The sequence below is a fragment of the Athene noctua genome, chromosome 21 (genome assembly GCF_965140245.1).
Source record: "Athene noctua chromosome 21, bAthNoc1.hap1.1, whole genome shotgun sequence".
Taxonomy (NCBI): domain Eukaryota; kingdom Metazoa; phylum Chordata; class Aves; order Strigiformes; family Strigidae; genus Athene; species Athene noctua.
In genome coordinates, this window is record NC_134057.1 from 3,115,135 (window position 1) to 3,259,313 (window position 144,179).

At 39.5% G+C, this 144,179-nt stretch overlaps 1 long non-coding RNA gene across 2 annotated transcripts; it reads right to left on the minus strand.

Moving 5' to 3' along the window:
* Positions 1-49,034: 49,034 nt before the first annotated feature.
* LOC141968984 (uncharacterized) lies at positions 49,035-100,947 on the minus strand. 2 transcript variants are annotated; one of them, XR_012634964.1, is made up of 4 exons: positions 100,725-100,947; positions 63,430-63,517; positions 60,964-61,012; positions 49,035-51,595 (listed from the first exon to the last, which is right to left on the minus strand). It is a non-coding gene; the product is annotated as an uncharacterized LOC141968984 (long non-coding RNA). The 2 variants fall into 2 exon arrangements; XR_012634963.1 differs by lacking the exon at positions 60,964-61,012.
* Between the last annotated feature and the right edge of the window lie 43,232 nt (positions 100,948-144,179).

Here is a 144,179-nt window from a genome sequence, read left to right on the forward strand (position 1 = left end):
CGCGGGAAAGAAAGCACAAACGCCAATATGGTGGATGCTATCTGTTCGGTTTATTAACTGTGCAATTGCTTTATATACCCCTTTCTGTACATCACGAGATCTTTAGTTCCCTGTTCTTTCCGTGCATCGCGAGATCTTTTCATGTGCCTCTATTTTTCCTGTACATCATGAGATCTTCCGAGCGCCTCCCCCTACACCTCACATGTATAAAACATCAGAGAAAGGCCACAATAAAGGACACTCCTTACGTTGGAAAACTGGATGAGTGAGGCAGAAAAGCCTGCTGGCTTTCCTGAGCAAACATGAATACAAGAATGGCTGGAAGTTAATTAGTTTAGGAGTGAAACATGCTGACTGTGTAAGATGGTGTAACATTTAAAAAAAAAGTGTTACCTGGTGTCTAAAGAAAAGCCACATTTCGATCCTTCCAGAAAGTGGATGCAGAAAGTTCTGATGGGGGAGGACTGAAGTCAATAGGGTCACAAGGGTGTTAATCAGGACACCATCCAAATCGATGAACGTGGGACTGCAGAGAAGAAAGACAGTGCTAGTTTTCAAGGGGAAAAATATTAGAGCCTCAAACAATAGCCTGAGAGGTGAAAATTTAAGATGACCTTGTGCTACCACCACTCTGTATTAAGCACTTTCTCTCCTTCCTCTTTTTTATGTTGATCTGAACTATATCTATCTGATAATGAGTCAGAAATGTTAAAGAGGCTCGTGTAATTGATGCTCATTTGCGGGAGAGCTGAGCACGCACACGACCAATGTGATCAAGCAATGCCCGTTTATTACAACTAAGAAAGCCCTTTTATAATGTTCTCCCGCACACATGGGTAACATGCAGTACAAGTCCTCAAGACTGGACAGTTGACTTAGCCCATGCTTTAAACCTTCTTATGATTGGATAAAACGTGCCACATCAGCCTTGCCAGGCACCTGCCTTGTGGAACTTCCCAAGTTCCTTTGGAACTGTCCCAACCCCTGCCGGGGGTTGTTTGTTTCATCGAGTTTCTCCCCCCTCATTCAGGTTCACGTCCTTATCACATTCTTGCTTGGCTGAGGCTCTTATCAGTCTTGTTCTCACTCAGGATTGCTCATATGGCCATTCTCTCGCAGAAAGCCCTCTAGAATCCCAACAATCATTGAAAGTTGACTTTCCTATCATTTTCTAAAAGGAATGAAGCTTCTTGCGTGTTTTTGGGGACACCACTAGCACAGAGATGTCTAATTACTAGGAAGTTCAGTTCAACAGATGGCAACGTACCATCTCTAATAGCTATTTCATAAGGACAAAGATGTAATACGGGCTGAAGGAGTTCTAAATTTGCAAAATTTCACTCTGCCACTTTCCCCATGAAGTGCTCAGGCTTGGACAACAGGCCCAAGCCAGAGTTGACCTATAGATGAATCCTGTGTCTTTCATAACTGGCAACCATTATGCCAACAGGTATTACGCTAAGTTATAACAAACCACCTATCCTGATGTAAAAAGTGGAAGTGTTGAAGCCTGAGCAACAGGCCCTGAGACGAAGCTCCTAACTCAGTGTGTAATCGTTAGTGAAATATGCATGGAGGATGAGCTACCTTGAATGTATCTTCCCCTTCCTTTGCAAATAGAATAACAGAGTCATGGAGGCAGGTGTCTGTCCCCCAGACCTGATGTGAGACCCTGCACATAATCCCATCAGATAAGCAGAGAAACTCCTTTAGCTTCTTCCTTGAGCCCTGGCCAGGCTCTGGGGGAACCTCATGTGAGACTGAAACCAGGTATTTCCGCTTAAAACAAAGGTGCCAGCTATTCTGGCTTGTGATTTTTGGGTATATAGGGCTGAATATACTGAATTCCACAGTGACTTTGGCAGCCTCACCTATGGGTGGACACACCACGTAGGATTTCCCACTCGCCGGGACAGGCTCTGCAAACCCTCGCTGTGACCGGGGCTGCCCGGCGCCTGCGGGGCTGGGTGATGGTAACATATGTGAGTGGTGATGGATCTTTCTTAATCACTATTCTCTCTCTCTCAGGTAGTCATGATTTGATGCATTACCCTGTATTTTCCTGTTTAAGTGCACTATTCTGTCTTTTCTTACTGTATGTTTTCTGTATTATTCTATAATATTATTTATTTTTAGTAAAATATGCCTGCTCTTCTCACTCTGGTGTCTAAGTTTAATTGGTATCCCTAATCAGCAAAACTCCCCAACATTCAGTGAGAGTTTTTAAAGAAACCTGTGAAAGACCTAATTCCAGCTGTAGCTTCAGCAGCAGTCATCATGGGCGAAATGATGTTTTAGCAAAAGCATTGCTGGTGTCAAGCTGTAAGGGCAGGAGAGCATGTTGTATGGCTAATTGTTTGTTTCAGGTGAAATGTCTTGGCAAAAAGATGTAAAGGGAGGAAGAGGAGGAAAAGAAAAACTGTGTTATCATTGTTATCATCATAATTCCTACAAGGAAAAGCAACTCTGTTGACAATAAAGATTCAGGAATTTGTCACACGGAAGAAGCCCATCTCCAATGTGGTTAAGACAACTGAGGAAAAAGAATGAGAGGTACCGTGGTGATGACCAGCCACCCGTCCTCTTACAGGCAATATGTCTTTGGTGAAAAATTAGTCTTTGCACCATTTTCCTTTCTGCCAGCTTTTAGAAAATTGATGATGCCTATTTCACCAACCTCTGACCTTACAACAACAGAGGGACACCAACACTAGGTGGAACCCTGTACAACTTCACACTTCTTGTGTTTTAACTCACTAGAGTCATTAACAATTAAAGAACAGATCCAGGGGCACATACACCAAACCTGAGACTCCTTGTGGAACCCACTCAAAAAAAACCCCTATCATGGGCTACCTCTATTACACAGCGCAAGTGAGAGCATGACTGTCCACAGAAATTTCTACACAAAAACCTACCAGCACCATTTCTCTAGTTACTACCCCATTTTTTCCCCACACTCTTGAAGAAGGTAGTATGAGTCGGCAGGAAACTGTGTATATGCAGGAAATTGTGTGAGATTGTATTTACAGCGGGCAACAAGATCTGTGCCTGTGCTATTTAGACTTAATTGTGAGGGCAAAGTACTCAAAGTAGAAAAAAACAAAGCTTGAGCTGCAAAGCAAAGCACACATCTTGTTAGTAATTGTCTCTGTGCCATGGCACACAAGCTGAGCTCTTTTTTGGGCACCACATTAAAGCTCAATTAAAGCACAGGGCTTATTGAGCTTCCTGAAGAGATGAGCAGACACCAGGCTTCTGAGATACTCTCCCTTCCCTCTGGGCCTTGTGGCGGTGCAACTCCCCAACTCCCAAACCCCCACCCAACACCATCACCCCCACTCACCCCTCTCCTTGCACCGCTTGGTGCTCGGTGTTACTCCCCCACCCTGAGCAACATACCAACCCAAGGTGGGCTGGGAAAGGCAGTGGACCAGAGCGTGCCCCTTAGTGCACATGGCTCCTGCCTCCCCTTCCACTTGGGAATGGGAATGACAATCAATCACCTCCAGACAGCCCAGTACATCTGTACCTGTGTCATGGCCCAAAGGGTCTGACACCAGAACTTCAAGATCTAGAAAGTTCTGGGCCTGCATAACTGGTGGAAAGCACCAGAGTATTTTGTCATTCGAGTTGGACTGAAGTGCAAAAGTACTTGATGAAAGTCATTTATCTCAGACCCTATGAGTAGTGACCCTAGGTGACAGCCTTTGAGCTCTCCTGGATTGTGACCAGCATGTCCCCTGAGCTGGGAGGCCTCTCAGGCTCAGACTTCTCAAAGTTTGAAGATAAAGCTGACAGAAGGTGGGTGTGAAGTCAGAGTTCTCGAGGCTTAATTACTGCCCGTTGAGGAATGCCGATGCATTGCGAGTGTTTGCTCCAAACTCGAGGGACATTTTAACTCTAGGCTAGCCTCTTCCATCCAGGTCTTTCCCTATCTGTGTGCTTAAATATGCACATTTGCTCTCACGAGCGTGGATGTTTATATATTTTACTGGATATCTGAATATTTCATCGTTGTTTCTGTGTGTGTATGTTTTGTGTTTATACATATGTACATATATATATATATACACACTTTGATTTAGGGTACCTTGTAGTAAGTTAGTATGAATCTTGTCATTCTTGAATCTGTAATTAAGTCACTGTTTTAATTATAACATTCTATCACATCTTTAAATTGTTAATCTTTAAATTGGTCACTCATTAAATGGTCTTAAAATTCAACCTTTTTATCCACCTTACACCATTAAAAAAATCTTGAATTAGTGCTAAATAGTAACCATGTCACATATTTCATCCGTGACAGGCCTACTCCAAGGAGAAAGAAATCATTAAATGATACTTACCCGTTTATACCTATCAACTCTGAGCGCTCTGCCATATGCAGAAGCCCTGTACCAATCTTGTATTAAGATAAACAAAGATATGTTTCTATTAATTCTCTCTTGTTACAAGATTCCTAATTTAGGAGAATAATATCTTTCTAGCACAGAACATGACCTTCATTAACATTTATCTACCTTATTTTCGAGCTAGGACAACACAACAAGGAGAATTTAAAATCACATATGGCACTATTTGGCAGCATTATCCAATGCTGGTCACTGGAATGAGGCAGAAGATTGTGTAAGGTAGTAGCTGCTCCTTCTTACTTTTTAAAAAAAATTATTTTTGTGGATTTATATTAGTTTTATCCTTTTTCTAATAGGGAGATAATAGGTTTATTTTAAAAGTATCCAGTGGCTTCTCATACATTATTGAAAAGCTGGGTGTTAAAGATTAAAGGCAACAAGACTTACACAGAGAAGTTGATTTTAATTTCTAATTTCTCTCTCCATTCTCCTCTTCTCTTACCCCCTGCCACATACACACACACACGCATGCACTTTTCTCTGCTGGCCACTCTGTGTTTTCACACAGATCACTTAAAATAATCTTATTGTTTCTGTTTATTTCCTTGGCAATTTTCTGTTCACTAAAAGTTTATGGTTTTTTAAACTGTTTATTACAGCCTTCCAGCTTTATTTCCTAATCCTCTTTTGTTCTTTCTATTTTCAATGTTTTTAAACTGGGAAACCTGCCTTCTTTTTTTCTGCTAGCTTTAAATGAATTCTTTAATCATAGGAGCAGCAACACATACTCCTTCATGCTGAACTAACCTTCTGAGGAGCCTTCTCTGACAAAGTCCTTCCTCCTGAGCTCTTTTCAAGTCTTGCTTACAGAATACTAAAAACTTAAGAAGTAGCTAATAGAAAGAACAGACAGTATTAAACCCCAGCTTTCATATAGCATTCACAGACACCAGAGCAGGGTACACATCCACTCATGCACAATCTTTGAGCAATTTCACAATAAAGGTAAAAAACCCAGCCCAAGTTGTTAGCCCAAGTGATACTGCCACGAGCAAGGTATGTGCTGCTCCAGTGTCTCCTGCTCTCTCTAGCCACTCACTTGCTCTTTAACCCTCAACCACGGCCACTATCCTCTCCCCACAGTCTTATTCCCCTGCTTAGCGTTAGCCTCACTCACTTGTCTTATTAAACTGCAGAAGTAATGTTCACCAAATAAAACCAAAAGTTCACATATAAGCCCTGATAGACTAATGTTTTATCCTCACTTGGCAGAGGTGAAAAATGGCTATGCAAGCCCATGGAAATTTAGCCTTACGTACCTAAGGAAGTGTAGTATATTAATGGCTTTTTATAACATAGATATATAACATTCTTTATTTTACTGGTCCATGAATCTGGTACTGAAGTGTCACAGATACTACTCAAATTACATCATATTAATTGTAATACTGCAAGTCTAAATTACTATAGACAGCAATTCATATTGTTAAGGTAATTTCAGAGACAAACCCAATTACAATATTACTTCTTCTCATGATCAGTCTGCGTTGATATAACATTTCTGTATGTTGAGCGTGCCAGATTTGCGAGATGTGACCATACTGTTCTTGCTCTCCTTCTCAAGTTAATAAATACAACTGTGAAGAAGTGGGGGTGGTTTCTTTCTGCAGTGAAATCCTGCCACACCAATGGCCAAAAATAATCAAGTGATATTATTCAGTCTCCTTTTCATCTCCAAAGAGATTAGCAATATGTCATGATTTAACCCCAGCTGACAACTAAGCACCATGCAGCCACTAGCTCCTTCCCGCCCTGTGGGATGGGGGGGAGGAGAATTGGAAGGATAAAAGTGAGAAAACTTGTGGCTTGAGATAAGAACAGTTTAATAATTGAAATACTATAATAATAAAAATAATAACAATAATAACAGTAATGAAGAGGAAAATAGAAAAAAAAAAACCAACACCAAAAAAAACACACACAAAAAACCAACCAAACAAACAAACAAGAAAGGCAAGTGATGCAGATGAAAAACACTTGCTCACCACCAAACAACCAATGCCCAGACAGTCCCTCAGCAGCAGCTCCCAGACAACTTTTCTCCTAGCTTATATACTGGGCATGATTCCATATGTTCTGGGGTGTCCCTGGGGTCAGTTGGGATCAGCTGTCCCAGCTGTGCCCCCTCCCAACTCCTTGTGAACCCCCAGGCCACTTACTGGTGTGGGGGGGTGAGGAGCTAAACACAGGTTTAATTAGTCTGCTCACAGAAAAGGAAAAATATGTGACGGCTCTTGCAGATAAATCAAGGGAAAGATATAAATCACATCTCAGAAAGCGAATAGCAATTTTCTCCTGGATGTCAGACTAGGTAAAACACGTTATACTACTTAAATCCTGTAGCAGAACAGTTACAAGTTTGCGACTTAACACTGTGAAGTATTTCTAAAATATATATACTGATTTCTCGGTTTGGTGAACACCAATACGTGTAAGCCAAATTACTGAGGCAAACTTTAGGCTGCTATTTACTGTGAAGGACAATCAATTTTAAAATTTACCTTAACGCAGTAAACATCACATGGTTCTTAAGTTATCAGAACATGCCCAAAGCAGTAGGTGTTTCTCTAACTCCACGTTAACTTGAGTGCTAGGTACTCTTACAGACCTTGTACCGCGCCGACATTTCACTCGCCTGCCTCTCTTTTACCCATGCACTTGTTCAGTGAAGCTGAACTTTACAAGTAGGTATTTCAGAATCTGCTTCTCTGGCAGAGACATCTCAACCTCTTCTTCTGGGCCTAGTGTTTGAAACAGAGACACCGCTGCTGCTTTCTAATGCAAATCCAAATTCCCCTATGTGGAATGTGATTAGCCTGGGCCAGTCTCACCAGGCAGAAACTCTTCAGCTTCAAATGTTACGGAGCAGATACAGATGGCTTTTGACAGGGAAGATCAGGATGAATTTGTTAAGATGGAAAGTAAAGCACAATTACTGATGGGATTCAAAATGTAAGACACATAGCCAGGGCAAGGATACAGAAAGGCCCTGAAAAAGACAAAAAAACGTACTTGAACTTATGGCAAAGCACACTGTCGCAGTACTGCTGCAACTGGGGAGGGAGAGAGCACAGTGCCTTGGCTTTCCACACAAGCAGCTTCGCAGAACAGCTCCATCTCCAGAGTGCACTTGGCGCAGTGCACAGCTACAGCTGCAGGATACATATCAACTTTCTCCTGGGGGTTCAGAGCGCTGGAAGTGCAGAGAGTTTTGCTCATCAGCCTGTTAGCAGGCCTGTTTTGAGCAAGAGCAAAAGTTACCCGAGGCAGTTAGCCAGCAGAAGAGCTCCTTGCTCCGCAGCTGCCCTGCGCTGGCAGGAGCCCCCCCACGCCCGCGGTGCAGCTGGTACCACGCTGCAAAGGGACGTCGCTCCAAGGGTTGCGTTCATCCCTTAATTATGTTGCGACGCTTAAGTCTGTGGAGATCTGAGCAATTAGATGTAAAACTATGACAGTTATAAAGCCCTGAAATATGCTCACATGATGTGACTGCAGGACTGACAGAACAGGCCCAATTATAACTTTGCCTGTGAACGGTGCTTTGTACCATGAAACTGCTCCTCAGCTGTACCACGGCATCTGCCTAGAATGGTTTGAGGATATGGAAAACATTTTTAATCCAAACCAAAGTAACTTTATTCATTACGTAAATACATTTATAATAAGCGTGGCTCCACCAGGGCTCACAAGAGAGACAACGGCGCTCTCATATGGTTCCATCAAAACTAAATTATGAAAACAGAAGAGCACAAAGGAAACCAAATGCACCAAGGCCTACAAACGAACAGTAATAAAATATCACTATTAAGGCAGTGAATCCAGGTCCTGGAAAAGTTAGGAAGTGCCAGAATTCAGCTGGTTGTGTGATGACAATTTGCCCCTGCCTCCTGTGTATACGCATTCCAGAAGAGTCTTCCCAACATGAATATTCACTTTGTCCTAAAGGATCTCTCTGACTCGCCAAATGGACAATGCTCTCTGAACAAGTAGCAATTCCATATTTTTGCCTTCTCCTAGAGATCCAGTATGCTGCTCTATGTCTTACTTACTGCGTGCTGCTCTGAAGACAGTTATTCATTTTTTCAAAGGGTTTTCTCTGGCACTCAGAATGTAGTATCTGAGAGCTTCTCCAATGTTAATGACATCTGTTTGCTCAACATGCCTGTGAGATGATACGATGGGAAAGAAGGTAGCTTGTTTTGGACTGGGCAGCAATCAGCCTTTTAACAACCTTACCAGCTCCAGCCAGGAAACCACGAGGTGTTCTCTACAGAGGGCTGAGAGTATGGCAGATAGATGAGACGAGAGCCTTCAGCTGGGAAAATGAGGGAAGAAGCATCTGCACTAAGGGTGTGGGGCTGTGATAAGGGGGCTGTTTGGCTTGAGACTTTCTTGAGTTTTGTGAAAAATTAACGGTCATTCAAAAGAAAGCGGAGTGTGGATCCTACCCTGAGCTGAAAAGCAATCCATCTTGCTTTATAAGAACGTAGACAGATTGTTACAGAGCACTGTCACCTCATGTTTTACATGTGGAAACTGAAACACACTGAAATAAGGACAGACAGTAGTCATCGGTGGAGTGTACTTAATTTGGCACCTGGGTCTTGATTTTGGGGAACACCTGCTGCTTCATAAACCATTATAAGATTCAAATTGTAACACCCTGTATTGGGTTTGTGTGTGGTGGGGTTTTGGAAGCAGTGGAGGGGGCTACAGAGGGGGCTCCTGCGATGAGCTGTTAGAGGCACCCCCAGCCTCAAGTTGGACCTTCCTCTGGCCAAGGGTGAGCCTATTAGCAATGGTGGCTGTGCCTCTGTGGTAACGTATTTAAGAAGAGGAACCTCTAGCAGAGGAGGAGTGAGGGAAGTCCCTCTGTAGACACCAAAGTCAGTGGAAGAAGAGGAGGAGGAGGAGGGGGAGGTGGTGGGGGTGGTGCACCGGAGCAGAAACTCCCTCTCAGCCCTTGGGGGAGGACAGGCTGTGCCCTGCACCCAGGGAGGTCACTGGGGGCGCAGATGCCACCTGCAGCCCCTGGAGGACCCCACGCTGGAGCAGGGGCTGTGCACAAAGAAGGCCAGGACTCTGAGAGAAGCCCATACTGGAGCACTCTGTTGTTGGGGGGAGTGCAGCCATGGACAGGACCCACACTGGAGCAGTTTGGGAAGAGCTGCAGCCTGTGGGAAGGACTCGGGTTGGAGAACGTTTGTGGAGGACTGTCTGCCATGGGAGAAAACCCACGCTGGAGCAGGGAAAGAGTGTGAGGAGTCCTCCTCCTGAGGAGGAAGTAGCGGCAGAAACAAGGGGTGATGAACTGACCACTAGTCCCATCCCCTGCCCCCTGTGCTGCTGGTGGGGAGGAGGGAGAGAAATCAGGAGCAAAGCTGAAGCAAGGAGGGGAGGAGGGAAGGTGTTCTTAAGATGTTGTATTTCTCACTCTTTTATTCTGTTTGATTGGTAAATTAAATGGTGGTGGTGTTCAGATTAAAGTGGTCTTTTTCTTCCCCAATCAAGTCTGTCCTTTGCTTGTAACCATAATGGGTCAATCGTTCCTCTGTGTCCTTATCTCAATTCCCAAGCCTTTTGTTTTAATTTCTCCTCCCCATCCCTGAGGGGGAAGGAGTGAGTGGCTCAGTGGTGCTCAGTTGTCCTCTGAGTTTAAAGCAGGACACACCTAAACAGCTCATTTTCAACTGTGAGAATGTGGTGATGTTGCCAATCAGACCCCAGGGGTTCAAGGCAGGTACCAGGTGACTGGGGACAAGTGATTACCAACCCTCTCTCAGATTTCTCATCTTACTTACTCACTTCTCTGACAAAGGCTGGAAACCCCCTCCACGGACAGCATTCCTTGAACACGAGACAGCCCTCTAGCAGGTGCCCAACACCTGCTGCATCACCTCCAGGTCCCGCACCAGAAAAGTGCAACCCTGGAAACTTCAGCTGCAAATGAGGCAGGGTCCTGCCAAACAGCAGCAGCCGTGCCTAAAGCATCAGGTACTAGAAACTGGAATATGACACTGGCCACTGTCACCAAGAATGTTTGTCCTAGATTGTGTGCTACAATGGAATAACTGTCACCTTAGATTACTGCCAGTAAAACTATCATTGAATTAGCTTTCTTTTAAATTAAGTTAAAACGTTGGATAGAGACTTCTCCCTCCTGTGTCCTGTCAATAAAAGCCTTTCCTAACAGTGAAATGTTTTTTTAATCTGAGCTCGCTGTCATTATTTTCCACAGCACAGTGATAAATACCTTAGTTCGCTTCCATTCTTCTTAAAAATATAAATTCAGCATTGCTTCAGTAATTATGCAGACATAATTATATCAATTAATTTGTACAGGTCAGTAGTACCACAGTCATCTTTGACATCTCCCTTGAGTGGAAGATCCCATTCCTTTGCCAAGACACAAACTACAAAAGTGTTACTGATTTGTTATTCATTTGAGCTGATTTTAATGATTTTTGATGATTTGGATTTAAATAAGGAATGATTTAGAGTAACTATACAACCAGTTATGCTGCTGCCACAGTCCTTTTTAAAGTCCCAGGCTGAGGCCCTGTAGACTAGTGATAATCATTAATTAGATTTCTATACAAAGAGTAAGACTCGTGATGAGGCACCATTGCTAGACTGTTCAGTAAGGACGATTTATTCCCCTATAGACCAGGTGTTGTAAAAGTTACATTCTGGAAGGGCCTTGAAGCCTGCTAAAATTGCAATGTGAGCCAAAAATCCTTGGGTCAAGGGCACTGGAGGGTCTTTCTTTTAGGTCAGTAGTCCGTGGTAGTCGCAAAAGCAGCCCCTGACTCATTTCAGGACTCAAGTGTGCATGACTGGAAAGAGGTGGGAATAAGAAACTGAGTTACGGGAGTTAACATGTGTATGTATGAGAACTTGATTAATATGTATGACTGTATCCTTTATAATCAGCATGCTACATGAATTAGGTGTGCCTTGTTGGTGAGACGACTCCCCTCCCTACACACCCGGCCCTTAATATAACGGAGTGTCTCCTTATCTAACATCACATTGGTGTTGATAATTTCTTTTATCCCGTTTTGGTGACAAAAGCACCTCACCATTCCCCATGAACATGCTGAAATAACTGCCCCCCACCCCCCTCCCCCCGTTGCAAAACCTCCCTGTTTTAAAGAAACAAAGGCAGATTTCAGTCACTGCTGCTGAACTGAAAACCTCCCATCCTGGGATAGAGAAGTTTAATGGTCAGTAGTCCACTGTATTTGGGATCTGACAGGTTTTAACAGGATGGATTTAGGCTCTGCTTCCTTACACAAGTCAACAGACTGAGTACATTAGGGAAGGTATTAAAGAGAGAGGCGAGCAGTCACAGCATCCCATGCTTTCCTCCATCTCTTTCAGGGACAAATCCAATTTCACTCCTCACAAGAGCAACACACTCCCGCCTGGATCATGCTCTTTTCCCAGCAAAACAGGGAAGGACTCCTCTCTGCTCTATGGGGAATTCAGCCAGTCTCCTCACACATTCACATCAGCTCTTCATTGAAATTTGGGAAACAGTTATTCAGTAACGAGCAGCATAATTCATTAGAAGGTCATATATAGTAAAGAGTAGATTTTTTTTTTTAAAGGAAGAGTACACTTATATCAATGCTTAAATACCTGACTTTCCGTAGTTGGACAATGCTTTTTTTTTAAAAAAAAAAAAAAAGAGTTAAAGCTCATTACAAAAACTTATGTATCTAATTTTTCTCATGGAGGAAACCAACTGTGATTAATGGGTGAGTGACCATTACTTAATTGACAAAATTATTTTTTTATGTACAGGGTAATTTGTCAACATGAATTGCATTTCAGGGAATGGAAACTGGATGAATGAAATAATTTAGAGTACTACAGGATTTACTTCCTTTTTAAAAAAAAAAAAAAATTAAATTTTCCTTCGGGCTCTGTTTAATTTGCTTTTATTTCCTGTAAATTCAGGGACCAGAGTACTTATATTATGCACTCTAGTCCTCATAGTCTGGCAGGCTGCTGACTAGCAGACGTGTATATATAGTATACACAACTACACACACACTAGTGTGTATGGAGAGTTATATATATGTATAGTGACAAATCTTGCATGGAATGAGAGATGAAGAATAGTCACTTGGGGAAAAATCTGAAACTCAGGGGAAAAAACCAAAAATACAACACAAAATAAACTTTGTTATTGTAAAGAGTTTGTAAAAGCAGCTGAAGAAATTATTTGCATAACAATCTTGAAGTGACTGCCTGTAAGGTTTACTCTGGATAAATAAGGACCAACAATAGAGCCACTGAGACAGGTTTAAGAAAGATATCACTGTTAAACTGTCTTGTTAAACAAAATACCTGCCCTGAAAGCCTTCAGCTTCATTGACAAAAATACTGAGAAAAATCAAAGCCCACCCAGCTGGAATAATAAACTGAGAGGACCCAGAGGAGGCCAAAGTCAGACAGGCTGGATGAACAGATGCCTTGAAAAATTACATGTAGGAAATAGGTAAGTGAGGGCACAAAGCAGTGGTGCAGTGCGAGTTACAGGAACTCATCTGAACACCTTCCTAAAAGCATTTTGCAGGCATGGTCAGTTCTATTAATGAAGCTTTTTAATGACAATCTCTCTGTTTTTCTTCTCTCTGTGTGAAGGTCATTTTGTAAACAGTGTAACTTGCAAACAGATTTTGCATGCAGATTCTGCTTTTGCTTTTCTTTCCCATCTTCTCATTTTGTGTACAGAAGGGTAACAGTTGGGTGACTCACTAAGTGGAAATGGATGAGAAGAGTGATCTTTTCCCCTCCAAAATGCGAAGCTGGAGGAGTCACTTAAGTGCACTGAAAGAGTATTGCTGTTGAAGAGTAACCATCAGGTATCAGCTGTTAGTTCCTTCAAAAATGCTGAATTCAAATGTTAAACCGTCAGGTCAGAAGAGAGGAAACCACACTCCACCCTCCCACCCCCAAATCCTCCAAAGGTTGGATGTACCAGTAAAAAAGCTAATATTCTCATTGAAAGCCTTTTTTTTGCTTTTTGTGGTAATTTGGGAGTATTAGAAGTAAAAGTAGGTTGGTTTTGGTTTGTTTGTTGGTTTTTTTTTTTTTTAAATTAGAGATTGTTATCTATGCAGGTAACATATTTAAAGAACTTTTTGTTCAAAAGAAAGCTATTAATCAAGAATTTTTTTCCTCCTCTGGGAAGACAAGAGAAATAAAAGGATTATTATTTCATAGCTCCCAGACATCTGGAGAGGAATATATACAGCGTTAAAAGTACCTGATGCAGTTGGCTGTGTGCAGCATTTTTTTATACAGTATTAGGCCCAGCAGGATGAGAAACAGCTAATTGTCCTGGGCATATGACCTGCGTTTTGATATATTTTCAAAAGGAGACACAGCAGGAAGCACTTACCTTTTTGTACTTAAAACAGTGGCACTTGAACTTGAACCCGAAGCACCGGGGTTTCCTGGGTTTTTAGGGTATGTGATGCAGTAAAGAGATGGTTATTATGTGACGGGAATTATTGCTTAAGAGTTAAGTAAAAAGCAAGATTCTGTGCAGAATTTTTTAAAAATACAAATGGACGAAGAACAGTTTCCAGTTTTCTCTAGTGTTATCAAAATATACTTTTTCTCTTCTAGAAGAGTCTCTTTAGGTGTGGTATTATGAACAGTCCCCCAGGAAGAAGAATTCAATTGACGAGCCGAAATAGCCTTTCCATGCACGTTAATTCCCTCTTGGAGAGGGAACGCAGAACAGGGAGCACTTTTGAAGAAACTTCTATTTACAAGCTCTAATAGCTTCGTACATGATGATTTCTTTCATGAGACATCTCAACCACTTATAATGTGTTCTTACATTTTCAAATATCAAGCAAACGTAGTGACAGATGCTGGAAAGCAGCCGAGGAGATAGCTCTCTCCCTGTGATTGAATTATTATGTATTCCATTAGATAGTGCTGCTCAGCTGAGCTTTTGAAGGTGGAAGGTGTGATTAACGGAGGAGGAAGGCCTTCTTATTAATTAAAGTGATGCACTGCTAATTGTAAGGGCGATCAAATATTGGTTCAATCTTACCAATGTTGCTTACTTTTAATAGCTATGAGTATATTTGATAAAGATGCGGAACTGCCCAGCAGAGCAGAGGCTGTATGCAAAGTCACAGCCTCACTGCTCACCTCATTTCAGATCAGATTTGTGCAGACTGACAAGACAAAGACATATGAGAAAAACAGTTCAACAAGTGCGAAGAGATCACGGTACTGACGCTGAAAAATGACTCTCTTCGTTACTTGAACAGTGTAACAAGGCAGTTTATAACCAGTATGCTTATTTATTGTAAATGCTGCAGCTAAGCTAATGATATCTGTTTTAGCTGGAGTTCAAATTCTCACTTTCATCAGCATTATCTTGCCAAATATGTTCCCAAGCTTATTTTAATTTAGGATTTGACACTAGTGATTGCTTTTTTTTTTTCCCCTCAAAGGATGAATTAGTTCACAATAAAAGATGCATATTAGGCAATTTATTATGCTAATGACTTGCAGAAAAAAGCCAAATTACCTTGATGGTGGATTATACTGAACAATAAAAAACCCCCACACTGGTGGCAATTCTCAGTGAAGGCATAGTTTAGCTGTAGTTAGCTACAGGAAGTTTCCTGGTAATAGTATCCCCATTAGAGACAAACAGACATGCATTAGCAGTAACCACATTCAGAGTGAAACAATGCAGACAGATCTCACTCAGATTTGTAATTATGTCTTATTATCCTTCAGCAGTCATTTTTAGCTCCGTTTGGAAGCAAAGCTTGTGTGATCATGGCATATGGTGCATGCACCGGCATTTCCTACCTGATTATTTTAAAATCTGTCATCTGATTTCAACCAAACTGAAAGAGAAGTTTAGACTCAAAAGACATTAAGTTTTGTACAAATTCTATGAAAGTAGGGAGTCGGGTAGAAGGAAAAGCTGTCATTAATGCTTCTCATTGATACAGAACTTGGCCTGAAAATACAAATCCATAGGAAACAGTGTCCTGCATTGCTCCCAGAGCTGTTACTCCCTTTGAACACAGGATTTACTATCCTATGCTGTGTGCCCAGGCACTTTTGCTGACCTCCCTGAGACCTGGGGACATATGCATTCCAGGGCACAGTCAACTGGAAAAGTAGGAGAGTTGCTGCAGTGCAATATCTACACATCATTAAGCTTACATAGGGATAAGGAAATAGGTGGAGAAAAACATTTTCAATGCAATCTTGAAATGACAGATGGATTAGCATTAACAGTAAAAGAAAGATTATACAAAAAATTTAGATGAGACTATCAAAATTATTCTTTCAAATTGGATCAATAACAAGATTCAGACACAGAAAAAGCTGTTCTGTGATAATGGCAGGAGATAAAATAAATCAGTCTTAAGTGAGCAAGAAAATAAATCAGTGTAACTGGAGGAGAAATAGAAAGTGGCCTGAACCCTAATCCCGCACCAACTCGATCAAATGTCTGCACAGTCTAAATCAGAGGGAAACAGCTCAAACGCAGAGACTCTTCCAGATACTCCAGCTCTTAGGAAAAGCCAGCAGCAGTGTCAAAAGGTAATGAGTTTTGCCCACACACAAAATGAAAACAAGTCCTTTTTAGCAGATGTTTATCACCAATAACAATAAAAGCAAATGCCAGTTCAGCACCTGGTCAGCTGAGATTTCTCAATGCACATAATCATGGATTTTTTTCTCTAATTATTGCAACTGCCACCTAGTACCTCTGAGTTAATGGCCCTGGCATAAACATTGTGCTTATTTTCAAGTGACTAATTACAACTCACTTTGTCTTTGCTTTTAAGTAATCTGCACTGCTGAAATTTTTTATATGTTTAATGGGTATTCATTTCCCTGTTTGGGGGGAAAAAATTGGTGTAAGCCTGCATCTTCCACTGTGCACTGTGCACACACAGACCTTACTGCCATGACATGCATAGGCAATGCCATTGCATGAAAAGCAAGGCCAAGGCTCTGGAGCTGGGTTAGTGACAAAGGTTTGTGTTAGCAGTGAAAGTTCAGCATCACTGTAATAACATCAAAAGATGGAGCTGCAACTTACTGGTTCTGAACTAGCATAATACGAAAATGAGCATTTTCAATGTGTTCTGTAGCAGGAAATATTTTATCTGCTATAAACCCAACAGCTTTTGTAAATGATTAAACTCTCAAGCTTCTTTTCAGCATTTAACAAGCTGTGAAAGTTGTTTACAGTGTTGGACATACAGCATAATTGCTTTTATCCTCCAATGTAATGACAAATCTACAACATAAATGAAATACCATCTTCTTTTCCTCTTGTATCATTATTCTGCACTTTGTTAAAGTATCCCACATGAAAAAAGAAATATGTTATATAAATAATTACCTAAGGCCAATTTAAAGTTCAACAGCAGTTTGTAGGAAGAACTACCTATTTTTTTCATGATTATCATTAGTAAAAAAGCTGAAAACAATTAGAAAAGCAACTGCAGCATCGGAGCAATTAGTATTTGGGGAAAGCTGTTCCAAAGTGCAGTCTCTGAGTAAAGCTAAGGCCTGGTCTGCACGGGGCAGGTACATTTTCCAACTCAGAATATGAGTTAAGAGGGATGATTTTTTTTCACTGCCTGAACACAAACTTTTTGAAACCAACACAGCAGCACTGACATGGAAACAACCTGTCCAGCTAGCACACGTACTCTGTGTCAGCAAAGTACTCTTTAACCAGGTGAGGTATTTATACCTGGAGGTTTTGCCTTTATGAACAAAACGCACTCAGTTCGGGTATACCCAAAGAAATATTTTCCAGTAGGAAAGGACCTCAGTTTTGACAAAACTTCATTTTCCGCTTTATGATAAAAATCAGTAACCGACAATTTCCTGATTTCCCTAAATTCTATTCCATCCCCCCATTTCAATACATGATCTAGTTACTTATGAAATAATGAGTAATTTTATTATTAATGGATGTATGCATATCATTCACATGAAAAATCACAACACAGGCTGAAGCATATACTGCAAGGAAAAAACCCACAAATGTTTAAAAAATTCAATCAAAATCCACAAAACTACTCAGAAGAAGCCATGACTAAGACAACAGGCATAGAATCAAGCCCTCAGCTTCCTGCTCTCAATACTGCATGGCACCAAGCATGTCATTTGAGCATGCTGTGCCTGGTTTCCCGTCTCTAAAACAAACACAACAGGCACTAAGATGCTTTAAGAGTATGTGGAGAGATTATTTTGAAACTAACTTCCTTTTTCCCTGGTTTCCATGGAAAATTAGCATCTCCCTCTGATAATGGTGCTCATTTTGGTAAGGCAGGCAAGCTCAGTGAAAAACACAAGGTTTAGGCTACTGTCATTTTTCTGTGTACAAAAAGCAAAGGGGGGTGGGGGGTATGGAAGAAAAAGGCAACAGTAAGTTTGACAGAGCAGGCCGGCGGGTAAAGGCATTTGGCTGCAGCCATCCCCTGCCCCGACACACGCCTGCAAGGAGTGGAAAACCTCTCTCAGGCTCCCTGGTTCATCTGCATTTCCACACTGTCTGTCACCCAGCTCTCCCTCACCTCAGATGAGCTCCTTGCAGCCCACAGCTCCTACCATTTCCCTACACCCCCTGTTCCCAGCAGCGGAGGAGGAGGAGATTCTCTTTCCATGCTGTAGTGATGCCAGACTGACTTTCCTTTTTTTAGCAGTTCCCCAGTCACTATCAAGGGTCAACACTTACCCAGAAAGAGATGTAAGAGGATTCAATCGCATATTCAGGATTCTATTGCATATTCATATGAATTTCACTCCTTTTCATAAGCAGATCCATTCTGCCTTACTTCAGGCATCTATAGATTAAACATTCAGTCAAAACTACTCACTCAGACTTGCTCACTGCTGAATGGAAAGGGCAACTCAACTCACCTGACTTAGACAGAACAATTTTAAGTGGGATAAATTGTCCTTTAGAAAAGTTATGCTTCTATTGCCTAGGGAGACTGCCCAGAGATTAATTTAAGACTTCATGTTTAATGCAGGTGATGTGGAATACAAAACCATTTCCTGGCCATGTATTTACTGCCGCTTTGTGTCAGAGGTACAGCATATTTATTCTTAGGCAACTAGGGAAAAGATTACTCAATTAAATGTACAAAACTGCGTCATTTAGAAAGTTAAATTATGATGGCACACCATGGCAGCCACACAGTGCTATTGGAAACAATGGTCCTGAGTTTCGGTAAGAAAGTACAGGAGCTGTGCTTAAATGCACATGTAAGGAAGATGGGGCAGAAATACAATTACTATTCTGAATACAGCATCTGCTAAGAAAGTAAGAGCAGCTCTATTTAGTGAGGGCATGGGCCATCTAACCCACCAGCACATTCATAGAGACCTTGGGTGGTCTCTGTATTTTAAAAAAAACATATGCCTGTCTTGTCTGTCCATCTGTATTTCCTCTCAGATCTTGCTTCATTCTCTTTCGAAGGACTGGTCATTCAATTTAGGAACACCCATTAATAGTTTAATAGAGGTAGATCCAAATTAAGAAGTTCTAACTACAGCTAAAAATAGTACTATGCCACACTGCTCATTTAGTGTCAAGTATATGCCACGATGAACAGTGATGAGCTTGTATTTTTAATATAAAACAAGCCCTTTATTTCACACATGTGGGCAGACCTTCTCAGGGCAACATGCAGAGAAAGCAAGCATTTTGGAGGCAAAAGGCCTCAAACCAGCCCAAATCCAAGCATTTAGCCAAAGGTTTATATCATGACAACAACTACTGAAGTTTTGGATTCTCTGAGCTTTTCCTCTGTCACTGCTAGGACCAGGGAAACAGAGTTATCAACAAGGACACGAGGAGACTTTGCAAGGTGTCCCCTTTGGTAGCATTGATCGGTGTGGCATGTATCGGCACATGTCAGGACACTGCCACATCCCCGTGGCTGCACAGCATTCTTTCCCTCCCTGGCATTTAATTCAGAGCAGTATCCACCTGAATCAGAGAGGTCCGTCTGCTTAAAATGAAGGATGACATTTTCATGGAACCAAATAAACCCAGGAATGGCAGATGGTGTGTGTGCAGGAAGGGAGGTGGGGGAAGGAGAGCGTGGTTTAAAAAAAGTACCTGCCCCAAATACAGTGAAAACTACAATCAAATGGCAAGTATTGGTAAAGTGAAGGGAAGAGAAGGGAAGGAAACAATCCTCTGACAAGGGTATAGGGAAAATGCTGAGTGTAATCAGTGTGACCAGCGTGTAACTGTGCATGCAGCAAGCAAAAAAGAATCATAGAGCCAGGTCAAATGGAGTACCCAGGGATTATGCACTTTGTGGTTCACACCCATCAGAGAAAACGTGCATGGGCTTTGCTCTCCAGAAAATTTCCACACAGACTTGCAGCAAAGCCTTCAGCAGGAGAAGTTACAGTTGATAAGCACAGAGGCAGCAGTCACCAGATGACAGGTATGCCTGGTGCAAGCTTACCTCAGACAGATCTCCTTCCTCTATTTAATTACCCACTCACACTCAAGCAGATGAAACCCATTGACTGTCATAATGTCCAGACCACACTCAGAAGTACTGACAGTGTTCAAAGATCCTAGTAGTTAAGCTGGGTTTTTTTTGGAACATGTTATATAACTGCAGCAAATCCATCAGTGTCTTGGAGATCACCATAGAAACAGGCTGACAACTCTCAGTGCGGGAGGAGAAAGTCCTGATCTCAGCTTGGAAAAGATGCTGATGTGACTGGTCAAGCACAGGGACTGCCCTCCCTCATTTCCAGCGTCATGGACTCCTGGTGCTCATTCGTTTTCAGCCTTTTGGCTGCAGGATTAGGTGGAGGGTTTCCTGCTCCACGCAATACACAAGACACTGAATATTATCTCCTACCAAAGAGAATAAGACATTGAGGCTCTATTCCAAATTAAAGATCACAAAACAAAAATAGCTAACTTAATATTTCTGTAAGAAAAAAGCCTGCTTTAGCTATCTGAATTGCAGAACAGTGGGGTTCCTGTGCACTTGGTGATTGCCACCATTACCCCTTTTTCGGTGCTGCCTGGTACGTCTTCCCAATGACCTGGGCCACAAGAACAGAGAAAAAAATCACAGAACCTGAGGCTAGAATTCCTCTGCTGAAGGGGGAAAAAATTAGTAAAAATAAAGGCTTAACTTAATTCAAGGGGACAGGTACTTACTAGGGAGTTCTTACAGCCCCTCCATTTCTTTGGTTTTGGTGTTGGACTCTAAAAGTTTCCATGGGCTTTGTTTTTTGCTGAAGTATCTTCCTGGACAGGTACCCATTTTTCAGTGGCTTTCACATCATGTGAAGTAGGAAATGTGTGTGCTTCCACATAATTCTTCAAATTAATACACAATAAACAAAGTGATTGAATTAATAATTCATAAATACTAATTATACTTGAATGGGGAAGTATCCAACCATTCCCCTGTTTGTTGACCTGAGAATAGATTCCTCAGCTTAAAGTATTTCTCTAAATTTTGATTTGATGACAGCAAATCTTTTAATCACTCTCTCATAATTTTACGACTTCAACTTAAAACCATTCCAATTCTTCAAAAAGAATTGACATTTAGTCAAGCAAAATGATGACTTTCTTTGCACTGCAGTAAGCGCTCATATGTTCAATTTATCTCAAGTTTAAAGATTTCTTAGCCAAAGCTTGTCCCAAAGTTAATTCAGTTTAAATATATATTTACACAGTAATTATGGCTTAATACAACTTAAACTCTAGTGAAATACACAAAAATATTAATGAGTGGCACTAAATGCTAAAACACAGTAAATTTTACTTTGTTTCATGTTATTAAAAATCATGTTTCAGTGTGAGGTCACAAGCTCAGTTTAATAATATTTCACACCGCTATACTTGAAATGTTTATGTTTTGTACATTTAGTTCTGTAGACCCAAATCTAAGAATGTTTTAGAATAGTCACTAATCCATGATGTTAACTATAGCAGCAGTCCACAGAATTCTTCGGCTTTTTTTCACATCATTCTATCCTATGACTATGCTTATTGAGCTTAATGATATCTTAATGTTATAATGCAAATACAGTGGCATTTTTTACTTAAATATTTTGTTATGTTTGATTTTTTTTCAGTGAATTAAAGTCATTCAGGGAGGCATGCAAAATCCTAGGGTTGAAAAACGCAGTTTCTGTGGAAATGTTTATTTGAGCTATGGGTTTAGCTGGAGAAACCTTTGGGGAAATCACAACATAAGCAGATGACTTTCAACATTTATATAATAATTCATTACTGCAAAATAAGAACACTGATTCTTTCTCAATTAAGCTGTACAGTGTCCAGTTTCCACCAACACAAACGCTCCTATTTCCCTTTGGAAGGAAGGTCACTGGTCACTGGCCAGCTGAGACACTAGACTTGCCCATTCAGTATGTCACCAGCTCTTCGGCATCCCTTTATTCAGTTGAATGTTTTATTCTGTTAGCACCTGTAATTTTGGGAAGAGGGACAGGGTGATTAGGTGGTGGAATCTGGTTAAGAGCTTGAATGCTGGTATGGAATGTGGAGCAGTGTTGATTACAATTGCAAAGATTTAGGGTTAGCACACACTGTTTTGATGGGTACAGGTTAATCCCTCCAAGCCTCATATAGCCTGGAATCAGAGCATCTTTCTGAGTTTACTGATTGTGTGGAAGAGTAATCAAGTTTGCCATTCACCTAGATCAGACAATCTGATTTCACTTCAGTTTACTATTGATACATAATACAGAGGCAATAGGAAGTTTGCTAATGAGTTCACTGCTCATTATTCCTAACTGCTCTGGAAATATGAAGCAAGCTGAAGTAGAGAGAAATCATCTCTCCACATGAACCATTCCTATATACAGCCATGTTGAATGACAGCTAACACTACTGCTTCTTCATTTCATACTACAAGGATTATTTAGAAGTTAACAGCATACTAAAACCAGGTCTAGCCCCTGGATCTCTCAGCCAACCTGTACAGCACTCCACACTGCATGGGAAGAGCAAAAAGGTACAAGATTAGGAGCTGCAGGTCTATAGACATGGTGGGGTAGGAAGGGGTTATGTATAAAAGCCACTTGATCTTCACCCATATTAAGCCCCCAGTAAGCCCAAAGTTCAGCAGTTCAGAATCATCGTTTAATAATTGAACATACATGTTTCACTGCTGAAAAAAGTATTCACTGAGAAAGCAGAATGTTAATCTATACCCCAGTAACTTATAGTACTTATGAGAACAGCAACGGTAAAATCCAACAGGCAGATAAATACTACTGGAGCAAAAGCCCAACCTCTATAAACACATTCAGGAAGATGATTTTGCTTTTTGCCTTTAGATATTTTTAATGTGAGACAAAATTAAAAAACCCCATATGAACACGAACATATCCTTGTCTTTGTTTCCTCATAGCCCAGAAAAATGTGTCAGTAGGGTAGTATATAGTACTGGTCTGAGTATTCATTATAGCAGTCACAGTGAAATCATGTGGGCTGGATCCAACACAGCAGACCAGGTCTGCTGGCCTGTAACTCGTTCTTTGCTGTCCTTTCCAGAATGGGTGGCTCTGGCACAAATGAAGAAGAGAAAATAGGTTTGACAGATCCTTTTGGATCCCTTCTCAAGTGCTCTGTACCTCTTGCCTTCTGCGTGACCAAGAAAGCACATGTGGTAATAAAATGCAAATGCTCCCTTGTCATATAACGAAGCGCACCCATGCACATCTAGTTCATCACTGGGGCACCTTCTCTGTTCAGTGACACAACCAGATGCAAAAGGAGATTTAGGCAGCTTTGCCTAATGAAGGGCAATCCTGTCACATGAACAAACTGTCCTTAATTGAATGACTGAATGCAACACTTCACACTGGCAAGGAACAACTGCATTTTTCATAGGACAAAACACTTGCAATCACGTGACACAGGAAAAACTTGCAGGTTCTTTGAGAAACAATCTCCTGTTTGGAGGGTACAGAGATGTGGAAAAAATGGTGAGAACAGGAAAAAAGGAAATAGTTCAGCGGTAATGACAACTTGTGTTATGCCTCTTACACAGAGAGATGGAAAAAAGTACTTGCTGGTACTCGTGGCAAGGAACTTATAGTCTACTACATTCAATTTAATTCTCTACATGTCTTAATAGACATGACTATGAATATTATTACTGGCCATAAAAATTACACTAGCCTTATCCTAAGAACAGCAGTAATATTCAGCTATAATATTCAGCTCTCACCCTATCTGGCTGCAAATTTCACAAGTTAGCTATACAGACTCTAATGAAATACTTCTTCAACATATCTTACTTTACCTGCCATTAATTACACTGAATTACGAGTGATTCTTCTAATACAAGGTTTTTACCTTTCATGCCATTTTAAGACAAGGATTGCAAGGAGTGCTTACAAGCAATCCAAAACATAACATCAGCTTTGCTGTACTCTGGATCTTTTCAGAATTATTGCTGCATTTTTTTTAATGTGGAATTCATGTTCCAAACAAAGGCTCATGACTGTCACTGACAATAAAATGTTAACTTTCTCTGCATTTCTTTCCATTTCCCTAATGAATTGAAGATCTAATTTTTGCTTTTTCCTGCTGTTGACGTATTCTGAAGAGATTTTCACTTTGCTGGCTTACCAGTGACAATGAGAATTTCTTTTTCTCAGAGGAACGGGAAACTTTAAAGCATGGTAGCATGAGAGACTGTTTTTTTGCCAGCGCACATTACCTTTAAATTTATGCAAGCTGAATCTCATATGCCAAGTTTTTAAAATTAATCTAGAATCTCTCACAATCCCCTATGGTTTTCACAAACTGAAAAGTTTATCGGACAAACTGTTGAGAAATGCCTCTGGATTTGTTTCCTGCTTTGGCACATGCAAAAAGCATCTGTAGATACCAGACATTTTGTTTCAAAAGCAGCGTGCCCACCTTCCTTTGTATGTGATAACCATGAGAAGCCATGGAGCTTTAACTGAGCCAAGGAGCTTAAACACTGGCAAGCTATAATCCACCCTCAAACATGTCATCACTCTCCAAAGCAGAAGTATCCCACATAGTTCAGGAAGGGATAACAACATTAAAGCAGCTTTTTCATGGATATTATCAGGCTGCCTCACTTCTTGTTGAATGAAAACTTTTATGGAAAGGTTTTGTTTTCTCAGCCTTAATGGATGCATCCGTATCGCTCGATGAGAGGGCAAAGGAGTGACTGCAACACCACAGCCCTCGACTATGCAACTGATCGATCTGTCCCTGTCCATACTCTAGGCTGTTACAACCACCTCTCCACAATGCCTGGGCAAATTTAGCTGTTAGTTTACTTGTGGATCACTCCAAAAAGATGGTATGGGCAGGAATGCATGAGGTTCAAGTCCCTCTGTCCTGCACAGTTCTCCGATATGATCTGCACACCCTAAAACTCCTGCAAGTCTTCAGCCACACCACAGCACAGGCAGCAAGTGCTCTGGGCATTGTGCCGTGAGAATGCCTGGCAGACTACAACATATATCTTGCAGTGTTACAGACACTGAACTGAAACACATAAAATAATTATTATTATTACCTTGGAACCACATGGAGAGAGCCACAGTGAAATTCTGTGCAGCGTGGATGTGGACAGTTTTCTCCAGAGGCTTCTTCCCTTACACAGCATAGATGCAAACCAGTTCATGGCTGACAGCCCCTGGTCCAGGAATTGGTCCCTCTTCTGTTCAAATTTGCTACAGGTAGCATCTGCACAAGAACTATTTTTTTTTTTTTTTTGCAAAGTTAAAAAATACCCTCCTATTTGATATAATGTTCTTGGAAAAAAAAAAAATAATTTTCCCATGATTCCTATTATCCAAATAATTCCTTCAGAAATTCTTTTAAGACTGAAACTAGAATTTAACAGTAACTCAAAGGAATGTATTTTGACATTTATGAAAATGTTGAGCTCTTATCTCTTGATACATTTTAGGGATATAAGCATTCTCCTAAACAAAGGTAAAAGTCTATTCTTTATATACATTTATGTTGTTTTATGTTTTTCACAACCCCTGGACCTTATGGGGGACTTCAACAGCCCCAATATCTGTTCGAGGGACAACACAGCTGGGTATAAGCAATACAGGGGGTTGCTCGAACGTGTGATGATAACTTCCTTCTCCAAGTGACGGAGGAGCCAACGAGGAGAGGTGCTGTGCTGGACCTTGTTCTCACCAACAAGGAGGGGCTGGTGGGGAATGTGAAGCTCAACAGCAGCCTTGGCTGCAGTGACCATGAAATGGTGGAGTTCAAGATCCTTAAGGCAACAAGGAGGGTGCACAGCAAGCTCGCTACCTTGGACTTCAGGAGAGCAGCATTTGGCTTCTTCAGGGATCTGCTTGGAAGAGTATCATGGGATAAAGCCCTGGAGGGAAGAGGGGACCAAGAAAGCTGGTTGATATTCAAGGATCACCTCCTCCAAGCTCAGGACAAAGAGAAAGTCAGGTAAAAATGCCAGGAGGCCTGCAGGGATGAACAAGTAGCTCCTGGAGAAGTTCAAACACAAAAAAGGAAGCTTACAGAGGGTAGAAGCAAGGACCGGTACCCTGGGAGGAATACAGAGAGACTGTCCAGCAGCCAGGGATCAGGTTAGGAAGGCCAAAGCCCTGATGATAGAACTAAATCTGGCCAGGGACATCCAGGGCAAGAAGAAAAGCTTCTATAGGTACGTCAGTGATAATGCAGGCCATCTTTGGGAGGAAATGGGAGACCTGGTTACCCGGGATATGGTGAAGGCTGAGGTACTCAACAACTTTTTTGCCTCAGTCTTCCCTGGTAAGTTCACCAGCCAGGAGGCAAAGGTGGGGACTGGGAGAATGAAGAAACACCCACTGTAGGAGAAAATCAGATTCGAGATCATCTAAGGAACCTGAAGGTGCACAAGTCCATGGGACTTCATGAGATGGATCTGTGGGTTCTGAGAGTACCGGTGGATGAAGTGACTCAGCCACTATCCATCATATTTGGGAAGTCGTGGCAGTCTGGTGACGTTCCCGCTGACTGGAAAAGGGGAAACATAACTCTCATTTTTAAAAAAGGTAAGAAGAAAGGCCAGGGGAACTACAGGCCAGTCAGTCTCACCTTTGTGCCTGGCAAGATCATGGAAGTGGATCCTTCAGAATCTATGCTAGGGCACATGGAAAATAAGGAGATGCTTAGTGACAGCCAACACGGGTCTGGGATGTCCCAACATCAGAAGGACACGGACCTGCTTAAGCTGACCCAGAGGAGGCCAAAAGATGATCGGGGGGGCTGGAGCCCCTCCACTGAGAGAGTTGGGGGTGTTCAGTCTGGAGAAGAAAAGGCTCTGGGAAGATCTACTAGTGGCCTTCCAGTACTTAAAGGGGCTACAGGAAAGGTGGGAGGGACTCTGGATCAGGGGGTGTAGGGATAGGATGAGGGGTAACGGTTTTAAACTGAAAGAGGGCAGATTTAGATTAGATAAGAGGAAGAAACTCTTTGCTGTGAGGGGGGTGAGGCCCTGGCACAGGTTGCCCAGAGAAGCTGTGGCTGCCTCCTCCCTGGCAGGGTTCAAGGCCAGGTTGGACGGGGCTTTGGGCAACCTGGGCTGGTGGAAGGTGTCTCTGCCCATGGCAGGGGGTTGGGACTGGATGATTTTTAAGGTCTCTTCCAACACAAACCATTCTATGATCTATGGGAAAGTTGCAGTTCTCCATTAAATTGGTGTGTTATAATTTCTAGATTAGAAGAATACAAAATATTTAAGTGAATCAAAATATCATTCATGTCAAGAAACACTGCCAGTTTTAGACGAAGAATCAAGGTGAATATTACATTCACCAAAGCATGTAATTTATACTGCTCACCCTCCATCATTAAACCCAGCAATTTCAAGAGCCTCCTTGCCATCTTCTTGAGAAAATGATCCTAGTATGGCCCAGCTTCTCAAACTATTGAGGACTACAAAATATAAGGAATGATGAAGGGTAGCAGTAAAAGGGTTATCTTTCCCTAAATTATTCATGCAAAGAAGGTAATTTTCTGTACAAAGAAGCCTTGAACTCAGTTGCTTATAATTGGACATAAAACCTGAATAAGACGGTCATGGTTATGGTTTTCTCTCATAAGTTATGGATTTCTAAGTCTTTTTCTTTCACAAGTTTCTTGTAATGCTGTTTACAGTTCCCGTCAGAAAACTGTGGTGTTCAATGTTGACTTGACTGGCATTTTATTCTAAGTGTGCCCATTTTTCTGTCCATTTTTGGATTTTGAAAATGAGTTCATAAAGAATGGTATTGGGTGAGTCAGGCTGTCTGTTGCTTGACATTGATTGCTTATGCGTTGCAGGTCCCTGAGACATCCCCCTGTTACAAGTCTCACCCCCTCATGACCCCTCTCTAGGAGACTTTGCTTCACCTGTGCACTTGCTGTCATCTCTGTTTCATTTGATGATGCAGATAATTTCTTAAATAAATCTAACAGTGAATTTGTAATTTGAATAATGTAAGAATAATATTCTGCAGGCCAAGATTTGCATAGGGTTTTTTTATACAAATATCTGTATGTGTTTAAGCCTAAACCCACATATTTTAGGTTACCATTTTTTCACTTAATGAATATTCTCTGCTGGACTATTTAGAGATCACCTGCAAGCATCTTTGTTAACAGAGTAAGTTAATTAATACAGTTAATACATCAGGGTATAGGGGTGAAATGTTTTTTATCTTCTTCAAGCACATACAAGAGTCTGCTGGTGTCAAATGGTGTGACAATGAAAACTAAGGCAAGTTTGTTGACAATGTAGCCAAGGTTCTTGAACCTTTCAGATAAACCTCCAGCAAATTTTTCAGTGAACATAGGCTGATAGAATATTTCCCTTCAAGCGATGTGAAAACAGCCACTTTGAATCCCTTCAAAATACCACTATGTGAATAATTTTTTTTTTAAAGTTCAGCTGTAGTTAAGAATATTCCAGGTTAACATAAAAAAACCCCCCACATTAGAAAGAACAAATAGGCTAAGCCTCTTCCTTCCCACCCCAAGCCCTGTTTTATTTCAATTCCATACATTTTAATAACAGCAATAAAAAATTGGAAAGAAAAGGTCTGATGATCATGATGGAAACTTCAACACTCTCTGTAAGACTAATGACATCTAGGTCATGAACAAACCCCTAGCTCAAATGCCATCTTAAGGCTGTGGAGTAAGGATTTAAACACCGGTCTTCTGCTTACCAGACAACTGCCTGGCTACAGCTGACACTGGAGGAGGACTCTCAGTTTGCCTTGCTGAAGTTGTTCCAGCTAGGATAAAGAGTTGTAGTAATGACTGCACTGTACGACAGTTAGCACACCCAGTTAGGACAGTGAGACCTTGATGACAGCTCTTGTTCCACCTAATCCTTTATAGTTAGATAGTTAGAGCAGTTGGATAGTTAGATAGTTAGAGCAATTGGAAAAAAACCCAAAGAAATAAAATAATGCTAGTAGAGGAATTCAAGTATTTATCACTCAATCTGATACACCTAACAAAATTAGAGAAAATAGGATTGATAACTGATTCATTTGGGACTTTATTCCATATACCAAACACACACCCAATGCCAGACACCGTAAACTCGTTAATGGTGATTTTCTTAAGGTTCTTTGCCACTTGCTGCAGCACAGCGTATTTGCAGTGTGAGGGTAACACATACTGGATATACCCTGAGTTAACTAGTACAAGCTGGAAATGCAGTTTTGCACTTCTTCCACTCCTGCCTCTCTGAACATTGGTACCTGTTAAGGCTGGCGAGTAACCTTTGGAGAACATGGTGATGAAGTGCAGAAAAATGCTCTGCCCCAACAAAAATGACAGTGCAAGCACCCTTCGCTGCCAGCAGTGCTACTTGACAGGCCAGTGACACCTCTTACAATTTCAGTCTGAACAATCTCATTAGCTTCTCTGACAGAAACTATCAGGGGGAACATTTCTCTTGGCTTCACCATAACAATTAAGGTGGGAGGAGACCTCCAGAATGGTCCAAGAAACATTCTCTTTAAAGAGGCACAGGCAAAGACCCCATGGGAGTAATGCTGGCTCTAAACACTCCCTTCATATTTCCATAATGCTGGAGGCCATACCAGTGTCTACGGTTAAGGGAAGTTTACTTTGAAGAATGTGGAGTGTAGGCAGTCATCCAAAGCCACATACAGAGACATCTGATATAAATCTGGGCGGCAAGACCCAATATTCTTTTAAACTAGGAAAGTTCAACATTTTTTTAGGTGAGAAGTTCAATTAGGTGCTGATATTGAAAACTCAATAAATATCCCGATTTGTTTATTTATAAAACAAAATGGCATCTAAAAGACAACTCCATTCTCATTTGCAGAGGATGTGGAAAACACTTCTTTTACTGTTTTGTCCAATGTGAATAAAGCTTTACCTGCTTCTGTCCTTATCTGTTATAAAGGGCTTTCATCTGCCGTGAGGGCAACACAAGGAACAGCTCCCTTGCAGTTTGTAGTATTTGCTATCATTGAAACCTCTCATGAGAGTCCTTTATAAAACTGGAAAGTGAGCCAAGGGAGCTCATAATATATATATAGAATAGCAAAGCCCTTTCATAAATGAATGAATGAATGAATAAGTGAATGACTTGTTATGTAAATACAAAATATTTGAACACTGAATGCTTACCCTGAAAGCAATTCCAACAGAAACATTTTATTTTATGGCTACAGTTCATACTTATCTCAAAAAATCAAAAGGCGACTAGCATTGTTGGAAACTGGAGCCACTTTTCACAGATTCTCACAGATGTCTAAATATATTGCCTTATGGTAGTAGCAAAATCAAGATTTCTTTTTTTCCTTTTTTTGACTGATTGATTTTCAAGTTGTGAGTGGGCATATCTTAATTATGATTTTTGACAAAGTGACTATCGTGGTTTAAACCCAGCCAGCAGCCAAGCACCACGCAGCTGCTCACTCATGGGGCATGATGGGGGAAAGAACTGGGGGGGTAAAGGTAAGGAAACTTGTAGGTTGAAATAAAAGCAATTTAATAATTGAAATTAAAAAAAAAAAAAAAAATGGGTGAAGCACAATGCAATTTCTCACCACCTGTCGACCAATGCCAAGTGTGATCCTGGCTAATGATCCCAGAGGAGAGAAGATCCCAAAACTGCAATCCCAGAAGCAAGAGCTCCAGCTTCCTAACCAAGCCTCATCTATATACTGAGCATGACGTTACATGATTTGGAGTATTTCATTGGCCAATTTGGGTCCAGTGCTCTGGCTCTGCTCCCTCACAGCTTCTGGTATGACCGCACACTATCAGGACATGGGAACTTCAAAAGTCCTTGATCTCTTAGCAACAACTGAAAACACCTCCATATTATCAACATTCTTATCATAGGAAATCCCATATTGAAACCAAAACACAGCACTACTCACGGATGAGGCGGAGTTGCTCAGTCAGTGAAGCAGGTGACCTTGGATGTGGCAGGAGGATGGTGTGTAGTCTCTGCTACGTTTGGAGCCCCCAGTTGATGTATCTGGCACAGTCCATGCTCACAGTCTGCTGGCCGAAGAGGTCAATGTCAAGGAAGTTACTGGGCACCAATTGTTGAAATTAGCCCTGGATTTATCAAAGTTCATTTTTCATTAACCCGTGTTATTCTTTAGATGATGCCATTAGTATAATATATTTCAACCATAGCGATGATGATCTGCAGTAACAGGGTCATTTAGCAATTAACATCATACAGTTCAATTCATCAGCTTTTTTCACCTAAAACCAAATCCCCTTGAGGCACACATTGGACTTCCCCATCCTTCTGCATTACCCATAAGGTGCACCCAGGTCCTCGGGCAAAAGTAATCTCACACATGGGTTCACCTTTATGCAGTACAGGAATAACCCAGACTGTCTTCCCCAGCACATTTTTAATGTGCAGTACAGGGACTTTATCCCTATCTACAGTATGGAGAAGTTTGATTGGGCTGGGCCAGCTTGATTGGCAGATGCTCTAGTATTGACTAACCAGTTGACTTTTGCCAAATGTGTATCCCAATGTTTGAAATTTCCACCACTGAAATGCTGGGGTTTCAACCCCCAGCCCCAAATCAAGGTTGACACGTGGGTGATTCCCACAGCCCTTCCCAAGGGGGGTGAGTTTCCCTTTAGGCTTCCCCCCAGGGTGGGCCGGCCTGGCAGACAGAGCCATTGGGTAAAGGAGCCCCAGGGGTCCCGCAGTCAGTAACCCAAGGTCAGGTGTCCCACCTGGGGATAAAAGCTGGGACCATTGCAGGAGGGGCAGTGTCTGTCTGTGAGGGGGATGCCCTGTGCAGAGTTCCCTGTTGGGGAAGGACCTCCCGCCCCCCTGGGACTGGGCTCCAGTCAGCTCTGGCCTTTGTAAACACGGGCTGTGGGGAGATTCAGTATGGGGCTTCCTTGGTCTTACGTGTTTGGCTTGTTGACTCGGTTGTCTCCTGTCCCTTCTATGGGAGACTGCATGTCACCATTTATCCCACCCGTTGTTGGTCGTGCGGTGTCATTGTTGGGGTCAGTGGGATTGATCTTGATTCTGTATAATCTGACTGACTTGTTTGTACCCCCAGCGCTCACCCATGTACTGACCCTTTTGTATCAAATACAATTTGGTTATTGGTTCATCTTTATGCTGGCTGTGTCCTTTATGCTAGGCCTCATAATTGGCAGAACAACCACCCATTGCTCTTAGTGTAGTTTTTAGCAACCTGTTGCACCACTCAATTTTCCCAGAGGCATGACAAGAGATGTGATATACCCACTCAATGCCATGTTCTTTGGACCAAGTGTCTATGAGGTTATTTAGGAAGTGAGTCCCATTATCTGACTCAATTCCTTATGGGGTGCCAAGCTGCCACAATATTTGCTTTTCAAAGCCTAGGACAGTGTTGTGTGCAGTGGCGTGAGGCACAGCCTATGCTTCCGGTCATCTGATGCCTGCTTCCATCATTGTGAGCACACAGCGTTCACCGTGTTGGGTTTGTGAGAGCGTGATATAATCAATTTGTCAGGCCTCCACATATCTCTGTTTTAACCATCGCCCTCCACACCAAAGGGGTTTTAACCATTTGGCTTGCTTGATCACAGCACATGTCTCACATTCATGGATTACCTGTGCAGTAGTGTCCATATTTAAGCCCACCACTCGGTCATGAGCCCATCTATATATTGCATCTCTTCCCTGATGGCCTGAGGAGTCATGGGCCCAGCGAGCCATAAATTGTTAACCCTTATGTTGCCAATCCAGATCTACTCGAAGCACTTGAATTTTAGCAGCTTGATCTGCCTGTTGGTTGTTCTGACGTTCTTCATTGGCCCGGCTCTTGGGTACATGAGCATCCACATGGCATACTTTCACAACCAGATTCTCTACCCTAGCAGCAATATCTTGCCATAATTCAGCAGCCCAGATGGGTTTACCTCTGCACTGCCAGTTGCTCCGTTTCCACTGCTGTAACCACCCCCACGGTGCATTTGCCCCCATCCATGAGTCAGTGCAGAGGTAGAGCACTGGCCACTTCTCTTGCTCAGCAATCGCCAAGGCCAGCTGGATGCTTTCACCTCTGCAAACTGACTCGAGTCACCTTCTCCTTCAACAGCTTTAGCAACCTGTCGTGTGGGGCTCCACACAGCTGCCTTCCACCTTCGATGTTTCCCCACAATGCGACAGGACCTGTCGGTAAACAGGGCACATCACTTCTCATTAACCAGTAGTTTAGTATATAGTAGGGCTCTTCAGCACGTGTTACCTCTTCCTCTGGTGACATTCCAAAATCTTTTCCTTCTGACCAATTTGCAATCACTTCCAATATTCCCGGACACCTGGGGCTCCCTCTTCGATCCATTGTGTGATTAATACAACCCATTTACTCCCTGTAGCATCAGCTGCATGGTGTGTAGAGGGGACACTCCCTTTGAACACCCAGCCAAGCACTGGCAGTTGGGTTGCCAGAAGGAGCTGTGCTTCAGTCCCAATCACTTCTGAAGCAGCTTGGACCCCCTCATATGTTGCCAATATCTCTTTTTCAGTTGGAGTATAGTGGTCTTCAGATTCTTTATATCCCTGACTTTAGGACAAGAAGGAATGGCCTCAAGCTGCCCAGGGCAGGGTCAGGCTGGCTCTGAGGAAGGATTTCTGTGCAGAAGGGGCTGTTGGGCGTTGGAATGGGCTGCCCAGGGCAGGGGGGGAGTCCCCATCCCTGGAGAGGTTTAAGTGTCATGTTGACATAGCACTAAGGGATCTGGTATAGTTGAGAATGGTCAGGGTGAGGTTCATGGTTGGACTGGATGATCTTCAAGGTCTTTTCTAACCTAGATGATTCTGTGATTCTAGGATTCTATTCCAAAACCCCAGGGGTTAACCCTGTGTCTCCCCTGGTGCTCCCTGCCAGAGACTCCGGGTAGGGCCATTCTCCCCAGATGTGCTGTACCACACATTTTTAACACCCTGTCCTGCCTCAACCGGCCCAAGGGCTACTGAATGAACTACTTCCTGTTCATTTTGTTCAAAGGCTTGTCATTGCTGAGGGGCCTGTGTAAAATCGTTCTTTTTCTGGGACATTTGACAGAGAGGGCTGACAATCTGACTGTAATTTGGAATATGCATTCTCCAGAATCCCACAACATCTAAGAAAGCTTCCATTTCCTTTTTGCTAGTCGGTGGGGACAAAGCTGTTATTTTATTAATCACATCCATTGGAATCTGATGACGTTCATCTTACCATTTTATTCCTAAATCCTGAATTTCCTGTGCAGGTCCCTTGACCTTATCCCACCTTATGGCTAAACTGGCTCTCAGAAGGATTTGGACTGTTTTCTCCTCTTTCTCAAAACTTCTGCTGTATTACCCCATACGATGTCATCGATGTACTGCAGGTGTTCCAGAGAGTCACTCTGTTCTGGTGCAGGATCAGCCCATGGCAAATGGTGGGGCTGTGTTTCCACCCCTGGGGCAGTCGATTCCAGGTGTATTGGACACCCCTCCAGGTGGAGGCAAACTGTAGCCGGCACTCTGCTGCCAGAGGGATGGAGAAGAACACATTAGCAATATCAGCCATGGCGTACCCCTTGGCTGCCTTTGTCTCCAGTTCATACTGAAGTTCTAGCATGTCACAGCAGCACTCAGCAGTGGTGTGACCTCATTCAAGCCACGACAGTCCACTGTTAATCTCCACTCTCCATTAGACTTTCACACTGGCCATATGGGGCTGTTAAAGGGGGAGCATGTCTTGTTGATGACTCCTTGGCTCCCTAGTTGATCAGTCAGTTTATGGACAGGGATTACAGCATCTCGACTGGTGCGATATTGTTGTTGGTGCACGGTTGTAGTAGCAATCGGCACCTGTTCTTCAACCCTGAGCAACAACATGAGGGTTCTCTGAGAGACCAGGCAAAGCAGACAGCTGTTTGATTTCCTCTGTCTCCAAGGCAGCTATAGCAAAAGCCCACCAGTATGCTTTCGGATCCCTGAAATACCATCTCCTGGGTATTTCCTGACTTCTGGGCCAGTCACAGTGGGGTGCTTTTGTCACCCATTCCCATTTAGGCCCACATCAGCCTCCAACACAATCAGACGCTGAGAACCCCCTGTCACTCTTGAAACACAAATGGGCTCTGATCCTTCAAAATTTAATGGTATTAGGGTGAACTGAACACCAGTGTCCACTAGAGCCTTACACTGCTGGGGGTCAGACATGCCAGGCCGTCAAATGCACACAGTCCAGTAAACTCAGCTGTCCCTGTCCTCCACCTGGCACTAGCTAAAATCCTGTTCATCTAATATGTCTGATTTCACTGCACTAGAATGCCAAATGTTTGGCCTAATGATTTTTAATCGTACAGGAAATCATGAGGTGTTCCTCCACTGTATCCGAATTATTTAATTGTATTTATCTAGAAAGAAACAGAATGGGAGCAGACTGCTTTCTTTCACTACCTAAAAAAAAAAAAATAAAAATAAAAAAATAAAGTAAGCAAAATAATTCTTTCAACTAAAAGCCATGTAACCAAATATTGTCCACGTTCCCCATCCTGCAGCCTTTACCTAGCAGCCTTTTCACTTGTGTGACGAAAGGCATGCGCAGACCCACAGAGCACATGATGGGAGAGCAGAGTCAACTATCACCCCCACCAAAACATACTTCTGTATCCCACAGGAGTGGGATCTTAAAACCTTACTTTTCTAAAAAAGAGAACATTTTGTATTCTTCGCCTAATCATCACTGTTAGAATGTTTTAAGTGAAGATGTTGGAATTGCTCTAAAACCCATTCAAGTGCTGCAGCAGGCAGGACACCTTATGAGCTATCGAGGGTCCCTGGGGCCCTGGGAGGGCAAGAAGCCCTGAAGGCTAGCAGGACTGAAGGCTAATTTTATTGTCATTAGACCCTGAAAGCAGTTAGCTTTCCCAGGGAAATAATATGACTTTTCTTGCATTTAATATTTAAAATGTGATTTAAATGTTAATAATTAATGTCAGACTATTTTTAATTTCTATCAGTGAAAGCATACGCTGCAGTCTATTCCATTTCCAGTGGAAGAAAACTGTGGGCACTGTAGTCTTTTGTTATTAAAGCATTACAGTAGCGGTCAAGTCTGTAGAAATGCTAATTTGTCATAATTTTCTCATAGGATAATATTTACAGTATTTCAGAGTGCATGTATGTGATGAGCATTTTGTACTTACTTGGCAGTTGTATCTGAGCATCTGCTTTCATGGTTTATGTTCACAAAGGCCTGGTCCCTTCAGTGCTGATAAGGGATGAAGACTAATACAGCTGCAGTGCACTGCTAGTGTTATGGATCTGTCACATTTACTGTTCACAGTCATACCAGCAACTTCTGCAACATTTGTTCTTTATGACAGATATACCACTGCAATTCAGAGTATAAGAAAGCCTTTGGGCAAGCCAAGAGTGCTAAGATCTTTAGTCAACGATGGTTACCACTGTTTTTTAATAAACTTCTTGAGACATATCAAAGCAGTATCCTAGAAAAGTGGTACATGGAGGGAAGGAAGGTGAAGGAAGAGAAATCATTAAAAGAAAGTCACAAAGAGCCAGGGCAAATGGCTACACTACATCATGCACTGGCTCTCCTTTGCTCCCTCCCTTTTCTGAAATCCAGTGGAGCTGAAAACAGTATGCACATCCACTAGAAGAACAGAAACGTTGACACAAGAAAAAAAAAGAAAAAAAAAAGTAAAAAAAAAATCCTGCACAGATAAAGCTACCAGAGAAAAATTATTTTAAAAACTCACAGCTTTTAGAAACACTTAGCAATTTTAATATAGCATAAAAGAAACTACAAAATAGATTTCAAAGAGCATAAAAGAGAAAAAAGAACAACTCATCTAACACTATCATAAAAAGTGAAACAAAAATGTTCACTTTAACAGCCAAATTTATACTTTCACAAAAGAGAGATGAAAGGATGCAATCACATGGATTTTAGAAATAGCTATTTCAGTGTATATATAACGTATTTGAAAGTGAGTGTCTCTTTGCAACTAAAGGGGATGGAACACAGGAGATGCCTGACACGCCACTTGGCCTACTCCCCCACTTTGAGGCTGGACTGACTGCAATCAAAATGACTCCTGGAGAAGGTTTGTCTACACTGTTCCTAAATAGACTTCCCAGTGAAGTAATGAGGATCTCACAGAATCACCAAATCACCTAAGTTGGGAAGGACCTTGAAAATCATCCAGTCCAACCATGACCCTCGCCCTGACCGTTCCCAACTCCCCCAGATCCCTCAGCGCTGGCTCAGCCCGACTCTTCAACCCCTCCAGGGATGGGGACTCCCCCCCTGCCCTGGGCAGCCCATTCCAACGCCCAACAGCCCCTTCTGCACAGAAATCCTTCCTCAGAGCCAGCCTGACCCTGCCCTGGGCAGCTTGAGGCCATTCCCGCGGGGCCTGGCGCTGGGGCCTTGGCTCCAGAGACTCATCCCCCCTCTCTGCCCCCTCCTGGCAGGGAGCTGCAGAGGGCCAGGAGGTCTCCCCTCAGCCTCCTCTTCTCCAGACTGAACCCCCCCAGTTCCCCCAGCCGCTCCCCAGCAGACCTGTGCTCCAGACCCTGCCCCAGCTCCGTTGCCCTTCTCTGGCCACGCTCGAGTCATTCAATGGCCTTTTTGGGGTGAGGGGCCCAAAACTGAACCCACTCAGTGAGGGGCGGCCTCACCAGTGCCGAGCCCAGGGCTCAGATCCCTTCCCTGTCCCTGCTGGCCACGCCAGTGCTGACACAAGCCAGGATGCCATTGGCCACCTTGGCCCCCTGGGCACACTGCTGGCTCCTGTTCAGCCAGCTGGCAATCTCACCAACTCCTTTGCAAGCCTACTCCAGTGTTACATCACTCTGTCTCTCAACATTTTTTCCTAATGTCAAACTTTTATCGTGTTTGCTGCGTTTTAAGCCCTTGATTAGTAATTTGACATACTGTGGGCACTGAGAACAGATTATATCATTTAGACTTAGCTTTTACATACTTGATGGCTTATAATGACTTGTCATTATAGACTAAACAAACCACCCTTCCAAACTCGTTGCCGTTCTATTCATTCTCCTCCAATTTTTCTAAACACCCCATTTTCCGTGCCGTAGTCTGCCCCAAACCGAGTGCCATACTCCAGCTGATGTTTTACAGAGGCTGTGAGTAGCATGAAAATTTCATGTCACTTCCTTCAGATTATGCTGTCCTGTCTCAGCATTCCATCATGATGTTTGCCTCTCCTGTAAAAGGCTGACATTGCCGAGTTTATGATTCATTATACCCTCCAAATTCTTTCCTGCATATTTGTAGCTTACTGTTTTTCCCCTCACCTGTATTTGAGCAGATGATTACTTCTGTCCAAGTGTAATAGCTTACACTTCTTACTGAATCCTATTTTCATTTAAGGCCAGACAGTTTTTCAAACTTGTCAACTTCCTTCTGAGTTTTAATCTTGTAGCCCCTTTAAACCAGTACTATCTGCAGCTGCATAAATGTGCTATCTATTCCAGCATACCCAACATTCATGAAATGATCCAAGACTAGACTTTGGAGAAATCATGCTTATAAGAGGCCTTGCATTTTATAAGAGAACCACAGAGAGCTGCTCCAAGTATGGACGCTGCATCCATCTTATATTAATTTACCTATGTTTTATTCTCCTTATGGGAATGTCATATGCAACACTGCCAAAAGCTTCACCTCTGCTGAAATCTAAGCATAAGCCTTTATTTCCTTTTCATCTAGGAAGGCCTTCTGCGTTATCATTGAAAGAAATCAGTCTGCTGTGATTTAATTTGCTGTTGACAAAACTACGCTGCCTCTTATTGATCACCTATCAGAGGTTAATTGTCTCAGATGCTCACAAATAGTTTATTTATGCCAGTATTTTTTCAGGAGTTGAAGTTAAGCAGAGTGGCCTGAATTTTCTCCTGCTCATCCATTCCCTCCTTTTATGATGATCACTATACCACCAACATATTTGTTTACTGGGTCGCACTCATCCTATTTAAGAATTCAAATAAACTTACTAATGGATCTGAGATTGGTTTAATCACTATAAGAAATCCTCTCTGATTAAAGCCATCAGGACCAATTAATTTAAGATCATTCAGTTCAGCTGCATGTTTTCCTCCTTGGTAGCTTAGCTCTGATAGCCGGCAACTGGCCCCTTTTGCAGTGGAGTCCATAGCAGAAGACCTACATGCAGAGGAGAAAAGACAATACTGCCTTTCTTTTTTCCCCACTCTGAACAGGCTTCAGAGCACCCTTCAGATTTTATAGCCCTCGAATAAACCAGCCTAGCAGAAGGCAAGAAAATCAGCATAATCTGAAAAACCAATCCTTTAATTTAATCAGAGGGTTACACATGCTTCAGTCAAGAGATTACTGAAGAATTTTCCAATTTCAAAACAAATCTAACTTCTGAATTTGCCTTCAAAACAGTTGAGTTTACACAACCACATTCAGCTGAGATAACAGAAATGTGTATGTAAGAAAACCTGTCCATCAGATGCTTTGAGAAAAGCAAATGATCAAATAATTGTGATTACTTATAGAAAACACATTGCTGTCTTTGACTCTTAAGAAAAAAAAACCCAAACCTGTACCAATGGCCAGAAAACACCAGAATATTTGTAAAAAAAAAAAAAAAAAAAAAAAAAGGAAGGAAGCAGTAGCAGATATTCTGCTCAGGGGTGCAGGTGACTGCAGGAACATGTATTCTTGACACTGCCTTATTCAAACAGGTGAAGTGATGCTTGACAACACGAGTTGGAGCAAAAATCTGATCAACTATGCAAAACTTTGACAAGATTATAGACTTGCTGTGAAACCAGCTGGCATGTACTGTGGCAGCCTGTGTGCTACTGAAAAGGATTTCATTAGCTGATAGGTGGGAGATGAAGGGCCCACCCCTAGATCCTGAGAACCTACACTGCAGACACAATAGCAACACAGCATCAGACATGAACCTGGTTCTGGCTAACTGATTATCTTTTTGCTGGAGCTGACATGCAGGCTGATAGGTGGTTTATCTCCTGTCATTTATATTTCATAACACAGCCTTTAAACAAATCACCTTCCTCACACATCCAGCAAGGCAGAGGGAGTGCCAAAATAAGGTGTGGGGAAGGAGTTTCACAGCATTATTACACAGAGCATGTAATCTTTTGAGGCTGCTTTGTATGCAACTACACCACACACCATAAAATAAATCAGTAATTCCCATCTCTAAGAAGAAATGTATCTCTAATCCAACATTTACCCCAATAAAGGATAATATTGCAACTACACAACTGTGAAGTCAACATGTTATAAATCACTACTAGAGCTTTCCCTTTTCAAATATTTTTTTTTTCTATGAATTAATTCAAGAGAAATAGAGAGTTAATGGGTGAATCATACTTATATATTAAAATACAATAATTTCAAGTATGCCAGGGATCCTCGAATATCTACAGTAAGGTAAAATTTGACATCATATGCTGTACAGAGTCATCTAATATTAACAGAAGGCTTGAAACATATTTGAGTAAAAGGTGAGAAGGTTGGTTGAATTATTTGAAGCTAGATGTAATGCTCAGCCTTGTTACGGGTTTTGAAGTTCTCTACATGCTGAGGAACACACTTTCCTCTGCAGTCTCTTGCTCGGTTGAAATAACTGGAAGAAACTTAAACTAATTACCACAGTTGAGCTTGGATCTGTGCTCCAGGAATAATGTTGTGCCACTTCTACCACTGCTTGCATGCTACACTTAGTTTCTTCTGACACCAGTGAGAGGTGTGCTGGACTCACTGTCTTTGGATCATAGACCGACAAAGCCACAGGGAACCTTGCACTTCTGTAACACTGTGGGTTGGCATAAAAAGCTTTCCCAAATAGCAGCAGTAGCCTTCTATTCAACCCAATTTAACAGCAAAATTCACAAAGCTTTTCCATGAAGTCTCCAACATGTGAAAATTCAGTATATAATTTACTATAAAATACCACCCGCTTCCTGCATGGCAGACTAATACAGACACATAATTTGAAAAAAGAAAAAAAATAAAAAATTAATAGCCAAGTTTGTCTCCAGTGTTCCGAAACCTGCCACAGCACTGGAGGAAACAGCCCGGATCCCATTTTTTAGTGCAGCACATCACTTATACCACCAAACCTGAGACATGCACACAAGAAAATACAAGATGGAAATACCAGGAAAATCTATCTAATCTCAGCTTTGGAAAGAAAGGCACTGTTGTGACAAACACAGGTACTAAGGGTAACTTTCCTTCTACAGGAACTTACACTGCCTAACACTGAGAAGAATAACCAAAAATATTTCAGCATTATACAGCTCTGATTCAATGCAATTTGTAGCATGATGATAGACTTTATTCTTGCAAAAATTATAAAGCATTAAACCTGTATATCAGTCGGGCCAGTTTCAGCACTATAACAATCCCTTGGCCATCTTTCTTACACGAGGAGAGGAAAAAGCTGATCTGCCACTGGCTTTAAAGCTAATGGAATGAAACAATATCTAGGGGCAGGAGAAAAAGAACAAATTTTCACATTGTTCAGGTATACAGTCCGTCAAAAGGTCTGTGCAGAATTGGTCTGTGCCCCCAGATGAGTCCTCTCTAAAGTCACAAGTAATAATTAGCCACACAATGGGGAGGGGAATATATTAAGAAATGTGGTCTTTAATGCATGAATAAATATGCCACCTTGGATATTTCAGATTTATACTGTAATTCCATTATGTGAAAGAATTAAAAAAAATGCATCAAAAGACCTTAAAAAAGTCAGGTCTGCAGGGGACCCAAAGTCTGAATGCAGACTCCCCAAGAAAGTGCTCACAATAGGAAATAAATGCTGAATACATCCAAAATACCGAGTTTTGGGGATGAACTCGGGTGAGATTCCAGGTTGGTGACTCAGCCTACTCCTCGTGGAGGAGAAGGTTTGTTTAGAAGGCACAAGACAGACACAAGCCAGAATAATTCTCTTGGCTCAGCAGGTTCAGCACCTTGGCACAGGGTCCTTGCGCTGTCTCGGAGCATCCCAGCTCCCAAAACCAAAGGTACGGAAGAGTTACTGCTTGAAGATTACTCTGTGTATAAATGCCTAGCAAATGTCTCCTTTCTCCCTCTGGCACAACCTTGTAACAATGATCTCTGCTTTAAATTTTTGTCATTTTAGTATCTTTTTTCACATTTCCTCCTCTGACACACAGTCATTTTTAGTGTAGTCATAGTAATACCTACAGAACAAGACGGCCTTGGTGGTATCCACAAAACCAGCATACAGACATTTAAAAGAATTTAACATGTACGGTGATAAACGGATCTATTTGGTGATTTATGATAACCACATGCCATGTGATGATCTCCTACCCAATTCTGTTATGTTCTTTCAGAACACAATAAACATACTTGTCCCTGTATTTTCTTACTAGGGTATCCATCACAAGTAACACTTTCACCAGGTATTTTTCAGGTTACCTGACCTGAACGATGGTATTTCTATATGCTGCCATGATCATAACATCTGAGAACCTCAGAAAAAATTAATCTCTGAAGTATAGTCTCTACCTTACAAATACAGATCTCAGTTACAGAGAGTTTAAGGGTGGATTTAATTTCACTGAACACTACCATGTAAGAGCTAGGCATCTACCCCAAGCCAACCATTAAAGCTGCCTCAAAAGCTAATGAAGGGAATGCACTTCCAAAAGTCACTGAATTACATTCCAGATGTCTAATAGAGATAGGATGAACTATGTACTGGAAGTCAATTGGTCTCTTCCTCTTACGATTACTCAGGAGGCCTAAATGCAAGTTTAGGCTTCATGCCTTATTTCTGCATACTTAGTCTACAATCCTCCACCTATTTCAGGACATCTGAGCAGACTTTTTTACATGTCTGAAGCACATGATCATTCTTTCTTCCTCCAAGAAAGCCATATGAAGGGTACCTCACAGGGAGGGGGCCTCTGCTGATCACAGTCCAGCCTGTGAAATTTTCCATTAAAGCACTTACAATGAAAAGTTATAGATAAGAAAGAAAATTATAAGGTGCAGCATAACTTGCAATTTTAAAGAATTCCACTCTTTCCATTGGATAAAGGGATGACTTGGCCAGCTAGCACATGTGCAGATGTCAGGCTGACTACTACCCAGAAATTTTGTGGCATGTCAGCAGCAGGCAGGATGCTGGGATGCTTAATGTTGACATTATCTACGTGTGACAGCTCCAACAACGAGATGTTAGCTGCGGAGGGAGACACCACATACATCTGTTCATCAATCCTGCTGAACAACAGGATGCCTCAGAAATCATGATGGAACTCATGAATAACCTGAAAGCACAACATAAACCTGTTCTGTGTTTCCAAACTCTAATCAGACCCACCAGATTTGGCACCAAGTCTAGCACAGAAGAAGGCAAAGCACAGAAAAGCTCACGCATATGTATTTAATCACATTGGAGCTTTTTCTGACCCCTTTCACTCCAGCAGTGTAGCATCATCCTCACCTGGAGTTTGTCAGTGAGTAAAGCGTACTATTAAAAAGTTTACTAGTTATTTTCTTCCTATTAAATCAGATTCCCCCCACCCCTCTTTTCTTCCTCAATCATTTTTGTTCGTGATACTTTTTTCAGTGTTACAACACTCCAAATTTGCATAATAAATTTTATCTCACTCCTACTCTTTTTCTAGAAACTTTCCTGCCCTTATTAATACCATGTAGCAATGAAACAATGACATGCCTCAACCTTTGGAAAGTGAACTTAAAGCATTCTGTACAACTCAAAATTTAGTTTGCTTGAGCACCTAAAAGCTTGAACTTAGGGGCAGTCTGTGTGAGAGGCAGATACATTTGTTAAATACGTTTTTCCAGTAACTATAGGCTTAGTTACTATCATACCATGTAGACAGAAAAAGGGCAGGCTGGAAGATATTTGCAGAGCAAGGTATTTGTCTATTTATTTGTCCATCTTATACATGAATCTAAAAGTAATGTGGGGAATTTGAATCATCTGCTAGCAGCAAGTATTCTGAATAAGAAAATGTTGTTCCCCTATCGTATCTCACTACCTGCTCACCTTTCTATTGCTTTTTCCTCCTAACTAGGCTGCAGCCTGAAGGATAAATTTGGCACTACTTTCTAGACAAATTTTCATAGGCTTTAATCCATTTTGGTAACACATGTGAAAACTTCATCTTTGTTCCCAAGGAAGCCCTATCTCCTGCTCTTCAGAGGACTTTTCCCAACAGTTTTGGCTTCATCACTCCAACAACTCAGGTGCTGAAGGGGAAGCGAGGAAGAGGGACCAGAGATATGCTCATACTTCACTAGCACTGTGGAGTTTAGTGATAACCTGAAATGGGAAAGGTTTAACTGCATGCATTAACTAACTGGAGAGAAGTGAAGCTGTCATGGACCGAGCGCTACCTGAAATTCATGCTGCTGTTCCTGATTGCTTTCTCTCTTATAGAAATGAAGAGCAGAGAAGAAAAGTCTCTTAAAAATAGATGAGGAGGGTTATGCAATCTCTGATGAGAAATCAAAAGGAAGATTGTGTTCATACTTTCAGTGGTATGGAGTCATGTAAAGCGTGACTCAAGTCATTTAATCTTGCTTTTGTAACAGTCAACAATACTTTGACTGGTAATTAGATAAGGCTGTGTTAAATATATGCACTGGAAAATTAAGTCTTTAATTTAAAGCCTTCCATAAAAGGACATTGTTAATGTTCCCTCCTCTCTGTATATTGAATTTTTAGCAGATAAAGCAAACAACATGTAGCTGAGTGAAATTAGTGTGCTGCTCATGAAGAAAATTTAACCTGGAACAGCTTTTCAGGGAGTCTAAGCAATGTCTTGACATCAACTGATTTAAATACACAACTCACAGACTCTTAGATTGACTTTTTAATATTTCTATCTACACTGCACAAGTTACAAACATCTCCAGCATTTTCTTAAACCCAAATGACAAAACGCATGCTCCACAAAGAAACAACTGCAATGCCAGTGTTCCTCTTTTATTACACATACTCTGAAACACCAAGTTAAGGGGAAAACAAAATCAGGATTCGGAACACTCTTAAGAAGTTCAGGTCTGTGCTTTCTCCTGAGCTGTGGTGAAAGCTGAATCCTAGAGACATGGATAATAAGAATATAATAAGAAACTTACACAGCAGCCACAACTTTCAAAGCATTTTCAAGCTTTTTCCACAAACTGTGTTTCCTACATGGCAAAGTGCATGAGGGAAGTAAATATTCTTTTGTGTCCAATCTGAAGAGCACATTTCCCCCACAGATAACGTCTATGAGAACTTTATCAGCTTTAGGTTTCTTTTTCCCCCCCCCCGCCCCCTCCAAACAGTCAAGATAAACTGTATTCTTTCACAGCTGGTAGCTGAGTCCCAGCAGATCTCTATCTGTAGTGTGACTATTTTTAAGCCAACAATGAATCACCAGCAGGAGCACAAGACAAAATGCTGAAGCACACATTCTAGGTAGCTGAACTACAGAACAATCTCTATTCAGTAATTTGGTTATTTCTGGAAGAAATGCACCACATGAGCAGCAGGTGTGTATGCTAATAGAATGCCTTTGTGTTTTAATTAAGAAGTATTTCCCTACAGAGTAATTACATATGTTGTTTACCCAACTTTTTTGAAGACTATTAAAAAAACCCTGCAATCTCTTTCTTTCCCAGACTACAAATAAAAGATCACAAGAAACTAAAACAAAACAAAACAAAAAGGTAGAGAACACACTTAGTAGATCTGATACATACCTGATAAACACTTACTAGGTACAGTTTCATAAAGGAGATTCTAGAACAGGTGGCGTTATCTGAACTCCCATCAAAACTGTTTTGTCTCTGATAATGCCACTGATTCTACTGAGTGTAACGTGATGAGAAATTTTACACTGCCTGCCATGGCTGTAAGAAAACTAACCTAACCCAGTAGTACCAAAAGTACCATTTGAAATAGAGACTACAGAGCTTACAGAAGAAAAGAAGATAGCTATAATGAGACATCAACTTCCTAAACTTAAGCAACAAATACAGAATTTTCCTCACAGGATTTTACAATCTCCAGACCCTCTGAGTACCACGCATTACTCCAAAGGTGGCCTAAGAACAGATGAGATCTGCTGCTGCACAACTGACCTCACTTCTGGCGTGAGTCCCCACAGCTACAACTGCTACTGGTATTATTCAGTGATTCCTCAATTATTCTGTACTATCCAGTCTTATTTTCTGCTGTGAAAAAGCATTACTATGTTGGCAACATTAAGTTAATTTTACAGAACTGAAAATAATAAAGCAGCCAAAATACACTTCCTATTTTTTTAAGTATATTCACAGATTTATCACTGGGCTTTGCCTATTCACCTCAGTTGAAGTAAGAGAATTGCAGGAAAAACAAATCAACTTTCAGGCAGTAAAACCCCTTAGACCTGAAGGTGATTTAGCCAAATGTAGCAGTGACACCTAGAAGTACAGACACAGAAACATATAGCCAAATTCAGAAACACTGTGTGTGAATACAACTCCATTAAGATCTCTTCTCCAGACTGTGCTCAGTGCTTCCAAACTTCCTCCAAAGAACACAATACACTCTCTGCATGAGAGACTGCTATAAATTCCACCTTTGAAAAAGAAACTTGTTTCATGCTTAAAGAGAATAATAATGCACACCAAGCAATGTTTAACAGAAGGAATTTCAGGCTGCTTTTTTCAATCTTTCTTCATGCAAACTTTTAAATGATTCTGTTGCATCTATCTTAAATGTAACTCTACTAGAAAGACAAATTTCCCAGAAAATAAAGATAGGAAATCATCCTATAACGGAGAGATGTGTCAAGTACATGTCACATAGCTATTAAATTGAAAAATTGAACTTGCAGGAAAATCTGAGGCTGTTTTTGAGAGCTAAAAGCCTCATTTTCACGTGCTTCTCTTGTGCAGGCATGACTTTCTTATAATATTTCAATAAGGACTTTATATTTTTCAGGATTCTCTGTCCATTGTCCATGTGAGATTTGTGATTTTCTGTCAGTGTAGCACTTCTGCATCCTGGGAAAGCTATTTCAGCAACTTTCTCAGAAATGAGGAGTATGTATAAATCAAGGTTTGTAAAGAACAGCTAGCAAATACAGATTACAGTCCAGATGGTGGTCTGTCTGTAATCTTAAAAATAAAATAATAAATAGTGTATACAAAGCACACAGTTTGTCTTGAAACAGCCAGAGTTCAAGAAAACAGACCAAGAAGCAGTTTGGTTTTCTTCCCTCCCTCAAAGCAAAGATTTTATTTTAGAAGCACACTTATAAAAGCCATCTAGTTTGAATCTAACTTACCAAATGACTTTCCCAGTTCCTCAAACCCGCAAAATAGCTGATAAGAAAACCTATCTTGAGAGAAAATAGTTATTATATTGGCAAGAATTGGCACAATGGGTAATTTTGCTAGAATTAATCATAGACATGACAGAGTCTTTCCATATCTACTACGCAAATGTCAATGCATTTGAAGTCTGCATTTTCTTTATAGCTTCATAACATGTGTTACTAGTGCTGGTGGTTTACTTGCTCTGTGTATTTGAATCTTAACCCCGAATACAAAATGCAGGGGGTTTTAATACCAAACCTACTGAAATCAAAATGAACTTTGCAGGAGGCTTTCAGTCCCAGGAGTCTGGGAAGTAAAGTGCGGGGAGGAAAAATGGCCACTTTTGAAAATAACACTTTTTAGAAAGACCCTAACAATCCGAATATACTACCCAGAACATTAGCTAAACAGAAGCTACACTACTCGGAGACAATAACCACAACCAAATATCCGTGGCCCAACTGTGTAAGAGATGTAATAGGAGTTTTTGTGAAGAGTATTACTTTAAGGTTTCCATATGCTTTATCAGTAAAGTCCAAGCAAAATTACTTCAATATTATCTCATGTTACTCTTATTTTCCACTTGACAGTCACATATTTTTACAGCTAATTCTCCTGTCAATGCTCCTCAAAATTTTAGATTTCAACTCAATAATTGTGTATTTAGAATTTTATAAATTAGGTGATCCTCATATTCCATGATTGACACTGACTGCCAAAAGATGCAGAATATTGATCAACAGGAAGCCAGGCACAGTTTACCTCCTCTGACCAGAGAATTTCTCAGAAAACATACCCAGCGAGTAATGAATTTTGCCTATCCATTAATTATCGTTCTGCATGAGTTCTACAGTCTAGTTGTATAGAAGATTTAACAGGACTATAACAAGAACTCCTTTTGCCTTTATGATCTCCAAATAGGATGGTTACATGGCTAAATTACTCTTCCTTGGCACAGCCTAATTTTGCTATGAGAGTTCATAAGTGAAAAACAAAACACACACATTCAATTCCAGCTGAAATGAGTTTATTCTCAACAGAAATGTCATTTCTGTTGAAACGTGAAATATGCAAATGAGTATTATGCCCTTTTGCTTGTTTCTTTTATATTTAACCTCCCCAAACAATAACATCACTTCTCAAGGGGAGTTAGTTAGATGACATCTGAGAAAATTATACGACACTAAATTTTTTCTTCCTAAACAGAGACAAAATTGTGTAAGAAAATTAAGACTGTAAAAGCAGGATTTTTAACAACTTTTCAGAACTTACAGAAATACTTTTTTTCCCCTTGAATAAACCAGTATCAGGTTCAAACAATCAATACACTGAAGAATGCATCAGTAGAAGGCAATTTTAGTTTTTATTATGGAAGAACTCTCAACTTACTGCAGTCTTAATATACGCATATATACATGATGAGACATATGAAATAAATATCAATAAGACTTTCAAAGAAAAATTTCCTGAAAAAGAAACAGAACAGTGAAGTATGCCACTGAACATGCACTCGAAGTGCTAGCTGCTCAAAAAATACTTCTATCTGCAAGTTACTTAATAACTTACCTTGGTAAGATTAACAGTTTTGCTTCCATATTAGAAAAGAAAGTTGTAAATCTGGTAGACCTCACTGCGCAGTTGCTCTGGAAAAACACCAAATTCAATCTTTTTTTTTTCACCTCTCTTGGTATTGACTTGGAATATATTTCTGACAAGTTTAGTAGCTAATCATCCTCCTCTTATTTCTCACCAAGTCACTTAAACATTACAAATTGATATATTATTACACATACTGGTGAAAATATTCACAATTTGAATGCTGTGCTGCTCAGTAGGAAATTCACTGTACACAGATTGGGGTTTTATGATCCCCAAGGTCCAAATTTACAAAGCCCAATGACGACACTAAGAAATATATGAGCTTGCTGATGGTAGATTTTTACTTCATGAAACACAATTCCTTCCTCTTGCCATTTGGATGACATACACTACACTGTATATTTGTTTTTGCTGAAAAAAATAATTTCTTGAAGTACACAGGGTTTGTCATACCAGTCTTACGGATTTTCTTGCAATCATATTTTAAGAGTATTATCTATGCTAAAATAACAGTCAGAATTTATTGGGGGAAGAAGGTTTGAAAAACCTTTCTAGCAGAAATAGATATATTCCAGCAGAAGACCTTTAATATTACTCAGATTTTTGGAATCAGACAGATACAATTTCATTTATTGAGTGTTTTCTCTGTGTTTTGCAGCAAGATAACATCAAGAACGAAATGAAACTGATTTATAATGTAATGCACATGGAAACAAAATGCATTTAGAAATCTGATTTTATTATTTCAGTCCAGGTAAATTCAGAAACGTCAAGACACACCAGTAAGAACTGATTGCTGTGGTACATTGCAAAATTTGATGATAAAAATCTGTCACAGGGACTGTGTAACTTCTTTTAGCTGACTTTTATGTGCATGCCCAGTTTTTAAATTCTGTAAGAAAACCCAGAGGAAAAAAATCAACTGAGAATATTCTGTCCCTCATATGAGTTGAAAACAAATTATCTGAACACACCTTTGAAACATCATCTAGCAGAAGCACAATTGATGTTTACCTTTGGCAGTACTGCTTTGGGTCACTACATTTACAGTAGGTCACTGAAAACAATTAATGATGCTCTACTGGGTAACCTACCGTGGGCAGAAAAATACCCTTCCAATGTAACTCTCATGAACAGCAAAACATGAAGGTTCTTTCACAGATCTTTCAGGAACTGCATCAATGAGAAGGAGAATAGCAAATCTGAGCAAGATACAGGGAACAAAAGTCCTTTTCATACCTCTTTCTTACTAGCTCCCTGTACCTTTCAGGCTGTAAGTTACTGAACATCAGTGGCTGCTCCAACTTTCAGCTGCTTCCTCACAGATACTTGTGGTGTCTCTGTGATTAGGACAGGAAGGGTAAAATCCCTCTGTCTGCACTTGGCATGTCCTTACCAGAGGGCTGACAAAGGGTCCCGTATGGTCCGTTCCATTGTGAAGGATCAGCCTGTAGGGCACAACACTCTCACCTCCACAGCCACGTAAGAGGCGTTCAGCCAAACCACAGGTTTGCTCTGTACATGGTAGGCTGATGTGCCCAGCAAGTCACACCGTGACTTAGACAAGTTGAATGTCCTCTGGTGATATCTCTTCTACCGATTATCAGGGGATGCAGAGCACTGGTTTAAAACAAGCTCCTAACTTTTAACTGGCTACAGTTAAGTGGCATAAATTCACCTCCAGTATTACAGAAGGGGGTCACTTTGATCCAAAAGCTGCACTAGTAGCTTGTAAACACAACCCATGAGAAGATAGTGACTTCAGAAGGAAGGAGAGAAAAGCAAATCAGATCACCAGAAGCAGCAGAGGAGTAGCTGAGTGAAGATGGGAAGTTACGCCATAACTTGTTGCCATGCAAAAGAAACAACTATTCCAGCATTTGGCACTAAAAGGGAAAGCACATGCAATTGTGGAGCTTTGTGGTGTTGCTTATGTTCTCCCTCTACCTCAGTATCTCAGGATTGGAGGTGGAATACCTCATCCTCCTTTTTCATCACCCCTGCACATCTGGGGAGCAGCTGCAATGACACAGCTTGCAGGGCTCAGGTGGATGCCCTCAGTGAGCTGGAAGGACTGAGCAGAAACCGTCAGCACCCAGAGCTGGGAGTGGAGGACTGCATCTGAAAGAGCCTTATACAAGAGGTCATTGTAACCTATTGGTGAGCTACAGGAAAGGTGATTTTCCGCAATGCTGAGAAATTAAGACACTGTAAGAAGCAGACCTCTTCTAACACTATCTGAGAACAGGATTCATCTCTTTAATCACCCAGTTTAAGCCAGTCATCCAGACTCTTCTCTACCTGACGGAAAGACATAAATACCACCAGAAGTGATTCAGACCACCAATTTTAGATAATTACCTTACTATAATATCAGCCATCCTCTGGAGGTGACTATTCTTTTCTATTGATTATTGAGTGAGGCCAGAGCACTTGCCAAGACCAATTGTTAGATAATAATTAGGTTAGGTGAGACTGAACAAGCAATTACAGAAAAACTGGAGACTTGTCTAGGTTAGGAATTGGTCCCATAGCCTTTTCAGAGATGTAGGAGGCATCAACAAAGGTATCTCACACGGAGATTTCTTCTTGCTGAAATAAGTTCCATATTTTCCTTTTCCCTGCAGAAAAGCAGAAACAAGGTTGTAAGAAAGTCATGCCTACATACTTCTTCAAATATACAGAAACCGAGACTGATGGGCGAGGAAACACAAACGTGTATACACCAACACATGACTCCAGGATGTCTCTGAAAAAATTTTGCAGGGCCTTCCACACCGCTGTGCCTTTTTTCAGAATCTGCACTTACAGTCTGCAATGTATTTATTCCGAGAGGATGTAAGGGGAAAGAAATAATACTGGTCTAATGATTGCTAAACAAGCAATTCATGACATGAATTCAGTCATGGACATATGCAATAGTCACCAAGCATTCATGCATTAGCATTTCTAAAGATTCAAGTGGTATTTAAGTTATGGTAAAAGCTTTTCATTCTTGAGTGGGGTCTTCTGGGGGAGAAGTGTAAACTCTTCTATTTACAATAACAAAACCCACAAAACAACAGAAACATAAAACTGCTGTGTCCATGAAATTAACATAATGAAACAAATGCAATTTCATTTCTAAACCTCAAGTCTCTTCCACCTATGTTTACATTCATACACAGGTGTGCATACTTGCATGTTCTCTGTGTAGGTCCTACAGCAGTTACAACCTAAAGAATTCAGTCACAGAATTGCCACTAAAGGTTAGAAGGGTGATCTTAAGATGTCACCTTGTTTAGGTCCCTGCCTGAAGGCGTACCCTCTACCTTCTCTAACCAACCCACCCCTGTGGGTCACTATCCCCATTATCATTACAGTTCCCCTAATGCCAAGCTCTTCTGTTGCAATTCCAACCCAACACTTCCTATCCTATCTGCAGCGAAAATGCAGAATATTTTGTTATCATTCCTCAGCAGCGCTGCTTCACTTATTTTCTCCCCTCTATCAGCATTCCTTTTGGGGGGAGAGGGGAAGTGCCTAGCCAGCGAATTTCCATTTCTTCATCAGTAAAAAAAGCAATATCCTTAAATATAGATCTTGGGTAGATAATGCCTAAATTCATATTTAAGAGCTGGTATGCAGTACAGATAAAATGACTCTGGTATTGCTTAAACCTGTTTTGTCTATGTAACTGATAGATGTTAACTATGCACGGTCTGTAATTGAAGGCCTGTGTAACTTTTTCAGATGGTTTCATTTTCAAATCCCAATTCTAACTAATGTGTTCTTTATCTCTGCCTCATTCCAACAATCATTCACAAGGAAGCTGATGCCACCTGAGAGATGGTCAGGTTTTGATTCAGAATGAAGTAATCGCTAGTTTACAAACAATGCCCAAACAAGTGAACTATGTGTCAGACTTACCAAGCCCACTCAACAGCCCTGGTGTTTTCCTATATTCACCAGTCAAGGTTTGTATTAGAATTATGGGTATGTCTATACATATGTTCATTGGGCTGGATTAATTAACCCGCGATTTTCAACTACGAAGGGTAGCTTGCGCAGTATATTTTCCTAAAGTATAATCTAGAAATATCACACAGAGCCATTAAAAGCAATCTGTTCTGCTCTTACCTTGTGCTCACTTTGTACCAAATGTAAACACTTTTTGTTTTTTGTCAGGCAGCTGTGCCCTCAAATTCTAACCCTTGCCTGCTGCTGTAAATTCATCTTCCACATGCCTGTATCTAATATATGAGCAATGTAAAATGTTTTTAGTTTTGTTAGACTCTGTTACAAACATAGGCACCAAGGTATTACTCTCAGGAAACCAAAAATCTAAAATGGGAAGACTTGTTGGATAAGAGACAAAAGAAAGAAAATCAAGGAAAAAAGCAAACCAAAGGAACTGATCATATATTAAAGATCTATTCACCCAAATATGGCAGCACTCCAGCAACACACAGCAGTTTAAGCGGAACTTTAAATATGTGACTTGTGAAACAGAAGTCAAGGGCTTAAGTGATTTGCTGGACAGGGAACTAAATAAACCAGATGTATTATTTCATTTAAAAACAGATTTGTTCTGTAAGGCCTTCCTGTGAAATATTCTAGATCATGAGTCCGTAGAAGTCTATCCTATCTAGTCTATCTAGATTTCCTATCAATGAAAACAAAGTGAAAAAATACGCAGTGAAATGAGAGGGATCTTCCAAATGATTCATGAGTTATGCAGTGATTTCAGTTATTTATAAATTACTTCACTGTTTTCTCTGGAATTACTTTGTTCCAAGACCTTACTGCAGGCCACTTGACTGGTATGAACATAACGAATAGTAATTTCAGTCTAAATCACTGCTAAACTGACAGAAGTCATGCCCAAGAACAGAAAGCACCATCATTTCATCAACAAACTTCCTCCCATACTTTAATGATATCCTTCTTTAATTTTCTACCCTGCTTCCATAAAGCATATACTTCTCATTCCTCTATGCTGAGCACAGCAGACAATGGGTTGACAGTGTTCACCCTCTGAAAACTCCATTAAAAAAGCATTAAGATTGTGACATAGAACAATAAAAGCAATGGAGAGCTCAGTTCCTGGAGAAAAGTACCATATGTCCTCTCACACTTACCAGCACAACGGATTATGCAGTTGGGATGCTTAATTACGCTGAGGTGTTGAAAAATGTACATATGCAAGGGTAGACTGGGAAGCCCAGAGGTTAAAATAGGGATTATTCATATATTTGTTACTATTATGTGTCAGATGCATGAATAAAGCAGGATAATCTGTGACCTATTTAAAATGCAAAATATAAAACTTGTTTTTTGTAATATTTAAATTACATGGATTGTGAGAGAAAGCTTAACCCTATTATTTGACTGAGGAATAGGCTTTTTTGTTCTTATTTTCCCTTCCCTCTCCACTTCCCTGCCTACTCTTTATTCATTTCCCCAAGAAGAGTATATATACAACAAAGTATGCAACTGCTGGCACAAGCTTTGGTGATGTTGAGAGGAACTCCAGTGGACACTGACACTTCAGATGCTGACTGACCTGTTTGAAAAACTGCATCACTCTTGAAATGCAAACACCACAGCCGGTAGTGACCCACATCTTTCATCAAAATTCTGCCTTCCTGTGGCCTGCTTGCTGAGACGAGCAGCTTGTGACTGTTTACAGCAAGCCTTTGAAAGCAACTAATCAGAAATTTAACGGTCTAGGAACCGTTAGAACGTTAGGGCTCTAACGGTCACAGTCTGAACTTCTTTTAGCATAATAATTAGCGAAGTTGGAAAAATATATATTGTAAATAAATCCTGCAATGAAGATAGTCCTCCCTTTGGTCTTTGAGATGGTTTTAATCTACTTTTTAATCTTAAGAAATAGCTAAAAACGTCAGAAAAGGATTGCCAGGACTACTTATTTGCTTCTGTTCCTGCTGTGTGCAAGGATTGTTCAATTCCAAATGAAGCCAATGGACCAAAGCCGATTTACTGAAGTAGTAATAGATGGGGCTCAAAAGCATCTCAAACTCATTGCCACCGACCTCAGTGGGCTTGCAGCAGGCCATTAGAAAACTTCAGATCTGTAAACAGTGAAAAAACAGTCCTTAAGTCTCAAGGCATTTTCTAACTGCCAATATTTTGTCCTAATAAATGCTTTTAAAATATGCCCAACTAAGTAAAAAAAAATAAACGTGGAACATTTTAAAAATATACCGTATGTGGATTGATTTGTACTTGTCACATTAAGTGATGTAAATTACAGACCCTTGCTTTTGTAAGAGAAAAATTACACCTCTCAAAGTACCTTTGGTCTAGAGATCTCAAAGTGCTCTAAGGAAGTCGATGAGTGGGCATTTCAGCTTTGCAAAGGTAAACACGGTGCAGAAGTTGAGGAGGCAGCAGAGGCTGTGCCACTGTCACAGCTTGGCACAGGACTGCCATGTGCATCACAGCTCGCCCTGCCATCCCAGCAGACTGGCTCTGCCTTGAGAGCTGAGCACCCAGCAGGTCCCACCCCTGCCCCAGCCCCAGGCCTCACTGGGGGCTCCCACAAGCCCCTGGCACTTCCCCATCCCATGCACAGCACCAAGCTGAGGACTGCTGTGGCTTCTCTAAGGCTTCACAGCAGGCCAGGTCATTCAGAGAGCACCAAAAGGGACAAGAAAAATCAGCGAGTTTGGAAACCTGAGCCAGAAGAAAAGACCAAAGAATCTGGGATGTTTTATTAAAATCACAGAATCATCTCGGTTGGAAAATCCCTTGAAGCTCCTCCAGTCCAACCATGAACCTCACCTTGACCGTTCCCAACTCCCCCAGATCCCTCAGTGCTGGGTCAGCCCGACTCTTCAACCCCTCCAGGGATCCCGGGGACTCCCCCCCTGCCCTGGGCAGCCCATTGCAACGCCAACAACCCCCTCTGGAAATAAATGCTTCCTAATAAAATGAATTATGTGAACCCTCCATGCTGTCAAGGGAAAGGGACAAAACTATTATTCACAGGATAGGACAAGAAGGGTTAAACTGCAGCTAGGGAAATTTAGTTTAGACATCACTGAAATCTTTCTAGCTGTCAAGATAGTTCAGCACTGAAATCAATTGCCAAGGGAGAGTGGAATCTCAATCACAAGAGGGTTTTAAGAACAGGCTAGCTAATTAACTGTCAGGCATGGTTTAGGTATAATTGCTCCTGCTGGAGCAGAGGGCTGAGCTACCTGACCTCCTGAGGCTCCAACCAGCTTTACCTGCATTGATCATAGGATCTCCAGAGTATCAGAATAATCTATGTCCCTCATAAATTATATATAGACAGAATATAAAAAAACCCCACCAACAAACAAGCTTAAAATTACAGATCCTTAAGACATCTAATGCTATGTTGCTGCTATCTTAATAATTACAGAATTAAATCTGTAATATTACCTCAGTAATAATAACAATAACATAATAATAATTATTATATTATAACAACAATAATAATAATAACAATAACATACTATCGTTTTAATTTTATACAGCTATGGATAGCTGAGTCTTACACGGTAATGTATGGCACAGACTTATTTCTATATTCCATACAATTACAGTATTCAAAACTTTCATTCACAATATATCATGACTGTATTTTACTAGAAAGTCTAGCAGGACCTTTGTGTTGCACATGCACATTGTCCATGTATGCATATATCACTGCATGAAAGCACAGAGGGAAAAAAGATGGTGGAAGACAGTTCTCTGTAACACTCCATTCTGCTAATCATACATTAAAAAGTCTAGCAATAACATGGTATCTCAGAGAGATAAGTCCTGACCCAAGCGCTTCTGAAGAGCTTCAGCTTTGTTTCCAAGTGGCAGAATGAAAGAAATATCCTTTCAGGATGCTTCTTCCACTCGTGCGTTATTCAGCATAAATGAAAAATTCAAATTCATGCAATTGAGACTAATTTGACATGATCCCTTTCTCTACTCCATCTGTAATTAGCATCGCTGTCATGCTGCTACATTCCACTGTTCTTTTTTTTCTGTTCAAATTTTTATTTCTTTCATTCCTCATAGCTAAAGAAGCAAAAAGAAATTAGCTCCTGTACTTTAGTAAACCCCATTCTCTTTGTTATTTGGGACTGCAAATGAAAAACAAGTTAATAAAACTAGTTTTAAAAAACTGATTAAATTGAAAGATGTAAAAAAAGTGTCCATCCTTCTGTGAGAACCTGGAAAATATTTCTAAGAATTCTGCACAGAATTCTGAGGTTTATTCTATGAGTGGAGGGGGCTATATGAGTTTGACAAAACACTGAAAGTGTTGGGAAAACTGCCTCAACTCACTTTATAATTATAAAACATTCAATGTAAGCAATAAAGTTGCATGAAAATCTGTTATACAGCTGGAAATAATGGAACGAACTGCAACCTTATGCCATGATACAGGCCATAGTGCAGCACTTGCAGTATTCTCACTGAAAACGGTAAAGTCCTTCAGTCCTGTCTAGAAAACTACTTCCACTAATGAAAGAAAACTCACTTTATTGAGAGATTATGGAGCCAACCCCTCAGGAGGATTGAGACACTTTGCTAAACCCCTGGATTAGGAGTGCTACAGATCCATCTACAGCCATTCTCCGCAATCACCCCGTATGCATTACCAGCGTGTGGTAAGTCCCCATTTATCTCCATGACCACATACCATGGCCATCAGGGAAAGACAGGCAAACGGTAGTACAGAGCTAATTAAGCAGATTTATAGGAAGGTCAATTTTGCATACAATAAAAAGTTTCTTTGAGTGTACTCATATAATTACGTTATTCTTTGTATCTGTGTTAAAAGAGTTCACCACCAGCAGCACTCCAGTCAGTAGGCAATGCTGTTGTACTCAAATACGGAAACATTTAGGAGTGACGTTACACACAAGCGCAGATAAGCAGTAGCTAGATCTCAGGAAGCCTGAGTGTGATCGTGGAGAGACACGTTACAGCACTTAAACAAACACTACACTAGCAGGGACAAATATGCTGATTTTCCCCCTTTATGATAGCCAGTTTTGTTGACTGTCCCCACTGGAAAAGCTTTGCTTGCGAGGGTGAAGCTTCACCTCATGTCAAGTCATGGGAGCAATCTCAGTACACGACTACACCCAGTGCCACCCAGGAAAGCAGAGTGGAAGGAAGTCACGTCCCAGATCTATCCAGTCTCCCTGTACAGTGGGGAGAGCCAGACCTCTCCAAGAGGTTATGCAGAGATCCAGAGCAAGTTTTCGTTAGGTTCCTAATTGCTTTTTTGAAATGATCTTCTGGAAGCACCTCCTCCTGTACATTATACAGGCTCTACAGACAATGCAGACCCACAATTTAACATAAACAAAGTTATGTAGCAGGAATGCCTTTCTACCCAGAGAATCCTTAAGTGCACAAAGAAGTTACCTAGATTTCACATGTCTCAAGTTATATCACAGAATCATCTAGGTTGAAAAAGACCTTGTAGATCATCCAGTCCAACTGTTAACCTAACATTGGCAGTTCCCAACTCCACCAGATCCCTCAGCGCTGGCTCAGCCCGACTCTTCAACCCCTCCAGGGATGCCGGGGACTCCCCCCTGCCCTGGGCAGCCCATTCCAACGCCCAACAGCCCCTTCTGCACAGAAATCCTTCCTCAGAGCCAGCCTGACCCTGCCCTGGGCAGCTTGAGGCCATTCCCTCGGGGCCTGGCGCTGGGGCCTTGGCTCCAGAGACTCATCCCCCCTCTCTGCCCCCTCCTGGCAGGGAGTTGCAGAGGGCCAGGAGGTCTCCCCTCAGCCTCCTCTTCTCCAGACTGAACCCCCCCAGTTCCCCCAGCCGCTCCCCAGCAGACCTGTGCTCCAGACCCTGCCCCAGCTCCGTTGCCCTTCTCTGGCCACGCTCGAGTCATTCAATGGCCTTTTTGGGGTGAGGGGCCCAAAACTGAACCCACTCCTCGAGGGGCGGCCTCACCAGTGCCGAGCCCAGGGCTCAGATCCCTTCCCTGTCCCTGCTGGCCACGTTATTTATATATGCTTCTTGTAATATCATTACTTCTCTGCAGTTACTCTTTCATTTCTCACATTATATGCCATATTGCATATTAACAGTTCATATTTGTGTAGTTTCCATTTAGTCCTTTAATATTACAGTCATAGTGCTGGTTCCAAAATGTTTGGGGTTTTTTCACTAGTTTTCAATTGGAAAATACTGGTTAGTAATTTTTTGCATTTTAAAATAAAATGAAGCACAGAGTAACACATCAACACATACACACTGTAAAATATTTGAACTAGGTATTGAAACTTGCAGAAAAAAATACTTGTAATATTAAGTTATAATCAAGCCTGGGAATTCAATAAAGTAACAAGGGAAAACTGGAATCAAATTTAGTTAAATCCCAAATCACTGTAATTTTTACTACATACACTGCTAATCAGCAGCCGGCTCTTTCTTGTGTTCCCTTTTCTATTTGAGACTCTGGATACCAAATCAGAATATTTGACAATCTCTGGGTGTTGTTTTCCTTTTTATTGTATCACTCTGTTCTTTATTTTCAATTTGTTAAAACTACCCAAATTTTTTCTTGCATTACAACAGCAATTCTTCTGAAGGCTACCCATTCCTCAGTGAATATCAAACATGAAACAGGCTGGAGTGCAGCATTTGTCAGTGAAATCCCCATAGCGTTTTATTTATCTGAGAAAGCTTTTTTTGGTAAATATTTCAAAGAATAATAGATAAAGACATCTCGAATGTGGACTCCTTATGCTGTAAACAAGACCTTTTTTTTATTTCAAAGCAAATATTTGTTTTATGAATTAAATAAAGTACCTTTAAAAGTTGCTTTTCTTTTCTAGGATGTTTAAAAAAATGTAATTAGTTATAAATTTAACTTAAAAGTTGCTGCTAAAACAGCAGTATCAATTAAATATGTAGCTAGCAGCTTTCATGTCCACATTTTGAAGTACAGTAACTGCCCATTAACATATAATAATTTCAGAACTTCCGCAGTATTCCAAACAAGGAAGATATAAAACCATTTCTTTGGAGTTGCAGGCTTCGAAGAACACAACTGAAACATTTCACCACTACTACATAATGGACATGATAAAGGGAACATGGGTGTTCACTACTTTATTAATGAAGGAAAAAACAACTATCCAGTTGTTAAACCTAAGACAGCATTTATTAGCTTGGTTTTGTCTGCTTCTATAGGAAACAGAAGTACTACCACTGTGCAGTATGAACATAGGGTACTTTATCTCAGGCTATGCTATATTACCTCTGTGGGTCCTGTCCATGATAAACGTTTGTCAGCTTAAGAGTGAGAGACCATAAAAACTCATTCTGTTACTCTGTTTTTTAAGCTTCAGTTATATTTATCTAAGTGCTACAACAGCAAGTCACTAGAAAAAGAGAACTCCAGACAGGAGAAATACCATTTATTCTGGCTCTTAGTGACCATAAGGATGGATGCAATGATCTGGATTAAATAAGAATCACTCTCTTCATTGAGACGTTGTAAGCAACTGTACAGTCTCTGTGGACTTTTATTTTCTTGGCTCTCTTAGATGTGACTAGGTTAAACATAACAGAAAAAACCACCCTTCAAAAGGCCATTACGACAGCTTCCCTTAACCAGGAACTACTGGAAGTACTTACAGGAAATTCTGTTCTTAAAACACAGCACATGCAATCTTATACTAAATGGCACTCAGTCAAAATCACTGAGCAACTTCTAAAAATTGGTAAATGTAGTCTTTTAGTTTCATAAGTTGAACATAATATATTTGAGCAATGTTGATGAAAGCTTTCTCGACTAATAGAATGGTACGTCTTCAAGTGCTATAGTTTATGACCTTTTAAAAAATTGCAACAATCTAGATAATCTGTCAATCCATTTGATTTTCTGTAAAGAAACACTATTAAATTTACTAAAATTAAATTTCTTTTAGGTAAGATATATCTGAGAAAAACAAACAGAAATTATTTCTGACTCACTTTTAATGAGTGCTTTCTAGAATCCAATGTCTGACTTGTGAATTCAGCTCTGAGGGTTAAATAAAAAAAAAAAAGAATAAGAATCAGCAAAGTTTGAGCATCCTGAACTCACCCCAGCCTCTTTATAACCTAGAACTGAAAGTATTTCTGGCAATAATTTTAAGAATTAGCGAGAGAGCTGTATCATTATAATAAACTGCCAAATTGCTGAACTGAATCCTATGAGATAAAATGGATCATGAAGAGCCTCTTGTCCAATCATCCTTCTTTGACTGAAGTCTATCTTTTGTTTATTCCAAACGTCTCTTGCTCAGAAGAGATTTTTTATTTTTGCCTTTAATGGATCTTTATTAAATGTAGTCAGGCATCATCAATCTATGGCACTATGTCTCCTGCAGGAATCCACCTGTCCTGCTGAGCATTCCTCTGTAAATTAAGCCTTGAGCAAGTCCACAATGATGTTTCTTATCAAGCTCACAACCCCTCTATCCAACATATGCTCTTTTAACTCATACCCATGGAATGGTATTTTTGGTCATACCAGGTTACTGAGTAGATCTTTAACTCCTCCTGGATTTGCAACCTTTGAAGCCTTGCCATGTAGTTACGGGCTCTGAGTGCTGGCATGATTACTATGTGTTCTCTCATCTCCGTTTAGCTCTACAAATATTTATTTCCCTATTCTTCCTGTGTCACCAAGGCTATGCACAGCCTATTAGCGTTTCCTTTAAGAGAAAACATGAAGCTCAGTGTCTAGTTTGTTAAACCAGATTAAGTACTAAACAAACACACACTAAAGAGCAATACTTCACTAGTGCCTAAAATAATTCTCCCTGAGTGAAGAAGACTGCAGGATGGGGCTGCAGTACATTCACTGCCTCTGCCCTAGCTTATCTGCCTGAAGTCAAAGGCTGAAGACTTACATCAAAATGTAATTAGCATTTTACAGAGCTCTCTGTGAAGAAAATATGAATAAAAATAATAAACAGATCAATGGACTGGACTTAGACATGATGAAACAGTCTTTGACATAACTGCTTCTTGATAGTTGATAGACCAGCAGTTGCTGTAGTTGCAGGATGTTTATTTAAAATACAGAAAACAGATCAGATTAATTATATTAAATCAGTGGAGTTGGAAAAGAATTTCCTAAAGTATGTTATAAAGATAGCAATTAAGATAACTTTCTGTTAGCTTCTGTTATAGAATCAAAACCAAAAAAGAGTTTTGATTCCTTAAATCTGTGTTACAAAGTCCCTGCCTTCCCCACTCATTCCAACTCTTAATCTGCAGTTCAGTGCACTCCAACTGTGCTGAAATAATTTATTATAGTCATGCGTTATAAATCAGATAAAGAATAACTAAATTCATGAGAGCAGATGCCATACTCTGCACAAACTGGTAGATGGGTAAGTCTAAATTAAATGTATTAAAGTAACTATATGAGAACTGGTCAATGCAAAGCACTGTATCTTCCATTTTCTAATACTGTGAATCAGCCATAACATACTTTATAAGTATGAGACAAGCCAGGAATATCTCTATCCCCCCAAACTGCAAACCATACTAGTGAGATGTATATAGAAAACAATAAATGGATAGGTAGTAGTGTCTTACATTGCTCTGAGTTGAGCATACGGCTGAGGCAAAAGGCAATCTACAAATTATAAAGCCAAATTATCAATTTTAGAACATATTCTCTGCATAATGGATTTTTTATATAAGTAACAACCCTGAAAATTTTATAAATCAATATTTATTTGATTTATATAGATCACATCAGGGTGATATATAAGTACAGCTCAACATAAACTGAATGGTTATGACTGCAAATGGGTGTAAGATCCACTTAAAACCATTTAACAGATATTCAGTCCAGAAAGGTTTGTAGAATGTGCCTCTAACCTAACTGCAATGGGTTAAAAAATGCTCTCCAAATCCCTCTTGGGAGAACAGGCAAGATCACAGGCATTGTCAGGTCCCAAGGCCCTGACATAACAAGTTTTTCAGATGAAATTTCCAGACGCTCCTAGGCAACTGACCATTCCCCAGACTACAGAGCAAGGGAAAACCCCAAGTGGTCCTTGCCAAAAATGATGTGAGAGAAACACAGCTGTGAGTGTAAAAAAAACAGTTACTTTGTGGAGACAGACCTATGGGGATTTTTGTACCAGCAAGGCTACTTACTACACATTAGAATATTGTTTCAGATGCAGCTAAGATCAGAAAAGCCTCAGTTACTGCCAACTACTGTTTTCAGTGTGGAAAGTTACTAATTGCACTCCATGTCCTATGAAATAGCAATCTACATCCTGCCAGTTAAGGAGAAGATATCAAACCAGTTTCAAATTCACATCAAAAAGATTTTTTAAATCACATTGGGTTTTTTAACATCTCTTTTTACATTTGATCAAGCACAGGAAAACCACCCTTATTTCTAAACATTTTGTGGGATGTCTTCCCTACCTTTGGCAAATGAGTTCTTCTTTGTTTCCTTCTTCTTCTAGTGTTGCATCTCCTTCCACTTTTGCTTTGCCTGCTTCACCCACTCTCACTGTAATTGAAGAAATAATTTTATTACCGTCAGTAATTGATTGCCATACATATTTGCATTCAGATTTAACTCCTTAGCCATATAAGTTTGGATCTCCAATTTTAGACCAAGAACATTTGAACTCTTGGCCCATTCAGTCTAGCCCATAATCTGTGAAATCTTCTGATTCCCAGCCCGTAGGGTATGGTAGCAAAGGCACACAGCGCTACTGATACATACTTCACAATTCTTCAGACTGTTCTCTCTCTGAATTAATGCTCTTCATGTGACATAATTCTGTGTGACCACCTCAGATTTCAGTGTGAACAACCAAGATGAAAATCCACATTTAAGAGCTTTCATTCAACCTGGATGTACCCTTATCGCTCAAATCTATGGTTATTTCACAGCATTAGATACCAAGCCCATTTACACTCACTCCATAAACATCAGCAGTCACTGGTGTTTGAAAGCACTGATAAAATACTTTAGTGATATCTGTCCTGCTTCTGGAAAGCTGGGAGTTATTTGTTTTCTTCATCTAAACAGCATGCATTCTTTAAGCTGGATGTGCACTGCAAGTGCTGTGCAACTGTGGTGGTGAGTTGACCTTGGCCAGCTGGCCAGCTGTCAACAGGAGAGGGGGACAAAATTAGCTTCTGGGTTGAGTTAAAGACATGCAGATCACTTATCAGTTACTATCACAGACAAAAATGACTTGACTTGGTGGAAATTAATTTATTTCCACTAAATTGAGAAACAAACCCACTTTATTCCCCTCCTGCCCCCACCTTTCCCAGGCTCAACTGCACCTCTCCATTCCTGACGGCTCTCCCCACCCAGGCTGCAGGGCATGGGGAATGGGGGTTATGCTCAGTCCACAACAGGCCCGTGAGATCTCCCATTCTTTCTTCCCCACACCTCTCCCTGCCCCACTGGGGTCTCCCCACAGGCCACAGGGGAGTCTCTGTTTGGGTGCCTGGAGCACCTCCTCTTCCCCCCTCGGTGCTCGCAGGGCTGTTCCTCACTCATTTTTTTCATCATTCCTCTTTGGTGTATTTTTCCCCTTTCTTAAATCTTTCCTCAAAGGCACCACCAGTGGGGTTGAGGGGCTGCCTGAGGCAGCCCCCGCCTCTCCTCACAGAGACCCCTCAGCTGCCAGCCCCTGATCATGGGCATCTACATTATTTTTAAAATACTACATTATTTTTAAAAGTTCTGTATATATTCCACAGATCTAGGAAGCATTTAAAATAGGAGATACAAAGAAAATTTAAATAGGAGGGGTTTGATGTAGTGAAGCACTCAGCAACTCCCATAAACCTTGTACAGGACCAAGATCCTGCCAGTGAATGTTGCTCAGTTCTTCCTTAGACTGAAATGACAAATGAAAACACACCACTATTTATCTCAGTTAATGTACTAATAGCATTAAAGGACAATCCACAACTCATTTGAGAAAGGCTGTAGGTATGCTGCCGGGGAAAGCTACAGTCCTGTTGAATGCCTTTGTCATGGTAAATGCCATTACCAGGAGCACTTAAGGGAAAGGTCAGACTGTATTTGAAAAAAATGTAGTAACCACACCTCAGATACATTTTTAAGAGCTTTTTACTTTTAACTAGAACCCTTTTGTCAATAAAACAAAACCAACTTGCTGCTTTTTGTACAGCTTTATGTATTTCCTCATTATTTATTTCACAGGTGCCTCTAAGCATAAAACTTGATATCTGTATTTGCCTTAAAAATCATGATTTGAGACTTGTTATTTTCAACCACTAGTGATTTTAATGTTACTTGTTGGATTAGCACTATAATCTTTTCGGGGTAACTGCTATATAGTCGCAGGATAAGTTGTAAAGCCACTGAATGACTATCCAAAGGCAGCACTGGTGGTAGAGGCCCTTTCAAAGACCCCCACACAGGACCTCCAAGCTCTGATCTCTGTGAGATGGCACCAGTGAGGCCACTCTGCCTTGATAACACACAGAAATCCCAACGGCAAACAAAAAGCCCGATGTAGTAGGGAATATCAGTGCTCTAGGCTTAGCTGGTGACAGTCACTTCTATTTCAACTCTCTTCTGCCCATTTGCAGTTGGGGCAGCTCCTCTCCATGCAAGAAAGAGCACTTGACAGGGCTAGGGGAAAACACTATCATAAATTTTGAAGGTATTTTCCCTTCCTGCTCACCCAAATATTTACATACTTTAAAACCCCCATAGATTTTTAACCTGTAATTAACTGTCAGTGATTATGACAGTTATTGATTTCTTTCTTACGTCAGATCAAATTTAATCCTCAGATTTACCACTGCTGATAACACCAAATGTGTGCAGGTCTCAATTCAATCAATGAAAGCACCTACTTAACTTCAGACACATTAGATCTGAAGCAAAGCACACGTGTACAGTCCTTCATAAGATGAGCTGTTTTCCGTGTTCTGAAGCAGTTTTTAAAGTAGTGTCACTGGGTACTTGTTCCATTCCAGTGTGACACAAGACACTCTGGTTTATAAGTAACTGAAGACCACATTTAGCATTCATCTTTTATCCCACTGAACCTAAAAGCCTTCCATCTCCAGGAGCAGAGCCACAAGAAGATACTTTGGTGGTAATCCAGGCACATGTTCTTAGATGTACACTGGTTACAATATGACCCTGAACTGGCAAAAGCTTTGACATGAAATAAATGTTATTCTTCAAGCAAGATCCCCAAAATACTACTAGAACCGTGTTAACTCTAGTGCCATGTTTCATTAGGCTACAAACTAAAAAAGTTGTGTTTCTTCAAAACCAGAGAAAACTCAGAGTAACACTGAACAATGAAAGAAGTTTGCTAGGGAATCTCCCTTCTATTCACTGTATCTTTCCAGCATTGGCTCTTTCTTCCAGGCCTGCTCCCATTCCAGCAACCTCTAGAGCCTTTCTGTGCTGTGACAGACCACCCTAAGACCTTCTGGGCCCATCAAAATAAATTTCCTATCTTCTCTGAGGTCTGCCTTTTGCCCTCCTCCAAAGTCACCCTTTCTCTAACAGTGCCATCAGCTTCTCTCTTGCTGAGACAGCAGGTTACCCTTTACATGCACGATCCTGCCCAGAATCTGGCAAACCTCCCTCAAGGAAGGCTGCTCAAGCACTGCCAGGGAAGGAGCACTCCCATCCCATCCCATCCCATCCCATTCCATCCCATTCCATCCCATCCCATCGTCTCCACCTGCAGCAGCCAGGACAGTGTGGTGTCATCAAGCAGCTGAGATCTTTTTCTGTTATCAAAATCTTTTAAAGGAACACAACCTTCATTAGCAGATACTAAGTCTGCATACAGCAGATAACATCCACTGCACTCTTTTTACCGCTGAAGATCTACAAGACCTTCAGAGAAGTTACATGACAACAGGAGAGGCATCAGCTGGTGCTACAGGGCTCACCAGTGTTGAGTGATGCTGATGGTGTTCAGCTGAGCTTGCAGATAGCTTTATCTTAACCTTATTTCGAACACTATTTGTAAACTAGTGTAAATCAAAGATGCACAGGGAGAAAATGCACAGTCAAGATGTTGAGTGGTGTGTTTGTGTGTCATACACATAAAAAGCAACTTGGCAGCTCATTTGCAACATCACACACAAGGTGTTGAAGTGCACCTCCCACATGAGAAAGAAGGAACATCAGTCTCACTGGTGATCAGGCAGGTGCTGCTTCCACTTTTTGGCCAGTGGTATGCTTCCCATCGAGCTGTCCTGCCGCTTATATTTCTGCTTATATTAAAGGCACTGTGAGAAACAGGTATTGGGGTGGAGGGGGAAACAATGCCATCTTCTCAAACCACAACAGCTTTCAGGGCCAAGGCACATCCACAGTTCCAGGGCTGGTTGTTCTCTGCTCACCATAAGGAGGAGGACAGAGCAGGCAGGCAGCACAGGACCACTGACAGCTAGCAGAAACTCTTGTTTACAATTGCAACCACTCTGATTGCTCTGCAAAAGGGGTGAAACAAGCTGGTTTAGTCTAGTGTTGTGGTTTGAACTCAGCTAGCAGCCAAACACCACACAGCTGGTCACTCACCCTTTTCCCCAATGGGGGAAATAGTGGAGGAACACAAAGAAAAAAACACCTTGTAGGTTGAAAATAAAAAACTCAAACAGTTTAGTGATTGTAATGTAAAAAACAATAACTGAAAGACCAAATGGGTAACACACAATGCTCTTGCTCACCACCTGGAGATCAACAGAACAAAGATCCCTCCACAGTGACCTGAAGCAAGAGAGAACCTGCCTCCTTTATACACTGAGCTTAACGTCACATGAGATGGACTACTCCAGTGGTCAATCCCAGCCGGCACTCCAGCTGTGCCTCCTCCCAGCTCAAAGAAAGTTAACTATCCTGGCCGAAATCAGGGCATCTAGAAAAGATGAAGCTGTTGTGTAGAAGACTTGGCCATTGTTTTGGCCTGAGAAATGGCAGAAGGGTGGCAAGAAGGAAGGAGACAATGGAGATGGCAGGGAGTGCCCAGCTGGTCACTGAGGTGTCCTGCCCTGTTTCTGGTTCATACAGGCAACAGCAGTGCATTGTTCTGCTTGCCTTCTGGGGTGATGACATTACCTTCACTTTAAGGAAAATAAATCACATAGTAACATAAATCACATAAGAACAATGAAGTTCTGGAAGAGGTTATAAGGGAGGTTTTGGAATTTCCTTCCCCAGAAGGAACAGATTAGACAAAGTTAAACAAACATCTCTATTTATTTGATCTTGATGCGCTGCAGACAGGAGCAGATCTTTTCTTGAGGTGTCTCTTTCTACAGTTCTATTCTTTTATTTACATGTATTACGTATAACCAAGTTAACCAAATACCATGTTCTAAAATGAGAATTTTATCTTAATTTGAATGGGTTTTCATCTATCCTAAATTCAGTGAAAGCACGAGGCAATGCTATTTAAGAATAGAGTTTAAGGAAAAAAAGCTTCTGCTTGCTTAACTGATATTTCTTCCTAAACTGTGTTACCAAGGATATAGTGTATGCAATAATTAAATAAATAACTGTTCTAAGACAATTTTCTGCTTAAATGACCATGCATTATACATAAATGTTCTGTGTTTTGCTTAGAGATGAAAAAATAAATCTAGAAGAAAAAACATCTGAAAAAGACGACATAATTAGTACCATCTGTATGGATCTTATAGCCTCATAAATGGTTTTACTGAAAGAAATAGTAATGAAATGTTATCTTAGGACTTCATTTTTTAAAGACTAATTCAACTGGGCAGCATTGACAGCTTTTATAGACCAGTGTTTCTCCACAGACATCAACGGAAACATCTCTGCTCTATTCCTAAAACGAAAGGAGTGATAACTCCAAGAACCTGCGAGAGTTTATTTGAAGTGAACGCCAACTTTTCTATTAACTTCACAGAATGACTTCAAAAGTTAATTCAAAATGTAAAGGGATTATAATACACATTTCAGGGTTCATTAAGAAAATTTCACAAACAGTGATATAGACAGCTTATATTCATTTTAATATTTTGTTAACTTAGTAAAATAAAATTGAGGTTGGTGTTCAGTTCTGGAAAGGTCTCGTGTTCTAAACTGATTCTTCAGATTAATTTTATAAATACAAAAAGCAACTTGGATTTAAAATCCATTGGAAAAAGAATTAGTTTGCTTTTAATCACCTTTAAATAGAATTCACTTCCTTCAAAGGACTCAGATAGAGTCATAAAAAATTTTATTTCATAGCCTGTGATGTGGTACATGTCAAATTAGTTGTAGTCTAGATAGCCCTTCCTTTTCTTCTATCCATTCCACTCTAAACAATCATTCCAAAGTTATTACATTCTTAGCTTATGTAAACAGAAAGAGAAATCAAGAACAGTTCTTGAAAATTACCAACGCCCCCAAAAGTGTGCCACAATTTCCCAAAATATCACCATAAGTCAAGTTTCAAATAATTTCTTTAAATGTTCTCTTCACTTCTTATTCTATATAATTTGCATATTCAGTCTACAACCATTAGAGATATATAACCTCATAACCTCACTGGCTACTACGATACTACTTTCCATTCTCTATCACCATGGTTATACGTACAAATTATCCTGCCACATCATTAGCACCAAATGTTCCAGTTCAGCAAAATGACCCTGTCTTTAGTCTTACCTTTCAATCAGCAAACAAGGCAACCTTGACCTTCTGGAGTAACCAAAACCCTTCTGGGTCTCTACCAACCCATAATGCAATTCACTTGTATCAAGCAATATTGTCTGAACTCTCATTTCTGCAAATCTGAAACACCTCCATGGGTGTCACTGCATTGATTACTGTACTTGGTGCAACATATGTAACGTGCAGCAGCTTTACAGTTCATTGTGTTTTCAGTACCGTTATTCCTATATTAAATGAAAGGTCTATGTTGTTTGCTGGAGTAGATGATAGAATTCTGTTTGTTAAAATCTTGTCCTGGATTATAGGTCTATTTTCTCTTTGTGGGTGTGATGGTAGGATAATTTTGATGTTTCAAGCACCATGAAGTACTTTGCATCATCAAGCAACAGGTCTTGGCTAGGAATAAAACTGGATATTTTTGAACATTCTCATAATTGTTTTACTGCCAAATATAAGGATTACATCCTTCCCTAAATTTTTTATTGTGGAATGCCAATATTTTTCAGCCTCCACAAGCAAATGAAGGTGGTGGCATTTGTTACAAAGGCTCTCAAATAAACAAACAACCACCAAAAATTAAGAATTTAATACAACTGTTCAGTTAACTGGCCCTCCACAACTATACAATTACAGGTTCAATAGTCCATGAGAGGAGAACAAAACAACTTCTTAGGCTTTAACAACAACGCAAAATGCAGACCTAAGCACCATTCCTAAGGGTTTAAGAACAACCCAAAATGCTCTATCACTTCCTAGGGTTTAACAACCCAATATGCTCTATCACTCACGTGACAAGTGAAGGCTCTCTGAGGAACTTCTCAGGGCAGCGTCCCAACTCAAGTATCCTCAAGGAGTTTCCTTGGGCAGCGTCCTGACCCAAGGGGAGAGCCCTCAACCACAGCGACTGCTCCAGAGAAACTAGCTCAAAATGGCTCCCCCAGGGGACTCAATTTAGACCCAGGCCAAATCTGATCTGTGGCCAATAGCGGCTCCCATTGGCCACAGGCCCCAACTACCATGAGACCCCGAGAACAAAGGCAGTCAGGCGCTGCTACGCTTCAGCAACCAAGAAGCCCTATTTTCATTGGGCGGGTGCACCTGCCACACCATTGAAAAAGCACATCTGCTATTAGTGAATGCAGCAAGAAAGACAAACTGTATTTAGATCAATTTTTTTGGGTAGATGCTTGTAAAACTAAAGTTATACAGGACAAATTTTTTGAAGATAGGACTCTTGATTGTTAAAGTCCTTTAAAAACCTCCCTTCCTATGAATAATAATAAATTATTTTTTAAAACTTTGATACAATAACATTTCTTAAACTCAGAAGGCACAGAAATTGCTATACATAGTTATAGAGTTATTTGGGTTACATACTTCTAAGCCCTGGTTTTACTGGCAGAATCATTTGTGTGCTAAAGGGCAACCTTCTGAAGAGCTCAGGAAGGAGTCCTAGCCCTGGAGGGGCTGGACAACAAAGGGAAAAGAGCCAGTGTCCCTGCAGAACAACCAGGCAGGTAGTGTTTAGGACACTCAAAGGACATAGGGGGATTCTCCAACACAACACCCAACTCCCCTGAAAATAGGGATCTGGACCTAAGCAGGACTCCTCCCTGGCTTGTCAGGCTATCTTATTGCAAGATCACATCACACATGCTTGCTTCTACAGACTAAGCTACTTCACCCCGCATTATAATTACTCACTTTGCTCTCCCTTTTCTGGTTAGAAGGCTGTTCTGGGATGCCAGTGCTCTAAGGTACAGAAACGGTCACAAAGCCTACTCTGACATTCAGCCCTAATGTAGTCAACACCAGTTTGAAGCCTTTCCTACTTTCACCAGCATTACCTTTCAGTTTAAAAGGCTCTTTTCTCACTCTGCAATCACATCACTTCTTAAGCCAATGAGGTCTAACAGAATATTATCACATCTTTGGTCATGTCTGACAAGGCTCCTAGGATTCATTTACACTTTTTAGTTTTGTATTTCATTAGTGACTCACAGTCTTCATGCAATAGGACTCATTCATCTGAATTCTGTTCCTCCTCCTCCATCACTTCTAAATTCCACCTGAAATTATTTTTATTCCCTAAATTAACCACCTTGAATTGCATACTACTGAACTACTTCCTATTTCAATTATTGCATTCACTCCATTTTACTAATTCTATTCTCAGAAAAGGTTAGCAGCACAATCTTACTCCCCATCACAGTCATTCATGCAATTATGACACAGAAGTCAAATCTGTGTTGAATTCTGTCTCAGTTTCTCTTTATCTCTGAGTCTCCCCCCACCAACAGGGTCTTAGGTTGTGATCTAAGTCACAGTCAAATATAACTGTGAATTCCTGATGGGTCAGAAATGTTTTTTTATTCACACTTAGAAACGGCAGAACAACATGAGAAATGTTAAACCTGAAGAGAGCTTTTGAAGAATGGTATCAGCAATCAAAAATATATGCTCACAGTTAAAGTGCCACCTCTGCCTTAATTATAACATTATTACTTTGATGCTACACTTGGTTGGGTAGTGTCACAAAGCCATGTTTCAAGTCTCGAGAGAAGCAATGCTAGACTCGGACTGTTATACATGGCAATTTTACACCTGAAGTGTACAGAGGTTTTATGATTTTGCTTAGCATTCTGTACTTGAACAAAAATTAAAAGGTCATCTTTTCAACTTCTCGGGAAAAAGACTGATCACATTAGGACTTGGGGCATCATGAAACAAAATAGGAGCAACTTAATGTTGACAGGTTCATTTATCTTTTGATAAATTCTATCAATGAAAATGTTAACAATAAAGGTGATTGCTCATTGAAATAAAGTCTTCATATGTTGTTTTTCAGCCAGGATGAATTTGGTTCATACCCAGTGACAGTAAAGAATTTAAATGCCAACTGAGATGTCCAATTTTAGCTGTGAAAAGTACAGAGTTAGATCACTTAGGAATCTGAAAACAGCATTTCTTCCTTGGCCGTTGTGTTTGGAAAGAAAACGATGTACTCTTGCCAAGTTCATTACAAAACCCAAGTTATACCAGTTTTATGACTGACATCACAGATAGATTCAATCACAATGCCAAACAGTTTTACAATTTGAAGTTACTGGGTTAACTCCTGTTCACTCTTCTACTGGATTTGCTCTGTAGCATGAAGTATCATTATTCCAGGGTCACATAAGAAGAATGACATTCTTAAAACTAAAGATTAAAGCATTTTATAAACAATTGGCTGGAGATGTGTTCCTAGCAATATTAATGACCATAACCTCTAGTTGTTTATCACTGATTAAGGAAAAGAAGCCCACAAACAATAAATTAATATGAAGTCACACTATGCATTTCTAGGTTAGAGTAACTGCTTTTTGTCTGTAGACTTCTTGTAAAATATCTGTAAATCTTAAAAAAAAAATCTTTAGTAGTCCTTAAAAATCTTTAAAATGCCCCTATAAATAATTTGGCATTTTTCATTTTAATTGTACTTCTTTCTAATTTCTGATGCATATATGAGTTTGTTCACAAAATGAATGCCTGTCACGAACAACACAAATGCTAAGCAGGCTTCCAGCTACTCAAAAAGAGCCTGTAGTGCTGAAGAAAAAGAGATATCCATTCCACTGGCAAGTTAGACTTTTAGAAGAAACTGGAATATCGAGCTGTCTGAGTAGCAGAAAGGAAGATGGATGACTCTTCTTGAATTAGATGCTTGAAACTTACTTCTGCTCAAAAGATAATATAATCAATTTGGGAAGGAGTTGAGTCTAACACTGGGAATGCTTTATTGTAAAGAGTAGATTGCATTTAAACTTTACTTGAGTGTTTTAAAGGTATTATTACGGCTTAACCTTCAAAATGAATAACAGTTTATTTGTGCAGTTACTCACTGAAATGGGTTGAGATATCCAGCTTAAGAAATATTCTACCCTGTCTTTTACGTCCTACTTTTCATATTTATTATTAGCTCAGTTTATTACTCGTCTTATTTGTTCCTCTTTAGGTTCAGAGACAGCAGATTTACTACCTTGCATTGGTATCTGAAGGGCATGTAAGGAAACATGAACTCAGATCATCCTCTTCAGGTAAGAATCTACCAACAGACTCTCTCAGGGAAGCATGGTTTAGCTTCTGACCTTACCCTGTTCATCTATAACCTCCCAGAAGGAAGCACGGTACTCCAGCGAGCATCTTTAAAGGTCATACCCTGGGAGAAGGGGCTCTATACTATAATGGGATAATTAATTCTGACTCTCCAGGTGATGACTCCTGAAGGCTCAGAACCACTTCCACTCTTCGTAAATTAAATTAATTAAGATCTGGCACTAAGCCATTTCAGCGAGGAAACCTGTATCCAGGATACCAGATACGACAGGAGAAGTTTCAACAATAAAGTTCCAAGTAGCCAATCACACACTGTAGCTACACGGAACTTTTCTGGTTTTCAACTGAAGTATAACACTGGCCAGAAGGTGATACACATGAATCACAGATGCTGTTGTTACTCTTACAATGTTTTCTGGAGGAATTTACACTCTTCTACAGCATCCAATCTGAAAACTTCTATGCAATTTATATCCAGTATTCATACACAAATATCTCTTTAATACTGTTGATTTTTTAATAGAAGAAAAGTTATCTAAGCATTTAATTATAAAAAAAAAAATTTCTATCTACATTCTGGTGCCATTTTAATGACTCTAAGAATAATTCAGCTATCATACAGGCCTGGATTTAATTAATATACAGTCTACATCTGATTTGCTAACATCAACTATTGGAAATAAATTTGGATAGTTGTTCATACATAAACAGAGATGCCCACTTCCTTTTTGAACGTGGCAGGTATGCATCTACCTGCTTCAAAACCTTGTGCCTTAGGTCTCTGTTTCAGAAACAGGTATCTAGATCAGAAGCATCAACTTTCTCACAGAACAAAAATATTACGCTACTAAAAATTACTAAATATTTTTTACATATTTCCACTACATTTAAATATCTTTATGCTCCCTATAAGGCAAAACTAAATTATTTAAATACATTTGTGTTTAATACTTATGAAACTAGCACTGGTGTTGTAAAACCATATAAATGACAAAAATGTAAGTCATGCAGGACAAAAATGAAGAGAGCAGTTAAGCCAGACAAGCTTTCAAGGACTGTTTTTGTTCACCAAATGTACTTAAATACTTCATTAAATAATGCAGCAGTGAATTATTAATTTGTCTAACAGTAAAATATGGCGGAATTTCTAAGACTGCTAAAAGTTAAAAGTACTAATTTTTATTTCAAATATAATCAATTTGCACTGAAATGCCATGCAAAAATAATGCTTTAATTGAGCTATAGACATGATTCAATAGAATTCAAATGAAGGAGACAAAGTGAAACAAAAATGCAGTTTAGGGATATGTTTCTTTTGAAATGTACCAATAAATAAAGATGCATATCCCCCTGGCCGAGACCTTTGCCCTGTCAGTCATGAGTCTGTCCCTAAGGGATGTGCTCCCTTTGTCCCTTTGTCACCCACGGCTCCTCTAGGGAAGGTCTCCAGTGCTCTGTTGTCCTTTCGTTTCACTTAAGCTACCTTCTACCGTAAAATACTACTCTGAAATTGATTGTATTATCAGAAGCAAGTGAATACTCTGAAATTGATTGTATTATCAGAAGCAAGTGAAATTACCTAGATGAGGAACAAAAAAGCAATAATAAAAAACTATTGGAATTAATAAGCATAATAGAAATAATAATGTCATATACTTTTATATGTTGTCAGCATTGCTAAACTTGGACTTTTCATTGAAGACTGCTTGCTCTACTAAACAACCTTGTCTTAATTTCTGCCTTTAATAATTCCAATAGTTTTACACATTATTTATCCTAGCCATAAGTCAAGTTAAGTATCATGCAGGTGATACATTTTCATGGTGATTTTCACATAACTTTCCAAAAATATGGTGAGTAAGTATGGACTGAGACGATGCTGAAAGGTTTAGGTATGCTATTTATTTTTTAATATTAAGTGATTCTAACTTACATTACCCACCATTTTAATGATGAGTTCATAGATGATCAGGGGTAAAGATGATAGGGTCTAGAGAACAAGACTTATGAGGGGCAGCTGAGGGAACCGAGGTTGTTTAGTCTGGAGAAAAGGAGGGTCAGTGGAGACCTTACTGTTCTCTACAACTACTAGAAAGGAGGTTGTAGCGAGGTGGGTGTTGGTCTCTTCCCCCAAGTAAGAAGTGATAGGATGAGAGGAAGCAGCCTCAAGCTGTGCCAAGGTTTAGAACTCAAGAGGTTTAGACTGGACATTAGGAAAGGTTTGTTAAGCACTGTAACAGACTGCCCAGGGAAGTGGTTGAGTCACCATCCCTGGAAGCATTTAAACAATGTGTGAATGTGGTGCTTAGGGACATGGTTTAGTGGTGGACTTGGCAGTGTTAGGTTTATGGTTGGACTTTATGATCTTAAGGGACTTTTCCAACCTACATGATTCTATGATTTAAGCCATCCTCTAGAATAAACTTACATGTACAATGAAAGTAAAGGTCTGGGTGACTAGAAACTGTCAATCTAAGTTCACTATACATATTCTTGACAGCCTGGGTGAAAAAAAAAAAAAAAAAAAAAGACAGCATAAGAGCATATTAGTAAAACTTTCCATATATTTATGTTTTGGCACAGAAAAAAACCTGATTTGTTGGCACTTTGGGATTTGCCAATTTATCCATCCCAATACATTTGTAAAACACGTTTTTTCTTTCCATAGACTTTCACTTTGATGCAGAGCTCGCCCTGGCTTCCAAAGTACAACCATTTGCATATGATACTGATTTTTCACATTCACGAATTCCCTTTGAAGATTATATATTGACCCCAGAAATACGAACATGGGAACCTTTTTAATACATTTGACTAAAAATAGCTTTACTTTAAATTATTTCTTGTTGCTGGCTAGTTTACCTGCAAGAAAGAAACAACAGTTGTGCTATCCTGCTCAGGGTAACAGCACAGAAACTACCTCAGCTATGGGTAACTATGTTCTTTTTGTTCTAGTTTGGCTTACAACACACCAGCCAGTGTTGCAAGTTTGGTGCCATTTCTTGTGTTTCATACCTGGAAAGCGCTGAGGATAAGCTCTCTCAAATTATTACTTTATTGCAGTGGGCTGGTTATCAAAGACTATATGCAAGGTACAGAACTTAAACCTCTTAAAACAGTACTTAAAATGTACTGCAGCCTATTGATATATCCAGAACTGAAGCAGCTTTTAGGGAACAATGCTATGAAACAAAGATGACGTGGTATTATTCCATCTTCAGGCACTGAATTGTTTTTTTAAAAAACAAAGCCAAATAGCAAGAGAAATAATGGAGTACAGGGAGGGGTGACATTCACTGAATAATTGACAGTTGGTTTTTTTTCCACTTCACCACAGATCTCTGAAAGGTTCTTAGAAATGTTTCACATGTCTCTTCCTTTAAGCATATTCTTCTAAATGTTATTTAAATGTGCAGGCACCAAATGAGAGTTGTTCAAGCAGAGATGCTGAAGGACTCATCAAGGATTGCCTTCCCAACATCTTCCAGGTGGTCAGGGGGAGAATGGAGAACAGCAGGAAGGCAGGAACAATGCTCCAAGACCTGCTTCCAGCTAGTCTGAACTGCTGGTGGGCATAAAAGCTACCTACCTCTGCAGGACAGTATGATGTCTAGCTACTACACAGAATTGCCACAGGCTTTTAGGCAGGATCACCTGTCTTTCAATAGTTTGAAGGCCACAGCATTTTGAAGGCCAAAGTGTTTAAAGCCTTTTTTAATATTTTTGTTGTTGGTGTTAGAATTGTCAAGCATTAGAGATAGCTGAGCACAATAAAGATCAATGACAAAAGGATAAGCTCACAGCCTCTGTGAGGAGAAAATGGGTTACAGCACACCTAGTTTTAAGTTTTCAAAACAGTAGGGCCTGATAAGCGCTCTCCTACATACTCACAAGGCTGACTAGACTAACCCAGTCTTTCTAGAGAACTGGGAGATGAATGGAATGCCAGGAGACTGAAAACAGCACACACACAGAACAAAAAGCTCTTTAAAAGTGGAAAGCTGCATGAAAACCTGCACATGGGAGTTCATTATCAATGGTTCCCTATAAAAGTGGAGAGATGACTCTAGGAGAGCGGCAGCACTATTCAGTACTTAACAATGTGGACGTTAGTAACTCAGATGACAGCTTTTAGCAAATAGGTTGCAAGAAAGCAGAATTATATAGCTCTGTGGATAGGCAGCTGTTCCTGACTTCATCATCACAGGCTGAGGGTGCAGGTTCTGGGAAATTACTGTGGGTCACAAAATAAGCAAGACAGCAAGACTCAGCAGCGCCCTACTGAAAAAGAAAAACCCCATGCAGATTTAGATGTATGACAAGAGCATGGACTGCTAAACACATGCCATTCTTTTCTGTTCCATTCAGCATGGAGATCTCAGCTGAAGCACTGCATCCAGGCTGGGGCACCATTTTTTGAGAAAAATGTAGACTAAATAAAGCATAGAAAACGTGACAGACAAAAAAAGGTGGAAAGAAATGGGACTGCTTAGCCTACAGACTAGGAAGGGGAACACTATTTTCAAATATATGAAAGGCCACTATAAAGACGACAGAAATAAACTGTTCTCCATACTTACAGTTGATACAAGAAGATATCATACATTGAAATTACCGTAAAGAAGGTTCAAGCTGGACTTGAGCATATGTCCTATGGGGAGACCTTTAATGACAGGCTAGAGAAACAACTGTCAAGACTATTTTAAGAACTTGTCTTTCCTGTCCTTTCCCATCCTGCAGCTCTGGGCCAAGGAGCAAGGTTAAGCTATGATAAATGATAGAACTATTTCAATGCTGTTAATGTGAATTTTATAGACATGTAAGTGAAAAATAACATTAGCTGGCTGCAGTATAGTACTCTAACATATAATGTGTATTTTCTAAAATGTATTTTGGAAACAATCACAAAAAATATCATGATAAGAAGTTAAAGTGTAAAAAACTGGGAGGTAATATAAAGACATTTTCTGAAGAGTGATGAGAATTTTCCCAGTATGAAACAGAATTGCAATATCCAACTGTTTGGATCCAGATTAACAATGTCTTACTTGTGTTTTCTGTTTTGATTGATCGACACATTGATTTTTAAAACATTTTCTAATACTAGGTCATCTTTCTGATTTTCCAAATCATAAGAGGAAAGCTTTTACCTCACTCCTAAAAATGGCAAACTTTATGGAGATTTAAGAACATGGCTTTATTTGGGGTGAAAATTAATCCTCCTTTTCCATTGAACAGACTGTAATGTTCTACATAGCATTCACCATCTATACAACAACTGTAGGATCCTTCCCACTTTCATAATTGAAGATGTTAGTAAGATGCAGAATCTCTCTACATTTCCACAACAAATTCATGGGTTTTTTTTGTAGAAAAAGCCCTCTGGACACCAATCTCATTACATCTCTAATTTGCTATGAATGTTAGGGAGACAGCTATCTACCGCTGGCACATCACTTCATTTTAAGGTAGCACTGAAACTGTTATTACACACACTGTGTGCTTAAATTTAGCCTCTAAAGGATCAAGGTGAGAACAACTGGCTGAAGAGAATTCTCTGAAAATTTCAGAGGCCAAAAAAAGACTTACTCACCCCTTTTTAAAAATGGCAGGGATACTCCAAGAGATAATTATGGAATATATGTAATCCATTCTTTCAACATAACAGTCTGAAGCTGGGTAACTGCAGAGCCCATTCACACCAGTATTCTCAGGCAGAAAGTCTGGCCCTTTATGTATTTAATATGAATATTTCAAGTGAGCCACATAGCGAGTGTGGGCTGATTGGAGTGGAGATGGAGGTGATAACATTCATCATTGCAAAAGTGTTACAGTGTGGTTATGGGGAAAGAAAAGGGGGAAGATGAAACAAGACATCCCTGAAAAATCCTGCTGGGGCTATATAACTGTATGACATTACTGTATTAGAAAAATGCCTAAAATGAGTTATGGAACTAATTAAGGAAATATAAAAGCCATGGATAAAAAGTTCCTTGTTAAGTATAATTGATAGTACAAATCTAATTTGAAAGGTTAACAAGCTCTTGAAAATTGTTGAATCAAGTACAGACTGATGTTTTTAATATAATTATATACAGCTAGCAGATGGTATAGTCCTTTTTATTATATTGCCAGCTATTTAATTTCATTTTTGAAGCAAATACTGAACTATACTAGATATGTTTGGTTATTTTAAAAGATTTGTCAGTATTCTAACATCTGTACATAGGGATCAAATACATAATATTTACCATTTATAAAAATCTGAAAGACATGATTTAAATATGAAATTCAGAGCATTTCACTGTCCCCTTCTAAAACAACTTTATGTTAAATCTTCTTAATTAAAAGCTCAGTTGTCTTAATGAATGACAGCATTTTAGATATGTATCTTTTCAGACCAGCTGATGATTAAAAGTAGTTTAAAAAAAACAAAGCAGCAGGAAAAAATTACTCTTAATTTAAAAATTCTATTTCCAGAAAGCCACTGGAAAAAAAAATTAATAAGCTAAATGATACATCAAATCAACCAATTCAGAAAGATGAGGAGAGGCAAACTAAAGAACACTGAATGAACAAAAAACCCCACATTCCTGTCTGTGCATACAACTAAAGTTCTCATTATCCTGTGTCCTGGTGCAGACTGCAGCAGTCTTTTCTCAGAGCTTGGTAAATGTAATCCTGCTGTCTTGATGTCAGTCTAGAAGGTCTTTAAAGACTCGGTCTCCATTTGCCACTGCGACCAGGTCAAACCTTAGCACAATCCTTTCTTTCCCTTCCCTGAGCCCTTTCTTCATCACAGCCAGCACAAGCCTGCTGTCTCCACTGCGGAAGGCCCTGCTGTCTGGCTCCCCATCTCTCACCTCTTCCTCTGTATCAGGTGGGTGGTTGGACAGGATGGCCCACGCTTCCTCCATTGCTCACTTGTCATGACTTCATGCAAAGGCTTTGACTTCCCCACATGCTCTCTGGTAGAGAGAAGAGTTCTCAAATAAGCTCCTGCAAAGCCAAGTTCTCCTCCATGACTGTCTTTGAAATTGCTTTTTATTCTGCACTCACCAAACAAAAATCTCACAGGGCGATCGTTAGGCAGTTTGACTGTTGCCTGTTATGCTGACTGGGTTATCATCTCATTCTCATACTCTCCAGTCTGCCAGTCTGTATCTGATTGTTATTTTATACATGTTCTGAAACTCTCTAGGGTAAGTTGCAACATTTAATTCTGTGTTTTTAAAACAGAATCTTCATCTAAGACTCAGACTTCTGGCTCCTACTGTGCTACTTCTACTACTGAACAACAGTCTATAGTTTACATATCAAACAAAAATTTTTGAGAGTTCAGGATTCATAGATGGAGTATTACAATAACAGATGATTTTTCCCATTATGGACAATAAGATTTACTAAGAAGGCGAGCGCTCTAATTCATTCTTAAAGGTATCAGACAAAATGGATTTCGTCCAAACTGAATTTGGAATTTAGAGCAAGCAATATTTAGTCAAAGTACTTACAAAGTTAAGTAGCAGAACATGTATTATATCCTTTGTATTAATGTTCATCTCACCTAAATGTAGCCATCTAAAGGATAAACATCTACTTTTTAAGATTCCTGTATAATCACAGGGGCTACCTACCATCTGCCATACTCATTTGGAGGTGCCTGTTTGCATTCATAATTCATTCGAAGAAATTCAAACAGGTACTGAAGAGAATATGTTTAAGACAGTTAAGTTACATGGAGAAAGGTGGATCCTATAGAAACTTAAGAGCAGTCTCACTAAGTTAGACTTAGTTAGTTAACTTAGTTAGTAAGTCTGCCTGTCTATTCCCCAAACTCATCAATAGCAGTTGCCTTGGGAAGGGAAGCAGGGACAGCAGAAAGCAACACTTCCCCAAACACCCTCCCAGCTGTGCTTTCATTTCAAATTCTGCAGTCTAATACTCATCCCTAACAATAACCAAAAGCTCTGCTGGCATACCATGTGAAGAATGCAGAGATGGCTGTTGACGAGGCCATAAAAATAGACAGCTTGAGCTTGATGGCTCTTGAAATAATCATGCTGTATCACTGCTTCAGTCAGTATAGGAAATGAAATATGGGAAATGCCTTTTCTGTGAGCTAAGACTAAATAAGTGACCTGGACAAGTTCAGACATTCTTCAGTTCAAACTTAGTAAATTCACTCTTGACTAGAGTAAAATAAATAAAACATTACTTTCTCACTTGCAACTTGCCTCAAAATAGTCACAAAACAAATATCAGGTCACTTGAAGGAAACTAAGTCATCTAAATCCTCATGGGTGTTAACCAACTGATTACAATCTAAAAGCTCTAACAATGGATTAAATTGTACCATTTCCCACTCCTGTAGTCATTGTCAAAAGACTGGATTTATGCAGGCCTTTCTGTACTTGTTACAGTCTTTGTCACAAGAATGAGGCATTGCAATTTTATAGCCTCATATGTTCTCTGAAAGATAACAATAAACAATATTCCTTTGACCTTTTCAATGTTCTATAATTTTACTGAATGGTCCTTCTTATCCTTCCTCTTATATTCTCAGCACTGATGAAAAAGTGATGAAATGGGCAACAAAATAAAATACAGAATTGTTAAGAGGTTGAAGTAGTGAGCCTGACCCTCTCATACAGCAGACAGTGCATAAGAATTTTTGTCTCATTTTTTCTCAGTCTTGTCATAGCTTTCTTACAAAGTAACATAATACTTCACAATGAACTTGTCCAGGTTTCAGCTGGGATAGAGTTAATTTTTCTTCTTAGTAGCTAGAATAGTGCAGTGTTTTGGATTCAGTATGGGATTTGGCATGAGAGGAACACTGATGATACACTGACGTTTTCAGTTGTTGCTAAGAGATCAAGGACTCTCCAATGCCCCATGCCCTGCCTGTGCACAGGTGTACAAGAAGCTGTGAGGGAGCAGAGCCGGAGCACTGGACCCACACTGGACAATGAAATATTCCATATCATGTAGCATCATGCTCAGTATATAAAGGAGGGGCGGCTGGGAAGGAGGGGGTTCTCTCTCACTTCCAGGATTGGACTGCGGGATCTTGGTATTTCAGGATCACTAGCTGGGAATGGGCTGGGTATCAGTCGGTGGGTGGTAAGCAATTGCATTGTTCATTACGCATTTCTACTTTCTATTATTGTTATTGTTTTATTTTATTTCAATTATTAAACTGTTTTTATCTCAGCCTATTAGTCTCCCTTAACCCCGGGTGGGGGACAATGAGCGAGTGGCTGCGTGGTGGTTGGTTACTGCCCAGGTTCAAACCATGACAAAGCTCCCACAGAAGCTACAGAACATATCAAACATCAACACTTTCCAACCTAAATACCAAGCATGTCTGAGTTGATTCCATGTCCTTTAAGCAATACTTAGCAAGCCATGCATGCTTAAGTCTCTTTCTGTGCAGATATGTTAGGGATGGATCAAGATAAATCCAAAATAAACTACTCCTTTGCAAACATTCCTCCTCCTGCAGAGAAGATGAAAGAGCCAACATGTGACAGATGTTTGTCAAGCTGCTTAATACAGTACTGGAAGGGACATGAGTCTGGGGGTAGTGTAAGAAACTATGTTGCAGAGCATCAATGGAGTTTTAATACAAACTTAAAGATGAAATAACACAGTAAGATCTCAGTGGGAAAAACAAGGTGCAGTGCAGTTATCCTTACATGCAAAATTCTTTAACAAACTCTCCAATTGATCTACCATGTGGTTCCTCTCTTATCTCAAACTGGAGGCAACACGATCACAGGGAAAGAATCAGTGTGAAATAGGTACAGTGCAGAATACAGAATGAGGAAGAACAGAGAGTACTGCACCACTGGCTGTAGGATAACTTCCTGGACTGTGAATGCTTCACCTGCACTTTCATTTCTGTCTTATGCAGTATACCTGCATACACGGTATTTTTTAATAAGTTTTTAAAAGTGCATCAGCTATTGTAATCAGAGGAAAGGAAATGACATCATTAAAGCTTTTCTGACATTCATATTAGTTCTTTAAATTTATCTTCATTTTAACGTTTTCCCATAAATGTGAACATTTTGGGTCAAACTTTCAAGTGTTTTATGTCGGCTACAGCTCCACAGACTCCGACGTAAGTCTAGACTTTCAACACCTGAAGATGGGAACCTGAGGCAGGACTGAAGAAGATGTGAACCAGGAGAAGGTCACCTTGCAACACTGCAGAGTCCAACTCCAGCTGGTTCCTCATTTGTTTAGAAGCTGTTCTGACCTCTGATCACCCTCATCTCCCTCCTCACACCCTTCTGGGTGTACTGCATTCTTGCTGGAACCTGGGGGATCAGGACCATATCCTCTTGGTATCAGGAACAATCTCATACATACAGTGGCAGAGAGACATTTCAGTTTCATGTTATCTCAAAAATTCTGGATGTGTCATGTTTTAAGGTTTCTGGCATTTGATGCAGAGCCTGAGGTAACACGTAAAAGGGGACTCAACCAGGGGTTTTGCATAGTGGCTTGTATCTTCCAATCTCCTTTCTGTTGATAGTTGGGAAGCCACAATGTGTTCAGTAGTGATAATCTCCACAGTAATAAGTTTTGGGGCCTTACCTAAGGAAAGAGTAGAAACTTCTCCCTCAAGGTCTCAACCCACCAAAGTATTTAAGCACATGCGTAACATTTAAGGGTAGAATACTATTTTGCTGAATTGTCATCTAAAATGTCATAATATAATAACAGCAAACTAAGTCAGAGGGTTCAGAAACGCTTCTGTAATACCCTATGTTAGTACTTTGTTGAAATATGACCTTCCAGCTATAAAAAGCCAACACTTACAAATAGCCAAAAAATAGCTACAACTTGTTAGGAGGGGGGTTTATTTATTTTTTAATTAAGTGTTCTCCACCTTTTCATTCCTTTGACACTCTCACAAACTCTGGATTTTACAGGCAAATACAAATAAATGTAGGTATAACTCCTTCAAATAAATACACAGACTAATAAGTAGGTTTTTAAATACTGTCCCAAAAAATTGTCTTTTTATGAAAGTTCAAGAGAGGTGGATATATATTCCTGTGTGAAATACAGCCTGATGATACACACCAAAGAAATGATCAGAGGAGTTTGGATGCAGCTGGAGAGAAAAGGTGCATTCAAAATAATGCCAGCTATAAAAGAACATGGAAGATAGCAAGTAATTTGAGAATTAGAAACACCCTTTGACCAAGAAAAAGAGGAGGGCAAAAATTATCTCATGGACAGAACAAGGATTCAGATGATTTTCAGTGAAAATATTCTGGTCCCTAGAGAGGGACAAACTTGGCCTTGAGCTATCACAGATCAACAGATAGCTCACAGTTGTTTCTGCAAGGAACCTTCCAAGATGTCCAGGCAGGAAGGAGGACTCTACCTGGCAGAGTCTGCATGACAGCCAGTCTCTGACCCCTCCAAAATCAAAGCTGGCAGAGTGGAAAAGAAGACCATTAATCTATAAATTATGTGAGTGATTTTTTTAAAAATTCTTTTTAGAGGAAGAAGAAACTCAGGTAATGCAAGAATATACAGAGTATGAACACCAAAGGACAAGGGAAAAGAGAGGGAAAGCATTAACAGAGATCAAAGTAAAAGGGGAATGGACAATGAGATTTACTCCAGGGTCTAGACTCAATTTAGTTAATGCACTGGGCAAGGCTGGAGAAAACTATGATTTTTGTAAACCAACGCAGTGCACTTCAGGAACAGAATAGAGGAACTAGAAATAATGTATAGGATGGGAAACCAGAAAACAGAAAGATAACGGCTATCATGAAGAGGATGCTAGAACAGAAAGGAGGAAAGAACAAAAATAAAGGTGGTGGTGTGGTGTAGCATTTTGAGTATATTATGGGGTAAAATGTGAAGAAATAAATGTGAAAACAGACAGAACAATACTGACTGGTAAAAGACACTCTCCTAGAAGATAGCTACAAATCTCCTGGGATACAGGCAGAGGTCACTAATGTTACTCAGGAGTCACATTCCAAAACAATCTAAAGCAACAAGAGATCAGTGCCCTGCTGCCGTGTTGCTCTCGAGTGCCTGTTGTTTTACCAAGTGGATAATACAGCATACTGCAGACATATTGCTCAGGGGAAGGAGTAGCTATTGCTCCTGTAAGGTCTTACTGCAAACCAGCAATGGACTCTTGCATTGCTACCGAAGGCAGTAGCTTCCCTGGTTTACACTGGAGAAATAGGTCCTTAATAACAGTAGGGTCTGCTTATTTCTTCAGTTAGCGGTAGGGCCTCGCTATTTTCTTAGAGAATTCACAGGCTTTGACACAACTAAATATGTATTACACAATATATAGACACAACAAAATACCACACACAGCATCTATACACAGTGAAATATATATTAAGCCAACAATAACTAATACTATCTTGTTTGAATTTTCAGTTATTAATGTCATAATTCACCATGGAAAATAGCTGATGAGATCATGAGTTGGTTCCACTTATGGGCAGTTAGAGGATAAATAAAACCAGACTGTAAACAAAGGTTTTCAATTAAAAAACCAAAATCAACACAACAAAAAGAAAACCTGAAAAATTAAGAGCTCTAGTATATGAAATGAACTAAGGAGCCTCAGGACTTAAACTAACTCAGAAATTCAAAATCATCTTAAAGTTTTTTATAAAGAAAATGAAAGAACTTCTTCAGAAGGCCTCCAGGCCTCACTGGATGGTAATTATCCCTAAAGAGATATTAGATATACTCTAGAAGGAAAATAGGCAGCATGAGAAAGCTACATCTTAGAAAGTGTAAGAATAATTTGAGAATGGCCCTAAATCAAATGTTTTCTACACAGTAACAAGTGTCTTCAGTCCTATAATAGAGAACATTAAAAAGAAGAAAATACATTAAGATGCTATAAGAATGGATTTAAGATTATTTTCTAGAGATTTTTTTTTAGTATGAATACTTCTCAATAAGGAAAAAGGCTTTCCATACAGAAAAAAATGCATCTAAGGCGAAACCTGCACTGTCTGATGAGAATAAAGTACTGAAATGGAGGTTGCCACTGTCAAAAAAGAAACACAGATCAAAGGATTTAATGTGCTTACACTGCGAGGACCAGATAGTCTCCATTCCAGAACATATGAAAGCATACAGAGATGAAGTGCAAGTGAAATAGGACAGGCCTCTATCAAATGGAGGTGAGGCACTGCCTGACCAAAAAGGAGCTGAAATCGTTTTTATACTTCAGAGAGAGGGCAAAAGGTAAGCCAAGCAACAGTAGATCCATTAGTTTTATCTCAATGGTACTCAAAGCTCTTGAACTCATTCTGTAGAAAAGCATAATTGAAAACATGGAGGTAAACAGAACAGTGAGATTGAGCATGACAGGCTGTACCAACCTGAACAGGCAGCTTGCTGTGGTGCGGCTTGCAATTAAGGCAAAGGAAATGTGATAGACCTAATCAAAGTGGGCTTCTATGAAGCACTCGAAATAATACCATTGTGAAAAAATACCTAAACCAAATAATAGGGAGATTAGATAAATCTGTAAAACACATAAGGAACTGGCCAAGAAGAAAAAGGGAGAAAGAGAGAAAATAATATAAAATACAAAGTCAGTCATTTATTGACTAATCACAGGAACTCTTGGGAATTGCTGGGAGCTTAGCACCTGGAAATTAGAAAAAAGAGCACAGTGGTGAGACCTTCTCTAGAACACAGCTGCAAAGCTGCCTCCCAGATCTCAGTCAGGACCAGACCCACAGCAGACAGGAGGGTGGTTAGAGGCTCTCCCCAAGAAGAGATGAAAAAAGACTAAAAGAATTTCTTGTTTAGCCCAGCGAAGTGCCAGCTGCGGAGAACTACAGCTGTTTTCAACATACACGGTGGGAAGGTGAAAAAAAGTTCAAGCATAGTGCTGGCAAAGGACAGATGGGTTTAAACTGGCAGAAGACGAGGACTGTAGGAATAGATGAACCCCTTCAGCCCTGCACTTTCTGTTCATAAGCACTTCACAATAATAAATTCATCATAAATGCCTCTTTTCATGTTGAGTACACTGAAATTTGTCTGGCACAGAAGATACTGTGTGTGAATTTGGTAACCAGATCATGTATTACACTGTCATAATAGGTTTCTACATACTTCGGAGGGGTGGGGGTGCCTTTTATGTCTGTATCATCAGAGGGAGGAAAAAAAAACCCTCTCAGCTGATAAGCTTGTCTGACCTCACCCTGGAAGGTGAGTTAGTAGAGTCTGCAGGGCAGTACTGTCTTTCTGGAGTGCAGACGTTGTTTCTAATAGCACCACAGGTCCCTATGAACAGGACAAAAGAAACAGTTAAAAACTACTTTGGATATAAGTTAGTTATTAGGACATCTTTCTGTTGGTTTGGATAGGTACAGACCAAACAAACTGATCAAATATTCTAACTGAACCTCCATTAGATAGATAGACAGCCAGACAAACTGATAGATAGGTTAGCTATCTGTCAGAAAGAGCAGTGATCTAAATTGTCTCTTCATATCCTTACTAACCCTGTGATTCAACAACTGAGCACAGAAAGCACAAAACAAGCAGTTCTGGAGTGCTTGCCACAATTTTCTTTCTTGTTTGTGATAATCCATGCTATGGTAGAAGCGAAGCAACAGACACCATGCGCCTCAAGAGACAGCAAGAAAATGATTTGTTACGCTGAGTAGAGCTCCTCACTTTATTAAATCTTTGACACCTGTACAGGAACTGGTCAAACACAGACACTTTCATTTAATTCCTGTGCACACACTCTGTCCAACACACCTTCCAGAAACCTCAAGGACAGTCCCCATTTCAAGATGCTCAAAAATCTGAAGGCAATAGAGAATGAGATATCGGTGAAGGGAAGGAGAACAGAAGAAGGATGTAAGTTAATTCAATTCACTGTAGGCAGCATGACAGAAATGGGTCTTTAAGATGGACATCAATGTGCACAGTCCTTGGAGGTTATACCATGCTTGAGAGCCAGCAGAGAGGTTCAAAGAATGAAGTGACACTGCCTTTCCCTTGTGGGTTTTATGAAGAACAAATTTAATCTGACCCAGTACAAGAATACTTTAAAAAAATTACAAATTTAAGGAAACAGAGAACAGCAGAGATTTTTTTTTTTCTTGGCCTGGAAATATATACTGAAAAAGAAACCATCTAGTACCCATATAGGCTATGAAGCTCAACATAGCAGGCAGTTTGTGGCTACACCTCCAAGAAGAAATATACCTTATTAGTATCAACTCAATATTTGTTGATAGTTCAAATAACTTTTTTGATTTTCATGAACTAGTTCTAATCACTGTTAACAAGTTGTAAAACAACCTTGTAATTTTTACAAATATTAATAATTTAAAAAATAATAAAGACTTGTTGAATTTCCCAGTTACCTATGGTTTTGGTAGATTGATGTCATGAAAAAATAAATTTCACAGAAGATTCTTTTTTCTTTTACAGAACAAACATCCTAAACTATTTCAGTGTTTCAAGAGCCTCCTGAAAAAACTTAAAGTATCACTTCATTTCCATTAAAACACCAGATGTAGACTGACCCCATTTGAAGGTAATAATTTCTGTTTGTGGCATGTATCTTAAGTAAACATACAATTACAGCAAGACTTACTTTAAGATGATGAAATTAAGTTTATCTCATGAGCATTACTGTTCATTCTTTTTGCATTAGTATAGTAATCCCACAGAAAGAGGTCAATATATTTTAGCTTTAATGGAGCCCCCTTAGATATTCTTTGATACTAAAATGAATCAAACATTTATTTGATGAGTACTTTAGTTATTTGTATTCTCTTATTTTCCTGCTCATCCTACTGGTGCTTTAGAGGATCCACTGCTTTTGTTTATTCTTATTTTAGCTTTTTGCTTGTTTAATTACCTCATCTGAAATTCTGTTTTGTAAATAATTTTTTTCTTACAAGTGTCGATTAAGAGCGAACACTCTGCAAGTGTCTACAAGTATAAACACAAACAAACAATAGAAGTTTCCCATCCTGAAGCTGCCCAGAAGCTTCACTTCCTATGAGCAATTTTTGATATCTTCAGGTACTGAACACATGAATTATTTTAACAGATATGGATTTTGGGTTAGCACATTTTATCAGTCTGCTTTACAGTGAAGAGCATGTGGAGATGTGGTGATCCTCTGGAGGAAAAGACTATACTATACCTTTCAGGGATGATGACTAACTACTAAAGGCCTTGGTGCTCTTGACAGGCACAAACGGCCCTTATGCTGTGCAATGCTGGAACCACAACTCTGGAAATAGTGCTTTTTCTTTCCCAAAATAATTGTTTAGGAAAACAGTAATTGCTGGTGACACCAGTAGGGCTGAGTGACAGCATTCACCAGAATCCTAAAATGTATGTGCATTATTGGAGGTCACTAGCAATTTCTTCTTTTTTTGTTGCTCACAAGCAATTCTTTCCATTTCTTTTGACATATTCTCTAACCAAATTACTAATATATAATAAGTGCAGCTAACAGAATTGCACGTTGGACAGTATTTGCTTCAAGCCAATAAGGCTTGATGTTCTTGTTAAACTTCTCCAAATCTACAGCTCTTAAGAATCTGTAATGATTTCCTCCTTCCATCCCATCCCTCAAGAGGGGTTACATTTTTTCGAAACTTGCAAATCAAGGTAAACAAAGGTCAAAGAATTGGCTTTTTGTGAGCATTTGGGGAATTTGCAACCATCTCCAGGTATTAAGAGAGGCTTTTAGACACGAAAGGCAAAAAGCCAGGAGAATTAGCCTTTAGAATTAGTCTGTACAATTTATGTATCTTATATCTTATTATTTTGGATAGGTGATGGTGTATAATAGCAAACACACTTCAGAGTATGTATCTAAGACACTTTAAAAAGTAGCTCAAACATCTGTCTTCTCCAATGAACTTGATCATCTAACACTGAAATCACACAGTTGCCTGACAGCTCTTTTGCAGCTAACAGATCACACTTTTTATAATTTTTGCGCAACATTAGGCTCTCCATGGTGTCTGCTGAGGTGTCTGTAGAAGAAATGGTGTTGCTGTGTGTTTTACCTTAATATCTGTATGTAGCTTGGGGTACAGAAACAACTTCAACTTAGAGTTATGTGACAATCACACAACTAAACCTAAGTAATTCCCTGTTTATAGGCCCAAATCTCTCCATTTTAAATAAACCTTTCCCAGGACAGAATTTGCAAAACCAGGTTAGGCCTATAGATAGTGCTTCTTAAATCAATGTGGACATTTCTAGGTAGAAGGTCTATAGGGGTACAGAGAAGAAAGACCAACAAAAGAAGCTCCTGAAATAACATTGTGTTAGTTTGGCTTTGGTTTTTTGGTTGGTTTTTTTTTTTTTTTTTAATAATTCTGGCTTAGAGCAAGATCTGTGATTCTTTACACTTGTCATATGCTATTGTGGCACAGGATGATTAATTTTAAACTAGTGTAAAGAAGACAGAAAGACAGACAAGCCTTAACTTTATTTCTAGTGTAATGAATCCATGGAATAATCTCAGCAGATACCAGTCATTAAATTAAAAGAAAATGAAGAAGCTGGGCATATTTAATATGTTTGATATACTGTACGATGATGCATACAATCATATATTAAAAAAAAAAGAAGATAATGAGAGCTTAATTCTAAAAGAAAAATGAACAGGACATACAAAAGTCCCATCTGGAATTTCTGGAATTCTACACTGAAGTCCTCCATCGTGGGTAGAGACATATAAAACTGAGTATGAGCTAAAACTGTTTCAATACCTGCAGACTGGAAAGATGACCAAGTTTTGCAATGGCTTCTGTGCAAACAACAACTAACAGATTAGGATTCTTCAGCTTGAGAAAAATGACTAGGGAAGAGACATTACTATATCCTATACAGTCATGAATGGCATGGAAAGGGGGAAGACAGTATTGTTTCAGTTTGCTTTGGTTTTTTTCACTGTACCTTCCAGTACTAGAAGCAGGTGTCATCCAGCAAAGCTGTAAATGACAGATTCAGAAGAACCAAAAGGGGTTGGTTCTTCACACAACGTGTGTGTGAGCGACAGAATTCTTTGCCACTGAATGTAGAAGGCGGTAAAAAGGGGAGACTGGACAAATTAAACGCACAAATGGAAGGGGAACCTCTCAAGAGAAACCCAGCTACTCCCTGAGGCACAAACCATTACAGGCAGACTATTCCAGGGGAGTGCCCCGAAATGGTTCCTCGACTCTTACACCCCTTTCTGCTGGACACTGCCAAAGACAGGACACTAAGCCAGACTGGTTCCACGCAGATTGCCTGTAACAATGATCTTAACACTGAAAGACAGCTGAAAGTCTTGACACGTGCCAACTAATATTACACATAAGACTTTCTAGAATTACGTTGCTGGGCTCTGTATGCCCTGTTCCCTGTTCCAGCCTGTTTCATCCGGGCTGGAGGTTGAAAAAGGCTCTTGTGAGCTAAAAGATACTCCCTTAGCATAAAATCATCTACAGAATCATTGCAGACTGCAGAATTTAAAAGAGCTAAGGAAAATTTTCAAACTTTTACCTTCAGGGTAGGCTGTTCCGTATATTCTCTGCTATCACACTACTGAAAAATTTGTCTCCAGTTGGCTCACGCGCTGACCTGAATCCTTAATTGATGTCTTAGGAATTCGGAGGAAGTACCACCACTCGTTTTGAAAGGGTAAGATTTGATGCCTTTGATGATCTAATATTGCTGTTTTACTGTTTGTTTGATAGTAGCTCTAGCTATAAAGAATCAAAGCATCTCTAATTCCACCATGGACAGCCTTGATACTCCAGCTTCCCAGATCTTTCAATAGGAAGCAGGGGCAGAGGCAGGGGAATCACTCAAATCCCCAAACCCAATTGAATATATTTCCAAAGAGGATGTAAAAACGTTTTGGTTTTTGTAATGTAAGATCCTTAATTGGACAAGATTTGACTTCTTCATTATATTGTTTAAAGATGCATTTTGACCTGTATCCTTGCAGAGTCTTTCTCAAGTCAGACCTTCAGCTACCAAGAATAAATAAAAAACCCACTCCACTTACCAGGTAAATAAAACACACTGCCTATCTAGGACTGTAGTGCATCTTTCTGCATCTGTTTTATAATTACCAGTTTCTAGAATGTTTAATTATAAAATGCTCTGTAACAGATTAGCACTTATGTTACAACTGCTCCTTAGAGATCAATCTAGTTCCCAAGTCTCCTTGATGCTGTGAATCACAACAGCAAAATCCTCGTATGGCCAAGATATACAAATCAGACTATCTGCCTTAAGAGTAGTTCATAGGTGAGAGAGGCCAACGGCTCCGTCAAAGTCCCGACAAGGCTGCATGAGGCTGGGCATCCTGCAGCACTTCCCAGAGACCTGCTGATGGCAGCCCCACAAGCCCTTCTAGGCTTTCTTCCTCCACGTTCAGGACTCTGAATGACATGCTGGGGAGGTGTTTAGCAGTTTGACAGCATGTAGTTCAAGTGCTTTCTGCTCATCAGACCTAATCTTTGCTGTTGGAACAGATGTATTTAAATAGTTTTGGTTTTCAGTTGTGTATGTGTGTCTATGGGACATAAAGAAAAGGCTAATGATATGTTTATATACATACAAAAGTATACAGAGTCTGAAACAAAAGGCTTCCTCCTAGTAAGGAAATGGCATATGCTTTCTGAGTACTGCAGTTGGGTTCAGATGGTGGTGTTGCTGATGAGGTGCTAAGGCAGAAAGAAGAAGTGATCCTGTCTAAGAGCTGTTTTGAAGTTGCTGGCAGTAGTAAAAAATACTTGAACATCAAGCTTTTAATTTTCTTTATGTTTTCATAAAATGAAAGAAAAGAACATTTTAAATGAAAAATTAGCTCAGAAGGTATTTCAACTCAGTATTACCATTGAGCATCGTAGTTTTTAGGCTTTTTCTTCTAGTATGAACAACTCAGCAAATACAACAAAATAAAAAATATTATTAAATGCTGACAAGCCATAAATCTGCATTTTTTTCTCTCAAAACCAATTTTCCACTGAAGAATACTACCTGTGTATTTTCTGAAGACAAAACATATTGGTAATCATTGCTCTCCATGTTCTCACTGAATTGAATGCTGTACTTCCTTACACATCCATAGTGCCTAGCACAATTTGAGAATAATGAATTATTTTTCCACTATGTCTTGGATCATTGTTGCTGCACTGAGCCTGTGTTCCCCCACCCTGACCCCACGCCACCTTCAGTTTATTTTGAACATATTTATGTAACCACTGGATGAGGGGCTGTTTGTGACTGAAGGTCTGGTTAGGTACATTACAATATTGGCTCAGTTCTCCTAAGATAATTGTTGCTAAGGCACGAGAAATTATATGAGGTAAAGTAATATAAGATACAGAAGGTAATCATGCTGACAGCAGAGCAGTAATTGCAACAGTAATAGTGAGAAGAGAAGAGAAGAGAAGAGAAGAGAAGAGAAGAGAAGAGAAGAGAAGAGAAGAGAAGAGAAGAGAAGAGAAGAGAAGAGAAGAGAAGAGAAGAGAAGAGAAGAGAAGAGAAGAGAAGAGAAGAGAAGAGAAGAGAAGAGAAGAGAAGAGAGAAGGGAAGGGAAGGGAAGGGAAGGGAAGGGAAGGGAAGGGAAGGGAAGGGAAGGGAAGGGAAGGGAAGGGAAGGGAAGGGAAGGGAAGGGAAGGGAAGGGAAGGGAAGGGAAGGGAAGGGAAGGGAAGGGAAGGGAAGGGAAGGGAAGGGAAGGGAAGGGAAGGGAAGGGAAGGGAAGGGAAGGGAAGGGAAGGGAAGGGAAGGGAAGGGAAGGGAAGGGAAGGGAAGGGAAGGGAAGGGAAGAGGGGAGGGAAGAAGGGAGGGAAGAAGGGAGGGAAGAAGGGAGGGAAGAGGGGAGGGGAGGGAAGGGAAGGAAAAGGGAAAGGGAAAAGGAAAAAGGAAAGAGGAAAGAGGAAAGAGGAAAAGGAAAGGGAAAAGGAAAAGGAAAGGGAAAGGGAAAAGGAGAAGGAGGAGAAGGAGAAGGAGAAGGAGAAGGAGAAGGAGAAGGAGAAGGAGAAGGAGAAGGAGAAGGAGAAGGAAAAGGAAAAGGAAAAGGAAAAGGAAAAGGAAAAGGAAAAGGAAAAGGAAAAGGAAAAGGAAAAGGAAAAGGAAAAAGGGGAGAGAAAGAGATAATAAACAGCATCTCAGCAACATGAAGGATCAGCCCATTTGAAGAAGTGACAGAGACCACCACTTCTCCAGCTGTCTGACAGCTTCCTGGTCAGTGGAAATCCTTAGGTGTTGTGAGCATATTAACACTTATCACATTAGTCCCAGTATCCATTGCAGGTGCTAGCCAAGGAAGGACACCCCTTCTAGCCTTGCATGTACTCTCTATTTAGTGAGTCTCTTACTGAGCCATAAGGACGCTTGAAAAAGTGACCCACTGTGTGATGGTCGCATTCACAATGCCCTCAGAGCCTCAGTGGCCTCTAAGCATCAAAGAAATCCAAGGATTGATGGATTTTTTAATGTACCTACTGCCCCTAGGTTTCCTTTGCTGTGCTTGATTTTCTTTTGTTATAGAGAAATTCTACTTCTGCCCATCAAAAACATAAGGAAGTTTAAAAAAAATAAAATCCTTTGTGTGTTTGTACGGGTAGGATTTGGCAATTTCAAAGAGCTCCAGAAATTGAGGTGGAAAATCTTAGCACATAGCAGAGTATTTCCTATTTTTTCTTTGAAACAAACAAGAACTAGTGATATTATGTCACACAGAAAAATTTATTGTTCTGTTTAATTTTTTTCCCTACTTGTTGAGTGAAACCATGCACAAATGAAAAGTGAACACAAAAGACCGTAAAACAGGACAGAGAGAAACATGAGCAGAGAAAATTCCTGAGACAGAGCTGTTTGTGAAGTACTTTTACAGAGCATTACTTTTATTCAATACAGATGAATTTGATTTCACTACATCACAGGTCATCCAGTCAATGAAGTCATTCTGATCTGTCTTCATTTTTCCTGACTGTATTTCTTATTTCACTGTTGCCGCCTTCTCCTATCAACCAGTCTGAAACAAAGTGCTTACATTAACTGAGAAAATTATTGGCTCCTGTTACTTCTCCCACCAGCTGCAAGATCACTAAAATGCTCTGAAACCAAGGAAAAACAAATTATAAATTTCTAACATCCTTACTTCATTCCACCAGTTCTCTCCATTAAGAGTCCAGTGAGAGCTGATGACTAGCTAAGCCCGTAGACAAGTAGAAAGGCAGGTGTTGGATTTTGCTAATCTTCTTGAAAGAAGAAAACATTTATATTGGTAACTTCTGACCCATTTCAAGACAACTGTATTAACTTGTTTGTATATTATTCAGAAAAACAGTAAATCTCAGATTAAAAAAGGCCACAACCAAGTGTTGAAAAGCCACAAGAAAGAATGAATTGCAGTCAGGGGATGTATCTTCAGATTCAACAGTTTGTTCTCTTAATCATTTTTATTCAGCTGGCAACATCAAGATGTATACCTGTTTTCCCTTAATGCTCTCTCCTCCTGAGAATACTGGCACTCTGTATATTGCCAGACAAAATAATACATTTCTACGTTGAGAAGTCTTAAAGAGTTTAGGAAGACAACAGCAACAAATTATGAGGAAGAACACTGCTGGCTGGAAAAAAAAGCAAAGCAGACAGGCTCAATGGCAGCCATAAAAACTCAATAAACCTTGATTCACCCAGATATAAATGTCTGAGAAAGGCTTATACTAGGCCTGTCATTTAGATTTTTGTTCTTTTTCTTATACTTTCCAGAAAAACTTTTATTTACCCAGATTTCCAGATATTTCCTTCTTTAACACAATATTCTGGAGAAGAGCAGCTGTTGAGATCAGTATTTAAAACCAGTGCATGGCTTAGGAGCACTATATATACGTACACATTGTATGTACACAGACCAGGACTATGCTGATCAGTTAGTACAGCATTATAGATATGTATTAAAGAAGAAAATGAGTTCTTACTCATCTGCCCATCAACAGAAGACCTCATGCTTGTGAAATTAAAAGCCTTTCTGATCAGGACCAAAGTAAAATTAGGAAATTACTGCCAATCACATCACTTGTCTGCAGTAAGAACCTTTCAGATCTCCAACTGGTTCTGTGCTTGACCAACTCTTAAACAGAGCTTAAATGCAAAGCACATCATGAAACCACAATCAATATGCTCAAAAAATCACCTCAGTTGGGTCTTTTTTCCCCCCAAATGCACAAGCTCCTACCATTCAGCATACAAAACTGCCCCAAAGTGCCTTAGAGCTGTACAGAAGCTTGGCCCACATGCCAACCTGCCACCTCTAGTCTCACTTAAGTTACACCATTACGTTCCCTCTGGCTTTCTTCACATATACTTTATATTTGGTCTCCTCTAGACTTTTGTGTGTTTATAGCACACAGCACAAACAGCCTTTCCTGTGTATTCAGTGGACTTGTTGCCTAATTCTGTGTCAGACATCACAGAGTACTGAAACACCTAAATACCTTTGAGACTCTGGCCCTTGGTTACTGCAGCCCACATGTAAGAGGGTATTGGAAACTATGCAAAACTGTTCTCATTAAGAGGCAAATTTTCCTAAGTATTAAGGTGTAAGCTGCTTTCTAAGTCTTAAAAAAATAGAAGCACTTAAAGGTAATTTTATTTTTTCTTAACTTTTTCTGATAATATTAGAAATAATACATTAATTGGTCTTTCACAGAAATCTGTGTTATCTTAGGAGTATTCTACAATTCAGTCTCAGAACACAGCACCCATCCCTGCAAGGAGCAATGCTTGCATATCACACAGAAGATCACCAAATGCAATAACCATTCTGGAGTCACCAGAGGAAAAAAGGCTGAAGAAAACACCAGAAATTTTCTTCAAGAATTTCTTTGATTCCATATTGCTGCTCCTCCTGTAAGCATAAGCATGGCTGGCAACCAGGATGCTTCCTCCTGGCTATCATAAAGCTAAAGATAGTGCAGACTTTGGGAACCTCCCCTCGGAACTGTTGCAAGGCTTACACCCAGCAGAAAAGAAACCCTACTACAAGCACAAACATTCTTCCAAATTTTGGGGTGGAGAGCCTGTCAAAGAAAGGTCCACACATGGAGGGAGCCACAGTCTACCCAGCTAGGGAGTTACATTTGCTTCCTTGAAAGCCACACTTAAATGCTAATGTTTTAAGCATGGCTATGGTCCAGTACATTACTGAACAGGAACACATCACTATTACTTTCACAGCTGTCTTTCATTGAAAACATCTGTATCCAGCTTGTTCAGTGAACAAAACAAGACAAGATTGTTCAACTAAGAAAACTGCAAGCTCAACCCAGTCTTGAAATGCAAGTAAGAATACCATTCACCACCTCATTATCTTACTAAAAATACTGGATTCAAAACTCATCTATCAATAATTATAACAATGTATGAAGGGGAGTAGAGAGTTTTCTTCTTCATAGCTCATCATAACCATAGTCATAGCCCAAACTATAATCCAGGCTTCAGCAAACGCAAAACTAGAATGTTACATAAGTGTAAATAAACAGAACGATACTTTTCTGACTTGCTCCACGTTCTTAAACCTAATGTCGTTACTGGCATACAAGAGAAATAGATTTGATTCTTGAACTTAACATCAAAATTCCCTGTGCTTTCCACCAGCTTCATGGGAAAATTTGGGAGCTGCACACACACTGATTATTCTTCTCCCTTCAAAAGCCATGAAGATCTGAGAAGTGCTATATGGTCATTTTAGGGAGGAGGATACAACTCAGCAATGCAAGACATTTATGTTAATTCTCTGGAGCACAGCAGGTTAAGAGCTAGACTACAGAATATCGAGTTCATTGTGTTTGAAAAGATCTCCCTGTATTTCTGTACTGCCTATGACATTACAGGCATAGGACTCTGCACCTAAATGCAATAAATGATAGCTATACACAAGCTTGTTTTGCATGCACAAGTAGGAATTAATTGAGCTGCTTTGTATCTCATGTAAAAATACAGGTCAATAGTCAGTCCTTCAGTTCCTCTATGACACATTTAAAACCTAAATTAATAGTAACTTAATAGCAGAGCTAGAATCAAATATTCAAAACGCCTGCTCTTACCACTGCATCATTGCTAAAATGCTTTTACCCATAATTGTTATCATTAGCAGGGAAAGAAGCAAGAATATAAACAATAAAAAGCTTGGTATGCAAGAGATGGCACACCCATGACTGATGAGTATGCATCTGCACACTTGCTTTTAAAATTGGAGTCAACAATTATTCTACACATTGGAAAGAATGAAGTTCAACATGAATATGAGGATGTGACAATCTGCCAAGTGGTGTGTAAACATGATGGCAGCCTGGATAGCCTTAATGTAAGTAAAGGATTCTCAAAGATACTCTTTTACAAACATTATGTGTTCAAAGCACATTTTTTTCCTTTAGAAGATGCAGTATTGTATTTACTTGATCAAAATGAACAAGGATCAAAATGACTCATAGGAAGAATTTATATTATGCATATTTTTTCCCTTCAAATTGTGAAAATATGCCTTTAATTATTAATTATTCTTGCTAAGAAGTTGCTTTCATGACCACATTTGATGTTAGAATTTGTCTCTCTCTGGTTCATTGAAAAGTCTCTGATATCTGGACTTCACTCTTCACAAATTGCAGTATGCCAACTTAGAAAATCAGATCCTGTTCCTCGCTGAATGGCCAACTGTTCTGAACAAGGAGAGGTTCCTGGAAAAAATTACCTGCTTTACACTGATAGTGTGATTTGAAAAAGGACACTTGCAATATTTTTAGTCATGATTCACATTTTAAAGTTGTATTTTACAGACTGTTTTCCATGTTGTACTTCATTCCCTCCTTTTGTCCTGAATAAGTGAGAAAGATCAAAGTCAGATTTGCTGGCTCACTAGCACATGTTATGTTCAATTTTATTCTGCCACATTCACATAAGTAACAGCAGATGTTGCTAGAACATTCATGAGTTTAGTTCTGAAGTGTGCAGCCAGACATTTGTCAGGCTAATTTGATTTCCTGAGGACTGCAAGGAGAGTTCTGCTGGATAGTTCCCCATCTGTGACACTGAGCCACTCTTGCCAAATTCACTTGAAGCCTCCAATGAAGATGTTCTCCTTTGGATTTTTGCTTAAGGCTACTTTTTATTAGTTTTCTTCAAGAAGTCTTTTTTTTTTTTTCTGTCTTTTTTTTTTTTTCTCTGCTAACACTGCTATAAAAATGGGGAGGAGCAGGTTTAGAAGAATAACGAAAAAAACGCATACTCCCACAAGATGATCATAATCTTTGCCATCTTACCAAATGCCTGCTAAAACCAGCAGGAAAGATGCATATAGATTTCAGTGAAAGAATCTTGTATTCTTCCCCAGCTGAAGTAACATTAGAATTTAAATAACTACATACAAGTCAGATTTCAGCTTTCTTTTCAGACTAACTGCCTGCAAACCATTTTCCAAGAGACTTCTGAAAACAGCAAGTCACTTTCTGTGCATTTGCACAGAAAAAATTAACACACATTTTGCGATGCCCTAGAAAACCTTCACTTTTCAAATAGACCTTATGTTTACTCATTCTATATTGAATTTGTAAATAAAATTCAAATAATTTTATTGCTGAATATTGCCTTTGAATAAAGTATGTCCAAGTTTTACATAAGACTGGAAATGTTTCCAGATGTAGGCATGTGATTAAATGGGTTAATGCATTATCACAAAACTAAAGAAAGGTTTCCTAATGCTTTCTAGAAGGCTGCAAGGAAATTTGTGCACACGGGAGGAATTAGTAAGTGTCTTTCTGCAGCCAAAAAACAAACAAAAAAACCAAATAAAAACCCCAACGTGCAAAAGCTGTTCTCCCCATTTCCTTTCTATAGGGTTTCTATCTAAATGTTAAAGTTTTGACAAGTTCATTCAGCTGGTACCTGTGAATCAGGCAGGTGCCCAAGTTGTGGACTTGTATGCGCAACACGCAGCCCAGCACACCGCGGAACCGAGCGCGTACTCCGCAAGGCTTTAAGGCTTTCCTCTCCTAACACCCACTGCAGCCCCTGAACGCGTCCTTCACGCAATCTCCGCGGACTCTGCAAAGCGAGAGGCAGGACGAAACCCCGCCAACGGCCGCCCCCACCCCCGAGGACTCCCCACTTCCGGGGTCCCACTTCCGGCAGGGTGGGGTGACGTCAGTTCCTGTCGCGCGGGCAGCCCGGTGCCCGCCGCGGCCCCGCCGGCCCGGGGGGCGCTGACCGGCGGGGCGGGAGCGCCCCCTGCTGGTCCTCTGCGCCCGCGGCCCCGCGCTTCCCTTTCTCCATGTGCGCGCTTGGAGAGCGCGGATGAGGCCGTAGAGCTGGAGTGGTGATGGTTATGGGGACCCGGCTGCCCCCCAGTCTGTATCGTGTTTTTATAGGTCACATTCTCAGGAAAAACCGGTATGCTTCATTCCAAACTGTGAAACTCAGGTCTCGGATTAAAACTCTAAATTTATTGCAAAAATAGCTAAACCATCTCAGAATGTGAAAACCTTCAGCCCGAGTTTCTCTGGTTTCCATTACATGGATGAAGAAGCATGACTGCTGTGTATAAGAGAAGGGTAAGTCATCTTCATAAATATCTCCAAAGGCCATTTAGCTCAATCAGCAAACTAGGGAAACAAGCTATTTAGCATAGTTTAGTGACTGAGTTTTCATTTCAAGGTTGAATAATGGCTTAAAAAAGAAAAACAAAAGAGGCTTTGAAATTTTGCCTAACCTTCAGCTCCACTAAACATGAAAACTGACTGCTGAATTCTAGGGAAGCGACCTATTTCTCGACACTTCAGAAAGCTTAAAACCGTGTGCGAGTGACATTGACAAAAAAGTGACCCATGTTTTCTAAGCTTCCTTTACACAATATGGCAAAACCCAAGTAGAATATAAACTCTATCCCAGGGAAAAGACTTAAAGAATAATGTCCCTAGATAAATGCACTTTTTCTAAACTTTCTGTTGATTTTATTTCTTCTTTTAGAAGATTTTATTATTTTATTTCTGCTTCCACGTCTGAATTGTGAAGAAAGAACTGATCCCTACATAGTCAAAATATGTGTATTTGATGGAGGGTTCAGTTAAAATTACAAAATAAATAAGGAAGTTTTTCTGATCTTCCTCTCCAGCTAAAATTTTTCACCCACACTGCCACCACCAGTAGAAAAAGTATTTTGGCTACAAATGGAAGAATGATAACGCTCAACATTTTACAAGATCTTTTGTAGGCACAGCTGTCCCGTCTTGAGTAGAAAATGTTACACAATATGCAACAAATCATTCAGGTTATCTAGTGCTTTCCTAAACCACAGGCAAATACCTTAGTTTTTGGAAGCTGCTAAGAAACTGACTCAATTTCCTAAACTACTCTTTGTCTTCTTAGTAATCCTTTGTTAAAATAAACCATGAGAAATTATGAAAATGGATAGGATTATGGGACTGCCAATTAAAAATTAGCCAATTTGCCTCACAGTAAATAACAAGTCCTTCTCCAGTTAAGGCTTAGTACTAGACACGATCTCCAGCAGCTCCAGTTTTCTAAAGATGTCCAAAGATAATTTTTAAATTTTAAGATAAATAGAAAATACAGTCTTAGTCTTCTTGCCCTAATTCCCATTGCATTCTTTCTTCCCACCTACAGTAATGATACTGCCCTGCCCAGGTCTGATTTACATGAAGAGAAATACTGAAGCTGGCATCTTATCCAAAACACAGTTGAAAATGACTGCAAGTCAGAAACAACAAACACAAGCTTGAAGTTATTGCTTAGAGCCAGACAGGATTTCTACAAATACAACATGTTATGAGCAGAGACAGGCTGACAGTTTTGTGTGATTCCTCATTTCTTGAAACAAAAAGAAAGTCTCTCTGCAGAGGCTAGGGGAGTTCAGGTTTTCCTAATACCGAGTAGGTAAATGTAGCAACAGACTTAGAGCAAGAGGCAAGCCAAACTCCATTCCAAAGGAGCTTTCTTCCTTTTCCTCCTTTCCAAAACACCCACTGGTGTTTTGCTCAAGTATAATTTCTCTGGCACCCATAAAGGCTAGCGCAGAAATTGTCAAACTGATCTTCCAAAAGCCATACCTAACACTCCCTCACAGGAAAGGGAGAAAGATTCAGTGTGGAATAGCCAAAAGAATAGTGAATATTTAAACCTGAGAACTATAGATTCACTCCGAGAAGACTAAACAGAGAAAAAAAATAATCTTTTTTCCTGTTTGAAAAACAACTATATATGCCCAGGACAGGTGATGATCAACATTCTTTATGTGCTGAGGAGACTTGCTATCAGAGACGCTCACCTGTAAATGAACAATTGTATTTCACTGAAATCTTTATATTCTACTCTGGAAAGCCAACTTCTAACAGAAAAAAACCTTGTATTTTATAGTTTTTATTTTATTACAATTCTATGTCCTATTCAGATTTTCTCATTTTACCTACAAAGATTTTGTTAAGGTTTCTGTAAATTGCAAAATGATATTGTGAAATGAATAGTGGGTGCAAATCAAAGCCTTACCACTCAAAGCCATGTCCTAAACCTCACCTCCCTGACAGCCCTAAAAACTAATCCACTTCAGCTGGGACTACGTTTAGTGGGGATTCTCAGTGCTGCAGGAATGATACTGCTCAGAAAATGATCTTTCCCTCACTGTTCAAAGCACAGTCCTGAGACAGCACTGTGGGCTGTATTTTGTTGACTTCATAAACCTTTAATGAGAGCTCAAACCTTTACGGAAGTTAATGATATCTGGGCTTTATTTAACAACAGGATATTCAACAGTTCTATGTTCAGCTTAAATGCCAGAGACAGTTACAGTCTAGCTACTGAAACTTCCCAGCAAATACAGAGGTATTTCTTCTCTTGTATGTCCATGTGAAGCCAGTGTCATCAGGACAACATCACTGCTTCTGGAGCTATCAGAAGAGTTTGCTAAGAAATGAGGCCCTGGTTGGAATCTGCTCCTGGCTGCTCACAGCTACTCCTTGCCTTCCACTGGAAAGATGGCTGATAACAGAAACCCTTTAGCTCTTCCAAATTTGTTTTGATTTTACTGAACTGCTTGTTGCTAATGTGACTTCTGGAAGTGCAAACAGACTGCTGTCGGTAGCCTCGGGCAGTATAAGTTTCCTGTAATGAGGGTATTACAAAGCTATGTGGAAAGAGAGGAAAAAGCCACAAGCCTCTTTGCAACTGAGAGCGATGCGCATTTGTAAAAAGCAGCGGTTTCATTTGGAATGGAATGTCACTCCGTAGGAATCGATGAAATACTGTTGCCATTAAAGTGCACACACACCTCAGTGGAAAAGCATGTTCCTCTGTCAACTGCACTGGTACCCTTCAACTCTAGACTGGCTGCCTATGGAAACAAGGCTTCTGTGACCTGTGCATAAGGGAAGGAAAGAGAGGACCAAGGAGTTGCCTCTTAGCCTGTTTTTCCCACAGTAATTTCTTAACACACTGGTGATTTTCCTTCAGATTTGCCAGAGAGACTTACATCTTTAACGCAGTTACATCCCTGCAAGATTCATGCAAAACACAAGCAGGTAAAAAGGACAGACCCTTACGCATCCCTACTAAGACTGTCAAGCTTCAAATAACGCTCAAAAAACAGAGGTTGTGGAGCTTGTAAAATGACTACAGAAGAGTAAACAAAGTCAATTATGAACAGTAGCAAGAAGTAGGGAAAACATTTCATTTCTGTGTAGAACTTAATTACTTTTTCTTATAACTATAAAAATTCAATGTCTAAACATTTACAGAAAACACATCTTAGTTTTACATTCAACATGTTGGTCACCCCAGTTAAATTAGGAAGGGTAATGCACACCTTCTGAGAAGCTCAAGAGGCTTTCAGAAAAACTGAGGAGAATAAGAGCTGCCATTACTGATATTTCTAGGATAGAACATAAGAAATAAGTTTAAAGTAACCTGCTTTGAAAGCAAACACTTTTATAAATCCTTTTTAAAACACAGAGCTTCAAGAAACTGAGTAACTTCTTGTTTGTTTTGCAAAATTCCTTTCAGGTAACTTTTTGTATATATCCACTACAGCCAGTTCTGCTTTTTGTTTGTATAAAATCTTGGTTGTCAATGGAAATTATAAAGCATTGGATAAGAGTGCAATGATGCTTCAGAAGAGATACAAAGTCTTTGGAGTTGCTGAGGAAGTCGAATATATATAAAATGAAAACACAGCAACCCCCCAGCCTACCCACCAAGCTTTTTTTTTTCTTTTTGCTTGTCCCCTGCAGTGTACACAGAAGAAGTACAAGAAGAAATCAACAGAGTTGTTCTTTGAAAGAAAGTGGATATATTAACTCTTTAAAGCCAGGCATTGGACCAAAATATTCTTGTAAAAAAAGCTGTGATCTAAGTTACAGAGACCCTTTAAAAGCCATGAGCACTGTATAAAAATAAGTGAATATTAAGAATTCAAACCCCCTCATTCTTATGAACATGTGGAGAAAACACATTTAATAAAGAGATTTTGTTTCTTTTAGGTTGCACCTCATAAACATTTTCAAGGTTTTTGAATTGTTAGTCTGTTTAAGAAAGGAATGGTTTTTGACCATCTTCTTGGAGGATGGACAAAATTTGTCTCCATCAAACTGTAAATGAGACCATTCACACATTAAAGATAAAATCTGCATGTGATGCTATAAGACTTTGCCACGTTCTCATTAATGATAGTGAAGATTGCCATAATGATTTTTCTGTACCTTTATCTATTTTCAAGCGCAATTCAGTTCATTGCTTACAATTTGTTAGCAAGAACTGCTGAAATTCGCATAAACTGGTATTTTTCATGTGATTATTTTCATCCAGAATGCTTCATTTCAATCTGTAATAGTACGAACAATTTCTCTTCAATATTTTCTTACTTGCAAAAGACTCTTCATTCTGTCACCGTGTTTACACACCACAAAGCAGCTTAGAAATCCGCCCATTCTGGGTTTAGCTGAATCCTTTCCTGACTTAAATAACTGTGAGAAGTGACTGACAGCAAGCCTGCAAATGCACTCTCAGCTACAGGTACAGACAACCAGCTATGTCTTGCACACAAAAACAGGTACGGTTTTACCGGCAGGTTTTTCACTTTAATTGTTTTTCTAATAATGAAGACCACCGCTTTAAAATATGATTGACCAAAGTGTGCCTCAAAGACACTTGCTCTTGCTGTGCTGTGTGTCACCTGGAACTATACGGGAGCATATCGAGAATTCCAGATGAATGTCTCTCACTGGTTTCTAGAGCACTTCTACAGGAGCAAGGGCTGTGCAGCTTCCAAGGGGTGTAGTTCTGCCCTCTCCAGCTCCAGTGTCTTTCCTTTTCCCACTCCTGCATGTCCTTCTAGGGAAGAAAATAAACAGGAGCTTTGGCTCTGTTCTTTAAGCGTTTTCTCTAGCAGAGGAAGGCTGCTTGCTGCATCTGCAAATGTTTAAACTGGTAGAGGCTTGGTAACTCGCTCACAGTCATAGAGGCAAGTAGGAGCTTTTCTGTGTTTTGTTATTAATACACTTTCATGGGTTTTATGAAGCTAAATAGGATGGGTTGCACTAAACCTGGGTTGAACAGAAATCAGACCGATCCATTCCATTTTTATTGATTTGTCTTCATATTCATATCAATCTCTCTGTGCTGAGAGAACTTGAACTAGAAAGATGTAGCTGTATTTTTTCTGATTTCTGAGTGTAAATTTCTAAAGGCAGAACAAGGAGGGGATCCAGCATAGAAAATACAGCGATTTAGGCAAAGAACATGTTTTAAATAATGACATTTTATTCATACAGACATTCTGGATGAGGCAGCCTGCTCTACTGTACATATTATTTCATTTTCTAGTTTCATCATCAGTACTTACCAGGATCACAAAAGCTTGGAGGACACTGTAGAGTCCTCTGTCACAAAACTGCAGGCTTGATAAGCTGCTTTCCAAAATGGACAGATTCCATTAATTTAAAATTTAAGACAGTGAATCACTCATTTTGGCATTTGTTCGGCGTGTGCTAGAAAAACAAATTACATTTTTCACTTCTGTCAATGGCTGGCTTTCATAGCCACCTCAAAAGCCTTAATTCCCCAGCTGAGTGTTTGCTGGATTATTCTCAATATCTATCACTCTTTATCCCCCATAAGCCTGACTATGTTTCAAGCAAAATGAGGTCAACCTGACCTAAGCAGGACAACTTAAGTGAAGCCAAATGTTTTGGGAATCTCCTCCAGAGTGCACTGAAGGCAGTAAGCATCCTTCTGTTGACTTGAATGGTCATTAGATCAGGCCCTGAACACCTTAATTCCTGCAAATAAAACTTTTAACTATGATACTTGGCTTTATAAACAATACCTTTTTCAAGCTTGTCTCACTCCAGGGAAAACTTATTTTACAACGCCTTTTGTATTATTAGCTTCAAAACTTACCGTCTTTGGTCAGATAACCGTTATCTTATTTTAACTGCCAAGTGTTGTTTAGGCCTCTTTAAGAGCTTTGATTTCTGATATTCCCCTGTCATCTCCAATTATATTTTACACATCACAATCCATCAGTAACATGACAAATGTTCTTCTCTCCCTATTATAGCTCTTTTGGCTGTGATTTCACTATTTTAGATTGCATTAAAGAAGCAGCACTGAATCTTCCTTTGCATTTGGGGTTTTTTTGGACATGTGCAGAAATACATATTTCCTCTATTTTTATAGGATATATTAGTTTAAAATTTCATCTGTATTTTCTTGCTCAAGCATAGCATTTACCAAATAAATTCTTTCTCTTATGTATTTTATAAAACCATGGAAAAAGGAAATTCCATTTACTCGTAAATTATTTAGAGAAGAGTTGCAAGCATTTGGTAAATATTACGAGGTATAGAATCATATTTTTGCTTAAATATTTTTAAAAAGACAAGTGAAAAGAAGTGGTATCTAATTTATGGAAATAGAGTCAATAGTAGCTGACACTGTATTCATCTCCCCTCAAATTTGCAGTTGCACATTAGTTACTTTAGCAATTTTGCTTGATAACTTTTTAGGGATTCCACAGACTCTGGTATGATTCCATTATGCCATGACTCACAGTTAATGAATGTTCTTCAGAATCTCCCTTTTGTAGAAATAAAATGTATGAATGAAGTTATTTGTTCCTAAAATAAGATTTCCTTTCTCGTATTGCAGAATCATTTTGATACTGGCCATGATCAAACTGTCAAAGAACTAATTAATATGATTACTTTGAGTTTATTAACCAGATATTGCATAAGTTATAGTCATTAGTCACAAAAGTGTTATCCAGAAAGGAAGTCTGTAGCATTTCTGTAGAAGAGAATAATTCAAATGTGTTCCCAAAGCCTTTACAGCAGGACCCATTTGTCTTCTAACTAGAGATGACAGGTTCTGGATTAATGCAAGTTAACCAAGGATAGGTTGTTTCTTAGAATCCAGAAACTATAAAATTGTACATGTTTTCAAACAAAGTACTTTTTCGATACTCGGACTCCTTTCTATAAATTACGATTTCTTTTGATATTAAAATATAAATGAATATTCAGGATAACCTAATATCACGATCATCTCACAATAAATATTAGATGCAGGAAACCTAACCCAGAATTTCCTTAATCTGGCCCATGCAAACAAATTCTTTTGCTGTAAGCAACCAAAAAGGATTCTAAGATATCTGAATTCTGCACCCCCAGAGTGTAAACTGGCTTGCAGGGAGCCACACTGTGACTTTCATTAAGAGATTTGTGAAGAGAAAGGGAAGGAAGAATGTATGCATTTTCTCTGGAATTAGTTCATTAATTTACCATGTGTGAGGGGAGTGAGAACCACAGCCACCTACAACTTCTAGCCAACAATAGAGCAAGTTCTTCAAACAGTCTTTGAAAAGCCATGGAATTACGTGAAATTACATTCTGAAACCAGGGTAGAGCTACTCGTCCAATTTGGAAATACACTGCTAAATCAAGACAGACAAGGTTCCTTACAAGTGTATTAGGCCAGGTTTATTCTCTGTTCAAATACTCCAATTTATATGTGATAAATCCACAACAAAGAAGATTTCTTCTGTTTTGATAGCAAATCAAAAAAATAATAATGGTTTACTATATTGTACTGTTCAGTTTGTGGAAATCTCAGTCAGTTCGTAAGATTAAACCCAAACTCTATGAATGAGAGGTGAGAACAGGAGCTTTGTTTATCTTTTCATCCCTTCAATTTACTAGTTGTTACTAGGAGCTTTGTTAAGTAGACCCATCAGAGGATTTTCTATTTTTTCAGACTGTTTCTACCTTTCAAAATATTATTGTAGCTCTTTTCAGTAGCTCTCCACCAATAATTGAAGATTTTCTGTATCAGTTCAGTTTCTCAGTCCACCAAAGTCTGTTTTTTCACCAGCTCAAGGAAATTACTAATGCTTCGGTGAAATCAAAATATGCAAAATCTGTCAGTTAAAAAAAGCCCAAACAAACATCTCCCTATGCCCAACACACTTTTCGAATTAGACACAAAGAGGACAAAACCCATCCCAGATCCTGTAAGAGTACAGTGAAACCCATTAGGCACAAGGCTGGAATATCGTAATTGCCTCAAGGCAGGTAGGAGTTTCCCAAGGCCAGAGAATCAATCCTGCTCTCCCCAGGGCTCCTAAAGGAAGAGCAGCACAATGGCAACTTGCATTAATGAAGAAGCTCCAAGCTCAGCAGGGACTACTGTTGACACCTGCAAAGTAGGACTGCAGAAAGCCTCTGAAATCTAGGGCACAAGATGTATTTCATAATACGTTTTAAAGGCCCAAATGGTAATAAGATCACCACCTCTGGAAATCCAGTCTTTAATCATCCTCACTGGAGCATATTGCCACTTCCTTCATTATTGAATTCATCTTTATTTCCAGTTTTAGCAACTGAATTTTTCTATATGTTTGTCAGCCTTGTGGAAAACTCCAGTACTATCACTTCTTTTCTGTGCATAATTAGCTGCACAAATATGTAAAATCACCTCTCAAATTGCTCTTTAGCAAGCTCTTATTGTTTTGAGTAGATTTCTCTAACAAGTAACAACAGTTGTGTAGAATTTCTATTTGGGGTACATTTATCCATTGGTGTACGTGGAAAAAATAAACCTAAAAATTACTACTATGTTTCTATTTGATTATGAGAAGAAGCCAATTCACTATTAAGTTTTTATCAGATCTCCCACAAAATAGATCTGTTTTCTTATCATAACGAGACTTAATTCAGCCATGAACTCTCCATTTTGACCTATATTGACTTAAAAAGGTGAACCAAAGAACTTTTTAGTAAACCAGTGGTAGCTCAAATGGACCAATTTGCAATCCAAATGCAACAATATAATCTCTTCTCTACTATTTCTGTATTAGCAGTAGATATCCCTAGGATATTCTTAAAGTCATCTAGAGAACACTGAAGTAGAAGTATTAATAACCTTTAAGCAAAATTCTGTTTCCCAAAACACTCTGAAGTAACATTTTACCATCTGCTTTCCTCTACAAGAGCAACGGGGATGATTATAATTCAATTATTGATGAACATGGAATAGGTGCAAGAGACATTCTTTCTTGTCTTTTCTAGAAGAAATCAGATCTGACTGTCTAATGCTTGTACAAATGATGAAAAATTGCATCTGCATGTTATTTGCTTTTGCTTTTGTTTTTCTGCAGCAATAAACTGAGCAGCCTCTGATCTGTGTTGAGCACTATGCTATGGCAGTCAGAACTTCTAATTTATTTTCAAGTCTTCGAGTATGATTCCATTACTAATATTTCTTAATAAATCCCCAAATAATGACAGTCTGATATGATGGCAGATCAGTTCAGGATATCTGCTTTTCAGTATTGGTGTCAACACACATGCTGGATCTCTAATTTGTTAAAAAAGACTCTACAAACATTGGTAGGGCATTGAGTATAAAACAAGCACTCTTGAAAAGTTCAGTGTCAGCCTGTGCAGACCCCAATGTAGTGAAGCACCGGTGTAGTGTCCTTTGTTCCAAGTGTTCTTACACACTTCCAGCAGCTGTGTATCCAGATGCACATGATTTTGTGTTGTAAATCTTTTATTACTATTAGGCACTGAGTTATTTTGCTTGCTTGGTTGTTTTTAAAATTTATGGACATTTACACATACACCCATAACCCCAACTCTCTGTTTGACAGAAGAAAGGCATTTATTTTAACTCTTCTTCTTGAAGTTAATTTGGAGCAGGACATGACTGCTTCAGAGGATTTAGCTTCTTCCACCTTTATTCATGAAGTAACGTTACACTTCTAGATTGTCTATAATATCTACTGTTTCTTCATCAGTTATTTACCTCTTCAATAAAAATTATTTTCTCTGTAAACTCACTGGCATCTTTAGGAATACAGGAGATGTGTCTGGTCCTTTTTAAGTCACATGGAACCGAAATGTAGAAGACACCCTGGGCTACGGGTGAACCAGGTACAGAGCATGCCAAATAACCAACATTCATCTGTCACAAAGATAAAATCACTGCCCAAAGGTACCTGCAGAATTCTGATCTCTGGAAAAACAAAGCAGTAACCTGGAAAACGTTGGTTACCTTGGAAAATGTTATGTTTGTTGTTCAGTGTGATAATAGCCAGGAAAACCAAAGAGGCCTGAAAATATTCTTTCCAAAGCATCCGTTCCAGCACAGCTAGTTCAACAAATAATCAGATTTGAGGATGCAACTTCTGTTTCCTAAGAACAGCAGGGATTTGAAGCATTTATCTAGTCACCATACAGACACTAATCTACTGATAGAGAATGCGATGAGAATGAAATAAGGAATCTGTTGCTATAGAAGGGTGGTAAGGTCATTACAGAAAAAAAACAGCAGAAACCTCTCAAACATAAAAAGAAAGTTGTTATCCTTAGAACAGAAGCTCACATCTGTTTTCTGGGGGCAACTCTCACAGGATTGAGATGATTCTTCCTGGGTTTTTTGACAGCTATCTCACTGAGAGTTTATTAAGTTCAGTAATTGTTTCTATGGAATTTCTGAAATTCTGAAATGTGGAAGACTGTTGAATGCCGTGTTCTAGCAGGAGAGAAACTGTCCCGATCTTTTCAGCAGAACCTGAGCTGAATGGCTCCTTTTTCAACATTTGTGATTAACATGTTAACTTCTCTTTACAAACGATGCTCGTATGTGAATGAAGCCCATGACAATCTCCACTTCAGAGCAAAAGTGGCAATGCCAGATTTCCACCAGAAAATTTCCCACCATTCCTTATGTCAACTCTGCTTAGGCTGAGAAAAGAGTTTCAGTCTCCAAGGAAAATATGTACAATTTCCAGTCAAGTTTGGATCAGCATGAGACCACTGGGATCTTCTCTGCAGCAAAACCTTTTGATATGTATACACTGCCAGTAAAAACTAACATTCATCTAATGCCAGCTTTACCAACAGCACATTTTTGCAGACAAAAATAAGACCAAATAGAGGTGAAACACTGGAGACTTTCAGTGAGAAAAATGATATGATGTTCTTTCTGTAATAGAAACAACTTCCTTAGTATCTTTTTTCAACTGGACTGAAAAAAGGGCAGAATGTTTCTAATGACCCTCAGAACTGAATAACTTGGTTTAACACAGCCATGAGATGCATTCTGATGGAAGTCAATCTCTATAAGCACATGTATTTTAAAGCATGCAGAAGACAGTCAACCTTTAAACAGAAAAGAGTTCACAACCTTAACATAGCAGTAGTGCTCTGCCTATAATAATGACAATCCTTTCCTTGCTAGCTCTTAAACACCAGAGAAGGCAAATTACAAGGATGACTGATTCTTTAGTTTCTATGATTAAATATCTAACTGAAAAATCAGGCTACTAACCAAGTAAGTAGGCATGAGCTTGAGGTCAACATAGACACTACCATGTATGGCAGAGTATTATCTAAAGCAAAATTCTCATGATCTTGGTTTTATTTCTTGTGAGTTTGTGTCAAGTTCAACTGTTTGTATTTCAACTGTACTAGTGGCAGTAAGGTGACAAAAAGACCCTAATCAGTTCAAAGAATGCCATTAATGATTAGGCATTAAGATAAGATTATAAACTAATGGAAATATTTTTTCTAGTAGCTACTTTAAATTTAACTTCAAATGTTGTCATCATATGTTCTTAGATCAAAGACATATATGTGGCTTTCCTCATTACTGAAATAGTGTGTGTATATACATACATATATATATATATAATCAAGTCTCACATACCAATTTGAGTTGATCTTGCGTACCCTCTAGCTTGAAAAGAACAGGTGGAATAAGCTGTTAAATTCCCTCTTTTTTCTTGTTCCATACTTTATTGCTCACACAGAGGGAGAGAAAAATCTTCAAATCCCTTTTCAAAGCAGGAATGCAGAGGGAATAATCTTGCTTTGCAGTTTGATAGGGGCTAAGAGTAGAAAAGCCCAGGTGTACCTCAGCTTCCTCTAGGGGCTTAGGCTGAGCCTGGTTGCCTCTCGTCCTACTATCAAGGGTAAGATAGACATGTTTAAGACAGGAATCAAGACCGTTTCCTATCAAATTTGCCATTTGGTGCTATCTGACCCACTACAGAGCAAAACACAGTCATTAATTACATGTCTCTCATACCTAAAGTTGGATAAATACTGGACAATGAGAGATGCATATATAAAACTACAAAGCTTTTCTTCCTTAATACCAGGATGGAGTAGAGGTGAGCAGCAATATCTACTCTTACTTGTCAGCCAAGTGCAAATAATATCCAAATATCTTCAAAATAGAAAAATATCTAGCAACAATACTTGAATACCTCTGATTTTAATAAAGTCCTTATTGGCTTTAACAATTATTGCACTTTGACAGAAGGAGGTGTGCCTAGTTCAAATTCAGGCTTTTTGTTCTTTTAAGAAGTGAAAAGATGATTTATTCCAAACAAAAAAACAAACAAAACCCACAAAATCAGTAGCACAAGTGCTGGAAGTCCTGAATTAACAGTTTCTTCCAGAAAACCCTGCTGCAATCTGCCCACTCTTGCCTGCCCTTCTCTCCACTTGGGCTACGTGCAATCATGAAGCTATCAGTCTCTGTCTTTCTTGTCTAATTAGCAGTAGAGCCATGCTGACTTCCTTGTGGGAAAGAAAAGAAACTGGACAATGTAAGGCTCCTAACACAAGCAAGCAGAAGAAAAGCAGAGAGAAAGAAATACAAGAAAACAAATTTCCCACTTTCCATTTGTATCTCATTCTTTCACTTAAACTAATTTTTTTTATCACATCCAGCCCTATGACTTCTCCTTATAACTTGTCAGAGCCTCACCCATCCAATTCTGATTTTCTCCCTTGTGGCTAAACACAGCCTTAAGGTAGCCCTTTTTCTTCCTCTTGATGAAGTCTGCAAGTACAACTATATACAGAACAATTCTTTATTTCCATCAAAAACAGAGTGGATGTCCTTTAGAATAATCTTATCTTGCCATAGTACTAATGTCATGGGTGTCATCAGAAACACATGGCTATCTCCACTAAAACTGGAATGAACAGACTGCATACTACACTGGTGAGTGAATTACTCTGATGCAGATATAGTTTCTGATTATGGAGAGGATGTATTCAGTGATGAAGACTGTGATTATTCAAAGGACGTTCCTGAACTGGTATCAAATACAATTGCAAGTCTCTACTGAATTTACAACAATAACATCCAGGGCAAAGGCTTTTTATTCTACGGGGGAGAGCCCTGTGACACCTGGAAGGCCTCAGGGAGTATTGAGATTTTGTTCGCTAATACTTTCTTCTGTACTGTATGAAGCTTTGCACAGAGGCAGCTATTGGTGGCACAGAAAAGTACATCAGTCTGTCTTCTGAGAGTGGACATGGGAAAACTTTTGTCTTATCTCATACCTATTGAAACAGTGCATTTGAGAACAATACAGTTGGTTTGTGCATTGTACATACAAAAAACTATGAAAAATTGTTTCATTTAATTATCACACTACCACAGCGAAAAACCCTTATGACTAAATTACAGTGCAAGTATTACAAACTGATTTCAAAGTATGAATGCATAAATTATAGTTTGCTAGATCTACAGAGCCTAGTGGTCCATGAAAATTAGCGATCCCAAGTTGAAACTAGAAAGTATGTAGTAAAACTGCACCCTAATGTTCTTCTGCAGTAAATTCCTATTTTTAATGATCATGAAGTTATAAAATCCACAGTGTTCTGCTGCTTATACGGCAGCATCAAATCTTTACTTGGGCTCCAGGTCGTGTTAATGAAGAGAATGTATTCTCTCACTATCAAGCTCAATATGAAAGAAATCCCAGTCTTACTTTAAGCCAAATCAATTTCTAGTTCTTTCGCTGCTCCTTCCTTCTATCAAAATCAAGAAGAAAAAAATCCCACTCACAATAGTAGAGTCAAAGAGAAAACAAAATGACATTGATTCTTCCAGCTTTGTATCCCAGCAGGCTGATTAAAAGAAAAAAGTAAATAAAAATCTATGTCTATAAACATGTCCACAAAACTCAGGTTGCTGTTTATAAGTATTTTTCTCTTCATAAGCCCCCAGCCAAAGCAATTTCTAAACCATTAGGTTTTATTTCACAGCTCCAGGCAACAGGAGCTTAAGCACCCAGAGGTTCTGTTTGTTCTTCTCCAGAGGAGAAAAAAAACACAGACTGGTCAATCTCACCTTGATGGAAATAAATGAAAATTAATTGGCAAACACCTACCAAATAGTAGACCATTAAAATAAAATAAAACAGGGTCTACTGAAAAAAAAAAAAAAAATGCCAGAAAGGTCGAATCACTTGGATGAGATAACCACTGGGGTGAAGAAAGATGACACCAACTGGAATTTGTGAAATGGCTGATGGTAGCCAGCAAGAGGCAAAATGCCTTTACTGCACTGACTTTGTTCTTTTGGGGAATGTATTGCTGGCCTACAGCAGTCCTAACGATCTCTGAAAATTCTTTCAGTTGATGTGTAATGGGGTAGACAAAGAAAAAATGGTTCTAGTGACCCTGTTCATTTCTTGTACAAAAGTTCAGGCTTCCTTAGAGGTTAATAACGTATGTGATATTATAGATGTGACATTTTATATAGAGATATTTTTAGCTAAAAGAAAACCAGTATTGCTTGAAGCACATTGTTAAAAAGAAAAGAAAGTCCATCCAAATTTTTCTAAGCTAAACCAGCAACAATGAAATTAAATAAACTAATGACCCCAAACAGTTATTTCAGAATATGGTACCTAGGGAGAGAATTTGCCATTTCAGCACTGATTTACATTTTTAGCAGGTGACGAATAAAAAGACCGTATATGTTTTGTATTACATTTGTGTATATTTCATACATACGTGTATAACTTCAGATGGTAATCAAGCTGACTCACATTTTCTGCTGGTAATGTAAGAGTTTTTCCTGTGACTGGATTTAGACAAACTACACTGTGCAGAAGTTAAGGTTTCAAAAAGGGAAGATAGCTGCAGTGTGACACCAGTGCTTTTCCTCAAGCATGAAACAACCAGTTTATGTCAGATCACTTAAAGATACATACATTTCCACTAGTGGAGTGACAAACTACATGCATAAGAAATGACTTAATTTCTTTTAGATAACAGAATTACTTTCACCAAGAAACAAGGTAATGCTAGTATTGCAGTCATTTGTGGACACCTGCATGGGAGTTCATACACACACGCGCGCGCACACACATACAGAATCTCAAATGAACTGAATTAACCAAAACAGAATGCAAGAAGGATTACAACTTTAAGAATAAAGTGAATTAATGAGGGATTTTCACCAAAGTTGTCAAGTCTACCCAATCCTAAATAACTCGTATATCACCAATATAATGTAATATGCACTTAGTTCCTCAGCAGGATTAGGTTTACATGCTGTTTACTGTTCACTGTGATATTTAAAGACTCTGGTTTAAAAACTCAAAGTACCAAAGCCCCAGTGTGGGGACAAAGAGCACAGTTCACAATGGAAGTGCCAGCAGTCATGGGAAAGGCTACCTGCCTGCTGCTGATGATGATCCGGACAGGTACATCCCTCAGGCAGTACAAAACTGTCACCTTGGAAGGTGAAACTCATGCAAGACACAGAGCTTTCTCACACATTGGCCTTAGACTGTGAAATGCTCCTGCACTGGCATTTATGATAAGTGCAAATTTTCCTGCTAAATGTGAATAGATTTCTGCAATCTACACAAGTCAGAGACAGGAATGGAAAAGAGATTTACTTTTGAACAACAAAGTTTCACTGAGCCACCTTTCAGTCTGTCTGAGCCACCCACCCAACATTAAGCCAGGAATATCTCGGGAAGAAAGAAAAAAACATTCATTTCCCCCCAGTTCCCAGGCAATACACTATACACTAACACAGGCGAGGTACAGCTTCTCTACACATCTCACATACATGGTTGTAAAGCCCTAGAAAACTATTAAGCAACATGAGAAGAAGCTACAGACTTGCCAAAGCAGGGCAGGTGGCAACACTGTGACTGACATAACTGAAATTTCTCCTTTTTTTTCTTTTTTTTTTTTTTAGCATGAACAACCACCTCCTCCCCTGGACAAGTAACACTCCTTCAACACCTCATCTGAACTGTTAATATTCAGCTTGGCTTGTGTGTAGTCCACCCTGCCTAAAACCCCCTTGGTTTGTGGAGTGTATTTCCAGAGAAAATAAACATTTTCTCCTCAGAAATGGATTTCTTTTCTGAAATGCAGCATCTCAGTCTCCTCTTTCCAGAGCTTCACAGACTGATTAAGAGGCCAACCTTAACATTTCTGGACAGTAAGTGCAACCTTGGGTATTTAGGTGTTCTCTATTTAGACAATTTCATGTGTTGTTCCTCAAAGGGGCGGTGGGTAGGTACCATGTTGCATTCAAGAAGAATCTCTGCTCACAGTTCAAAATCTTTCAGGGCAACCTTTTCCCAGGAGTAGACATGGTTTCTTGGGAGTCACAGGAGAGAAAAAGTCTTGTGGGATTTCCAAGGGTTCATCAGCCCTTTTCCGGACATACAGCTGCTTGTTGACCTGGCAGCAGCAGAGGGAACAGCTGTGTTGTGCTCCACTTTTCCAGTTGCCTTTCACAAGCTGTTGTAGGTACCCCATTCTGATCATACAGACATTTATGGGTTGCTTTTGTTGTTGCTTTTTTAACCTGGATAAAAAGGGAGGACTTTACAGAGGACACCGGACACCTGACATGCAGAAAATTTTGTTTTCAGTACCTCAATTATAATAAATTTCTAAAGTTCAATCTATAACACACGAGACTGTTACAGAAAAGAAAGCTACTTCTATTTTAACGTATTCCCCAAAGAAAATAAGGAAAGAGAGTTAAAGTCGACAGATGAATAACAAAAGATAAATTAAAAAGTAATTAGGGAGGCAAGCAATGGTGCTACCTTTGACACAGGTGGAGGCCAGGGAGAATCGCCTTGGATGTTTTACCATGGGTGGAATAGCCTTAGGCAAATGTTCTGACTACTCCCAGAGAGGACAGATTCAGCTCTCTGATGAGAGTAAGTAGACATACATCTTGCCTGGAAAGCTGGGAAAGTGTGTGCAGCTTTATCTATTCCCTCCTGGCACAATGAAGAATCTTCTGCAACTTTGTTAAAACTTTTACCTCACACAAAATGCAGATCAAGGAATGTCTTCTGCTTAGCCATAGGGACAATTCTAATAACACAAACCAATGTAAAATGTTTAAAACATTGTTAATAGATAGTCTTTATTGCAAAACTCATGAAAATACAGGAAGCTGGCAGTTCTTGGAACTGAATTGCTATAGACAAAACCTCTGCCTGTTTTGCAAAAGTATTCAGAGAAAGCTAATAAAACAGTAAAGTCTCCAATTCTTTTCTTATCTTTGCTCTGTGGCTGGAGGGAAAAGGAAAATAAATCTGAATAATACAAAGTTAAAAATGAGGATTAAAGGAAGAGCAGCACTGCCATACAACTATTAGAAAAAGAAAAGGATTTTGGTGAAGCGTATTTCATGCACCGAGTTCTTTTGTGAAATATATTTTTCTATATACCAGGAAAACGGCACACTTGACTTGATAGTACTTGATCCCACTTGTCCCAAATATCATGAAGTGGTGCCTGATACTAGAATTTTGAATAGTAAGGGACTTCTCTCATTCACATTCAGACTTCGATAGTAACAGAAATTCTGTATCATTGCTGAAATATCAAAAAGATATGAAATGCAGTGCAGAGATTTTTTAGTCTCTGATTAGGGATAACCTGTTTTTCTTTGCAAGTTCTCTGAAGTGGCTGTAGAATCATGCATGTAATAAATCCAAGCATGAGGTGATGTAATAATAAACAAGAAAACAAAGAAAATAGTACATCAGAATACCCAAAAATCTTTACATTAATGACTATGGTGCTGCTGTAATCGAAATTTGGTGGAGGTGATCTTAGAATTGGAATGCTGAAGTCAGTGTCTAATTCAGAACTACCACCAAAGAAACAGGGCCTTAAAGAAGAATTAGTATTAGTCTCACAGACAGAGAGGGTCACGGGCAGTAACACTTGCTGAAAAAGCAATGTAAAAAACATATGCAGATTGGAGGGGTCAGCAGGCCAGGTCATCAGCACACTGAAGCAGCTGGTTCAAAGTGATGTTTAGTTTGAGACCCTGAGAGGTGAAGTGGTGGCAAACAAAAGCTTTGGAATAAAAATGAATTTCAGAGCAGCCTCCTGACCATGTACCAGTGACATCCATCTGTCGGGGCTGGACGGCAAGGGCTTGCCAAGCCCTCTTCAAGGTCAGGGAATGGCTGGAGCTGTCTGTTAATGGGGATCAGTGAAAGCTTGTGATTTTTGCCAGGAAATGGAAGAAAGCGAAACATGCAGATGCTGAAGGAAGGTGGACAACACAGGAATGACTGCCTGGAAAGCCTCCTCTTGCAGGGCAGCAGCTCCTGTAAGGAGATTACCTGGGGGTACAGCAGGAATGGGAAGCCTTACATAAACAGAAGCACTCTCTAGCACAAAAATACTTGCCTATCTGACATACAAGCTGTAAAGAACATTTGCTCTAGATCTTGATCTGTTTAAATCAGAGATCTAGAGTTTCAAAGGGACCAACCCCACACCACCGATCTGCTATCAGTGAAACAAAATGTTACCAACCTTTTCTTGTGGTTTGCAAGGGCATTTCAAAAATAGGATTCTCACAAAATGTAACAGTGACCTGACAGACAACAGTTAAGAGACAGGGTTTGCTGAAAACAAAGAGACAGCAGAACAGAGCCATGAGGCAGTTGGAATGAAGCAAGCCCAAAGCCAAAAGGCCATGGGTAGCACGTGACTGGCACCACTGCTTTTACTGCTTTAAAGATGAGGTCAAGCACCAAGCCAAAACGTACACCATAGCAAAAGTCTTTCAACCTGGTTGTTAAAAACAGAGGATTGGAGAGCTGGAAGTCAAAATTTGGCAAGTTGAACCATGAATTAATATGCAATTAGGTAGCAAATAGGATAAGAAAATATTGGAACAGTTTGCTAAGAAAAATGTCAGACTTAGCACTGTTTGGAACTGTTAAAAAAAAAAAAAAGTGTGGGATGGGATCTGGCTGCCTAAATACAGGCATAAGGCACCATCTTTGATGCCCCAGAGTATTTGTCACCCGACATCCATCTGCCACTCAAGAAGAAATCAGTTTCCCAGAGGTCCTGACTCATACCTGCAAGTTGCACGCTGATGTCTCATACCCTAGGGCATCCTCACACCCTAAAAGTCTGCCTAAAAGAAAGTCTAACTTCTGGGAGAAAATGTTTGTTGATGGTTCATGATGACTGATCTTTCAAACTGACTATCTATGAAACTACAAACCCTTTTAGCCTCTCCTTTCTCAGGCCTTGGAGAAGGCAGAAATTTCTGTGTTATTCTCAACACATTCTGAGCTCTTTAGGGATTAAGCAAATCACTTAAGTAAGGCAAGAAGCCTTTTCTTTTTATGCTACGTAAAGTCTATTTTTTTTTCTACTCATCTCTGTAGCATTTAAGTTCAGCAGTGGAAGAACTGCATGATATGGATCACAGCCCTGTGACATTACAAAAATCCTCACTCATAGCTGCCAGACTGGCTCAGTTGACTCATGCTCAGAGTCACTCTGATCTGGGGGTAGGAAGAAATTCTACACTTGGTGAAAAACACACTGAGGTTTTTTGCTTTCTCTTTGTACAGTGAGAAGTAATTTACCTGCGCGAAGGATCTGGTATATCTTACCACATCTGTTCCTTGCCAGTGTAAGGACCCTCAGGCACTGGTAGCACTCCTGTTCTTTGCTCATGACAGATTTTAACCTGAGGAATGAATTTTTCTTTCTTCTTTTTTTTTTTTTTTTTTTTAAGAAAAAAAACACTTTAACTGAAGTCTTTGTGCCTGGTACAAAGCACGCAGGTATAACATATGACCTGTGATATCTATGAAGTCAGACTGCATGACCCAGCTACGTTTCTGTAAAGCATCAAGCAGTTTTTAACTTTTATTACCAAGCCATTGTGGACATAGATCCATAGCATTCATTTTCTTATTTGGAGAACAGTAATATTTTAAAGCCCCCTCCCTTAAAAATTTAGATTCTAGAACACAATTTTTCAAGATGTCAGAAGTTCCCACTCTTTATCCCTTCTGTATATTAATGCCCATCTTCATACAGAGAAAAAAAATAAAAATTTGGGGCTGTAATTTTGCCACTGTACTAACATAACATCCACTTATCCAATAGATTACACACAGACCTCAGCATTAACAGAAGCTTGCCATTACTGTCATAAATTACCTGGGAGAAATGAATTTGGAATATTTCAAAACATCTAAGGAAATGAACAGACATTTGAAGCGGCTCCATATGATGCATCAAGTTTTCTTGAACAATAAAAAATGCCCCATACCAGAAAGTGTGCTTTGTCTGTGATAGGCTCATCACAGATTGAACACAACTCTGAGAAACCCATTTCCATGCTTAACTTCTTAATCTTTGATTTCTTCACTATCTTTCAGAGTTTTTATTTTGATAAATTTTACTCAGCTCTATCATTTATGATAGATGAGGGTAGATTTTTATAGATTTTCATTAGTAGCTACATTTTAGAGGAGTGTTACACTAATAGAAATTAACACCGAGCATGGAAAAGAATGACTTATAACTATCCCAACTTCTCTTACATATCTTCAGTTGAAAGATCTCTGGCATGTGTTGGTATGATCCAGTCCCAACCCAACTACTTAATTTGTGAAATTTTCTCAAGAAAAAAAGTTAAATTAAGTGTGCGTATTTACTTAGGAATCAGGATTATTATACATTATTGATGTACTGCACTTTGCAGCTTAAGTTATTTTTAATGTCTTTAAAAGTGTAAAACAAAATTCTATGTACTGAATGACTTATGCAAATATTGCATTAGAATTTAGTTTCTAAGCTACTCAAATGTAAAAGACTAAAATATTATTATGCTGCTCCTGTCGACTCCTTCATTCTTCAAAAGGAGTAATACAGAAGCATTTCCAGTCAACTAACCTAGTGTCCCAGGATCACCATCCCTCACAGAAGATAAGGAGCTCGGCACACTGATAGAAAATATGCTTTCACTAACCACAGTCACAGAATTATGGACATTTTCCACTATCCCAGAAACACATTAATCACTGGTTCCAGCTCTAAATTTCTTGTCAGTCTAGGAGATGAAAGACAAGCACAGTTAATGCTGTTGGGCATGTTGTGGGCTTACTTACCTATGTGAATTTCCACCAGAAATGGTGGAAATTGTGAAAATGAAAAGGAAAGGAATAGTTGGAGAAGCAAAGCAAGGAAGGACAGTGCATGTCATCTCCACACTCAGACATAACAGTGACTCCCAGGCAGTGAGTCAAGAGAAGTGATATGGGACAACTGGAGGAAGGACACGGAAAGGGGTATCAGCTCTGTTAGAAGGATTTTTCCCTTATACAGAAGGATTGACATGGAAAAAGATATTTTTTGGTGAGGTGGCTGAGGAACAGTTAATCCTGTGAATGAAGGGGAAACTCAAATGAAAAGTGGACTTTACAAATAGAACATTTGAGTAAAGGGAAAATGCTCTCGAATCTTCAAGTGTATGTCTTGGGAATGAGAGAAGACAAAAGCTAATGTAGGGGTTGGAGTCAAGATGATGATGTTCATATGGTAAGAAATAGAAAGTATTAGACTCCTACAGAAGTTGAAGCATAAAAAGTTGAGAATGTGGCTGTTTTAATGAAAGAAGAAAGTTCAATTCCAGCACAATAGTACTACCACATTCTCCTATATGCATCATTAAGAGAGGAGAAAGGTGAAAAATAACGACTGCCCTGGAGGCAGGAGTGACCAGAAAGGTAGGCATGTGTCATCCACAATGACAGCTACTGAGAGATCAAAGCAGCAGCATCTCAGGAAGATTTTGCCTGGGTTAATGACATATTTTTTAGCTACTGATGATTATTTAGATTAAAATAATTTTCCCAGCTCCAGTGGGTTAACCCCAGACCAACTGAGATTTCCCCTCCTCAGTTTCTTTGCCTCCAACTCTCCTCTCTCAAATATTTATGTCACCCTTTAGTTGACAAGTTGGGCCTTACTTCCCTTCACTGACTTTCATGCCATCCAATCAGAATGCCACCATCACAATCTCCTGGCAGGAAGAAGGCACATCAGCTTCCAAAGCCATTAAAATTATATGAAACCTCATAAACTGCAAGTTATCAAGTTTGCCTTCATTTCAGAGACCTTTCTCCAGCATCCTCCTGAGCACTGCAATCGTCCTGCAAAGTGTTGCCCAAAAGAGCCACATTCTGAAGCACTCTTCTGCAGTACAAGGGGGAATGACGAGATTTACAACAGTCATAAAGACAACTTCAAAAGCCATTTTACATGTGAACTGTGACAGTTTAGAGAGGCTTGTTATGCCTATGATGTTTCTTCCCAGAAAAAAAAAATAATCTAAGTTTGTGGATGAAGCAGTAGGTGGCAAGTACAAAAGCGTAAAGAATCACAAAGGGAAAAGAGTCTACTGAATTGGGTACATGCAAGGTTGGGTGTGGTAGTTCATGGCTTAAATAAATGCTGAGGCATCCTGGACAAACTGAACCTATATCTGGAAAGAGATGTGATTGATTAATGAAATATCAATGCTGTAAAACACACTGAAAATGTGGTGATTGCGGAAAACATCAAGCAATGTTACCAAAAACCTGTGTTCTCCTTAAGATTTCAGTGACAGATAAACCTTAGGTGTGCTTTAGCAAGCAAAAATAGATAAAACACTTTATTTTACAAGCCATAAGAATTTACCTCTGCACTCACACTTAGTCTGAAAGAATGGCAACACTGTAAAAATAGAGCAAAATACCAAGAGAGTTAAATTTTTTAAAGAGTACATTTATTCTGTGGACAATAAATATTGAGATTGAACAGGGTATGAAGTTTCTTTCATAGAATTAGAAAACTGTTTGATGTAGCTTTATGGCTGCTAGGTCTGAATGTATGTTGTACTATAAAACAGATGGAAAAAACCCCAGTGCTCACTCATTGGTTTACCTATCAGGATAAAGGACAACTGAAAGACTAGGGAACCAACAGTAAGTTAAATTAAGCATGACTTCAAAATGCAATTGTAACAAATGATGCAGACATGTGGCACATACTACATAATTACCTTTATTATTTTTGAAAGCAAAGGGTGGCTAATATTTATTTCTTTTTTTATGTTTAGTTATGAAGCAAAGGAAAAGGATGGGAAAAATGGTTGCTCTTTGTCTTGAGCTAGTTAGCTGCAAAACAATTCATTTGTTCTGGATTTGCTCTCCCTTCCATGTGAACATGGAATGTAACATATGGTTGCCTTTAGCGATGAGATACACCTTTACCTCCTGCAAACCATGTAACATCTGATGATTCACATTCTTCCTCGTCTTTCAGTTTGATCCTACTTCTATGACCACAGAAACGAGTTGCTAAGTTTACAGAAATACAAGCCATTAATACAGAAATACAAGCCTGTAGGATAAGAGCTCCTTGACTCTTCTCTTATGTAAGCCATAGTAACATCATTTTCCCATTCTGGCCAGTACTACTAATGAAAAATAAGTTTTAAAAGGCACATAAGGATTATCACAGAACTCCTACATATCAGCTGTGTAGCCAGTGACCAGAGGAGTCTCTGCCATCCAGTTCAAAACTCGCTAACATCCTTTTTTCTTGTTATATTGCAGAGTGGTACTGTGATACTTGCGCAAAATTATTTAATGGCACAAGTTTATTTAAACACATCAAGTATTGCAATATGATAATCATGAATTAAAAATCAGTGGAATTCCCAGGGCTCACTCAATACCAGGGGACACTCCACAAGGGTTATCTACTAGGAGGTGGCAGCCCACATAGCTGGGATACCTTCACGATGTTAGCTATCAGGCAGTGAAACTCTGAGTAAAGCAACAATTACTATCATTGAAGAATATTATTTTGCATATTAGTCAATTACATAAATACTTAAATCTCATCACCTTCCAGAAACTCTTATAAACCCAGTTAATATTTATCTTTAGAATATTTAGGGGAGTATTTCAGATGACAACGGATGTTAGGAGAGCACAAACAAGTCCAGTGGGACCTCTGAATGCAGCAATTAGAAGTTGTCAGGTTGATTAGGGAAAGATCAAGAAGGAATTTGACTTCACAGAGGTAAGGTTTTTTTCTTCTTAGTTCTCTGTAACCAAGCTATGTGGAGCAGAGCTCATGGGATTCCAGAGAAGACATTTAGCTGGAATGTGTTACACACTTTTACCCTCACAGAGAGGGTGAAACCAGTTACCTCTTGTTTACACTGCTTCTGCTGCCCCTTGCCAGTATGCTACTAAGAAGTCCCAGTTCTTTAGAAGTAGATGTGCAGCAGCACTCTTTGCTCTTTGGTTAAGGCCATATAGCTGAAAAAATGCCCTTCTATGCTCCTTCACTTAAAATAATTTGACCCTATATCTTCTACGTTCCTGGAGAGTTGCCAACTACCAGGTTAAAGTGAATTCCTGGGGTAGAGGATGCTTGTCTCACTGTCATCCTGCTAAACTAATCCTTTAAGTATTTTACAAATATTAAAAATTTAAAGCCATTCGTTGGTATTGTTTTGAAAAGCAATCAGAAAAGGCATGAAGTTCTTAAATTTTTCCTTAAATATTTACTCTAAAAAAAACATAAACTGTGAGAACTGTTTGTTATTGTCCATAAAAAGAAAAGCAAGTTAATTATATTTTTCTCTTCTTCTTCCAATCAAATAATTAAAAGTTTAATGTTCTTAATAGCACTCTTGCTGAATGTCTACGTGAGAAAAAGATTGTTTAAACTATTTTTAGTAATTTCTTATCAAAACAATTAGTCGCCATGTCTTCGCATTTCCAATAGTTTCCAAATTCACTTTCCTACCAACGGAAAAAATAGAAGTGTACCAGAGAAAGTGAGAGAGCAGGTAAAGACTGTAGAGCCCAACTGCACTGAAAAATTGTGGAGTTCACTACAGTATAGTTTTTGTTCTCGATATTTTCCAAAGGGGAACTGGAATTTGCGTTTATCAGTCACTGAAATCCATAGCTGTCAAAGAACATGGAGGAAATTCACTTATTCTGATAGCAGAAGAGCCGATTTGTACAGACAGGCAGACAAAGATGGGAGACTGCTTTCATAGTCAGGTTCTGTATAGATCTATTAGTACATCAGGTTTTGATTGAACAAAGCAGTTATGCTCAGGCTTCATTTCCAAACGACAGCTAGACTTATTTCCACCAGTGAGATACAGTCCAACTCAGAAGTTTTTAGGCACCTAAGGTGCTGTTACATGCACATTTACAGGTACAAAAACTGTTATGTGCTAAGACAGACATAATGGTGGCAGTGAATTAGAGCACAGGCTTACCTCCTTGGGAAACTAGGATTCAAATAGCAGTAGCAGTGACTTGTGTGGCTGTTTAGGCTGTATTTTGCAAGTCACAAAGATGCCTCAAAGTAAATAAAAGAGAGATTCAAGACCTGGACTTGCTTAGCATGTGAAGAAAAAGTGCACAGGCAGAGTAACCTTCAGGACAAACTGCTAATGGCTGTGTCTGACAGACCAAGGTTATTAGTCATTCCACTTTATTCCGTCAGGTTTATTCACATACAAAAAGTAAATCTCATAGATGCCTTTGATGGGTTGAAACATTAAAACCTAATAGATAAATAATTTCTCTTTCAAGTGACAGTTCGTATAATTATTCTTTTCAAAATCTGAAATGTCATTTACATCCTGGCTTGAAATAACTTTTAATGTATTGCATTTAGAACAATCCCTTCACTATAGTATCTTACAGCCCACAATATAATCTGCATTTTCTTTATTCAGTACAGAGGCCGACTTTGATGGGTTTTCCACAACACACTCCCTCACACACAAATAACCATGAGATACGGTGCCAATATGTAAAAACCTCATCGTTTGCATAGAAAAAAATCAGTAATAAATATTTATACTTACACTGTGGTTTCAATACAGATCATGTTAAATATCAAGAGAGTCCACTTTTGAAAATATAACAGGAAAGTTCCATTAAACCTGCAAGCTGGAAATACAGTACCTCAGCTGCAGGCAACCTTTCAGAAAATGGAAAGGACTTTTAGGAGACAGATGTAGCAGAGATTTAGACCTCTCTCTGTGCCTCTCTGATGGAAAGAAGGGATGCAATACCTAAACAAAATTGAAACATTGGAAATATTTGTTAAAAAAAAAAAAAACAAAAAACCAAAACAAAACCAAAAAAAACCTTCATGGGGAAGTTGTTTTTCTGTCAGTAAAACCCACAAACTCTTCAGAGCACCAGTGATCATATAAACCTGTCACTGGATAAACTCTCAGTCAGGATGATGAATTCCTGTCTTTCTCACCTTTCGGCTGCTTCTTGGTAAACAATCTGAAATTCCAACCACAGAATGCCCAGGCAGTGGAACCTGGTGGCTCTTCAGATCCCTGCTGAGCCCTTGCCCCTGTGGACATTGCCTACCGGCATGTCTCCACCAAAGACAAACTGCTGCTTTGTGACAGCCTTGGCCATCGACGGTCTCTCAGTCATCACCTTGTCACCAATCTTACTGTGTTTCTGGAGAAAACGAATTTGCAGTGGTAGTGAAAGAGTGAAGAAACCTTTCACACAAGATTCTTTCATTTTTTTAGTAAGAGAAGCTGAATCACTGTTATGCTTAATTAAAACATCACTTTGCAAGAGCCTACTTTGATGAAAGTTTAAGACAGAATGATATCACCATTACTTAACAAACCTAAAAGAATGACAGTGCAGAACAGTGCCCGGGAAAAGAGGGAGCCTGTTGACAAAGTAGTGAGAAATAAGAGCAAAATGGGCATAAAATACAGTGAGGTTATAAGAAATTAAAAGGGAATTTAGTATTACTTTGTGACAAACAGAGTCTACACTTATTCAAATATGATTTAAATCTGTCATTCCTCTTATGAAGATCAGCCAATACAGAGATACATTTCAAAAAGTTCTCATGGCAGAAACAATGATGGCAAACAACTGAAACCCACGTCCCACTCCCCATCCCATCAGCAGCCAATTTATATAGACTACTGGAACACCTGCCAAGCAACAGAAGTCATTCTGGTTTAACAAAAGGTACCTTGCAATAAGACATCCGCAGGAAATACAAAAGTGGGCCTAACTCTCATAACCTAAAATACAGCATCACTCCATTGAGAATCAATATCTTGGAGGAAATACTGTAAAACACCCTGCAGAGGTGTTGTCACTGAGTGTACATTCCCTGTCTACACCTTGGCTAGGAAAACAGTAATCAACCCCAGAATCATAACTTCAGTCAAATATTCTGTCTCCTACGCTGGAATCCAACTGCCAGTGTGATTAGCTTCCTCCAGCCCTAGAGACAGAGCAAGTGAAACTAGCTGTAGTGATTCACCGAGGAGCCAAGAAATCAAGTACTTTTAATATTTTGCTTCATCAAATCAAATGCCACTTGAAAAATAAGTGACCAATCACTCTGGGAGAAGACTTGGTTGAGGTTCAGCACACACTGTGGGCAAAATGAAAAGCTTGAGGAGAGGTTGTCTTGGCAACATTGTCTGATTCATATTTAAAGATAAAACCACTCTCCAAAGCTAACCTAAAGTAGATGACAGATATAGGAAAAAAAATGTAGGTATTCCTAATGTCTTCATAGCAGAAAGCACTGCCTTCTGTCAGCTGCCTGATTTTGGGACTGTTTGGTAGGTTCCCTCTGTTCATTGTAAAACATTCTTATTATAGCAACTATTAAGACAAACAAATAAGTCTTCAGACTAGGAAAACCCAACATAAACTCCTCCAAGCTACTCATCCTGTGAAACAGCATGATGCCTCAAAATCTGAAGTATCACTTTTTTTTTTAATATTAACACACCAGCAGACAATCATAACATTGCAGTGTAGCCATGTTCTTGCTATCAATAAAGCATAGAGACTGGTAAAGATTTTACACTTTTTTTTTTTTTTAATACTGCTTTTTTGTATAGTTGGCAATTTTAAGGGCTTTAAGTGACATGTGATTTCCTCTGCAAATAATCTCATTTGATCTGAGTCTGATGAAATGAGCAGGAAAACCCATGAAATTCCAAGAGGCATTCGTCTGGCTGCGAGCATGCATGGTATAGACAGAATGGCAATGCCAGTGCTACTTGGGGGATCCCACCAGGTACCCGGTCAACCTAGCCAGGTATTTCCTTCTAGCAGTAATCTCATAGGTCAGAAATTCCAATTATTAATCATGTTTAGCCAATTGCTTTGTTGCTAAAATGCTCTGCCTATAATTTCATCAGAATTCTTATTTTACCTTAAATAAATATAGACATTGCCTGCTTTTGCATATTATTACTTTGTGTACTTCTGTCAGGATAATGGAACATAGATAAACTGGAATGTCCAGCTTATTTGTCTTTTTTCCAAGTTGTTTAACAAATAAGGGGAGAAGAAGGAAAAAAAAAAAAAAAAAAGAAAACAAGGGAAATAAACCCTCAATTTTTCTGTGTTTCTTTTCCCTCCATTTTTTTTTTTTCCAATGGAAGACTTGCACTCAGCCTAAAATTCCACATGAAATCAATTCCAGCAGAAAAATTTAAAAAGGGTTTACAAAGTTTTGTCATGCCATTTCAATCTCCCTTATCAAATACTTCAGGACTTCTTTTTTTAATTTTTTCTTTTTTTTTTTTTTTTTTAATATCTGAGATCCCATAGTCATACGCAGGCACTTACAGAGTTGGCTTGAACGGCACCCAAATATTTTCCCCAAGCAGATACACTTCTCTGTGACCTCAGTAAAATCAGGTTTTCTTATGCTTTCCAGTACTCATTAGCCAGCACCCATCCGCCAACAGGTTGCTCGTTCACCTGGCACTATAAAGTCAGGAAGCAGTGCCTCCCTGGCATCTCTGATCTCGGCTGATTTCCACCATTTTGTCATGAGCTAATAACAATTTACTGATTATCACTTTTCTCTAGATCATTAGTTCCAAGCCAAGTACTTTAAGACACTCCCAACTTTTTGTAACTTGACAGCTTCTACGATTTGTATCTCGTTGGCACTTTCTATATACACACAGTGCTTAATCTCTCTTCTCTAACTATTAGTCTCCTGAATAGCCTCTTGAGGCAACTACTGCTGAAATTTGAAGAATTGTAGCAAATTGGTGGAGAAGATTGATTTTAAACACAGACGATGTCTTCATCAGATCTTTCAGTTTGTGAATAATAGACATTCTTTAATTCCCCTCCTAATAATCATTTTTCACGCCACCGTGGAGAGGTTCACTGCTCCCTCACTCCCAGGCTCAGCTGAGTACTAAAGACATGGCAGTTTTTCCATCAGCCAGCCCACTTTCAAAAGCAACCTTTATACTAATTTCAGCATTTTGACTTGAATTTCTTTTTTATTAGCTATCTTACTTTTTTCAGTCCTGACTTTTAGCACTATTATGCTAACAGATGGCACAATCCTTCCCTCAACAACGAGAAGACTAACACTTTTATAAAGGTAGTATTTTCTTAGTGGGAACAAACAGGTGGGCATACCAGAAGGATGTAACAATCACATGTAACTGGTTAGCTATAAAGGATGATCCCAAATACCTGCTGCTAATACTAATGCAGTGTAAGTCTCAGTTACAACAAACATGAAAAGAAGTGGGGAAAAAAAAAAAGTCCTCTACATGCTTCTTGAAAAACCTGGAGAGCAAGAGCTGCTGCCGTAGCCACCTGTGTGATTCTGCAGACACAGGCAGTGTTCTGCCCTCACGTACACATTGGGTCACAGAAGAGCTGCAAGGTAATTGCTTCTGACTGACTGCCACCAAGGTGGCTCAGAGGCCCTCTGGACAGCACGCTTTTCCTGAGGATCTTACCTTGCCCCAATTCAACCCCTCAAAGAAAGATCGGCCTATGTTCTCCAGGACTGTGTTCCCAGAGGGGTGTCTGGACTACCAGCTGATTTAAAAGACATTTTCCCATCTCTTCTGCCTAAAATTGCTTGCCATTAACTCTACTGAGTTCTGTGATGCAGGCCTTCCATGGCAAATGAATATAGGACTGTGTATGATCTATTCCCTGCAAGCATTATCTGTGCTCAAGGTTAAGTGATAAAATGGAACAGATAATTACCTATTTTAACACCAACGGAAACTATGGGATTTGAGGCCAAAACAGCTCATACCTGAAGAACTGAAAAGACTGGGGAAAAAAAATGTTGGGAAGGTTGCAAAGAAAAAATAATTTCCAAATAAAAGGTCTTTGTGAATATATTACAGAGTCAACAGAACTATTTTTAGGTGTAGGAGCATGAAGCATGCCTAGGTGTGTAAGAAAAAAAATTAAGTGGGTTTTATTGTCTTCCCTCATAAGTGTAAATAATACATAAAAATTATTTATTACATATTTATTATGTCCTTTACAGAAGAGACTATATCTACTGGTAATTTATCTCTATAATTTAGGCAGTAGCATGCTCACAACGTTGGGGCTGGTCACTAGGCAATCCTCACCAACTCCTCATCATCCCTGCAGGTATGGTCCCAGTCATGGGAAGCAGGGCAGGACTCCATCCCATGGCCCTTGCTTCTTCTTCCCAGGGAACCAAAAGAGAAAAGTTATGTGAAAGGATGGATTCCGGGCTAGAGTTTCTCAGGCATTCAGCTGTTTAATGTTATAGACATGTGCCTGATGGGACTCTCAAAAGACTAACCAAGCTACAAAGTAATGGGACTTCAGTATCTGGCTCACAAAACTGTCAGGCATCCCAGCTTTGCAGTTCAATGACTTCATAGTAGAACTTATTAAAATATGGAACTTACATCCCTTTTAATTTATTTTTTTTTAAACTTGTGATGAACAGCTAATTGTTTGGCCCTCAGTATAAAAAATGCACTGTTCTGACATTTTACCTGCAAAAAATGGCTGCCATTTCTCCATCACCCTTCCCTCTGGGTTCACTGAAGTGGATCTGAAGAGCCTGCATCAGCCCCGTGGTGCCCTGCCCTGCCCTGCCCTGGGCCAGTGCTGCCTGCTGGGAGCAGTACCAGATGAACGGACACCTCAATTTTCCCCTCCGGACTTGGCATCGCTTTCTGGGATGCACTGTGAAGTTCAGCTCGAGGGAAGAATCACACCGCATTAGGAGAGAGGAACTTTGCAGAGAGCTTGTCTTAGGGGAGTGAACAGGGGCATGAACTGAAGCACTGGTAACCAAGTACTAATATAGAAATGCAGCTGAAGGGAAATGTTTGTGTTTTTTGCAGACTCAGAAGCGAAATACTGGAATTGTGTTTTAAAAGGCTCATGTCAAACTACTCTTACATTTGTCTGACAGAAGTGACCATCATGGAAAAATCTATTTTCTTGACAGAAGCGGCAGTTTTGCAGCAATTTCATTTTCCATGGGAAAATTATTCAATCAGAAATTCCCAGCCAGCCTCAAAAAACATTTGAAAAGTCATCCCTGTTATTCAAGGGTACATTACTCTACCATCAGAGCCTTCCAAGCCCTTCAAGGGCAAGAGAAATCCAAATATACCCCTGTAATCAACAGGGTAAATCTCAAACCAGTGGATAAGTACCAATGTACTTTATCCAAAGCACAACTGTAGAAAAGCTTTGGTTTTCCTCTCCTGAGTTTCCCATCTATAAATAGAAGAAAACTGTGATTAAGACTGAACAGGTTAAGTGGAATCCACTCCAAATCCTTATTTTGAAGCCTACATTTATCATCAAGATTTCTCATTGATTTTGGTAGCATGGTAACATTATAGTTATGAAACAACAACTAATCATCCTGGACTCTCTACTTGGGCTCTCGGATACTCCGCGATGGTTAGAAATGTGATTCAGAGGCAGCTCTCAAGTCACCTTGCACCTCAATCATAAGCATTACTGCACACACTGGTCATTTGAAGTACGTAGCCATGGTGCATTACAGGAATTAGGAAAAACTTCTGGACTGCATTTACAGCATTTAAAAGAACTGCCGATTTTCTTTCCTGAAATAAAAATGTAAGTGAAAATTCTTTAAACAAATAAATAAAGCACTGAAATGATTTATCAAATTACAAACTTTGACAACCAAATTTTTGTTATAGTAGCTGCTACATTTCCTAATAATGCCAACATTCTGTATGTATCTACAAATCTGAGTTACACAGAGCATAAAACGTTCTAAGTTAGCATGTGAAAGGAGATGTGTAAACCAAACAGCACATCACTACCTAAGATAAGTAGTCAACATTTTTCTATGAATATCTGAGTGGGTTTTATAAACTGTTTTTTAGGCAGTTGGACTAGATGATCATTGTAGGTCTCTTCCAAATGAACTATGCCATTCTATTCTAGCTGACTTCTCTCTCATTCATGTTCACTCCTTTCTTCTCCTGCAAGGCCACTGTTCTGGAATTTTTAAAAGAAATTACACATTTGAAACCGATTTTAAATGCCGAAAATGCACTCACTTATCCTAGGAGGAAACCACTGAAGCAATGACAAACATCTGACACATCTGCAAATTTCCCATATTTGTATTCACTTTGCAAACAGGTAAAAAATCCAGCAAGTAAAAACAATCACAATATTCTTACTAATACTCTTCAAACAGGAAAAGTAGACTCGCTTTCATTGAATTTATTATGTCTTGTGCATCTTAAAACACAAGTGATATTTTAGTTTCACAGCATGCTTGCCTGAACAAAGAATTAATCATCAACTTAAGGTAGGGAATGCTCAGTTTAAATGTTGTCTAGGTTCCAATGGTAGTAGATTAATAAAAGTAAAAATAACTACTTCTGGACAGAATAAAACGCTGGCCTAATTCTGAATGGAATGTCCTAAATATCAGCTGCTTTTGCAAGTGAAAGGTGGCAGTGTCTATAAAGCTTTACAACCAACTAATCCAAGAGATGAACCAGTAGTTTGTCAACAGTTCTACAAAAATATATAAAACACAGTGCAGAAATATTTTACAGGGAAATGAACAGGATATATTTTTATATACTTCAGCTTTATGATTTATTGGATGTCTGCTCAGTATAAGTATACAATAAAGGAAAAGAATGTTTCCACTTTAGCAGACTTACAAAGCCAAATGTATGAAAATAAACTGATCTCTGAAATTCTAGCAAATTTCTGCCTAATAGGTATCATTTGCAAAAGATATTTGTCCAAATATTTTTTATTTTGTAGGGGGTTTTATGCAACCTGTTAAACTAATATATGTTATGGATTGCTTAAAATCAATTTAACAATTATATCTGATATATTATTAAAACATTGCAAACACCAAACATTGTTTTTAAAGCATATGGTGTTAATGTTACTCGTTGAATATATGGCAGTGAAAGAAACACAGGCTCCACAAAAAATCTGAGCAAATGCTGGACAAATCAGTAAACCTGGATCCAGTTCACATACGTTCTTTTCTCTCTTGGCCAAGTCACTGAATCAACCTTCTGCTGTAGTCCCTTTCTTTGGGTACCAGCAGGTGCCTGTGTGCTCAGGTAAGGCGGGGAGAAGGCTGTAAGTACATCAGGCCTTGTGTAGGGAGACAGAGAGCTTGTGAATTGCCACCGTTAGTTGTGGCAGTTTTAAGTTCTTCAACATACATTATTTATGTTACTTTAAGTAGCTTAATCTTCAGGTTGATATGCTCAGTGAAAAAGCACAAACAACATATACAGAGTTGTCAATGTTAAGGTTAATTAAGTCTCTAGTAAGATAAAAACCAGTGGTGCAAACACCACAAAACAACACAAAAGGTTTCCATGAGCATTCACTTGGATTTCTACATAAGCACCCTTTGGCAAAGGCAGCATACATTTAATGACCATTCAGTCAACAAGGTCTGTTAGTTACATCTTTGTCAAAAGCACATTCCAGTTATACACACCCAAGCACCTTTACCAAAACTGGCATCCCTTCATACACAAAATCTCCATTGTCAGAGGTTGGGTTGGTGGGACTTCTCATTAGGGAAGCAAAAAAGTGCCTGGGTCTTCACAAATTCAACCAAGAGAAACAATAGATCTCTTTTTACTGTATCGGAAGACTGACATGTGAGATTACAGAATCACAGAATCACCTAGGTTGGAAAAGCCCTTGAAGATCCTCCAGTCCAACCATGACCCTCACCCTGACCGTTCCCAACTCCCCCAGATCCCTCAGCGCTGGGTCAGCCCGACTCTTCAACCCCTCCAGGGATCCCGGGGACTCCCCCCCTGCCCTGGGCAGCCCATTCCAACGCCCAACAGCCCCTTCTGCACAGAAATCCTTCCTCAGAGCCAGCCTGACCCTGCCCTGGGCAGCTTGAGGCCATTCCCTCTACAAAGACTATAGTTTTAGTCTTCTGCCATTACTTCCACAAACTCTCAATTAAAGGCCTTTCCTGTAGCAATTTATGTTTGCATCATTTGCATGGGAATGTTGATCTGAAAAGCATTCTTACACAATTAAGAATTACTGCAAGAGAACCAAGGACCAAAACACCACTGGACAGCTCTACGAAGCGACTGCACAACTCTGTCCACAGACCAGATGTTTTCCTGATTTATTAGTCAGCTCAGGCCTAGGTGTGGAACTGACTGCTCAGATTGTCTTGATTGGCAGTGTTTTCTTACAAAGGGAAAGCAAAACATCTGGCTCAGTTCTTGATGTAAGCTAACTTTTCAGGCAGTGAGGATGTCAGCAGCTTTCAGTGCTGGGATCACCCCACTCCTCTCTCAGACAGCCTGGAGAGCCCAGCACCGGCAACTGCCCCCGCTGTGTCTGTTCTACCACTGAATATCTCATCCTTTTCAGCAGAAAATGCAGAGTATAATTGGTTTTTTTCCTGAACGGTGGATGTTATTTTATAAATACTGTTACTGACCTTCTCTGGTGAAATAGATTTAAAAATGTAATATACCTAAAGGTTACAGTTGGTATTAAAATGAATCAAGTAACTAAATAATGGTAGTATGTACTACACTTAAAGTAACCATAGGACAATAAACAAATTACAAATTTCTAAGACTCACCACTGCCATCATGGATTTCATTCCATTCCCTCTGTTACAAATTTTGCATTTTATAGTGTGCAAAATTATAGAGGGATTCAGTTATCTGAGTACATAATCTGAATGGCCTTTCCAACCTGACAAAGGCATAAAACCCTCAAAAAAAAAAAAAAGTATACATATTTACCCATGCTGCTGCTGTCATCCTTCCAATTTGCCAGTCGAATGATTGTGTGAAGACTTCAGAGCAACCAAAGGATTAACTGAAAGAGAACAAAAATATGTTCAGTTTACACATCAAAAAAAGCAAACACGTGCAAGAAGAAAAATGAAAATAACACTAATTACATCAATTTTCAGACATATTTTCTAGAAAAGTCTAAGATAATAAGTATTTCCAGATTAACGTTCCCCTCTTCTCATTCATTACACTGAAGGCTCTTCGGTATCAGTTTCCTATTCACAGGGGTCAATAGTATTTCCTAGGACATACCATTCGAATTTTTTTTTTTTCTTCTTAGAACTCGGAAGCTTCCACCATGCCAGATGAGAATCTAGACCAAAACATCCATTTGCTGGACATGTAGCTAAACCATTTTATGAACAGGTTCAAATACACTCACTTCCAAAACACAAACTTCTGTTATCTCTTTCTGATTTTCTCTTCCTTCACCATTCTCTCCAAATGGAACTTTGCCATTGAAGTATGGAGGTCTAAAGTTAATGCTTACTTTAGTTGCTCAAACACTGTCACTGGGAGAAAAGAAAACCAAACCAAAGAAACATGCAAAAATATCCCAGACATGTATAATACAGGAACTGAGGAAACTTTGCTCTCATTTCTATGTGAGGAAAGGAGTGGAATGACAAGTCTTTTTTGTATTTCTGGAGTTTAGTGGGTAGGCTGCTACTGGTTATAGCTCATCATATATTTAGCAACATTAGCACATAAGGTCAGCAATTAGACTGCTAAAGGAATTGGCATGCATAATCTAGCTACATGTTAGGAGCAATTAACCAAATAATTTAAGATACAAACTATGGAATTCCCCAAAATGTAGCAAAAAGGAATGTAAAAGACAGTAACCCTGACATCAGCCATCACCCCGTGCAGAGAGGACACGAAAGCAATGTACTGTCTTTGAAGAGCAATTGTTTGAGTAATTATGTATTAGCTGCAGAAATGTCATTCACGTTCTGTTAAATAAGCCCCTGGTTTCAAAGATGAGCCATAGGCTGGTCTCTCACGAAGCTGAGCGAGTCACACCCGAGTTCCTAATTGGGGGTAACAAGACAGCAAATTTGCCTTTCTTTCCTCCCAGATCCCCAGGCTCATTCGTTGTAATGCAGTTTTCTCCCTGAGGAGCTTCACACTTTGTTATGATTCAGTGTGCAAAATTCGCAGGCAAATGATTCACAGTTGCGCTGTCTAAACTCTGGAGAGTAAGAATAAAGGCGCTAGTAGGGATGGGACAAGCGTGAGCCAGGCTCTATGTCTATGTGAGCATTCCTCCTCCAAACAGACTAACATGTATGTATACAGAAAGCAATTCTTTTTCTCCTCTCTCCATTCCTTGTGGTATATAACCATGTTGCTCTAGTGCTCTCCCCTACATGTATGCCACCTTTTGAGAAAAACCTCTCTTGGGATATTCATATCATATGTGATGGTTTTGAATGCTGCTGGAAAGTGTTGATAACAATTCAGTATGTCTCTTATGTCTTCACCACAGGGATACAGTCTTACTACAACCAGAAACCAAGTTAGGACTCTTGGTTTACCTGCTTCCCATCTGAACAAAATCTAAATGAAGATACTGATTGAATTAAATCACTCGGTGAGAGCAGGCTGTAGAGAAAAAAACCTCAGCGCTGAGGCAGAAGTAATTATTAGTGAATTATGACTTTATTCTGTTGTGAGATCTTCCTACTTCTTGTTGGAGTTTCATCATACACATGATGATTAAAACACACCTGCTTTTTTAAGTTGCTTATTCTAATCATTGAGATGTCTAGGGTCTTTTAAAGAAAAATTATTTTCTGGCACCCAAGGAGAAGAAGCCATGACACTAATGGGTGTTGGCTTACACTCCTCTGAACAAGGAAATGCAACTTTTGCAACTTTCATTTTGATTCAACTTTCACAGTTTATTTCATGAGAAGTTCCAAAATATACACGTGTGTTAGCTACAGAGATTTGTGTTCTGTGTTCAAAAACTCCAATTACACTTTCTAATTAAGAGCCTTAAGTCACAAATTTTAACCCAGTACTCTATAGATATAAAAAGGAAGCCAATCAATGTAGCAACATAATTTTGCTGAAGAACTAGAACCCGGTCACTTGATGCAACTTCTGCTACAGACAGAATTTCAACTCAGAGAATGCAAAATATGTTGTTTTAAACAAAACAAAAGAATATCAATTTTCTGTTTAAAACAGAAAAAATAATGTAGTATCAGACACTCATTAAAATCTACTCTTTAGCTTTGTCAGTTGCCTTTCAGAAAAAAGAAATCCTACTCAGAACAATCAAAATTTTTCAATTCTATCTTCTATACTGTCACTGAAGCCTACAATCTGAAAATTTTATGAAGTTCACCAATGGGTGGAAAATGTTTTCTAGAAATACCCCTCTTACACTTTAATACCACTGCTTCAAACAAAACCAATAAGGGACAGGCACTGAGAAATGTTCCTGAAGCTGTAGGTCAGGACCCGCACCACAGCCAGTGGCTGTGAACACGGGTACTGCTCCTGTTGAAACAAGTTAGCTGCTCGTGGTCCTGCCTGGTTTCTCCTCCCAATTCTCCTTATTGAAATAAATTACCTGGCTGCAGGCACGCCACCTCCCACAGAACAGCCCTGGGATCATGCGGCAGGGCCAGCTGCTGCATCACTGCAAAGGGTTCACCTGAAAACCTCAGTAAATTGGGAGGAGGATGAAGTGCATAACTTCTTGTGCTTTCCTTCTTTTCAAGCTTCTCCATCAGTATTCCCAGCCCCTGTTCCCTCTACCACCTCATCCCCTGATACTTTTAGGAATGCAGCACAATATTAGATGGGAAAACCAAACAAATTACAGGAGCTGAAGCACCTATAGGCAGTGGATTCATTTACTGCATACTAAGCCCTCTACATTACAGGGTTGTAGTCAAGAAGATGACTGCTAAATTAAATAACACCAAATTAGTAAATCTATCCTCTTGGAGAAAGGATCTTAACAGTATAACCAAAATACCAGAGCTCAGTTGGACAACTGTGTAATCAGAAAGTACTTGTAGTCCTCCTTGACAAAACACGGTGTAGGATAAAACACCTGCTGACACATCTGCTGCAAGTCTTTCCAGACCTGTCAAGCCTTTTCCACAAGAAGCTTCTAGTGAGCTCTTTTTTTTGGTTGTTGGGGGTTTTTATGTGGATTGTCGTTTTTTTAGAGCCACCTTCCTAAGCATACCAGATACACTTCTCATTTACAGTTCACTTAGATGCTTGGTTGTCTTGGTTCATTTTGTTTTCTCAGACAAGTTTCTGGATTACCCATGTTATCTGTAAATACCCAAAGCATGCCAAGAACCTCAGTATCACTTAGCAGTGTCATCTCTACTGCTAAGATGGAAAGACAGCAGGAAGTGAAAACATCAGACAAGTTCTCTGGGTGAAATATGCTAAACCTCAAGCACTGTTTAAATTAAACATTAAGACTATTGGTGTCTCAACTAAATACCTACTTACATGCAATACCAGAGACACAATTTATCCCTAGTTTCAAGTAACTTCCATTTTTCAGCTCACAAAGAAATGCCTTTCACATTCATAATACAACACAAAGAGATAAATTATTCAACCTAAAAAATCTGACATTTAAGAAAAACAGGCCAAAGGATGTCAAAACATGTTAGTTGCTTTACCAGAGTTCATTAGCCTATCTGACACAGGTTGCTGTGGATGAATGGCCAGCACCAAGAAACCTCAAAGGGTTTCCTCAAGGCAGCCAAACAATAAACCACACAATAAAATCTCCCTTCTTAAACTCTTAAATGGAAAAGTTTTCAGGCATGCAGTCCACAGATTACATGAAACTTCCTTTACTGTTTTATATATTATGTACAGCATAATATATTATATACAGTTGATGCTCACATAAACTGCTTATATATTTATGAAGGTAATAGAAGTGGAACATTATCCAGAGATGATATTTCCATAAAGTCTCCTATGTTTCTGATCCCTCTAACTCTTCTCAACATTTTATATTATGTGGAGCAAATGTCTGAAAAGATAGGAGCTTTGCTTACGAGCCATGGCACTGAAACACTAAGATTCTTCCAATTTTGAGCATTTTAAGCTTTGCTTTTTTGTTTGTAGTGTTGTCACACTGCATATATAATGGGATATTCTGTCTATCTTTATGAATAAGCAGACTTTAAAAAAAAAATCTCACTAACCTCCTGGTCTGAGTGAAATCTTGAAGCGGCTAAAAGTATGTGCTGGGGAAAAGTAAGTCATTTCCTTTCAAACACATATTAGGTCTGTCATTTAATTGAATATCTCTGCCTCCTGTTGTCATGGGAGAAGGAGCAAGTGCAAGGGCCCCCTCTTGGCTTCACAATAATAAATTATAGAGACCTTCTCATATCTGTTCTTATTTACTGCTTCTCCATAGTGAACAGTATCAATTTTTCCACTCTTTCATAAAGAAGTTTTTCCACATCCCTAATCTTGCTTGTTATTCCTCCCTGGTCACTGTGCTTTAATCTGGCAGAAAAACTCATTATGAGGTCCAAAACTAGAGGAAATTACTTGGGAGTGCACGTTTTTATACTGTGAGAGCAGACACTTGCACAGCTTATAGAGGGATGTACTATGCTTTCTAGTTTCTACATTACAAATGGGTATTTTTAGAGATAATTTAGTTCAGCATTACCAGATGAGGCACTTTAGCCAGGGCTGTAAAGGACATCAGAAAAGATGACTCTAATGATGCCTGAACGTCTGTGGCAAAAATCTGTGGCATCATCCTGAATCTAAAGCAGTCAGCAGGGAAACCTGGATATGGCATACTTTGCCTCCACCCCAAAATTTGCCTAGCTATTCATGGCAAAAGGGTGATAAAAGTAAAAGAGTTTCTGCTCATCTGCAAGAATCTGCATTCTCAACGTGGTGTCTTTCTGGACAAAATCTTATGAAGCACAATATGAGGCACTTAGTGCTTTAAAATGTTTGATCTTCCTTGCTGCATTTGTGCACAACCAGAGGAACTGTCCTCAGCAAGCTTATGCGTCAAGATAAAAATTTACAGAGTTAATGACTGACATGGATGCATCAACCTGCAAATGCCTCGGTCTGGGGAAAATATGGAGGATTTTCAGTGCTAGTTCAAGGGAATAAACAGTAGACGTGAAATTAGAATCATATTTTCCAAATGCACAGGTAAGAAAGAAATGGTTCTAAGGTCATCGACCGCTGCAACAGGGGAGGGAGAAGAAAATTAACATCTTGCATAATAAAGAGATTTTGAGGACTGTTTTGCCATAAGGCAGCTTAGCCCATTTGTGAGATAAGGACAGCCTCTTGCCTTTGAAAAACCTCCTGTTGATAAAACCAAGAGCTGAAATCAAGGGGCTTAAGAGCACACTGAAGTGTTTTACTGAGCAGGGACAGACTTGTGCATGTGCCTAAATGCTTCATAAAACATTTGTTACCATTGACAGGGACTGAGATTGCCTGAGTAATAAATAAAGTCCTTAAAATATTCACTTAGAAACATCCAAGTAGTACACTGTGTTTATCAGTAAATATATTCCAGATTGGCTCTACAGACACGGTTCCTCATGTTTCACACACCAAACTCAATTCACAGAACTGGAAGAAGCTGCAGTCATCCTTACGTTATATCCTGCATTTTTCAAGACACCTGGTTTGGTTTTTTCCCCCACCCCTCTTCTATCATTCAATAGAACCAAAGGATGAAAGGAGACAGATGTGAGGTCATTTGAGATGTCAGCAGGAAATTCATCATCATTCTCAGCCACCTTCACAAGATGGTTTCGATAGCTAAACATAACTGCAGGGGCTGAGACTCAATATGGTATGACGTTTCTGGATTTGAGGCTTAACCTTGCGTATGCTATCATTCCTCCTGACAGCTGTTTGACAACACAAATATTTTGGACACTGGCATCATTAATGATATTTCTCACTTCATTAGCTTTTTTCTGCTTTAAGCTCTTTTTAATGTTAAGTGCTACTGTGATTTCTTTCTTCTCTTTAAAGAAAACAAGGAGAACTCTTTATGAACAGTAGCTTCATTTAGACAGAGATTACTCTGAATTTGTAACAAGATTAGAAGATAAATATTAATAGGATTAGTCTATATGGGGAAATTAAAAGGACCTATGAATAACATAGCTCTGTATAATTCAACACACAGCTCTATCATGCTATTAAGTGAATTTGATTATGTCCTATTTGCAAAACTGGAGAAAGTGAAATAATCAAACTGATTAATAAATGAAGTTGGGCAAAATCATCTGTTCCTAGCTACTTGTTCTGTTATACCAAAGTGGGACATCTCCAGTAGTGAAGTGCACAGCTGTCTCCTCCTCCTGCTGCAAACATTTCAACCATATTTACCCATGTTAAATCAAGATGAACATAATGTAAATGCTACCAAAAAAAAAGTAAACTAGGTAAGGGGCTGGGTTGAAATACATCTAGAATACTCCATTCAGTTCAGTGCAGTTAAGTCACAAGATTTTTTTGATGTAACTGAAGGTTCTTGAGAAGGGTAATGTATGACTCTTCAGCATAGCCATTACAGGACAGGTCAATGGTAACAGGACCTCTTAGTGATCTCTGCAGAGCAGATATTCCCTGAATCACATAAGCTCAGGCATTAACTGAATAAATACAGACTAGCCGTAAAACAGACCATCACGTATCTCCAGAAAACTGAGGAGCATCTTAAGAGAAGAGGACAATTATTTTCTTTATGAGGTATTGACTGTTCCAGGCAACAATTAAAGAGTGACTGCAACAGCAAGGAAAATTAAAATTTTCCATTATCTTTATAATGAATTTAATTTCTTTAACTTGGTTTGTATTTTATTTAATTTACTGATAGGCACAGTCTTCATGCTTCTAATACTAAAGGAGTTATGCCAGTTACACCACACTCCTTACTACAAGTTATTTATTAAGAGTTTCCCTTTCGTGAAATTTATTTTCTGCAAATGAAAATGTAAACCTTGAGGGAAGGAAACAAAATAGGTAAGAAAAATGTTACCGTTTCAGCTGCCATTACTAATACCCTGCAATCATAGAACTAGTGTGATTCCTCCAAGCAGGTCCATTTACTAAGACCCATAGCAATGGGAGGGTCTTTAAGCTAGGGCAGAGCAATCACATTACAATCTTCTCCCTAAAATGATGAATTCACCCTTGCACACTTTTGGTATTTCTTCTGATTGGGAGCTCCTGTAAAAGGTCATCCCTTCAGCATGTTCACAAATCAAAGAATTGGAGACTATAAAGAGGCAAATATCTACCCACAACTCTCACTGTTGTTAGCAGGGGCTCATGGTCTTCAAAGTGATCGGTACACATTACATGCTTTGACATATGGGTATCTGGTAAGTACATACATTTTATCTTATTCTTTGGTGTAACACATACACATATGTGTAACACACTGGCCTTTATACTTTCTCTATTACCTATATAAATTCCAACTAAGAAAGAATTATAGGAGCTCA